We start from the raw sequence: 144,179 nt of genomic DNA, 5'->3' as shown, positions 1-144,179 counted from the left end.
GGGATACTTTCATACACACTTTGGGCCTTTTAGTGTAACTGAGCAATACTTAAACACCTCATGCTATCTGCCCTATTGTTGTGGATCATAGCCATCCCTTTATTACCACAGTGTACCCTTCTTCTGATGGTTACTTCCTGCTGGATAACACACCATGAAACAAAGCTCCTTAAGCTTATTTCTTAAACAAGACGACGGGTTCACCGAACCCCAGTGGTTTCCACAGCCACCAGCTTGCAGTCCAAAAGACACTTTTGGATATGGCGGACTGGAGGATGCGTAGCCAACAAATCTGTCAGCTCTGTGATGCTTCAACATCACAGAGCTGACTCTCAAAGAAATGTTTCAGACTCTATTGAATTGTGACACAAAGCATTAAGGCAGTTCTGAAGCCTTAATGGGGTCCAACCCTGTGCTAGAAAAAAGTAACAAATTTTGTTTTAATTATACGTAGAATTAAAATTATTAATTAAAATAATTTTTAAAAAGCATTTAAACTTCTACCAAGCGTTTACATTGAAATTCAAATCTATAATTGATCTCAAAATGTTTTAAATATTAAATTATTTATTAATCGTCATCAATGTGGTCTAATTTCTGGTCATTAACTCATTAAGGCTTCAATAGCTAAAAGGCATTGCGACTAATCCTCATGGACTGCTTTGACCTCTCTGTTATTTCAGGTGCAGGTTGTGTGTAACGCAGTGTCTGGCCTCATACCGAAGTGTTTACATTTGTCCAACCCTGTGACACTCTTCCATAAGCCTGCAGGACACAGCATATTTCGGCAGCCGTCATTGTGCAGAAAAAAAATCCAGGTCAAATATGCAGGTGAATTTCAGAAGTCCTGTCACACTATTGAATTTTGCACACATGAGCAAAATTGTTGGTACCCACAACAGTCACTGAAATTGACTGTTGAAAACAGTCAATTTTTGAAATTGAAAACAAGCAATAAATAAAAAATTACTGAAAATTAACCCATGCTTTTGAATTGTGGTTTAACTGAATTGTTTAAAAAAATCAACAAATGAAACAGGCCTGGACAAAAATGACAGTACCTGTAACTTAATATTTTGTTGCCCAACTTTTTGAGATAATCACTGAAATCGAACAATTTCTGTAGCTGCCAATGAAGGGCAATTCAGAATAGTCCAGTGTTGTGCTCTTAGCCATTTTTGAGTGTTTTTAGCTGTGCTTTGAGCCATTGACCTGATAAAAGACTCATGACCTGAAACTTAGATCAAGCTTACTGACACCAAGCCTTCTCTCCAGGATGTCTTGTTAGTCTTAAGATTTCGTCATACCCTGCACAGATTCAAGATTTGAGAAAGATGCAGCAAAGCAACTCCAGAACATAACCTAGCCTGTTCCATGTTTCACAGTAGTGAGGGACAATGTTATTTTTAATTTTCAAGTCTGTGAACATAAGTCTGATGTACAATGCCAAAAAAGCTCCAATTTTATTTAATCTGTCCAAAGACATTCTCCAAGAAGCTTCGTGGCTTGTCGAAATGCATTGTGGCAAATTTCAGTCTCCCTTTTCTTTGCTTTGCTTTCCTTCTTGGTTGACTCCCATCGACCTGGCAGGTTGGCTACAATCATGGGGACCTTAAACCTCTGAATAATAGGTGCAACTGTAGTCAGGCTGCATCAAGCAGATGATGATCTTATAGCCTCTACTTTAAACATCCTTGTCTATAATTTTCTTTCTAATCTCCTTTGCTTCCTGTGATTCATGTCCAGCGTGGTACACACCACGCTACCAAACAGCTCAGTGACTTATCGTACTTTAAATAAGCAGACTGACTAATTACAAGCTTGAAGACACCTGTAATGCAAAATGACACAGCGAACTATTTTCATTGTTTTCTAGGGGTACCATTATTTTGGTCCAGGCCAATTTCATTTGTTTATTTTTCATTGTTCAGGAACATTTTACCTTTTCAGAATCTCTGAAACCTCCACAGACAGCACAGGTTCTCACATTAAGCTGTTTTGTGGGCAAGATAAAAAAAAATATCAAATACAAAAAGGGATGGAAATTTGGATTATATTTATTCTCCAAAATATGAGCTCTGTATTTGATTTTGTGAATCAGATACATCTGATTCCTGCTGCCTAAATATCCTTAGGCAGCAATCTCGACCGTCTGGTTTTATTCTTAACAACGTTACTGCCAGGCAAAGGCTTCACAACCTGATTTAATGTCACACAATTCTCCTGTGCTGCAGGACATCAACTCGCAGCCCAACACCTCTGGCTTTTGGGATATGAGTGTGGCTCCAAAGTCTGGCAAAGCAAAGAAGCATAGATACTTTCCAAATGACGAGAGAAACTCCTGCCATGGAATAAATGGCTTTCGTTATTCCAACTGACAGACTTACTTATTTCCCAGAACACTCGCCTCCAGCAGGACCTAAGATCCTTTGTTCAGGAACAATGTAAGTTTTCTTTTTTGAAAAAAAGAAACACTTTGAAACTATAACATTTTTTATGTGGTCTTTTTCTCTCTATCCTCTTACTTTTGTCTGTGTACATTATGATTAATACACATCAACAAAAAACTGGGCAAGCTTTAATTTTTCAACTTCAATGAGGTCTCTGTCAATGGAATCCACTTACCCTATACTCTGAGAGTCATCTTTCTCTGACGCACTTTCGGACCAGCCAGTTTGCAGGAGGTTTTACGTTGTTTTATAATGCTCCCTGCTTGCTAAATCCTCATCTCAGCAGAAAATGGTGGTTTGCTGTGTTATGCACTGACATCCTCTGGCAGTGCTTTATGAACCACCAAGGAACGTGCTCTGGGCTTGAAACCAGCTGCCCCTGCCAGGGCCATACACCGAGTCTTCGGTTTGTGCCACGTTGATGTTTCCAAGAACCTCAACTTAAATGTCTCTGACACAGCTACAAGAGCAAAATTTGACTTACGTTTTTTCCTTAACTTTTTCCCATGTACTTACAAGCATGTTCTTAACCCTTTTACTCTTTGTGAGGCACAACGAGGGAAAATCACACAATCAGATTAATAAAGGAACAATGTAAGCTCAGTTATACATGAAGTCTAAATCAGGGCAATGTCTACTTTCTGATTAAATTTGTTGAAGGTCATCTTTTCATCACCTTTTGTCGGAAAATCCCAACGCAGTGAACACTTTAAGAGATATTGCACTCTAATCTCAAATATTGCTTTGGGGCTCCAGTCAAGGCATTTTTTAATTACTGGTTTCCAGGGGCGGACTGGAAAATGAGGTTTATCGAGGATTTCCCTTCTGGGTTGGTGGTTTAGCTCATGGAGGAGCTGTTGTGCTCGTCCCGCAGTCACACAGCACATTGTTGTTCTGCAGCGCCATGATGCTTCAAACTACAATGCCAGATCAAATGAATTCTCTTCCCCAGACCTCCAGCACATTGCTGGAGGTGTATCTACAGTCCAGTAACTTGCCATCATCAGTGTGGAAATGTGTGTGAATGGGAATTACTGATTTCATTGCAAAGTGTCTTTGAGTGTCCTAATAAATCGCTATATAAATCTGATGTTATTTTATTTCATATATGCTCACAGGCCTATACTTTTCATAAAGTTATCAGGGACTCCTGGGCCACTATTTCTACCAAGTCCACTCCTGCTTTTCTCAGACTGTCTGACTAAACTCAACTTCTGGTTCCTGTTGTTGATGCACTGTCAGTGATTTTTTGCCAGTAGGACCTACAGTGTTAGCCAGACAGCTATGAACCTGAGTTTTATACGACTGGTTGAACCCCCCCCCCCCTCCCCCCAAACATGACCTATTTTAGTGTGGATACAGTACCTTTTAAACCTGAATTACAGACTGTTTATTAATTTGTTGATCTAATGAATCTGGGGGTTTTACATTCTTTACATGGTGGAAGAAAGACTGTAATGGCTGCTGCAGCTCTGTATGACACGAGGCAGTCTGCAAACTCTGCTCATGAATCCTCCATGTCAAATAGTGAGTAAATGTTAAGGCACTTAAAGTAAAGTGTTTGAGATAAAGGACACAAACTGCTTGTCGTACACACTCCTTCAGGATTTTCTGGCCCTGAATGAAAATTCATGTTCCCATCAAGTTATTCAAGTCCTGGGTAATGGCAGCCATCACACTGCCATTACCATGTCTGACTATTAGCATGATGCTTTAATAGACATCACATACTTTGTTGTTCTTCTGTCCTGTAATTTTTTGAGATCATACCATAATGTGTGAGATTTCTTAATACCATGCTATTAAACAGATTCTGTTTAAGGTATCGGTTATTCCTGTCCAGTGAAATTGGACAACTTTTCAACAATGATGGTTAATCACAGTTAATTTCTGATTTAGCAACATAGGGCCAGGTTAATTGGAATTGACTTTTAAATAAAGTCAGTTGTTTTTTTAAAACTGCTTTTGATATTTACTACAGTGGACTTTGTTTGATATTAAAATTTGTTTCAGGATCTGAAGTGACAGAAACGTAAAGAACAACTGCACCAACACTGATTTAATTAACTCCTGTTTAATTTCTGATGAGGGCTGCAATAGTTGGTACCTTTTTTTAAATAGACAAGTGTTTGGAAAATTATTAGTTATACTGGCTTCAAAATCAAAATAGTCATAGTACTGAAACAAATAATTATAAAATAGTAATTAGCTATCATAAAAATGAGTAAATTTATCCCTTTTATATGACACAACCAACCAGATGTTTTGGAAAATTGTTGGGCTTATTGGTCTGCTATTTGTAACATATCTGTTATGTCTTTTGGAAGAAACTTGTAGGAAAAGGAGAAAACAGGATCATCTTTAAGGATGTTTTAAGCAGTCTGAAAAAACTGCACAGCAGTTTAAGCTCAGAGGAAGCATCTGACCTGATCTTAATGCACAATACTTTATTGCTTCCAGTCAAATTTATTTTAGACAAATTTACAACCCATCCTGACTTATAAATAGACACAGGCTTTGCCAAATTATCCATATTGCCCATTCGCGGTACTAAGTTTGGTTTATTGCTTTTGTGCTGCCAGCCCAATACGACTTATTGGGTCTAAATAAACCAGAAGCAAAATCCCAACACATTTTTAAGCACACCTGTCATTCATTATATGAGCTAAACAGACACAATCTGGATATTTGAAGAAACCAGTGTTTTAGGAAAGTGAAACACTTCTTGTTTGTAAAATTATTCATCAGCCAATTTCAGTTTTTAGTCAAATGTTCAAGAAAATGGTATAAAATGGTTTATTTGTAAACAGAACAATGAAAATTTGTAAAAATGTCTATGTAACAACACAGAAATAACAATAACAAAAAAAACATTTACACTTTGTGCATTGCAAATCTCAAGTAAAAGAAGAAGATGGAAAGCAAGCATGGAAGAACATAAGCAATATACAGATTAATGCCAATCAACTGAGACACTATCATGATCCCAAGCCACACTGTACAGTCACACTTTGTCTTTTGAGACCTTCAAACGGAATCATTTCAGTCAACACTGTCAAGGTCCACATATCCAATGATGACGCTAAAAAACAACATAGGAGTGGAAAACTGCTTGCAACAAAACGTCTTTACAATCTTTAATTTTTAAGACTTAAACACAAAATGTAATGACCCTCAGATTGTCAGGTGCATATAAGTGATTTGTTAGGCAACACCAGACTTACTGGGGAACAGGCACTTCAGAAAAAAACTGTAGCAGCCAGTTTTGATGATTAAACTCATATAGACAAAGATAAACATACATATCACTTTGATGTCTTAAACTGAACAATCACAATTAATATACCTTGTCACCAAAGTATGAAAATGATCATTTTTAAGCAACTTTCAAAAACAGTATCTTTGACAGAACTGACGGACACTTAAAAATCTTCAGATATTTGTGGTATGCCATCTTGTTTGTGATATTGAACTATATATCAGTGTAAACAAATAAATAAAACTATTTACAAACTAGCACAAATGCAAAAAAAACAGGCTGAGCCTAAATAATTTACAAAAGAAATTATAGTACAGACTTAGTATAAACATCTTTCGCATTGTTGAAATCAATCACTGTAGTTTCCCATTTTAAATCACATTCATCATAAGAAGAATGAGGAGAAATAGTGTTGATTATGGTTTTAATTAGCTGGTTGGTTTATGTTTTGTCAGACAGAGCTCTGACGGATGACTGACCAACAGCTGAGTAAAAACAAAAGAATATCTGTCAATAGAAATCACTTACATGTCAAAGCGAGAAGGTAAATGCAGGGAATCACAAATAATTGATTCCCTTGTAAGTGATTCTCCATCAAGTGGTCACACAATAAAGATAAAGATGTAAAATAGGTACTTTTTTATATTCTGCAGAGGCTTTTTAAGCATGTTTACTATGTTCAGTTTCTTCCCATGAATGGAAAAATTGCATAGGACTTTTAAACTGAAATCTGCCATGATGTCATTTTCTGTCAATGTAAGATCGCCTGTATGCAAAGTCTTATTTATGTCCAGATGGATTCACTGATGACAGGGTTCAACTGGAAAGCTTCTTGCCTTCGTCCATCTTCTGTCTGTCATGCAACTCAATTATCTGCAAGAAGATTTGAGAGACAACTATAGTTAGTATTGAGTTCACAATAAAGTCTCCACAGTGAAAAGAGGCAGAATGCAGAAACAACATGTGCGCTGTGGGCATTAGGAAGCGTGTCTTCAGCAATGTGGCTGTGATTGTGAATAAGTGCCGCAGGCTCATTTTCCACAATTTAGCACTTGGCACTCAGCATAAGATCCTTGGACTGACGCACAAGGCCTTTCACAATGCAGCTGGGGCATTGTGCATGGGCAAGCTGACAAGCAGAAACAGCAGTTTTGTTCTTACAACAACCACACTCGACATACAAACCCTTTCCCCATTACCTGATGAACACTGTTGGAAACTCCGGTTTATCTGAAGTTTGGAAAACATATTGATTGTTTACAAAATTTTCTATGCATGCATGAAACAATAACAGTTCACACAGAGATGAGAAACAATTAGGAATTTAGACTCTGTAAAAAAAAAGATTCCTAGTCTTTTGTTGTCCATCTTTGAAAATGAAAGTGGTTTGGCAACAAAAATATTTTATTTGTTTTGCTCACTACACAAGAAAAAAGAAATTAGATGAGCTGATTCTTGTAGCCATTTCAAGAAAGTTTACTCTAATCCTCATTTCAGCTGATGATTGAGGAGTGTCTTTCATACCATGCCATTTATGAACTCTCAGCCAGTCGTTGGTGGATTTACTGGTTTGTTTTGCGTCATTGTCACATTGCAGAGTCAAGTTCTGCTTCGGCACAGTTTTTGTTTTTACAGATGATCTCACACATTTTTTTCCTCAAACACCTTCTGATCCACTGTAGAGTTTATAGCTGTGAAGTAGTCAGGTAAAGTAAAGCATCTCCAAACAATGATACTTTCAGCTCTGTTCTTCACAGTAGGTATGACCTCTTTATCTTGGAATGTGTCATTTGGTTGTTTCCAACCATTTCCAAATAATTAAGGCTTAGACTCCTCTCTTCATTATTTCCAAGTCTTAGTGTTCATGTCAAATTAGCATTTTTGGAGGCTTACCTCTAATGGCATCAGAAAGCTCTTTTGAGTTTCACTCTCAATTTAACCATCACACAGAAAGTATCAAATGTGGAAAAGCTTCTTCAAAATGAAGAGTAGCCATTTTCTAATGTTCATCGGATGAGATACACTGAGTTGTCCAGATTTATTTAATATCAGAAGTTGCATGTTCTCATTAGATTTTATAGATAACATTGACATGTATTGTCTCACTTACTTTAATTGGGGCCTGCCATGCAAAGCAATGGCAGGAACCTATTGCTATTCTCCCAAGAAAAGTTTCTTTATTATTGGGGCCTGCCATGCAAAGCAATGGCAGGAACCTATTACTATTGTCGGAGAGAAGCGTCTCTTTAATTGGGGCCTGCCATGCAAAGCAATGGCAGGAACCTATTACTATTGTCGGAGAGAAGCGTCTCTTTAATATTATTAATATTATTATAGAACTTTATTTTTCTTCCGTAACCGTTAATGCGGCTCATACCGCTGGGTGCACACCTACAAATGAGGTATCAAAACGTGCAGAAAATTCACGCCATTGGAGCTATTATTTTTGGTGGGATTTGGGCTTAACGTGGCGACATAATTCGCAAAAAACTACGAAAAAAACCCCATTATAACTCAATGGGAAAAATCCTAGAAATACCCTATTTTTGAGGATTTGCTGTGTCGTCACAAATTCACCTAGAAATGCCATTCAAATTTCATTTTGTAGATACGTCTGTGATCTCTTCGAAAGTGAAGACGGCTCGTCGATACCAGTTACGGTTTGTCCACAATTTGCCTCTAAGCGACCCAAACTTTCTCATTTTTGCTGAAATTACAGTGACAGCCCATCTCGGTTCATATCTGGGCACAACATTTCTTTCTCTCATCGCTGTAAATGCTCTGAGTGAGGTACAGATATGAATCTCGGGACTATCGCAGAAGACACATTGAACTGTCATACGCTCGAAACGCTTTTCGAATATGTATTACGGTTCCCGAACAAGAAGGATTTGTTTCCAATGCTTTTTTTCAGTAAAGTGTGTTTGCTCAAACACACTTGTGTGTTTGAGAGCTCACAGCTCAGAGCTCACACCTGCTGAGACCATTATTTGCCATAGCAACGGAACTCAAGAGGCTATTGGCTGCTGGTTAGGACTACGAATACGCATCACTGTAGTTCTATCTATCCTCAGTTGAAACAGATCAGGACTGAGAACTGGCCTTTAGAACTACTGCTGCTATGGGCTGTATATAACTGATTTAACTCAGTAACTGTTACACATGGGATTAGTTTGGAACTTTAAAATGGAGCATAATAATAATTTCAAAATAAAAGCCTTGAATATTTTTACATCAGGTAATTGCTGTTTTTGGCTTTATTTGACGTTTTCATCCAAAGCACTGTTACACATGGGATTACTTTGGAACTTTAAAATGGAGAATAATAATTTCAAAATAAAAGCCTTGAATATTTTCACATCAGGTAATTGCTTTTTTTGGCCGTAAATGACTTTTTCATCCAAAGCAATGTTACACATGGGATTAGTTTGGAACTTTAAAATGGAGAATAATAATTTCAAAATAAAAGCCTTGAATATTTTTACATCAGGTAATTGCTGTTTTTGGCTTTATTTGACGTTTTCATCCAAATCACTGTTACACATGGGATTACTTTGGAACTTTAAAATGGAGAATAATAATAATTTCAAAATAAAAGCCTTGAATATTTTTACATCAGGTAATTGCTTTTTTTGGCCGTATATGACTTTTTCATCCAAAGCAATGTTACACATGGGATTAGTTTGGAACTTTAAAATGGAGAATAATAATTTCAAAATAAAAGCCTTGAATATTTTTACATCAGGTAATTGCTGTTTTTGGCTTTATTTGACATTTTCATCCAAAGCACTGTTACACATGGGATTACTTTGGAACTTTAAAATGGAGAATAATAATAATTTCAAAATAAAAGCCTTGAATATTTTTACATCAGGTAATTGCTGTTTTTGGCTTTATATGACTTTTTCATCCAAAGCACTGTTACACATGGGATTAGTTTGGCCCTTTGAAATGAAGCATACTGAAAATTTCAAAATAAAAGCCTTGAATATTTTTACATCAGCTACTTGTGTTTTGAGCATTATATAACTATTTTAACCCAAGGACTATTACGCATGGGATTAGTTTGGCCCTTTGAAATGAAGTTTAACAAAACTTCCAAAATAAAAGCCTCGACAACATTTTAAATCGTACCGAACGGTGCACGTCCGCCTCGCTTAACGTTCTTGCGGTTCTCCGCGTGCCACTGCTTACGTCGCGGCGTTCTTTGGCGTCGACGCCGATTTGTGGCGCGACGACGCCGGGCCCGAACCCCACGGCCGCGCCTTGGCAGGCCCCGGCTAAATTTCTTCCGAAATTTTCTAGTATTATTATTATTGGGGCCTGCCATGCAAATGGCAGGAACCTATTACTATTGTCGGAGAGAAGTGTCTCTTTATTTATTTTTCTTCCGTAACCGTTAATGCGGCTCATACCGCTGGGTGCACACCTACAAATGAGGTATCAAAACGTGCAGAAAATTCACGCCATGATTGCTATTACTTTTGGTGGGATTTGGGCTTAACGTGGCGACATAATTCGCAAAAAACTACGAAAAAAATCCCATTATAAGTCAATGGGAAAAATCCTAGAAATACCCTATTTTACCCTATTTTTGAGGATTTTCTGTGTCGTCACAAATTCACCTAGAAATGCCATTCAAATTTCATTTTGTAGATACGTCTGTGATCTCTTCGAAAGTGAAGACGGCTCGTCGATACCAGTTACGGTTTGTCCACAATTTGCCTCTAAGCGACCCAAAGTTTCTCATTTTTCTTCAAATTAGAGTGACAGCAGACCTCGGTTCATATCTGGGCACAACATTTCTTTCTCTCATCACTGTAAATGCTCTGAGTGAGGTACAGATATGAATCTCGGGACTATCGCAGAAGACACATTGAACTGTCATACGCTTAAAACGCTTTTCGAATATGTATTACGGTTCCCGAACAAGAAGGATTTGTTTCCAATGCTTTTTTTCAGTAAAGTGTGTTTGCTCAAACACACTTGTGTGTTTGAGCGCTCAGAGCTCAGAGCTCACACCTGCTGAGACCATTATTTGCCATAGCAACGGATCTCAAGAGGCTATTGGCTGCTGGTTAGGACTACGAATACGCATCACTGTAGTTCTATCTATAGTGGAATACTCAGTTGAAACAGAGGAGGACTGAACTGGCCTTTAGAACTGCTATGGGCTGTATATAACTGATTTAACTCAGTAACTGTTACACATGGGATTAGTTTGGAACTTTAAAATTAAGCATACTGAAAATTTCAAAATAAAAGCCTTGAATATTTTACATGACGTAATTGCTCTTTTTGGCCGTATATGACTTTTTCATCCAAAGCACTGTTACACATGGGATTAGTTCGGAACTTTCAAATGGAGCATAATAATAATTTCAAAATAAAAGCCTTGAATATTTTTACATCAACTACTTTTGTTTTGAGCATTATATAACTGATTTAACCCAATGACTATTACACATGGGATTAGTTTGGCCCTTTAAAATGAAGCATACTGAAAATTTCAAAATAAAAGCCTTGAATATTTTTACATCATGTAATTGCTCTTTTTGGCCGTATATGACTTTTTCATCCAAAGCACTGTTACACATGGGATTAGTTCGGAACTTTAAAATGGAGCATAATAATAATTTCAAATTAAAAGCCTTGAATATTGTTACATCAACTACTTGTGTTTTGAGCATTATATAACTGATTTTATCCAATGACTGTTATTCATGGGATTAGGTTGGCCCATTGAAATGAAGCATACTGAAAATTTCAAAATAAAAGCCTTGAATATTGTTACATCATGTAATTGCTCTTTTTTGGCTTTATTTGACTTTTTCATCCAAAGCACTGTTACACATGGTATTAGTTCAGAACTTTAAAATGAAGCGTAATGAAAATTTCAAAATAAAAGCCTTGAATATTTTTAAATCAGGTAATTGCTGTTTTTGGCTTTATGTGACTTTTTCATCCAAAGCACTGTTACACATGGTATTAGTTTGGCCCTTTGAAATGAAGCATACTGAAAATGTCAAAATAAAAGCCTTGAATATTTTTACATGACGTAATTGCTCTTTTTGGCTTTATTTGACTTTTTCATCCAAAGCACTGTTACACGTGGTATTAGTTCGGAACTTTAAAATGAAGCATACTGAAAATTTCAAAATAAAAGCCTTGAATATTTTTACATGACGTAATTGCTCTTTTTGGCTTTATTTGACTTTTTCATCCAAAGCACTGTTACACATGGAATTAGTTTGTCCCTTTGAAATGAAGCATACTGAAAATTTCAAAATAAAAGCCTTGAAGATTTTTACATGACGTAATTGCTCTTTTTGGCTTTATTTGACTTTTTCATCCAAAGCACTCTTACACGTGGTATTAGTTCAGAACTTTAAAATGAAGCATACTGAAAATTTCAAAATAAAAGCCTTGAATATTTTTACATCAGCTACTTGCGTTTTGAGCATTATATAACTATTTTAACCCAAGGACTATTACGCATGGGATTAGTTTGGCCCTTTGAAATGAAGTTTAACAAAACTTCCAAAATAAAAGCCTCGACAACATTTTAAATCGTACCGAACGGTGCGCGTCCGCCTCGCTCGACGTTCTTGCGGTTCTCCGCGTGCCGCTGATCGCGTCGCGGCGTCCTTTGGCGTCGACGCCGATTTCTGGCGTGACGACGCCGGGCCCATGCCCCCCGGGCGCGCCTCGGCAGGCCCCGGCTAAATTTCTTCCGAAATTTTCTAGTTATTATTATAATTCTTTATTTTTCATCCGTAACCGTTAATGCGGCTCATACCGCTGCGTGCACACCTACAAAAGAGGTATCAAAACCTGCAGAAAATTCACGCCATTCCAGCTATTACTTTTGGTGGGATTCGGGATGAACATGGCGACATAATTCGCAAAAAACTACGAAAAAAACCCCATTATAATTCAATGGGAAAACTCCTACAAACGCCCTAATACCCTACTGGCTAAAACAGAGAATTGTCTCCCCCAGCTGGCTCAAATGAAGTATTGTAAGTCTGAAAAGCGAAAAGAGCAAGTATGAAAAAAAAGAAAGATTGTGCCTTGGATATACTGGATTAAACAAAACTTTAAATTTGATTGGTAAACATCCAACAGGTAGATGTGAGTGTGGTATGGATATGGAAACAGTAGAACATGTAATAATTAATTGTGGAAAATATAAAGCAAGTACAATAAATTAGGAAATATGATATAGAGACATTTAAACTTAATAAGATATTAATTAAACACAAAATAAATAAAGCGGTTATTACATTTTTGAAGGTAACAGGATTATATGTAAGACTTTAGATTGGGGAGCGGTTAACTGAAACGTGGGGCGTGCTAACCCCCTGCGCCACCACAGCACGCCCCATGAATATTTATGTTATTTCATAAAATTTCTTAAGAAAACTAAACTGATAGAAAGGATTTAGTGTTGTTTTTTTTTTAAGTTGCGCCCTGATCCACACTCCATACCAGTAGGTGGCGGTAATGCACACCATTAAGTTGCTTGCCAACCGCCATTAAAAACAAAAAGAAGAAGAAGAGCTTTCTGCTTCCGACTGCTTGGTTAAGGTAAGTATTATTAGAACTGCTTACAGTTGTTAAATGTAATGTGTTCTTTAAGAAATGTGATCGATTTTAAAAGTTTGACTGCTGTGGGATATTTTGTTGTGGCTCTGATAGCGTAGCTGCTAGCTTGATGGAACCACAATTTGTTCACATGTTAGCACTTTGCTAACTGGCTTTCGTGAAACCTGTTAGGCTACAAAATCTCTGTTAACATCAATCTGATCAGCTGAAATAAGGCAATTTTGTTTTACCTCAACCTAGAGCTATTGTGACTTGCAGAAATTGCCACAAATAACCGGAACTAGCATATTAAGCTACTTCACTGAATCAGTTGCTTCGGATACAGATACTCTCAGCTGCCGTCTTGTGCCGACAGTGAAAAACAGCAGAACTACATAATATTAGCTTGGTATGATGTAAATTATAATTTTTGTTTGAATTACATAAAATAACTTCATGATCTGAGTTTTTTTTCATTATGCTTGGCCTATCAATAATTTCAAATAATAAAACATAAAATATCTGGGTTTATTTTGTTCATCCGAACCAGAACCTCCAGGTTCTCCGTTGTAGAGTTTTACTGAAAATCAGCGGAGAAATATCTGTAGCGCAGCAGCTGCGGTACAGTCTGCCCACTAGAGTAGAACTGAACCGAACCAAACATGAACGTATTTCATCGCCTAACGAAAGACAAGGAAGCAAAGAGATTTCGGCTAAAGAAATCTGAACTTGATTACATTGCAGCATCCTTTAGCGTCGATGCCAATTTGTAGCGTGACGACGCCGGGCACAAACCAGACGGGCGCGCCTTGGCAGGCCCCGGCTAAATTTCTTCAGAAATTTTGTTTTTCTAGTTATTATTGGGGCCTGCCATGCAAAGCAATGGCAGGAACCTATTACTCTACACCCAACAAGCGTCTCTTTAATATTATTGGGGCCTGCCATGCAAAGCAATGGCAGGAACCTATTACTCTACACCCAACAAGCGTCTCTTTAATATTATTGGGGCCTGCCATGCAAAGCAATGGCAGGAACCTATTACTCTACACCCAACAAGCGTCTCTTTAATTGGGGCCTGCCATGCAAAGCAATGGCAGGAACCTATTACTCTACACCCAACAAGCGTCTCTTTAATATTATTATAATTCTTTATTTTTCTTCCGTAACCGTTAATGCGGCTCGTACCGCTGGGTGCACACCTACAAATGAGGTATCAAAACGTGCAGAAAATTCACGCCATTGGAGCTATTATTTTTGGTGGGATTTGGGCTTAACGTGGCGACATAATTCGCAAAAAACTGCGAAAAAAACCCCATTATAACTCAATGGGAAAAATCCTAGAAATACCCTATTTTTGAGGATTTGCTGTGTCGTCACAAATTCACCTAGAAATGCCATTCAAATTTCATTTTGTAGATACGTCTGTGATCTCTTCGAAAGTGAAGACGGCTCGTCGATACCAGTTACGGTTTGTCCACAATTTGCCTCTAAGCGACCCAAAGTTTCTCATTTTTGCTCAAGTTAGAGTGCGTTTCTGGCTGCTTAGAGTGAGAGATGAAGACAACTTTTTCAACCCAAATCATTTTTGAAATCGCCATCACGCCCACAAATATCGCACGATTAGTATCAAAATCGGTCCTGACATTGATACGCCTGTCTGCTCCGGTAAAATGTTTTCGAAATTTATCTAGACCGTACGGTTTTCTGTCACGGTGCTTCAGAGCAAAGTCATGCGACAGGATTTTCTGAGGCTGTCTGAGGCTCTCTCCCATGTATTTGAATAGAATTTAAGATCTGGGCACAACATTTCTTTCTCTCATCGCTGTAAATGTTCTGAGTGAGGTACAGATATGAATCTCGGGACTATCGCAGAAGACACATTGAACTGTCATACGCTGCAAACGCTTTTCGAATATGTATTACGGTTCCCGAACAAGAAGGATTTGTTTCCAATGCTTTTTTGTCAGTAAAATGTGTTTGCTCAAACACACAATTGTGTGTTTGAGAGCTCAGCGCTCAGAGCTCACACCTGCTGAGACCATTATTTACCATAGCAACGGAACTCAAGAGGCTATTGGCTGCTGATTTGGACTACAGATACGCATCGCTGTAGTTCTATCTATCCTCAGTTGAAACAGATCAGGACTGAGAACTGGCCTTTAGAACTACCTGCTGCTATGGGCTGTATATAACTGATTGAACTCAGTAACTGTTACACATGGGATTAGTTTGGAACTTTAAAATTAAGCATACTGAAAATTTCAAAATAAAAGCCTTGAATATTTTACATGACGTAATTGCTCTTTTTGGCCGTATATGACTTTTTCATCCAAAGCAATGTTACACATGGGATTAGTTTGGAACTTTAAAATGGAGCATAATAATAATTTCAAAATAAAAGCCTTGAATATTTTACATGACGTAATTGCTCTTATTGGCCGTATATGACTTTTTCATCCAAAGCAATGTTACACATGGGATTAGTTCGGAACTTTAAAATGGAGCATAATAATAATTTCAAAATAAAAGCCTTGAATATTTTTACATCAGGTAATTGCGCTTTTTGGCTTTATGTGACTTTTTTATCCAAAGCACTGTTACACAATGGAATAGTTTGGCCCTCTGAAATGAAGCATACTGAAAATTTCAAAATAAAAGCCTTGAATATTTTTACGTCATGTAATTGCTCTTTTTGGCCGTATATGACTTTTTCATCCAAAGCACTGTTACACATGGGATTTGTTCGGAACTTTAAAATGGAGCATAATAATAATTTCAAAATAAAAGCCTTGAATATTTTTACATCAGGTAATTGCGCTTTTTGGCTTTATGTGACTTTTTCATCCAAAGCACTGTTACACATGGGATTAGTTCGGAACTTTAAAATGGAGCATAATAATAATTTCAAAATAAAAGCCTTGCATATTTTTACATCAGGTAATTGCGCTTTTTGGCTTTATGTGACTTTTTTATCCAAAGCACTGTTACACATGGGATTCGTTCAGAACTTTAAAATGGAGCATACTGAAAATTTCAAAATAAAAGCCTTGAATATTTTTACATCATGCAATTGCTGTTTTTGGCTTTGTATGACTTTTTCATCCAAAGCACTGTTACACATGGGATTAGTTCGGAACTTTAAAATGAAGTTTAACAAAACTTCCAAAATAAAAGCCTTGACAAAAATTTTAAATCGTACTGAATGGTGCACGTCCGCCTCGCTTAACGTTCTTGCGGTTCTCCGCGTGCCATTGATTACGTCGCGGCGTTCTTTAGCGTCGATGCCGATTTGTGGCGTGACGACGCCGGGCCCGAACCCCACGGGCGCGCCTTGGCAGGCCCCGGCTAAATTTCTTCCGAAATTTTCTAGTTAATATTATTGGGGCCTGCCATGCAAAGCAATGGCAGGAACCTATTACTCTACACCCAACAAGCGTCTCTTTAATATTATTATAATTCTTTATTTTTCTTCCGTAACCGTTAATGCGGCTCGTACCGCTGGGTGCACACCTACAAATGAGGTATCAAAACGTGCAGAAAATTCACGCCATTGGAGCTATTATTTTTGGTGGGATTTGGGCTTAACGTGGCGACATAATTCGCAAAAAACTGCGAAAAAAACCCCATTATAACTCAATGGGAAAAATCCTAGAAATACCCTATTTTTGAGGATTTGCTGTGTCGTCACAAATTCACCTAGAAATGCCATTCAAATTTCATTTTGTAGATACGTCTGTGATCTCTTCGAAAGTGAAGACGGCTCGTCGATACCAGTTACGGTTTGTCCACAATTTGCCTCTAAGCGACCCAAAGTTTCTCATTTTTGCTCAAGTTAGAGTGCGTTTCTGGCTGCTTAGAGTGAGAGATGAAGACAACTTTTTCAACCCAAATCATTTTTGAAATCGCCATCACGCCCACAAATATCGCACGATTAGTATCAAAATCGGTCCTGACATTGATACGCCTGTCTGCTCCGGTAAAATGTTTTCGAAATTTATCTAGACCGTACGGTTTTCTGTCACGGTGCTTCAGAGCAAAGTCATGCGACAGGATTTTCTGAGGCTGTCTGAGGCTCTCTCCCATGTATTTGAATAGAATTTCAGATCTGGGCACAACATTTCTTTCTCTCATCGCTGTAAATGTTCTGAGTGAGGTACAGATATGAATCTCGGGACTATCGCAGAAGACACATTGAACTGTCATACGCTGCAAACGCTTTTCGAATATGTATTACGGTTCCCGAACAAGAAGGATTTGTTTCCAATGCTTTTTTGTCAGTAAAATGTGTTTGCTCAAACACACAATTGTGTGTTTGAGAGCTCAGCGCTCAGAGCTCACACCTGCTGAGACCATTATTTACCATAGCAACGGAACTCAAGAGGCTATTGGCTGCTGATTTGGACTACAGATACGCATCGCTGTAGTTCTATCTATCCTCAGTTGAAACAGATCAGGACTGAGAACTGGCCTTTAGAACTACCTGCTGCTATGGGCTGTATATAACTGATTGAACTCAGTAACTGTTACACATGGGATTAGTTTGGAACTTTAAAATTAAGCATACTGAAAATTTCAAAATAAAAGCCTTGAATATTTTACATGACGTAATTGCTCTTTTTGGCCGTATATGACTTTTTCATCCAAAGCAATGTTACACATGGGATTAGTTTGGAACTTTAAAATGGAGCATAATAATAATTTCAAAATAAAAGCCTTGAATATTTTACATGACGTAATTGCTCTTATTGGCCGTATATGACTTTTTCATCCAAAGCAATGTTACACATGGGATTAGTTTGGAACTTTAAAATGGAGCATAATAATAATTTCAAAATAAAAGCCTTGAATATTTTACATGACGTAATTGCGCTTTTTGGCTTTATGTGACTTTTTTATCCAAAGCACTGTTACACAATGGAATAGTTTGGCCCTCTGAAATGAAGCATACTGAAAATTTCAAAATAAAAGCCTTGAATATTTTTACGTCATGTAATTGCTCTTTTTGGCCGTATATGACTTTTTCATCCAAAGCACTGTTACACATGGGATTTGTTCGGAACTTTAAAATGGAGCATAATAATAATTTCAAAATAAAAGCCTTGAATATTTTTACATCAGGTAATTGCGCTTTTTGGCTTTATGTGACTTTTTCATCCAAAGCACTGTTACACATGGGATTAGTTCGGAACTTTAAAATGGAGCATAATAATAATTTCAAAATAAAAGCCTTGCATATTTTTACATCAGGTAATTGCGCTTTTTGGCTTTATGTGACTTTTTTATCCAAAGCACTGTTACACAATGGAATAGTTTGGCCCTCTGAAATGAAGCATACTGAAAATTTCAAAATAAAAGCCTTGAATATTTTTACGTCATGTAATTGCTCTTTTTGGCCGTATATGACTTTTTTATCCAAAGCACTGTTACACATGGGATTCGTTCAGAACTTTAAAATGGAGCATACTGAAAATTTCAAAATAAAAGCCTTGAATATTTTTACATCATGCAATTGCTGTTTTTGGCTTTGTATGACTTTTTCATCCAAAGCACTGTTACACATGGGATTAGTTCGGAACTTTAAAATGAAGTTTAACAAAACTTCCAAAATAAAAGCCTTGACAAAAATTTTAAATCGTACTGAATGGTGCACGTCCGCCTCGCTTAACGTTCTTGCGGTTCTCCGCGTGCCACTGCTTACGTCGCGGCGTTCTTTGGCGTCGACGCCGATTTGTGGCGCGACGACGCCGGGCCCGAACCCCACGGCCGCGCCTTGGCAGGCCCCGGCTAAATTTCTTCCGAAATTTTCTAGTTATAATTCTTTATTTTTCTTCCGTAACCGTTAATGCGGCTCGTACCGCTGGGTGCACACCTACAAATGAGGTATCAAAACGTGCAGAAAATTCACGCCATTGGAGCTATTATTTTTGGTGGGATTTGGGCTTAACGTGGCGACATAATTCGCAAAAAACTGCGAAAAAAACCCCATTATAACTCAATGGGAAAAATCCTAGAAATACCCTATTTTTGAGGATTTGCTGTGTCGTCACAAATTCACCTAGAAATGCCATTCAAATTTCATTTTGTAGATACGTCTGTGATCTCTTCGAAAGTGAAGACGGCTCGTCGATACCAGTTACGGTTTGTCCACAATTTGCCTCTAAGCGACCCAAAGTTTCTCATTTTTGCTCAAGTTAGAGTGCGTTTCTGGCTGCTTAGAGTGAGAGATGAAGACAACTTTTTCAACCCAAATCATTTTTGAAATCGCCATCACGCCCACAAATATCGCACGATTAGTATCAAAATCGGTCCTGACATTGATACGCCTGTCTGCTCCGGTAAAATGTTTTCGAAATTTATCTAGACCGTACGGTTTTCTGTCACGGTGCTTCAGAGCAAAGTCATGCGACAGGATTTTCTGAGGCTGTCTGAGGCTCTCTCCCATGTATTTGAATAGAATTTCAGATCTGGGCACAACATTTCTTTCTCTCATCGCTGTAAATGTTCTGAGTGAGGTACAGATATGAATCTCGGGACTATCGCAGAAGACACATTGAACTGTCATACGCTGCAAACGCTTTTCGAATATGTATTACGGTTCCCGAACAAGAAGGATTTGTTTCCAATGCTTTTTTGTCAGTAAAATGTGTTTGCTCAAACACACAATTGTGTGTTTGAGAGCTCAGCGCTCAGAGCTCACACCTGCTGAGACCATTATTTACCATAGCAACGGAACTCAAGAGGCTATTGGCTGCTGATTTGGACTACAGATACGCATCGCTGTAGTTCTATCTATCCTCAGTTGAAACAGATCAGGACTGAGAACTGGCCTTTAGAACTACCTGCTGCTATGGGCTGTATATAACTGATTGAACTCAGTAACTGTTACACATGGGATTAGTTTGGAACTTTAAAATTAAGCATACTGAAAATTTCAAAATAAAAGCCTTGAATATTTTACATGACGTAATTGCTCTTTTTGGCCGTATATGACTTTTTCATCCAAAGCAATGTTACACATGGGATTAGTTTGGAACTTTAAAATGGAGCATAATAATAATTTCAAAATAAAAGCCTTGAATATTTTACATGACGTAATTGCTCTTATTGGCCGTATATGACTTTTTCATCCAAAGCAATGTTACACATGGGATTAGTTCGGAACTTTAAAATGGAGCATAATAATAATTTCAAAATAAAAGCCTTGAATATTTTTACATCAGGTAATTGCGCTTTTTGGCTTTATGTGACTTTTTTATCCAAAGCACTGTTACACAATGGAATAGTTTGGCCCTCTGAAATGAAGCATACTGAAAATTTCAAAATAAAAGCCTTGAATATTTTTACGTCATGTAATTGCTCTTTTTGGCCGTATATGACTTTTTCATCCAAAGCACTGTTACACATGGGATTTGTTCGGAACTTTAAAATGGAGCATAATAATAATTTCAAAATAAAAGCCTTGAATATTTTTACATCAGGTAATTGCGCTTTTTGGCTTTATGTGACTTTTTCATCCAAAGCACTGTTACACATGGGATTAGTTCGGAACTTTAAAATGGAGCATAATAATAATTTCAAAATAAAAGCCTTGCATATTTTTACATCAGGTAATTGCGCTTTTTGGCTTTATGTGACTTTTTTATCCAAAGCACTGTTACACATGGGATTCGTTCAGAACTTTAAAATGGAGCATACTGAAAATTTCAAAATAAAAGCCTTGAATAGTTTTTACATCATGCAATTGCTGTTTTTGGCTTTGTATGACTTTTTCATCCAAAGCACTGTTACACATGGGATTAGTTCGGAACTTTAAAATGAAGTTTAACAAAACTTCCAAAATAAAAGCCTTGACAAAAATTTTAAATCGTACTGAATGGTGCACGTCCGCCTCGCTTAACGTTCTTGCGGTTCTCCGCGTGCCATTGATTACGTTGCGGCGTTCTTTAGCGTCGATGCCGATTTGTGGCGTGACGACGCCGGGCCCGAACCCCACGGGCGCGCCTTGGCAGGCCCCGGCTAAATTTCTTCCGAAATTTTCTAGTTATAATTCTTTATTTTTCTTCCGTAACCGTTAATGCGGCTCGTACCGCTGGGTGCACACCTACAAATGAGGTATCAAAACGTGCAGAAAATTCACGCCATTGGAGCTATTATTTTTGGTGGGATTTGGGCTTAACGTGGCGACATAATTCGCAAAAAACTGCGAAAAAAACCCCATTATAACTCAATGGGAAAAATCCTAGAAATACCCTATTTTTGAGGATTTGCTGTGTCGTCACAAATTCACCTAGAAATGCCATTCAAATTTCATTTTGTAGATACGTCTGTGATCTCTTCGAAAGTGAAGACGGCTCGTCGATACCAGTTACGGTTTGTCCACAATTTGCCTCTAAGCGACCCAAAGTTTCTCATTTTTGCTCAAGTTAGAGTGCGTTTCTGGCTGCTTAGAGTGAGAGATGAAGACAACTTTTTCAACCCAAATCATTTTTGAAATCGCCATCACGCCCACAAATATCGCACGATTAGTATCAAAATCGGTCCTGACATTGATACGCCTGTCTGCTCCGGTAAAATGTTTTCGAAATTTATCTAGACCGTACGGTTTTCTGTCACGGTGCTTCAGAGCAAAGTCATGCGACAGGATTTTCTGAGGCTGTCTGAGGCTCTCTCCCATGTATTTGAATAGAATTTCAGATCTGGGCACAACATTTCTTTCTCTCATCGCTGTAAATGTTCTGAGTGAGGTACAGATATGAATCTCGGGACTATCGCAGAAGACACATTGAACTGTCATACGCTGCAAACGCTTTTCGAATATGTATTACGGTTCCCGAACAAGAAGGATTTGTTTCCAATGCTTTTTTGTCAGTAAAATGTGTTTGCTCAAACACACAATTGTGTGTTTGAGAGCTCAGCGCTCAGAGCTCACACCTGCTGAGACCATTATTTACCATAGCAACGGAACTCAAGAGGCTATTGGCTGCTGATTTGGACTACAGATACGCATCGCTGTAGTTCTATCTATCCTCAGTTGAAACAGATCAGGACTGAGAACTGGCCTTTAGAACTACCTGCTGCTATGGGCTGTATATAACTGATTGAACTCAGTAACTGTTACACATGGGATTAGTTTGGAACTTTAAAATTAAGCATACTGAAAATTTCAAAATAAAAGCCTTGAATATTTTTACATCATGTAATTGCTTTTTTTGGCCGTATATGACTTTTTCATCCAAAGCACTGTTACACATGGGATTTGTTCGGAACTTTAAAATGGAGCATAATAATAATTTCAAAATAAAAGCCTTGAATATTTTTACATCAGGTAATTGCGCTTTTTGGCTTTATGTGACTTTTTCATCCAAAGCACTGTTACACATGGGATTAGTTCGGAACTTTAAAATGGAGCATAATAATAATTTCAAAATAAAAGCCTTGCATATTTTTACATCAGGTAATTGCGCTTTTTGGCTTTATGTGACTTTTTTATCCAAAGCACTGTTACACATGGGATTCGTTCAGAACTTTAAAATGGAGCATACTGAAAATTTCAAAATAAAAGCCTTGAATATTTTTACATCATGCAATTGCTGTTTTTGGCTTTGTATGACTTTTTCATCCAAAGCACTGTTACACATGGGATTAGTTCGGAACTTTAAAATGAAGTTTAACAAAACTTCCAAAATAAAAGCCTTGACAAAAATTTTAAATCGTACTGAATGGTGCACGTCCGCCTCGCTTAACGTTCTTGCGGTTCTCCGCGTGCCATTGATTACGTTGCGGCGTTCTTTAGCGTCGATGCCGATTTGTGGCGTGACGACGCCGGGCCCGAACCCCACGGGCGCGCCTTGGCAGGCCCCGGCTAAATTTCTTCCGAAATTTTCTAGTTATAGAACTTTATTTTTCTTCCGTAACCGTTAATGCGGCTCGTACCGCTGGGTGCACACCTACAAATGAGGTATCAAATCGTGCAGAAAATTCACGCCATTGGAGCTATTATTTTTGGTGGGATTTGGGCTTAACGTGGCGACATAATTCGCAAAAAACTACGAAAAAAACCCCATTATAACTCAATGGGAAAAATCCTAGAAATACCCTATTTTTGAGGATTTGCTGTGTCGTCACAAATTCACCTAGAAATGCCATTCAAATTTCATTTTGTAGATACGTCTGTGATCTCTTCGAAAGTGAAGACGGCTCGTCGATACCAGTTATGGTTTGTCCACAATTTGCCTCTAAGCGACCCAAAGTTTCTCATTTTTGCTCATATTAGAGTGACAGCCGACCTCGGATCAGATATGGGCACAACATTTCTTTCTCTCATCACTGTAAATGCTCTGAGTGAGGTACAGATATGAATCTCGGGACTATCGCAGAAGACACATTGAACTGTCATACGCTTAAAACGCTTTTCGAATATGTATTACGGTTCCCGAACAAGAAGGATTTGTTTCCAATGCTTTTTTTCAGTAAAGTGTGTTTGCTCAAACACACTTGTGTGTTTGAGAGCTCACAGCTCAGAGCTCACACCTGCTGAGACCATTATTTGCCATAGCAACGGAACTCAAGAGGCTATTGGCTGCTGGTTAGGACTACGAATACGCATCACTGTAGTTCTATCTATCCTCAGTTGAAACAGATCAGGACTGAGAACTGGCCTTTAGAACTACTGCTGCTATGGGCTGTATATAACTGATTTAACTCAGTAACTGTTACACATGGGATTAGTTTGGAACTTTAAAATGGAGCATAATAATAATTTCAAAATAAAAGCCTTGAATATTTTTACATCAGGTAATTGCTGTTTTTGGCTTTATTTGACGTTTTCATCCAAAGCACTGTTACACATGGGATTACTTTGGAACTTTAAAATGGAGAATAATAATAATTTCAAAATAAAAGCCTTGAATATTTTTACATCAGGTAATTGCTTTTTTTGGCCGTATATGACTTTTTCATCCAAAGCAATGTTACACATGGGATTAGTTTGGAACTTTAAAATGGAGAATAATAATTTCAAAATAAAAGCCTTGAATAGTTTTACATCAGGTAATTGCTGTTTTTGGCTTTATTTGACGTTTTCATCCAAAGCACTGTTACACATGGGATTACTTTGGAACTTTAAAATGGAGAATAATAATAATTTCAAAATAAAAGCCTTGAATATTTTTACATCAGGTAATTGCTGTTTTTGGCTTTATATGACTTTTTCATCCAAAGCACTGTTACACATGGGATTAGTTTGGAACTTTAAAATGGAGCATAATAATAATTTCAAAATAAAAGCCTTGAATATTTTTACATCAGGTAATTGCTGTTTTTGGCTTTATATGACTTTTTCATCCAAAGCACTGTTACACATGGGATTAGTTTGGAACTTTAAAATGGAGCATAATAATAATTTCAAAATAAAAGCCTTGAATATTTTTACATCAGGTAATTGCTCTTTTTGGCTTTATTTGACTTTTTCATCCAAAGCACTGTTACACGTGGTATTAGTTTGGCCCTTTGAAATGAAGCATTCTGAAAATTTCAAAATAAAAGCCTTGAATAATTTTACATGACGTAATTGCTCTTTTTGGCTTTATTTGACTTTTTCATCCAAAGCACTGTTACACGTGGTATTAGTTTGGCCCTTTGAAATGAAGCATACTGAAAATTTCAAAATAAAAGCCTTGAATACTTTTACATCAGCTACTTGTGTTTTGAGCATTATATAACTATTTTAACCCAAGGACTATTACGCATGGGATTAGTTTGGCCCTTTGAAATGAAGCATACTGAAACTTCCAAAATAAAAGCCTTGACAACATTTTAAATCGTACCGAAAGGTGCACGTCCGCCTCGCTTAACGTTCTTGCGGTTCTCCGCGTGCCACTGGTGACGTCGCGGCGTTCTTTGGCGTCGACGCCGATTTGTGGCGCGACGACGCCGGGCCCGAACCCCACGGGCGCGCCTTGGCAGGCCCCGGCTAAATTTCTTCCGAAATTTTCTAGTTATTATTATAATAATTCTTTATTTTTCATCCGTAACCGTTAATGCGGCTCATACCGCTGCGTGCACACCTACAAAAGAGGTATCAAAACCTGCAGAAAATTCACGCCATTCCAGCTATTACTTTTGGTGGGATTCGGGATGAACATGGCGACATAATTCGCAAAAAACTACGAAAAAAACCCCATTATAATTCAATGGGAAAACTCCTACAAACGCCCTAATACCCTACTGGCTAAAACAGAGAATTGTCTCCCCCAGCTGGCTCAAATGAAGTATTGTAAGTCTGAAAAGCGAAAAGAGCAAGTATGAAAAAAAAAAAAGATTGTGCCTTGGATATACTGGATTAAACAAAACTTTAAATTTGATTGGTAAACATCCAACAGGTAGATGTGAGTGTGGTATGGATATGGAAACAGTAGAACATGTAATAATTAATTGTGGAAAATATAAAGCAAGTACAATAAATTAGGAAATATGATATAGAGACATTTAAACTTAATAAGATATTAATTAAACACAAAATAAATAAAGCGGTTATTACATTTTTGAAGGTAACAGGATTATATGTAAGACTTTAGATTGGGGAGCGGTTAACTGAAACGTGGGGCGTGCTAACCCCCTGCGCCACCACAGCACGCCCCATGAATATTTATGTTATTTCATAAAATTTCTTAAGAAAACTAAACTGATAGAAAGGATTTAGTGTTGTTTTTTTTTTAAGTTGCGCCCTGATCCACACTCCATACCAGTAGGTGGCGGTAATGCACACCATTAAGTTGCTTGCCAACCGCCATTAAAAACAAAAAGAAGAAGAAGAGCTTTCTGCTTCCGACTGCTTGGTTAAGGTAAGTATTATTAGAACTGCTTACAGTTGTTAAATGTAATGTGTTCTTTAAGAAATGTGATCGATTTTAAAAGTTTGACTGCTGTGGGATATTTTGTTGTGGCTCTGATAGCGTAGCTGCTAGCTTGATGGAACCACAATTTGTTCACATGTTAGCACTTTGCTAACTGGCTTTCGTGAAACCTGTTAGGCTACAAAATCTCTGTTAACATCAATCTGATCAGCTGAAATAAGGCAATTTTGTTTTACCTCAACCTAGAGCTATTGTGACTTGCAGAAATTGCCACAAATAACCGGAACTAGCATATTAAGCTACTTCACTGAATCAGTTGCTTCGGATACAGATACTCTCAGCTGCCGTCTTGTGCCGACAGTGAAAAACAGCAGAACTACATAATATTAGCTTGGTATGATGTAAATTATAATTTTTGTTTGAATTACATAAAATAACTTCATGATCTGAGTTTTTTTTCATTATGCTTGGCCTATCAATAATTTCAAATAATAAAACATAAAATATCTGGGTTTATTTTGTTCATCCGAACCAGAACCTCCAGGTTCTCCGTTGTAGAGTTTTACTGAAAATCAGCGGAGAAATATCTGTAGCGCAGCAGCTGCGGTACAGTCTGCCCACTAGAGTAGAACTGAACCGAACCAAACATGAACGTATTTCATCGCCTAACGAAAGACAAGGAAGCAAAGAGATTTCGGCTAAAGAAATCTGAACTTGATTACATTGCAGCATCCTTTAGCGTCGATGCCAATTTGTAGCGTGACGACGCCGGGCACAAACCAGACGGGCGCGCCTTGGCAGGCCCCGGCTAAATTTCTTCAGAAATTTTGTTTTTCTAGTTCCTCAATATTGTTGAAAGTGATTTTAAATATCCACATGTCCAGCTATGTTAACAAAGCAATACAAACCTCAGTATTTTCACACGGCTGTTTCTCAGTGTTTACTTCTCTCACTTTTCAAAATAAAGGATAATTAACTACTTTCTGACTCATGTCAGAAAAGGTTAACATTCCTACAGGCAAGTTCTTAGTGTCCTAATTAAGCATTGGCTGATTAACAGGCTCAAGGGATACAAAGGTTTAATAGCTTCAAAATTTCAAAACTGTTTACTCCCTTACACCACTCCTTCAGTTTAAAGTTCTTCTAATGAGATGCTGGAAAAAGTGTTGAAGTGTTCTCCAACTGTACATGTTGCTACTGGCTTAATGAAGGCTACTGCCCCTTTTTTCTCCCAAACACAAGAAAGACAAATTCAGCCTTCTTTATATCCAGTTGTAAAAAACAAACAAACAAACAAACAAACAAACAAATAAAAGAAAAACAATGACGGTGTGAAAACTAAAGGAACATCACCCATAATTTTTTATAATGCTGTTCAAAACTACAGCTGGAAAGCTAAGGGCATCATATCTGGAGTCTCCAGCCAAGTAAACAGACCATATAATTAACCAATTATAGAAGTTTGTTGTACTTATTCTGTAAAGAGCAGAAAGGCAAATTTAGATCATATTTCTTACACTAGGTTTTCCAAAGCGACAGCTAAATTTAGGAGTTTTCTTTCTCTTTTTTTTTGCTCTTAAGTTTGTGTATCAGAACAAAAAAAAATTTGAATGACTGTTGCTGTGATGAGCTTAGCAGCAGTCAAAATAATTGGGATTTTGCTATATTTAAATAAAAGCAGTGAGGCCATGTTTGACATTTCTATTTTAAATGTGTGTAAATATCCTGGTACAGTAAAATTGTGGTAATTTTATTTAATTTTATCATACCTCATATTCCTAATTATTAAAAGAAAAACATTGCGTGGGCAGTCCTTATGTCTGGCTGTATCTCTATGGTTAATTAATGTCAAGTTGCAAACTAGACATCTGACAAATTAAATAACTAAATATCCATGAAATGACAGCCTTTCTTTGTAATTACCATCTGAGATACCCAGATATTTCAAAGCTCGCAAAATGTTTTGTTTGACAAACATAGTTATGGTTCCAACTTACCTCTGCACTCATATTTGAGGTCGGAGAAGAAAACCAACTCTTGGGAGAAGACAAAGAGGCCTAACCTGCCTCCCGCAAATGTCTTGTCATAAACTGGTCCTGAATCAGCCATGATCTGTTTCCCTTCATATACCACAACCCTAAAGAGAACAACAAGCCATGACATTAACACATTAACATGATGTTAAAAGAATACAGGCAGATAAATATGTTGACCTACCTTATAAAGCCAGTCTTGGGTCTATGGATGAGATGCCACCGGTAAGCTGTGTAATCCTTCCAACCAATGTTTTTGGGGTCATGCCACAGAGTGCGCACCTATGTAAAATATTAATTCGACTTATGAAACAGATTTCACTTTTTGTTGGTTTATTAAATGAAATACATTACAGTTTGGGCCTAAGACCAGGCAAAATATAGAAAAGAACCAAGAGCTGTCACTACATTTGTAAGTCATTACAGCATTTGGACAAGATCCTACCTGTCCGGCAGTGTTCCCCGTATGCCACAGAGCGTTCCTGAGGTTTTCCCCAGTTCCCGTGGTTGAGTTGACAACTTTAAGTGAAACGCCGGAGATGCCAAAGGCTTTGGATGGCTTGTCCTCCCAGTACGTCTGTGTGATCTGCTTCCACATCACAACGTAAAAGCGCCCGCTTGACTGATAGCCGAAGACAAAGCCAGCATAGTCGTCATCTCTGTCTGTGTTCACATACATGGTTCCACTAAAGTCCACAGCATTGAACTCATCAAAACCTGCGGGAAGAAAATAGATAAGGTACATTCCTAGGAGTCTACAGAGTCAAAAGGGTTTCTTTTAGAAAGCAGGGTGTCAGCATGAAAGGCTTGTCTGACGGTAAACATTTTGCATGTGTGCTGCTCACCAACTGCGATGCCTGGATCAGAGTTTGCAGTCTGAACCAGTTCTTTGCCCTGGTGCCTGACCACCCAGTTGGGATCAATTTGAGTTGTTCCCTTTGGATCCAAGTGGACCATCTGGAACTTCCTGAAGTCTGTAACGCTAATGGCATTGTTCTCTGGACACACGTCGAGGATATCCGGGATGCTGTCATTGTCAAAGTCGTCTTTGCACGCGTCCCCTCTTCCATCACCTGTTTTGAATGAAGCAATATTTATAAAAACATCAACAAGGGTGACCTACTTTTGAATAGGTTTGAAAAACAGCTGTACGCTGATGTAAGTATCCCAACACTCCCACTACTGAGAAACATTCGCAAGTTAAAATGAAAAATGGATGGAAAAATAATTCCTCCCAGAAAAGGGGGCTTTCAAACCCAGGCCAAGTATACTAAAGCAAATCCTTTTTTTCTTGTTGTGACAATTTCCACAAGTATTACTAACGTACAGTCTGACGTATGTTGGAGTTGGACTGTGTGCTGGGAAAGCGGGGATGAAGATAAGCCAGTAGTTAGGAAAGGAGCACTATAAGGAAGTAACCAGCTTCCTTTTTTCAGCATCTTTGTTACTGTCCTAATGAACTAAAATGGCTCTATCAAATTAACACTATCTGACAAGCTTTACAGAGTGTGAAGGCATCCTCTCCAGAGCTTTCCTACTCTGGTCTGTTTCCATTTACAGACAGCTGTACAAACTCCAGGTAACCCTGCTTTAAATGGGGCTCTTTGGATTAATCACGAGAAAAGCTGAAAGGAAATAAAAACTTCACAACCTGGCATGTACACCTCTGGCCCGCTAAGCCATGCAGAATGACATCACTCGTGCCGACTAAGTTGTCGACTTTTTCCACAGTCGCTGTACTTCACACCTGCTGTAGGGAAACTAATTGCTGAGCATCAGGGAGAACTCAAAACCTCACTGAGTAGTGAGAACAAATAGTGACTACGTGGAGTTTGGAAGAGCAGGACTAGAAAATACTGGAGCATGCATGTTTAGCTATACAGTGTATAACCAGAATATAAATAGAAGAAAAACAATGTAGTATTTGGAGGAGCCATCCATCAGGCGAAAAATTATAGTAATAACACTGACCAAGTGTATGTTTTAGTTAGAGTTTGCACAGGAAACAAACCAGTTGTGTGAAAACCAGGATGGAGCTTTTTTTGGATGCTTCAGTTCTGCAAAACTCAACTTTCTCCTGCTTTTCTGCATGTCAACATAATTAAATATATACTCCAAAATACATTTACTTCAAGGAATTCATGTGATTTAAAAGCAAAAGATGAAATATCTGGATTGTTAGAAAAGACAAAAACAACCCACAAAGATATTGTAGAGATCATAAATTAACAATAAAATATTAGAAAAAACATTCTTCAGATTTTTTTTAGATTGAGATGAACAAATCAGAATCATGAGGCTGATCACTGACATACTTTCGTAAACTTTTGACTTGATGATCCAGATTTCAGCCAAATTTATTTTCTAAAGAAGCAAGTTAGATTCTCATTGCTAGAACTATTTAAAAGACCAGTTTCTATTTTCCCTGAAAAATGTAGGTGCTCACCATAACTCCAAAAACATCCAACACTTCTAAATTCAGCAAGTTAAATGATAGCCAAATATGTAAAATTTCCCCTCCTCATAACCCTTCCTGCTATCTGCTAGAAGTATTGCTCTCTCTCGCTCTTCCACAGTTTGAATGAACTGCTGTCACTCCCTGAGTAATATCCTTGACCCCAAAGGATGTTGCTTTTAATGCAACCATGTAGCATGTTTTTGAGAAACTTTTCATTATAATATATGTTTTTATAAGTTTTATCTATGCAATATCTATTGTATCTACAGAAATTTTCTCTGGAACTGAACAGTGGGAGTAGTGCGATTACACATGTAATCAAAACAAACAAGAATTTCCAGGAGTGACCTGCTGAACGAATGTAGCCTTCACACATCTGGAACGTTAAATCATTTAAAGGCCACATCCTCACCATCGGCATCCTCTTGGTCTGGGTTAGGTGTCAGTCTGCAGTTGTCCTTGTCATCAGCTATGCCATCATTGTCATCATCATAGTCACAGGCGTCTCCTTTTCCATCCTTGTCATGGTCTGCCTGGTTGGCATTGGCCACATAAGGACAGTTGTCCAAATTGTTCTGATGGCCATCTTCATCAATGTCCTGATTATTATCACACTGGTCTCCTACCAGGTCATTGTCCACATCAGTCTGTTGAGCAGATACAAATATAGTCATTGATACTTCATATACCTTATGTGTGGTTTCATTCTTTGCAGTGTACCTGGTCAGGATTATGAAGCAATGGGCAATTGTCACATTGGTCACCAACCCCGTCCATGTCTGTATCCTTCTGGTCAGTGTTGTACACATAGGGGCAGTTATCATTTTCATTCTGAATTTCTGTGAGAGAAATTCGCTATTAGAACATACAATTTTATTTTAGTGCATAGATTTAATAGTCAGTTGTGCTTCAGTTCAAAAGCAAGCATGGTCAGTTTACCATCTCCATCAATGTCCACAGCACAGGCATCGCCTTCACCGTTATGGTCAGTATCTATTTGTGCAGGGTTGTGTTCATAGGGACAGTTGTCACAGCGGTCACCTACTTCGTCCTTGTCAAAGTCAAACTGGCGGGGATTGTAAAGGAGGGGACAGTTGTCCTGTGCAGGGAAGAGCATGTTTGTTAATGTCTTTTTTTTTTGTAAATCTTTAAGCTCTTAATATATATTATTGCTTATTCAGACACAGAACAAAGAATGTAAGATAAAAGAACAACCCTCACAAGACCTGTTTCTGATTTCAAAGGTAACATTATATTGATTTGTTAGAGAGCAGTATAATTTATGCTTATTTTACTTGAATAATCTAAAGATTATCCAAAGACATTAATTCATTATCTGCTTGAAGTCTTACTTTCTCTATTTCTTCAGAACCACAGAAATGTCTTGCATTTTATTGAAACTAGATACCATCCACATCACAATGCACTGTGGATAATTTTAAGTTAAGCAAAGTTTCCCTTTCTTTCATATTTCATTTAGATCGTTGCTCACCTGAGCAGAAATGTGAGGTTGCTCTTTGACAAAAATAAACTACTGGGTTCTGCCAATTTTAATCTAAATTATCATGAGTCCTCTGACGTTTTTTGTGATAATAATTGTTAGAAATAGTAAAAGTTTATAAAATTCTCATACTCGTTCGTCCATAATTCCATCATTGTCATCATCCTTGTCGCAAGCGTCTCCTTGTCCATCCTTGTCAAAGTCTTCTTGTCCAGAGTTTGGTAGGTTAGGACAGTTATCCTGAAATGGTTACAAGAAGTTCACAAGATTCATCAGCTGAGTTTCGTGTCACAGCATGGAGGGCAACTTCCAAACCAGTCACTCAAAATACCTTTTTGCAGTGGTATGTACTGTTGGCACTGCAGACCAGGTTCTGATTGGGCCATCCATCCAGGTCTGAGTCCTCTCCACATAGAAAGCCATCTCCAGCGTAGCCAGTGCGACACTCACATTTGTACATTGGGTCACTAAAGTGGCTGATGTATATACATTCAGCATATTTGTGACAGCTGTGGGTCTTTTCTTTACATGGGTTTTCTGGCTCACATACCTAAGAAAAACACAAACGAACAAGAAGTGGAGCAGTTTAATGAATACAGATGTTCAAGTTTACTTCAAAGACCAACAGTTACTGGAGTGGCCTGCACTGAAAAGATTCAACTCAAAAAATCAGATTAAATCTCTGTAATCACTGTTGTTTATAGACAACCCAAGGCAGGGTTCACTTCCAGGTACAATCGATTTTATGAGATCCTTTTGGATTGAATTCCATGTTAGCAAGTACTGTTGCCTAATACAGCACACAGGCACACCACATTACCAGAGGATGAACTTTCATCCATTTTAAATACCACACAGTGAGTGTACTGAGGCCAAACTAATAGCATGATCCAGCTTTTAAACACATATGTGCAATGAAGCATTTTTATTTCCAATGACAAGATGGTTTTCAAAATGAGTTCATTTGGAAATAAGCCAATGTGAAATCAGACAAGCATCTGCTGAGCATAAAGAGCATTACAAAGGGAAATAAAACATGACTGATGTTAAGAGGATCTTGATTTATTTTTTATTTTTTAGTTTCCCATAAATTCTGGGGTCAAAACAGCAAAAACAACAGTGTTCCAGTGGAGCGTGTTATATATGGAATGTCCCAATACCTATTCTAGAGATAAAATGTAACAGCTGTGACTTTGTTTTTATAATATCAAACTCAAAAACAAGTATAAGAACTGGGTCAGTCTGTTTCTGATCTTACCAGAACCAGAGAGGTATGACATATGCTTATTGTTAGGAGTTACTCCAACCTACTTCATCTTCCCCTCTATCCTCAATATTCTACTGGTGCTGATTATTGTTATTATTATTATTATTTTTTTTTTGTAAAGTTAAGTCATATTCACGTATAGTTGCTGCTTTAGTCATTTATACATTTGGATCCAACACCAAAATACCAGGGATCTGCTTCTGGAAATCCATTCCTTCTCTTGTTTCACTTCTTTGAGGTTATCTATCATCCTAATAGAGATGAGTGCAACAAAAACTCACTTGTTTGTTTTTCCTGGCTGCCTCAACACCCATACCAAAGGGCTGTGTGCCTTTGTAGCGCTTTGGGCAAGGCAGACAGTGGAAACCCGGATCAGTGTTGATGCAGCGCTGTGTTTCACCCACTTTGTAACAAACATCAGACACCATGTCACACTAGAAAGGCAAAAAAAATGCATTGGAAAAATGAAAAAAAGAACCCAAATAAAGTAAGTATGAGAAACCCATTGAGTACTAAAGACTGTCTTTGGGTTTTACCTCATTAATGTCTTTGCAATGAGTACCATTTCCACGAAAACCAGCAGGACAGGGGCCGCATTCCCAGGAACCGTCTGCTGAGCTGCTGCAGTCAACCCCTCCAAAGCAAGGGTTGGACAGGCATCCATCTGTCAGGGAAGAGAGATAGATGGAAACAAACACAGCACAATGTGACATTTGAAAGTAAATCTGCAAACATGTCTTTTTTGTAGTAGTCATAACAGACTGTTGATAATTCCTGGCAGTTTGGTAGTATCTTTGTAACACAACCTGAATTTCTAGTCACCACATTGTTCTAATAAATCAATTGCTATACCTCCAGCAAAGTTAGACATTTTTGCTTAAACCAAAGTTATGATCTGAAGACATTTTCTGTTGTTTGCAAACCTGAAACCTGTTGTGGTAATAACTGAAAAAATGCAACGTTGAGCTCACCGATAGGGCAGTCTTCCTTGTTGCAGCTGTCGCTGTCGGTAGCCTCTCCAATGCACTTCTTGCCACCATACTGAGGATGAGGACTGTTGCACTCACGGGAACGACTTTTGATTCCTCCTCCACATGTTGCAGAGCAAGTTGCCCAAGGAGACCACGGTCCCCAGCCTCCATCAACTACAAGGGAAAATAAATCACAGATTAGATATACAGTGCTTAAATATCTAATTTAATTCATTTCTCCTTTTCTAAAGCATTACAATAGATTTTGTCTAGACTATATACAAATACAATTAAATCATATTGCTCCCTTTATTCAGACACCCTAAATTAGGATTTTATTCTCTAATTTAATGTCAGATTATTTGTTATTTTTAAATAAAACCAGGCCACTTCTGTTACTCTTTGTACAAACTAGTTTACAGTCATGTCAGAGATTAAGTCCCCCTCTTCAGTTCTGAGGATTTGCACATCAATCCATTAATCTTTACCAAGCTTTTAAAAACTAACCTCAACCTTCATATAAGGAATGAAACATTTCTTTAATTATTTTTTCATTTACTAATAAATAAGCCACTATGCATTTGCAGTGGGTAAAAAAACCATCAATTTGATTATGAAGCCACTTTCACACTGTTAAATTTGTTAATAGGATATGGAAAGCAAAGCCTAAAGAACATTTTCTGCTCACACAAAAATAGCTTGAATTCATAGAAGAAAGAAAAAAAAAGTTGATAATTACTCAATTAAGAAAGCACTTTTGGCACTAATAAAACAAATCACTAAAACTAAGCGTCTTAGGCAAAAGCACCGCAGTGGCAGCATCGTAGTGTGGTAACACGTTGACCTTGGTCAAAATCAAATCAGTTATGGATATTATTAAATACATGAAAGTTGTTGAGGTGAAGCTTTTTTAGTTCTCCACATACCTTAGATTGGGACAGAGATTTGTCTTTCAACATGCCAGTGCACCCAAGCATAATACTAAAGCAACAGCCTTAAGGGAAATATTTTAAGTTCCTGGAATGGTCCAGACCACAGGCTGAAAAAAATTTGAGGTATGATTTAAATATTACTGCACAGCAGCTGCACCCATCGAGCTTGATGAAGATGAAGCAGCTGTGCCTTGATAAATGAGCAGAAATCCCAGTGACAAGATCTGCCAAATTTATAGTCATACTGATGTCTAACAGACTTCCAGCTATAATTGCTGCAGAAGCTCACTCTAAAAAGTATTACCTAAGTAAATTTAATGATGCACAATAATTTTCTGTTCATCAGATATTTTTGTTAAAAGCAAATAACATGTTGCAAGGGTAACTACGACGTTTTTCTTTTATTTTGATAGAATAAATGATACAATGCCCATTAAAACACTTGTGTAACAAATTTTGAGTGCTGTGAATTTTTTTAAACTCTGCCTTTTATTACTTAATCATTTTCTAATCCTTTTTCCTTTTGAAACAAAGAACTTTGCAGAAACAGAAATATGTACCCTGAGACTACAAAACAAAACAAACTGAGCTTATTTTGCTCAACGCTTCCTGACAGACTGACAGCAGCTCAGTCCAAAGCACATGGGGAATGTCGCCCTGAGGGAAGCCAAGGACTGAATGTTGGACATGTGAACACAGCAGACATTTCTAACAAAGATGCTTCTTTTTGAGAAATCTTTTCTTTAGCTAAAATACTCACTTGGACAAGGTTTGGCAGTGCAGCTCTGAGTCTCTCTCCCGCTCCCTTCGCAGTCTTTCCCACCCAGTTGTGGTACAGGAGCGTTGCAGTGCCGTATTCTGGTGATCTGCCCTTCTCCACAGGTCACCGAGCAAGACGACCAAGGCGACCACAAACTCCAACCCCCATCCTGGCGAACTGGGGATAGAGAGGAACACCTATCATGCAGACATCACCAAAACACATATATTCTATGTTGCCTTTTAGATTTCCACCCATGTTTAGCTGTAAACAGTAAACATTGTGTGATAGTGGGAAAAAGCTGCCCACTTTGAAATGCAATGTTTACACCACTATTTATGTTATCATAGTCAAACTCCTCTTCTTGTGGTTAAGACAGTTTTAGTGCCTCACATACATCCTGAATAATGGTAGCTCAAAGCAATCACAGATGATGGTCCAATAACCAATCAAATCCCATATTGAGAACTGTAGCCTATACTAAAAATCAAGCTGTGAGAAATATCTGCAAAAATAGAAACAAAATGGTTGCATCTACATGTTTTAGATAAGTACAGGTGACATAAAAAGCAGTTTTAATAATGATTAATTCATTTATTGTGTGCAAAAAGCTACCCAAACAAATCCAACTTCTTTGCAGAACTGTCTTAATTCACTAATGTGCTGGAGAATTTTCCAGCATGACTGAACTTTCTTAAGTCAGGCTTTTGATTTAGCCACTTCAAATCCTTAATTCGGATTTTTTTCTTTTGAGCCCTACAAAGGCTCAAAAAAGATAATTCCTGGGTAATGTGCTCCACATTGCTGTCCAATTGTGTAAACAATAATGTTTGAGCATCATCTGATGCTCAACTATCAGTTCCAACAATCCTTTGTCTTTTATCAAAACAAAGAAAAATGATCACTCCTGTATGAGTGATCAAAGCATTCATGGAGTAATTTTAGTAAACTAGCCACTTGTGGGAAGGGCCACCACTATTTCAAGTTTTCTTCTGTTCTCCACAATGGCTCTCAGTGTCCCAATGCCTTAGAAATGGTTGAGTATGTCAATGAGGTTTATTTCTCAACTCTTCTTAAATGTTTTTAATGTCAAACATTCTTGATTCAGAAAAATGGGATAAATCATAGTAAGTGATTGATTTAGACAGGGGCGCTGGGCTGGATAGCTTTCTTCCCTTAATAAATGCCACCATCACTTGAAAATCATTTTTATATCTACTCAAGTTTTCTTTGTGTGATATTAACAATGATTTGGTTATCTGAACATGTCAAATGAAAAAAAAAAGCAAAATAACAACAGAAACCTTTAAGGGGGCATTACACAAAGAACATCCCAGTAAAAAAATTCAATATTTTTATATATTTTTGCATGGGAGCCAGTGGTGAGTAATTGCACAGTGGAACACCCTCATTGCCAATGATTTATTTGGAATTATTTTTGACAGGGCACACCCTTCAAGTCAACGATGAGATCCAGTTCCTCACTCACACTCAGACATATTGTGACAGATCCAAACTTATGAAGACGAAAGCTCAGCGTTTTGCACTATGAAAAATTTAGTCTCATCTCATAAATGAGCTGAGATGACTTTTTATGCAGCTCCATTATGTTCTCACCCCCCCACATGTCATGCAAATGTTTTGTTTTCGATTAGTCAAAGTGGTAATGGAGCGCAGATAATTCAACACAGACAGAGCAATATCACATCGCAAAGGCAGCCACTTCTGGATGAGGGCAATTTGGAGAAAAAATGAGTCAAGCTACTTACCACGGCTGTCACATTTTCCCAAGCTGCACTTTCGAGTCTGGATAGATGGTCCAGTGCAGGGGTTACTGGTGGCATCACATGAGCGACCCCTCTGTTGAGTTCCTATCCCACAAGTGACCGTGCATTCTGTCCACTCCGACCAAGGGGACCAGCCGTCTTCACTGTCTTTAGCTGGAAAAATTCACATCTGCTCATTGTATTTTTTTTATTTTTTATTTTTTGCATTTTAGTACTGGAAAAAGATCATAACTTCTTGCTTTCATTCTTTATGTCACTCTGTTTATCGAATGACTTCATCTGAAGAACCCACAGAAGCCATTCTTAGTGTCAATAAATATGTGGTTTACTCCCTCAGACAAACTGGCTGCAAGAGTCCTGTGCTATTAAAGCATAACATGGACGGAATATTGTTTTTTATGGTACACGGCAGCATTAGCTTAGAAGAAAGAACATAGAACAAGTTGGGTTCATGTTTGCATCAACAGAGTTTGCGCGATCTACTTACGCATGCAGACGGGGCAGCATTCTCCATCTATTAAAGAAGGGCTGGCACAGGCCACTGGAGGGCATGTAATTTGGTGGCACACTATCTTGGACTCCTGGAATTAGCAGATCATAGAGTCTATCGAGTTTACAGACATCAGCAGTAAATGTGTACTTTTCCACATGAACTGGAATTACCTGGCATTTACATTTAGTGCAGCTGTCCACTACCCAATCTTCCTTGTCCTCAAACAAGCGGCCGTCCTGCCAGCACATGTTTTTCTCTTTAGTGTCCTTCATTCTCCCAAGGGCCTCCTTCATGACTGTATTCTCCTCTGTCTGAACACATACCAGCAGATTTGCAGTCAAGGACATCAGTCACAAACAGTTAAGGCATGCTCGTTATATAAAGGTACGTCTGGCTGTTGTAGGTATGAAGCTCAAATACAGACAAAACGATTATGTTAGGAACACGTGTTAGGGTAAATCAGGGAGTGTGAGAAAGATCAGTCATCCAGCTGAGCGGTCGCAGTTATAACACTAGACTTCTTTTTTTTTTCTTGCTTCTGAACTAACACAGCAGTAAAACCTCCTGCTTTCCTTTGCACAATACAACCTCCAACCCACTTGGAGACCAGGGGATCTGTGGCTGGACTCCTTCAAACCTTGGGAACTGTCAGTCGATTAACCGCTGCCAAAGATTTGAGTGTTTCACTGTGCAAGCTTCCTCTTTAATCGGGAAACAGCAGTGTGCAGCACTAGAGTGTAAGACACCACTCGATCTGGAAGAGCCTCAGGGACCCTTCCCATACCAACCACTTTTTTTCCCTAAGGTTCATGCCCACAGTCTCTTATTGCTGGGAGGCTCCCAGAGGAAACGCAAGAGCTGTTTAAACAAAGTCAGACATTAGACTGGACCGAGCCACTGCCAGGGGAACACTTCCTATGTCCACATGTAACATGTCATAAAATCTGTCTGACTCATGCTGCCACAGATACCAGAAGTCAAACGGGTTCAGTTATCACAGGCCGCTCTATAAACAGTCCTGCGGCTTTGTGCTGTTTACTTTCAGACAAAACTAGGTTACCCAGTAACCCAATTTAAATGTCTTACTTTATGGATGCCACATTAAAGACTAGGGGACAGCTGCCCTAGTTTGTTTCTTACACACGTGTAATTTGAATTAATCAATACAATTTTGGAAGCAAACAAAGGAATGTCCTTGGTCCAATCAGTTTCACTTACCACTTTCTGCAAACCGTCAATGAGGTTACTGACAACCACACGCAGACCTTTCAGCTCTTGGAACATGGTGCTAAGTTCCTCACAGGAGCGTTCACACATATCTGCACCCAGGTCGTCTGTCTTTGGACCTATGATGTTTGTGGTGATGGACGGGCTTACATCCACAATCTCTGCACTCTCTCTCAAGCCGTTGTCATCGTCTAAAAGAGAGAGGCAGAAGAGATGTAAGCCGCTACAAGTTGGTGATGGGAAACACATTTGAGATCATTGTTGAAACATGAGGTTTATGATCTGCAGACAATGTGATTTCTTGTTTTGTAGAAGCAGGCTAACAGACGATGTAATGCACAATATAGCTACTGCGATGCTTAATGCGCTAAAACCAGATGTGCAGTTTGTAGCCATGTTTGATTTAAACAAGAATTAGCTTTATGAATCTTTATGATTTCTAACAGTGCATCCTTCTATCCTCCAACAGTGTTGGAGGATAGAAGGCCCTGCTTCAGAAGACCTCTGAAATAGGTAGACCTCTCCAACAAATTTACTTGAATTTTATCAGATAATCTTAGTTAAGTCAGTGAAAATCTCTCAGTTACAGCCACTAGAACCTAATCCTTCAGACCTTCTAGCTACTGGCCAATTTAAAGGGCAAAATGAGGCTAACTGCCAAGTTTTTTTTGCACCGTTAACACATCTGCAGCAGGAAACCCAGCCAAGCATAACGTGTCTACCAGCTGGGAATTTTGCACAGAGGTCACAGGACAAGGAGGCAGAAATACAAGTCCACACAGCAGGAAAGGACATCTTTTCTGGGAGGAGTTTGCAGCGAACCTTATAACATAATAGCTACCTGCATTCCCTCACAGTTTACACCTCCATTTCCCTCAGTTTGCCTGTCTAAACTCGGAAGTTTAATTATATCACAGCAGAGTTTGCGAATGCGTAATTTCCAGAATAAACAAGAGGAATATCAAAAAGCTCTATGGAACACCTGTCATCCTGCCAACACACAAGCACGTATCTGCTTGGATCTGGCGATGTAAATTGGTGAAGATTAACAGCAGATCGGGGACTCTAAATCAAAAAGTCATTCAACTTGCCCAGTGATGTCCCACAATGTTTTATTTCCTCCCCAGTCTGCTGGATCCATTTAAATTTCAGGAGGGCTTGTCTGTGAAAGCGTTTATGCATTCTCCCCTCTCCCTGATTGACATGGTGTGCTTTTTCAAAGCATAGCAAGGAAAGATTTCAACAGAGAGCGAAATGAGGGGGCTAATTTTAACGCTACTCATTAATGTCCGGTGTGTTGGCTTTTATGAGAGTGGTTTGTGTGGGTTTATGGGTGTCGTTTTGCATTAAACTCTCTGCCAGGGTGGAAGCTCGACTGGCACCAGTGAGTGTGCAGAAGGTTTAAACGCCTTGGTGACATTTGTTAAACAAATAAACTCTTTTTAGCTGGAATTTAACACTTCTTGTGGCAACACATATCCAACAACCACTGGAACACAGGACATTACTACTCACTGTAGTAATGTAGTATTGCAAAGTGGACTCACTTTGCAATAACGCACCAAAGTATCAACTTCCAGACCTGGAAACCTTGCAGTGTGTTGTAAAAGGTACCTGTGTTTCAATTTGCTCTCCATAGCTGGTACTTGAGTCCTGCTAAAGATCATGAGGTCCTTTTTTTAAATTGGACCAAGCTTCAGCTGAGAAAAGCAACTAAAGCAGCCAGTTTATGATCTCACCACGAAGGCGTGTGTGTGTGTGTGTGTGTGTGTGTGTGCATGCGAGCAGCTGGAAGCTCTGTGATCTGCAGTGTTGCCTTCACTTTTTCTATTTTCTTTCCCAGGATATTATTCCAAGTCCACTGCCAATGGAAATAAATGTAAGCATCTGCATCTCTTTTTGTTCACCGCTCGACCTCGAGCCACTGCGTCGGCACCGCTGTTTCCACAAGCCACGTATCTGCGAGCCTCTTTTTGACCTATATGGAAGTCCTTAGATTCATACAGTAGAGGTAAACTGGTTGCTGCGGTGGATATTTAACAAAATATACAGACATCACATGTAAGGGTGGTTGTATGGAAGGGAGTTGCATGTGAAGGAGTCTCCAAAGCACATCTGCAAGGATCAGCCTCGAAACACTTTGTAGTTCTGATAAATTTGAACTGCAAATTTGATTCATGTTTTGGATTGAGAAAGATCATGAAAGATCTCAACTTCCACAGAATGCCAGGAACCTTTAGATAAATACTATAAGGTTTTCTTCTTTTTTTCCAAATAAACACTTGTCTCTCACCTAGTCTTGTGACTTCACAATCTCTACTAAGGAGGACATCTTCCACTGATGTATCAAAGATGAAGCGCACATTCTGAATGAGGCCCTGTTAGACAAAAAAACAACTTCTGGTTATTGAATCTCTTGGTGGAAGAACTCTTTCTAAAGGTATAATATGTTTTTACCAATTCTGATCACAACTTTTTATCCTTAACCCTCTTCTTTCAATACCGGTATTGTTTCTCATGCAAGAAGACCATAATTCTGATCTCGGAAGACTCTCTTCATCTTACCCTGAAGTGGTTCTCACGAATCGATCCCTTTGCCACATACATTCGACTCCCATCGGCCTGAAGGCGTTCATAGAAGGGCTCGTCCAGGATGAAGCTGTCGATCAAGCTGCAGCCCACAAACAGATTTGCGTTTTCCCCATGAATGTGAAGTGTGATGTTCTTCCACTGCGAGTCGGCCAGGTCCACATCCTCGAATGAGACCACGTTCTGCGAACCGTCCACCCAGTACACCAGGTCCAGGGTGTTGGCCCGTCCGTTGGAGACAATCTCGAACTGCCGCCGGCCGTCGGGGCCCTCCAGGCCAATCAGGGTGCCCCTCGAGGAGCGATCCTGCCGGATGCTGGCGATGAACACAAAGCCCTCGTTGTTCTGGATTTGCTGTAGTATTTGTTTCAGTATGGGGGCACTGACTGGGGGCAGGTGGTCAAAGCGGATGAAGCGGTAGGCAGGAAGATCGGAGTATTGACCCCGGAACTGTTTGGCCCCCAGAGTCTTGCGCGTAATGTGGCTGATTTCAAACAGGTCAAATGATGTTTCATCTTCCTGCTCTCCATCTTGAAATCAATCAAGGAAGGGATGAAAATAGGAAATCAAATTACTATTTACAACTATGGATTCTAATCAGAACCAGCAAACCTGTCAATAATAGAATAACTAATAGTTATCACAAGCTTAAACTCATTTCAAAAGGAAGCAAAGTCTTGTAGACTTAGTATTAATTTTACACATAATTAAATCAGTGTGCATAACTTAAAATAAATAGATGATTTATAAAGATCTACTTACCTTGCGGTGTTACTTGATGGAATGTGGATATGAACAATAAGAAGAGGAGACTTCTCCTGAGTATCATATTTCCTTCATAAAACAAAGATATTTTATTAGCTTTTGAAGTGATTACTTAGTCTAACATTCAGTTTGATGAGAAATATTTTATCTCTGTCAGCTTTTCGGGTAAGAAATTATACAGTATGCTGCAGTAGATGGAAGATTATTTCAAGAATCTATGGAAATAAAATTACATTTAACATAATTTTAATGTATTGATGTCCTCCTCTCTATTAGATATAAAAGAAAGAATGACACAGAGGAAAAGTAACTATGGATAATTGTGCGGTTATATTTAAATATATTCCAAAGTACTTTAACTGTACAGTTGTCTAGAAATAATTTTCATTACTAAAAACCATCAAAAGTTGCCTTTTCGGTTGTTGTTTTTTTAAGATTAAAACATCAATCAAACCATAAGAAAAAAGAGTTAAAGATAAATCCGTTCATGAAGCTTAACTTACCTGATGAATTCAATTTTTTATTTTTTAAACTTTTTTTAAAACGCGGACTTATATCCACCCGCAAAGCAAAAGCGGAATCGCTAAAACTGAAACGGAAGCAGCTTATTTTATAGTTAGAACTCAGGACGAAATGAATGAGATGCGGTATTTCCTGCAAACCCCGTGCGTAAAAAAAAACCGCTCCAAGTCCACCTTGTTCCGCTACATCCAGTCTGGAGGAGTCGAGGCACGGCAGTGACTGGGGCTCTCGCTCCTCTCTCTCTCTCCTCTTATATTTAGAGGCTTGCAGGAGAGCTCGTCTGTCACCGTCTCTCCAGGATGAACGGTTTGCGGTGGGTTGTCATGAGACAGTTACATAAAAGAAATCTTCCGACAGCTATTGCGTAAAGATCTTATCCGCACTCGAAGGGCCTGAATGTTGGACACGTGGCCCCTCCCCTGATGTCTTCCACCTTGATGCCCAGCTGGTTCCCTCCCTGCAAAGCCCGCATTCCCACTGTGCTGGCAGCTGAGTCACCGTCTCTGAAAGGAGCTCACTTAAAATAAACAGAGAAGCAGATTTGATTTTATGTACATCGCTAAAACAGCGCCAGAAACAGTAGGCTATTTCCGCCCCATAGGCTAATGCTGTTTTTTTCCCCCTCCTTTTTTGTCACACGTGCTTCATATCATTGAATATATTTTATTGGCATTAAAATATAACCCGAGTTATCTAGTTTCTTTTACTTAGGGGGGGGGAAATCTATCCAAACCTTGGAGTTGAAGGTTTAACGTCATGTCAGCACCTCAATTGGATTTAAGTGCGCACTTTGCCAATGACTGTTACTCATCTTTTCTTGAATTTCATTAGATTTAAGCATGTGTTTCTTTTAGAAATCTTTTAGCTTTCTTCGTGTTATCGGACAGGTTCTCTTACATGATTATGCAGGTGACAGTAATGACAGTAATCAAGCTTGAGTGTGATTAGTGAAACTGAGCTCAGATTACCAAAAGAAAACTGGCTTGATTATAATTGATGATTTAAAAGAACATTAATATGTATTACTCAAGAACAAAGTGCCTTTTTATAGAACAATCAAGTAACTATACTGGATATATGCTACATCGAGTTGTTATAAAAATGCTATTTATACAAAATATGACTTAAGAGAAATTTGATTTTGTAATTTAATGCCTTGGCATTGAGCCTCTGTTTCTTTTTTAAAAACTGCTCTATTTGACAGTCAGGAAGTCAATATGACTCCTTTACTAACCCTTTAACAATGCTTTTTACCAGTGTTGCATTCATATAATGAGCTCATTATATGAATTTTAATTCATATAATGCATTCATATATACGAATGCTAATTCATATAATGCTATGAATGCATTATGGATGCTAATTGTTTGCAGTTAGGCTTTCCTAAAGGTTCAGGAGTGTTTTTGACCATTTTGAAGACAAGCATTTGTGAGGTCAAACACTAATGTTGCCCTGGTTTTTAGATTCAGGTAAGTCAACTTCTTCAAAACCAAACTTGTTAAATCATGTCTTAACAGACCTTGATTTGTGCACTGATGCACAGTCATGTTGGGACTGAACTGAACAGTTTACCTCCAAACTATTTCCATGGAGACTGGACCTTGACAGTATTGGTATGCAAAATAATTATGAGTTTCTTTCACTGGAACTAAGAGGCCAAATCCAACTATAGGAAGCCATACACCATCCTCCCTTATCCACTAAACTTTACATTTGATACAACACAGTCAGGCAAATCTGTCTTGAATTGACACTAAAGAAGTAAACTGCATTGAAACCATTGTACAACTGTAACTACATTCTATTATCCTTATGTTCTAATTATTATTAATAGAGCTACTTTATTGATTATTTTCATGTCTTTTACCTGGGTTCATAAAAGCAGACCAACAGAACGCTTTCAACCAGAAGATGAAAAATATTTCCGGGAATAAAAATGAAATTTGGCTATTTCTAATATCACAATAACTATTTAACCTGTTCTGTACAATGTCAGCTGAACGTCACAGCATATATAAAACAGAATCTGTTTCTGTTTTAATTTTGTTTCCAGCACTATGTGTCATTGTGTGTCTTGTGTTTACTTTCATTTCTATTTATATTTCTTGTGCCTTCTGTTCAGTTTGTTTTGTATTTTCCTCCGTCACCTGTTTCATATTTATGGTTGTCACACCTGCATCCATTTAGTCTTAATTTCATTAAAGGTAGCCTTGCTTTCACTGAACTCATTGTCAGTTTTTTTGTCTTTCCTTTGGTATTGGCCTGTGCTTTCCTCCTTGTCTCCCCTCAGTTTGCTTGAACTTAAGTTTTATTAGGTTTTGGATTCCATCTGCAATCCAAAGTTTACGATGGACTTTTTTTTTTTTTTTTGCTGACTTCTTCCACAGACATTGTTCAATGTATCTGGACTTGTGTTTCTGGTCAATTAAAAAAGAGCAAATGTTCTGTTGTTTACAAGGTTGTTAATCTCTGAAAAAGAAGTTGATTTGCACTTAAACAAAAAAGTAGAAACAAAAATGCTTTTTTGTTTGTAAAACGTTAAGTCTGCCTACCCATTTTACTTTGCTTGGATGAAGTAACTTCAGTGATACGCTTCTCTTGTAGTTATTGGTCAGTGTCTGTTGGTCTGTGGATAGTTTTCTGAAGTCCTCATGTTTTGTCTGTCGGTTGCTTGAGGGGTTCTTGCATTTCTAAGGACTTTCAGTTTCCTCATTCTGACCCATTTCTTGGTGGGTTTGCTGGTGGGCTTTGTGTCGTTGTCATGTTGCAGTGTCTGTTCCAGCTTTAGGTATTTTACAGATGTTCTCAGAGTTTCCTCAAGCACTATCTTTCTGTATTTCTGTTCTGCACGTTTGCATAGTTATTAGACTATGAGGTGGTGTTTGAATGTCAAGAACAGTTCATACAATGCTGGTTTCGCAATGGGATGTTTCTAAAAAAAAAAAAAAAAGAAAAAAAAAAGTTTAATGAGACAAGATGCTCTGCATGTCCAGATCCACAATGTACTGGCAGCATCGCTAAGCAGAAAATGGTGGATCAGGTATAATTTCAGAAGTGAACTGAACTACATTTTGCTTAGAAGAGGACAAGGGCTCTTCCTGAAAAAGTGGGTCTCAGTCCAGTTGTTTGGTCTAGACCAGGGTTTGCTTGTATTTACACCAACGCAAAATGTCCAGAACAATGGGAAAACGAATAATGAATGCACCCTGAGCGTGAACTGGTCAGGTCATACAGAAGTAACGCGTCTCAAAACTAGAGCAGAATAGAATCTTTATTGTCATTGATTGAAACATTGTTAAAACAATGTCTCACTTTAAAAAAAATTAGACTATAAAATAAACACATCATTATATTGCACTTTTGCCTTGTAAAAAATTAACTTCAAGCACTTAATTATAGACATAAAAATACACAAGGTCAAATTCACCACATAGCAGCATTCTTATCTTATCTTATTCACCATGATGATGAGTAGTGAGTAAGAAATGTTTCTTAGTCTGTTGGTTTTTGACTTTGTAGATCTGAAACATCTGCCCAAAAGGCAGTACATGTCCTGGGTGTGATGTGACTTGGAGGATTTTCTTGATGTTCCTCAAACAGCGAGAACTATAAAGTTCTGGTGGTACTTGCAGAGGTTATCCAATTTCCCGATGGGTGACCTTAATGCTCTATGGAGCTAATTTTTCTGTGCTATTGTGCAGTTGGAAAACGGTGAGCAGAGACAGTAAGTCACTCTTCACGGTGCAACAATGAAAGGACACCAGCAGTCTCTCAGGGATTTTCTCCTTATGAGAACGTTCATAAAGAACAGTCTCTTTCGGGTCTTCTTCATGTCTGCTATGTGTGTACCCCAGGTCACTTCTTATGGCACTTTCAGCTCTGTGCTTCACAGTTGTTAGGAGGGTTTTTTTTTTTCCTAAATGCAATTTGTGGTTTATGACAAACATGTCCTTTGTTCTCTGCCCAGTATTTCAGTTTTAGACTAATTTGTTCAAAGGAAATTATTCAATAAGTTTTTCGTCTTTGTCTGCCAAACATAAATATGGCCTTAATGTATTTTTCCAAGAGAGCAGAGGTTTCCTTCTTGGAAACTTCCCATAAAAGGTGTGCAAGGAGGAGTCCTTACGTACCATTTTTCTGACTGTACAGACATTTCATCTCAACAATAGGAAAAGCCATTTGGAAACTACTTTTAGCATCTTGTGGCCTGCTCTCAGAATACACTGAGAATATGTTCTGTGCTCACCAGAAAGATTTTAAAAAATTTTGTAAGAAAGTTCTGGAAAGTATTTCCTTCAGTTTTTTTGTTGTTGTTATTCATATGACTTTAAATATTCCATATAGCTAACACAAATATTCAACATCTACATGACCAAATGTGTTAGAAGAACACATTTGGTCTTCTAACACAAAAATAGAATACCTAGCTGCCACAAGGTATTCTATTTTTCTTCGCATGACTTCATCTCTTGATTTGATTCCATGTCAGTAAAAAAGAAGACATGAATAAAGTGTCACAACGATGCATTGCCCGAAATTCCTCCCCAGCAATTCTCAGAACATGTTTTTATAACTCTTAAAAATGTTTTCAACAGTCTCCCGCATCAGATGGACTTCATTTCTATCCAAAGCTTACCTGACAGACTGCACAAAGATCCACACACCCTTGTGGACGTCTCTAATAATGCTAAGCAAACACCGGATATCTGGAGCAGCTTTGAAATGGAGGTGATGGATGTCAGTTAGGTTGATAAACAACTTTATTTTCCAGCTCTTCTCTCCAGGATGTGACTTCACTGTCAAAAATTTTGTGTGTGTTTTTTTTTTCACTCACAGAAAATGTTTTCTGTATGACTCAAGACCACAATCTAAAAGAGAGACCTGGCCCCTTAGAAAGTTTAAAATATTGAAAGCTGGACCTCTTTAGAATACAACAGATTTGGGAATGGTGAAAATAAAACGGGTGCTTATAAATGCTCCTTTTGGTTAGAATTTTCAGTAAATATCCCCTTGATGTTGATCATGCCAAAAGCTGAGTAACACCCATGAAACAGATTTGGCTTGGAGTGCTGGCACCGTAAACTCTGCTTACATAAGCCCTTCATATGCAATGAAAGCTTCCATCACTTTGCATGAAAATTTCACCATTTTGGTTTCCAATGATGTTGATGTTTAAAATAAGCTTTTTTTTACTTCTTTTTGTCACAGTTTTTCACATTTACCAACTTCTGTATTCATAACAATAAATCATAACTTTAGATGAGACTATTAATAAATCAGTGATGCTCTGAATATCCTCTTTTCAACAACTCAAAAATAACTTTCCACATATTCTCTAGTGTCTGTCTTTTATTGATGGTCAAGGACTTCAGTCAAAAAGCAGAACTGAGGTTCCAATATGTAGATATCAAATGGTGAAATTTGATATCTACAAGCCACTGAGAACATCAACATCCGAAAGCTGGAAAGCAACATCCTTAAGAACATTGAGTTCAGAGGTGCATCTTGTGATAAGGCGAAATTGAATAGCCATTGTAACAATACTTCTGTCTTTACATTGAGAATCTAGATTTACAATGTGTTGCGTTAAATCAGCTACCGCTTCTGTGTCGTGATCTGTGTTTGGCTGTGTGTTTATTTTGAGTTTCCTGTGTATCTGTGTCTCCGTGTTGTCCTGTCTCCCTTTGATAAGTTCCCAGGTGTTTCTTGTTCCCTGATTACCCCCAGTGTATTTAGTGTCACCTGTGTGTCTGTTCTTTGTCGGGTCCTTGTCTAATGTGCGTTCAGTACTTCATGTTGTCCAGTCATTTTAACGGTTGCTACCGGCGTCGAGCCCTGGCTTCCGCTCGGCCGTGCTGCCCGTTGCTGGACTGTATTGTCATCATTAAAAGATCATTTATTCATCTTACCTGGGTCTGCTGCGTCTGCCTCACCACTTCTCACCACCGCCTCATGACATTCTGTTTTTAATAACCTACATCCTACACTATTTACTCCAAGGTTTCTCATATTGATAAACGTAAAAAGAAAATAAAATATGAATAAAAGCCATGTAAATTCTCTACTGTCATGAAAAAACTACTTCCTACAGAATTTCTTTTTTTTTAATCAGACATAAAATGTATAAAGTCATCAAAAAATTTCAGAATAACATAAAGATAATCAAAGTAAATGCATGCAAAGGGCAGTTTTCACATGATGATTTTATTTGCTAAATGAAAAACAGCTTTCCCAATCAATCTGACTCAGTCTAAGAATTTCTCATTTGTAGTCAATAAACATGTGTTCCCTTAAAGTAGAAAATGATGTGACCACTTCACTTTCCAAAATGGGAAAGACAAGAAAACTTCCCACTGAAGGTTGGCAGAAATGCATAAATGTAGTAAGTGGCTTTTTACCAAAGCTTGAAGACCTTACAATAGTTTTTATTGTGACTAAAAAGGTGGAACAAAGGTCAAATATTATCTTGCACATATTTTTTGTGAAGTGCAAAATATCTAAATATAAGCAACAGCTTTATTTAAAAAAGTGTATGGATAAGAATATTAAAAGCCATGTTTTTTTATAGTTACTGACAAACATTAAACAGCGAGGAAGAAGAGGGAAGATGGAAATGCTAAATGTTATGTATGGATTTGTAATTTCTGTCCCTCTTCCTCATCTGCTCTGTTTTACTCTCTGTTACTGGGTGTTTCTCTTATTTCTCAGCGTAAACATATTAGGTCATGCTGCTTTACATAAACGAGGTTCACCCAAGGGCAATGTTTATGATTTAAAGGTGCTGTCCAGAGCCACATCCCAGAAACATTGAATCAAAACCTGTGGACAACTAAAACTTGAGAACAGAGCTTGGAGTGGAAAGTTCTTTCACAATTTTAGACCCACTTTAAAAATAGGAGATCACAGTCCTATTTTTAACAGGTCACAGAGGATTTTCACCCAAGTTGAGCTGGATCGTCACGTGTTGTATATAACACTCAAACCACTCAACAGGGTGCTCATTTTCCACAAGAGAGCTCCCTAAATTATACTTGTAGTCTTTGTAAGGGAACTGAGAAGTCACCAGGGGAGCTAGAAAACAGTGGAAAACATTCAAGCCAGTCTCCACATGGCATAATTCAAAATATCGTAACACTGCAGGGTGACCACTTTGACTTTCTGGGTTTTAAGGGATATTCTACCACAGATGCGACAAAGTAAGTCAGTCAGTTCCTTAACAAGCTGAAGCTGATATAACAGGAGGAGACTTTTACTATTAAACCTCTCACAAACATCTGAGCGCTATCAGCAACGTTTGCATTATAAAAGATTCCAGGGTACCACATGTTGGCTTTCGCCATGTCTAATTCCAGTTATAACATGAAAATGGCTCACATACCTTGGCATGCGATGGGTATTTCATCAAAGGGAGATAGCTCATGTTTGACTTATTCTCCCCTCAAAAGTTTATAGGTGACCTGCATGGGTGGTAGTTGTTGATATATGGTCAGTAAATTGAACACCACAGAATATTTCCTGGGTAACATTATTCATAGGATCACAGCTGCATTAAGGCAATCTTTTGTAAGTGTTATGCTAAGATTCCTGTCTGAATATTTGACTGCATGGCTTAAAATGTCTCATAGGTCCTGTTTTGCTCATTAAGGAAATCAGGAAGCTTTTGAAATAACCCAGACTTATTCATAGTTTTAAATGGCAATTTATGTGTTAATCTGTGTAATCTTATACATATGTTTTCTTCAAGACAGTAATTACATGTTGGACATCTTGAATGTAAAAACAGTTCCAGCTGTTGTAAGGGGACACACATTTCCCTAAGTCCAATTCTGATTGCTTAATGAGCACCTCGTAGCAAAGCTTTCTCCAAAAGCTGCTAACTCCAAATGTAGTTCTTAGAATCAAAACACAGAAAGAGAACCAGCATGAAATCATACCCACTCCATTTAGAATAAAACTTCATCAATTTAAGATTTGGAGGTAATAAACATTTTTGCTTACATTATACACTTTGCTATGTTGGTCTAATTTTTATGAAAAATCCAGCCTCACTCGGTTATAACTGCATGTCAAAAACGAACGTATAACTAAGAGACTTTTTGTCTGTGTGACTTTTTGGCCTGAGCAGAAGCTGTTGGGCTGAGAGTTCCCATTCAGCCAAGCTGGGATGCTGGGCTGAGAGAACAGAACAACTGCAATGATCCTGTCGGTTCCTTGAGTGAGCCAACAACCTGATTCCAGAGAACGAAGTGGGGAGTCTGATTTCTTACTCTATTCCTAGATTTCTGGTGGTGGAAGCTGAGGAATCAAAACGTGGCTTGCCACTTTGAATTCCCTTTCCACACTTTTACCCAAAAAGCACTCCCTCTTTTATCTCCTTTTAATAAAAATGCATGTGTTATAAAGGAAATTTTCCATTTTTCCTTGTTTTTGCAAAGTATAATGTGTGATATTTGTTTTTTTTTAAGCTTTTTGATTTCTTTTTACATAGCTGAATTATTAGGAAATAAACTTAAGTGTGTTTATAATACAATAGATTCTTGATCCTGGCAAGTATTAGTTCCCATTGTTTTTCCTAATATAATGAAGCTGATATTTACATAGCTTAAAGTGTACCCCTGCTACACCGTTATCCGATGGATGCTTCTGTCTTTAAATGTGAGTTTAGCCAAAATCCTTGGTATAAAGATAATGAGAGGGAATATTGAGGACTGTCCCAGGATGCAGGTTGCCTGTGGTTTGCTTTGTTTAATGAAAGCAAACCACAGTAGAGATTCAATCAAGCCTCATTTAATTCAGTAGGCTAAAACTTATTCCTAGATGTGTATTTTGAACTCAGAGCTGAGTCATATTATGCAAATTTTAGGTCTGAAAGTAAAAAGCTAAAGTACTTGACTTTTTAAAAAATTGAGATATCAAAAAAGATGAAGGAAAGTTAAGTAAATTGTACTTTTAGGCGAATACATGAATGCTCATTTGCCTTTCATCATGTTTTTTTTCACAGTTAGCTTTTCAGAAAGGAAAAGCTAACTGTGATTACCTAAGATGCAATCATTAGGTAGACTTCCAGATCCTCATGTTCAGTTTTGTACTTTGACTTATAGAAGGACTTATGGCAGACCATACTGAGCAAGAGCTGTGAGAAATGTGGGTTAATGTTTTAGGGAAATAGGTGTCTTAACAAGTTTGAAAATCAAAAATAGAGTGAGACAACAGTCATCAAAAACTCCGATGTGTATGCAGGAAAAGGAGCATGACCAGCATTATATGAGAGAGGGAATGAAGTGAGGGTGAGATTTCTTCTGTGGAGAGGAGAGGAGGAGGAGGAGGAGGAGGAGGAGGAGGAGGAGCTCTGGCCTTGGGTCCCTGGGCACAGAAGGTGCTGCAGCATAGCTGAAGCTCCTCACCCTTTACAACTTCATCCTGCATTGTTGCTCATTCAGGTGCGCTAAACAGGGTCATGCTTGAGTCAATAATTAGCATCTGTTCTGCAGCCAAGGTTCTCACACCAGCGGTGAAGAGCTCAACAAAGGTATTCAAAGAAAATGTGTAATACTTGTACTTCCCTGGAGTCTGAAGTTTTTCCTAAAATTTAATTTGTTCTACATTCTGTTTCTTTGAAAGTCGTTCTTCAAAGGTACACAAATTAATTAATCAAAATAACTTCTTACAATGAATCTTTGCTTTGGAAAAGTATTCCTATCACTTTGAACTTTTCCACATTTTATCACAATGAAACCACAGATCTGTATGTACATTGATTTTATGAGGTTGGCCAATGAAAAGGAACATACAACTCAAAGTTCAAAGAAATGTAAAATATGAACGGCATGGGGGTGCATATACAGAAGACATTTATGTCAGATGTCATTTACAGAATTTGTGTAATTATTTGTGAAGACATCAGATGTTTGATAAAGTCGTTAAGAACTTTAAAGCAGGTTTGCATTCTAAAATAACCTCTCAAATTTTGATTTATAGGAGCCATCCATTGAAAAATAGAGATGCTGCAGAGCTCCACATCTCAGATGGGAGGATCTGTTAACATGTACTCTACAAATGTGGCTTTCACAGAAGAGTGGTAAGAAGAAAGCCCCTCTTAATAGAAAGTCCAATTCAAAGTTCACCACTAGCCATCTGCAGGGTGCAACAATGAGTAAGTAACCAGGTGCTCTGGTCAAATTTCTAGCCTAAAATGAATATGCTTTTTGTGGAGGAAAACTAACACTGAACACTACCCTGAACATACCATTCCCACTGAAATCATGTGTCACTTTATGGTGAAACATGATGGTGGAAGACTCTTGTTGCAAGAATGCTCTTCAGCTAAGACTGAGTTCATTGAATAAAATGAAAATCATGGAAGGAAACCTGTTGGAGTCTTCAAAAAACCTTGAGCCTGGGTTGAAGGTTTACCTTCCAGCAGGACAACAACCTGCAGTAGCTTAGACAAACACACATTCAAACATGTGTTTAAGAAAGTCTCAGTCAAAGTTAGGACCAAAATTGAACTGAGAATGTGAATGAAGATTTGAACATTGATGTTCATAGATGCCCTCCATCCACATGATAGAGTCTGAGTAGATATGCATGTTGCTTCATAATTTGTTAGTAATTCATACATTTCTCCTGGGTCCTCCTCTGGGTCTCCTCCCAGTGGGTTGTGCCTGAAACACGTCACCAGGGAGGCGTCCAAGCCAGATGCCACATCAATGTGGAGAAGCAGCAGCTCTACTCTGAGTCCCTCATGAATGACCAAACTTCTCACTCTATCTCCAAAGGAGAGTTCTTTTGATTTTTCTTTTCCAAAAGTCTGTACAAAATACTTTATATCTTTAAGCTGTAATATGCAGAAATGTGAAATAAAATTAAAGAGGGATGAAAAGTTTGGCTAAGCAGTATATATACAGTATATACCCTATAGAACCCTTCACTTCAACACATAAAAGGGTTGTTAAAAAATGGACCACTAATGACAAAGTGAGTATGTAATGCATTATCAAGTAGTTATCCAAAGTACTTATTTTACAAGAAATAGATTTTTCAATATTGTTCATTTTAAGTTAGCAACAAAAAAGTATAAAACTGTGATCTGGTATATGCAGGAAAATACTTTTATAAAAGGATTTCCACACATTATTGAACAATAAGATAAATAAAAATAAATAAATAAAAGAATAAAATGTGGAGTCGATAGCAACCAAAATAAATAAATAAAATAGAATATCTAAAAGGGGCATACTGTCCAAAATAAGAAGAGAATGTACCCTACAAAGAATTAAAACACGCACACAGAAAGGATAAATGCAGTTAACAGGAATGCTATGTTCCAGTCAGAATGTTTTTTCTCATTATTGACTCCAGGTTTTGTTGCTGGCATCTTCATCCTTTCCACACACTGACATTTTTAAGCATTCAGGGCAAATTACTGAGATACAGCCATGGCTTCCTGCAAAAAGACATACTTTCAGTGTCTAGTTAGGATTAGAATTGGACATTTTCTTGTGTGGAAGAACTGGAGTCTAACAGAGAGAGGAGAAACCCTGGCAAAGTATTACATGAAATTTTGGCTCCTAAATTTTGATATATATATATATATTTTATTTTTTATTTTTATTTAAATCTTATTTGGCCAAGGAAATGATGGCTGCAGCTCGTTGGTAACAAGACAACCTGAAAGCAAAGTTGTAGCAAAGAATGACACACTATTTTTATGTATGTCAGAGTTGTTGAATTTCAAATTTCCATTGGAAACCAAACTAGAACAGTGAGTTTAACCACATCTTTGTCTCAGCTGTTTTATTCCCTTTAACCTTCGTGCGATCTTAACATTCTGTAAATGACCCACCCTAACAAAAGCCCCAAAATAAAATAGCTTACTTGAATTTGAAATCCAAAATCTATTGTGCATAATGAAACAATCTGTTAATTATCAATTCAACTCAATTTAATTCCTTTTTATCATGTATTTTGTCTTGTTACACAACAACAAAAGACGATCAACAGTATTACACTTTTCTTTTCTTTTTACAACAAACCAACTGTCATAAGTTTTCTTTTACACAATAAAGGTTAATTACTGTAATATATAAATGTGAAGTAATTACTTCTGAATTAACTATACTGAAATGGAAAAAAGTCAAGAATCTGTAACTTTTGTCAACAATTCATTCTTTTATACTGTTTAGAACGTCACTCATGAAAATACTTCCCGCATACAACATCCTTCAACATGAACAGTGAACATAAAATGTTCAAAATCTTATGTTTAGCATCCTGCAAAATTATTTTGCAGGATGTCAAATAATTTTGCAAGATTTATATTCAAAATCTTATGGTCAAGATTTGAAACATCTACTCACGGCTTCAGCAAGGAATCAACTAGGGGTACTTTAATTTAAGGCACCTTTATATCCTCTAAACTGAATTTGTTTTTATGTTTGAGATTGATTTTTGTTGTGTTTGGGAGCTTGTATGATGTGAAGGGTAAGCTGCAGGTGCAGGTCAAATACAAGTTCAATTCATACTTCAATCCAGTTTATTTGATGTGTGTGTGCGTGGGGTGGGCGTGTGGGGTGTGTGTGTGTGTATGTATTAGAGACAGTTTGTGTGTGACCTTTGGGTGTGTAGGTGTGTGTGTATGTTTGAGAGACAGTTTCTGTGTGACCTTTAAACTTTTTTCTGCTGTTTAAATGGTTTTATAATTCACGGGTCAGAAATGACCCATAAGACAATCCTTGTGCCCTAGTGGTGTACAGCCCAAATGGAAACATAAACAAAAACAAAGTATCACTTTTTCTAATGATGGGGTCAATTTAGGAAAAGTCATAAAATTTCAAGTTGGAAAAAGATAGTTTAAACAAAGTATCACTTTTTCTAATGATGGGGTCAATTTAGGACAAGTCATAAAATTTCAAGTTGGAAAAAGATAGTTTAAGGTATTTTTTATACAGCTAAACATGCTCATGGGTCACTTTAGATCTGCAAGACAACATAAGGGTTTACTACACTAAAACATTAAGAAACAATGCTCAATGTGTTCTAAAACAAACAGCAGAAAGTCCAAGAAGCTCCATTGGAGACAGACATGCATACCAATCGCATCAATCCAAAGTAGTGAAGCCCAGCCACATGTGCTGTTAATTCCACCGCTTAGTTAGACATAATTTAAGAGGAAAACATAAAATTTCCTCTTCGAGGAAAAAATCCAGTCATAAAAGAAAGGAATTTACTAATGGTAGATGCTGAAACACTATCTTTGTTCAGTGAAAGGACTGAGTTTAGGTTGATGGGGTGAGTTAATACTCTAGAGAAATATGCAGACAGATGATGGTTTAGACTCGCATGCCAAACTATTATCTTATCTCCTCCTTGCACCTCGGTTTAATGGGACTGACGAATGTTTTAACCTCAGAGTAACCCGAGGGAAGACTAAACTCTGAAACAGGCTCCTCTTTAAAAACTAAGAGCAGCAGAAATATCGTAATACAAAATTTAATTAGACCAATGCATGCCTTTCCTTTCAATTTCAGAAACCAAACAGTGTTCTTAAAAAAACAAAGTTTAATCCAGGAATCTGGAAGCTTGTGCTATGTGCTCCTGTTTTCCCCATATTCCCGCAAACTCCACAAGGGTCTTGTGTTGATTTATTGGAGTGTTAAGCACCCGAATGTTTATGCCTTGTTCCCTGGATGACACCATCTGCTACTAATCTGTATTTCCGTCATCGTCTGCATACTGCAGAACTGGAACTGCTTGGGACACAGTCAAAGATGGAGACACTGATTTCTCAGTCTCATTACCTGTGTGGCTCCATCTGGATGTTTTTCCAAGATTTTCAACGCTGTTGGGCATCAGTTATATGCATAGCAGTAACATTTTCTAATTTCTGTCACACACATTTAGTGGCTGCTAAGGGTATGTAGTACTGTAAAACTGAAAAAATCTAGCACCATAATTAATAACTCAAACACCAAGCAGGCTGTATTTCTGTGTTATACTTTATTTTAGTTTAAATAAATGTTACTGCATTCAGGCTAAAACAAGCTGTGCTTCAAAAGATGTTTTTTTCTCTACTCACTCTTTATGCACCATGTAGGCAATTGTCTGCTAAGAATGATTAATGGATAAGGAAAGCTGAAACGGTTTATGCATTACAAACAGAAAACTGTGGGTGATGTCTTAAACTAAAAAATATTGTTTCATGCTCTTTTGACAGAAGGTGGTAGTTTTAACTAACCCTTGGGTCAAAAATTGTAACCCCGTTTATTGGCCAAAAAGAGGGTAAACGATACCTATTCTAAATCAATACGCAGCCCTTTTGAACTTTATAACAACCTGAAGAAATGTCACCAAGCTGCTAATATAAAATGAAAAAAAGAAATAGTAAAATGGTAACATTTTGATGCAAATGTCAGTGGGTTGTATAAATCAAATTAGTTTATATGAATGAGAAACTATTCTCTATCTGGTAAACCAGTGGAAACTAATAATAGTAGGATACTTCATGACCAAGAATTTGTCATGAAGGATAGGCCCCAAACACACAAAATATAATGGCTTTTTCCTTAACCTGAAAGCTGAGATCATTGTGATGAGACTGGTCCAAATGATGGTTAAAAATTGCAATCCAGTTCATGGAAATAAGTCTAGAAGGGGCCTCAACATCTTCATTTTGAACTATAAAACAACCTGATCAGACTTTACTGCACCTCTATTGCACATTAAAATCAGAAATAATTTGAAATAAGAGAAAAAAGATGGCAAAATTATTGCGTATAACAGCTGTAACATAAATGGGTTGCCACTAGAAACACAAGTGTTAGCATAGGTTTAGTCACTTTTGCCAACATTAGCATTTAACCTTAGTAGTTAGCAACACAAACTGCTTTTTACACCTTCATTAAAGTCAGTATATATCAAAAACAAACTGCTGGGTTACGCTGTCAGGACTGAGTTTGGCTAATTTGAACCAAACGTTGTTTATAGAACTGTGGCCCAATTTTCTGAATTTGAAAAGAGACTGAAAGCAGCTTTGGCATTCCTTACAAATGGTCATTTCCAATTTCTAATCTAATTATTATTATCTTTTCAACCCAAATACTTTTTGGAATCTAAGTTATGGTCATCACTGATCAAAAACATAAACTCACAACCCAGCTCTGTTGCCATATTTTTAAACCAGGACCAGGCAAACAAAATAACCCAGATTGAACAGTTTTTAACCTACTATGTTTTAGAGTGCACAGCTAACGTAATTTGTAATTATGTCTATTTTCTAAACAAATGCCGGAACGTCTCCATCACATTTTGATGTTTATATGGTGGTACTTTTTGAAGGAGAGAGCCCGTTTTCTTGGCAGTACTATTAAGTTTTGCAATATGGCATCTGAGCTGGATATAATGTTTGGCTTAGTTTTTGTGAATGCAAAGAACAAACAAGATTAAATGTGCTATGGGGAAGCATGCCATCAGAGTCGTTTTCCCGTTACATCATTGGAAGAAGATCTTGTCTTGGCTGAGGCAGTTCTCAGTTTCTCTCTGTGCAAGGGCAGTTCAATTAGGATCTTTGGTTTATTGACATAATTCAAACAGAATATGTAATGCAACCATTAATGATTTTTCGGGTCTGTATTGGCCATGTGATGGATTGGTAACTGGTTAATCTGTTTACTACTGGACAGAGGCCCCATGTGGTGTTTGTTGCCCCCGAGGGGTGGTAATGTGCCCTCCTTGGTCCTTCTGAGTTACAGCAGCCCCAGTGGTCTGGTGCCTGCCCAGCGTGTTGGGCTCTGGAAGGGTGCGGGGTACATCCTTTGTGTGATGCTGGGTAGTCTTGCTGCCTGGGGCCTTGAGGGAGGGAGCAGAGTCCTGGGCTTCACCGTCTCTTTGGCTTGGAGGTGGATACTCCTTTGCTTGACTAGCAAACTAATTTGTGGCTGCTCTACGGGGTGCATGTGTCTGTCTATGACCTTCCAGAATTGAGTCCATTAATCTCTGGCTGCTCTTGGCCGCTTTGTGTTACAGGCCTTCTCCTGGTGATTTTTTTTTGTGTCCTTTCATTATTTGGCATACATTAAAAACGTCACAATAGTTGAATGAATAGAATTTCACCTCACAGAGAAGTAGCTTTTTATTTGTGTGGAATTTGTCTATGATATTTGACTTTATGATCTGTCATTGATGCCTGTGTTGGTTGTGTTAACAGTAAGAGACTAGCAGAAATTTCTCAGCACTTTGATGCTTTATACCTGGCTTGTTTTCTGTTTGCTGCTGTGCTTAATTAGTGCTTTACAGAGCTTTATTTAATTTCCTAGACATCTCCCTTTTCCTCTCAAAGAATCTACATCATTACCTTAGTCATCCAAATCTTAACAACTGCTCAATAAACCACACATTGACTGGTTTTATGGTACAATTTATTCCATTCGATTGTTTTGAAACAATGTAGTAAAATGTTTAGAGCCCAAATCCCTTTTTAATTAATCAGCCAGAAAAAACAACGTCCTACCTGCTGTCCAGCTGTTTCTGCTCCCAATAAGGGAAAATTAGCAAGAGAGACATAAATGTATTTCATTGTTTTACAGCAAAATCCTGCTTTAATTCTGTCTACAACTTGAAGTTAGTGTATTTTATATGACAAAATGTAGGAAATTTCAAAGGATATCAAAATTTTTCAGGGGTTGTAGAAATTCACTTTCTGTAACTTTGAGTTCATTGTAGCATTTTGTGGAATATTCAGCTGATTGCTCACAAATTTAAGACCAAAATATAGCTTCAAGAGCATGTAAACTGAAATTTAAAGGGGTAATGAGACAACATTGTATGATATTTTAGCATTTGCATTAACACTGGGATACAAACAGAATGTGGTGTCAAATTCTACCCGATGTCCTAAATTTGTGCACGCGCTGGTCCAGACAAAGTTCTTCTAACAAACAGAATAAAAAACATTTTATGAAAAATTTAACTCTTTATCGGAATAAATGAGGGTTTATAGGTGTGGCCATTTTCAGCTACATCCCCATTCTATTCTGATGAGATTAACCCAGAGAGTATACAAAAAAAAAAAAAAAGATCTCACACAAAGGAGGAATGTGCGCATATGGCAATGTATAACCTTTGTCTAAAAAATGTACTCAGTTTATAAAAGCAGCAGTTTAATTCATTTAATAAACGCCAGAAACACATTCCAGCACGCAGATGGGGGGAGAATGCTGCTTCATAAATTTAGTCAAAAAAGACAATTTATTATGTTTTGTTTTCCTATTTTTCTGCTTGGAGGAACACTAAAGCTCACCATGATAGGATGAACCCAGCACTGCCAGTACATATCTGTCTCTGTAGCACAAAAACAGACACCAAATCCCACATACTACAGACAAACATAATCCTCGACAGACCCAACACCAGAATTTGTGATAAGAAATGTGGCAGCTACTAATATATGTTGAAATCAAAATAATAAAACAGATGGCAATCTGGCCTTGGAATCAATTAAAGCACATAGTCCAAAAAGACAGTATAAATCAAAAGCAGACTACTGGACAGAGAACAAGAAAGAAATGAGAACTCCTATGAATCAGCAACCCAGGAGAGGATTTATCATTCCATCTTCAGCACCAGCATCAAGTACAATATCTTTCCTAATGGATAGGAGATGAGTGAAGATGGAAACTTTAATATTTTCCAGAAAGGTAAAGTCCTCTGAAGCCTCTGAAGATTTGATTAAGTGTTGCAAAAATACCAGTAGTAGACGTTTTCTGGAGAAAACAGAAGCAAGCGGTTTGATATGATTTATAAAGTAACATCAACAGAAGAAAATATATATATTGTTTTCTTCTTGTATCCAAGCAGAGAAGAGGAGTGTGTTTATTTGCAGATTAGAGGATTTTCTGCTCCAACTGGCAATCACCAACCTCATGTCAGCCCTTCTAAAGTGCTTCATGGTCGTTCTAGATTAGAAAATCAGTGCCCCTCCGCCCACCCGACAAGGGTGGGCGGAGGGGCACTGGACGGGGGGCTAGAGTCCGAAAAACAACAAAAATCAACCCAGCAGAGTGGGCGGAGGCACAGGAAGGGCCAGGAGTCCAGAAAAATTCCCCCCAAAAAACAAAACAACCAGCCCAACCCGGGTGGGCGGAGATGCAGGAGGTAGAACCCACGGGAAATGTCCGGCGGGCGTCCGCGGCGCCGATGGCGGGACCCTCGGAGGAGGTCCGGCAGCCGTCCGCGACGAGGAGTCTCTGGGGCCGCACTCAATGTATTATGGCGCTCTAGCTACAAATTATAATCATAGAGCTAAATCTGCATTTAGGAATATATCTTGTATTAAAGACATTCTCATGTCCTTCAGACTGTTTTTAATAGACTACACTTGTGCATCATCTGCATAAAATGGAACTCAAACAACTTTTTGTCTTTATCCTGCGAACATTTATATTTATGTCATTACTCATGGTTCGGGGAGAAAAGATTTACTATGAAGCTACAAAAACTGAAGCCTGTTTTGTTAGTATGAACAGTAGGAGCATATGTGTTTCTGGCAGTCAAAAAGGTTGCACCCAGTTGATGTCATGCTCTGACATAGTGATTTGGTAAATAGTGGCCACCGCCTGTAATACTATACATCTGTTCCACATAAGTAACAATAGTTATTGTGATGCTTGAGTGTCTAAATGCTTAAGAAATTAGAATGATCTATAATAATGCTTTTGGCAAATTTATCTACTATTGTCAAATACAGACTTACCGCATTAATGTGGTTAACTCTGACATTCCTCTGACTCCAAGTCAGAAGGAAATAAGTAAACATTGGGAGATTAGCCAAGATGAACAAACTGCAATGTGTTGCTCATTTTTAAAATTCATAGCAAACAAAAAAGAACATACATCAGCAGTAACGCTTAGCGTGTTTTTGATCTTCATTTAGCTAAAAGCAACAGAAACAAAATACTTAAATTCTTCCTTTCTTATAAAATCCTTGCCTGTGGGTTTCAGCTCCCTTAATGAAAGCTGCCTGGTGTTTCCTGCAGCCAGCTGTAATTACTCAGTCACGTTAGAGATGCAAAGAACAGCAGCGCTGGTGTCATGGGACAAATGGGACCCTGTGCTTGACTGAAACAGTTGTAGCTTCCCGTCCAAGGTTCCTGTTAACAACTAGAGTAGTGACAGAAGGAAAGAGGGAGAAAGAATGACATCAGTGTCAGCTTTTACTTTCCTTTCTGGATGAACTTTCTTGACAAGCATGTCATTCAAGACACTTCTTTTTAACCTACTGATAAAAGGAGTAACAAACAGCCGTGATTTCCTTGTTCCACTGTGCTTCGAACCAAAGATGCCTTTCCCATAGAAATGATTGATTTTCCATGTGTCATTTATTATAAAAAAAATGTTAATCTAAATTCTGATATATGACATGTAAAACACTGAAGCTGCAGTAAGCTACAGTCAATCTCCACTATGGCCTCTATTCAATACTTAAGAGCCACACATAAAGATAATCGCTTTTTGATTCTAGAAAGTGCACTTTATTCATAAGTTTTCTGTGAGCCAAAAGACCAAGTAGTGGTAATGAAGCATTGCCGCAACACTTTCAATGCCAAACAGCATCAATGCCAGTAGGGATGGCCACATGATGTCACAGTGTAGTGCTAGTGCACTAGTTTGTTGATTGATATGCCAGCTGAAACTACTGTGCAAAACTATGCCAGATCCAGGCCTTACCTTAGGAAAAAAAAAGTTTTCATATGTGTTGAGTTTAAGATCCCAGCATTTACCAAATTATATAACCATTTGGAGAACAAAGTCATGGAGGAACCAGAAGAGTACTTATTTTTTAATCTATCTAAAAGTTACTACCAGCATCTGCATTACAGCACATTTGCTGGCTGTGAAAATAACCATCATTATGGTGCTACAGTTGGATGGTGAGAAAATGACATTTCTCTGGAACATTGTAACTGTTAGTTTTGGCCAACTTATGCTCAAGCTCCAAATCTCTGAGAAATAAAAACGGTTCATAACCTCTCTTAAGATAAACACAACCATGCTTCCTCACCTTTTCTCTCCATATTTGCTTTTTCTTCTATTCGTCTGTCACTATGTTTCTCCACAACCTATTGACTGCTCTTTGGCAGAGATGACAGGTACTTAACTCTCACAATCCCAGAATGTATTCTAGTGTAATGTTTGTGGGCATTCCCTATAGGAAACTTGCAATTTAAATACAATAGAGTTACTTGCAAGTATATTCATACATCCTAACTTTTCCATATGATACAATCACAAATTTGAATGTATTTTATGTAACAGAGCAATACCAATTTGTAAATATAAAGCGTTCTATAAGATACTTGGATATTGTTTCATATCCTGACCCTGATTAAACTCATTGGGTAATAAAACTTCTACAAGTCACTATATTTTTAGACTGCAGTAATTAAAAGAGAGTTGAAGTTAGGAAATGGGCAAAATTTTACTTTAATGTCTAAAAGCATCATCTAAATCAGGTGTAGTTGTTAAACTTTATTACACTCTAGGACAAAAATAACTTTACAAGTCGTTCAAAATAATAAACAGTTTCTCTGGGGATTCTTGTTTAATTGTCAGTGACTGTATTAATATTTTTTATGGCAATTTCTTTGGAGGTGCTGGCTGGTTGTAAAACTTGTATCTTTCAGAGAAATCTAACAGGAACAGAAGAAAACTACTTGGTAAAAACAAGACATTTGGCCCAGCTGTCTTCCAACATTGTTTTCCATGTACACTACAGCATTTTTATGCTGGAGAAATCTTTTACCAGCAGGCTGATGACTGTGCTGGAAAGGGGAGTCACACATGCTGTGGTCCGAGGATGACTCAAGCATCATAAAATGGAGAGAAGTTTATCAGTCTTTGAAGGGTGAAGGTTTCAGTCTACTTTGAATACACAAATGATTTCTAAGTGTACTTCAAGGCCAAAGACGAGCATGTTTCTTCTAAATGTAGCCAGGTAAAAACGAGAACATCATGTCTGTATATGGGTATCTGTTAAATGATGTAGCAGCTCACTTTACAGTGTCTTTAACCTTTAAGGAGTTGCCTTTTAGTCATCTTACTCAGGGAACTTAACAGTTTAGGTCTTTCCTCCCACACTGTAAAAGCAGCTATTTTAACTTCAACAGGGTCAGAGATCAACTCTAAAAGTCACTGCAACCTTTTAAATAAAATTGAAAAAGAACTTCAATTTATCTTATGCCAACATGGAAGATCAAAACTAAATAACTGTTTTTGATTAAAAAAAAAAAAGAAAAAAGCAATAGACTTTTTTTGGTTCCAGCAAATGTTTGCAACCCGACACATAAATCGTAAACCGGGAATTTGGGTGACCCCCAGGGCCAGACGTCAGCTTATTGCAAGATGATTTACTGGAGAAATACATGGTGGGGTCAGGGAGCACCAGTTCAAATGAGTTATCGAGTTTTCTTAAAAGCTGCACTTTGAAGAAAAGCAACCCTCATAGGTTGGGTTTCTGTTTAATGACTTGATTTGCACAGTCAGATGTCCTTATGCAAGAGATGCTTACGCAACTCTTGCACAAGCAGAGGATATATTGTTTTTCAAAACTATTTGCCCTTTAATAATCTGGAAAACCTTTATTCACACGAAAATAGAAAAAAATAAGTCTTGCAATTTTTGTTGATTTATTGTATTTTTACAGATCAAAGTTAAACTCAAAACCTTTGAGGAATGCTAAGCGAAATCAGATTGTGGACTTGCAGGAGACGCACAGCTCGTTACATAATCCAAGTTACTGTCAGCCATGATGGCTCAATACCACAGAGCACAAATCCATAGTTCAAAGCAGGAATAAATATGACACTTAAAAATGCAGCGTAGTTTAGATTTTCAATGGGTACTTTTCTTAAATATTGGAATCTTTGAGAGAAGGTGTCAGCTTGTTGAAAATTTACAACTGTGTTAATATGATTAGAACAGATTTTTCCTTCTACATGTTTTTATAGTTGTGTAGCACAACACCCACTAATAGCACTATAAAAGACTAATCTGTAATAAGAATCCCAATGGAGAAGAAAGATGGATTTGATAAATGGAAAAGTAGAGGGGCAGCCACAAGGCCAAGCTTTCACTATACCAACAAAGCAATAAAGCCAATATGTAGCAAAATGGTCAGAGATATATTTTTGGACTTAAGAGACATTGATCAAAGAGGAATGAAAAAAATATTTCTTACTCTGTCTGTTCCAGCACTGTGAAATCCTATACAAGGACACTAACTGCAAAAGGGGAGCTGCATGATACATTGACAGAAGGAAGCCAGTTAGTTTGGCACAGGTATTTCTTACTGTGCGATTTATTTCGCAATTCAAAAAAATGTATTCAAATAATATGTTAATGTTATTTCTGTACACTGCAGGTGGCAGTGAGTGCAGAAGGTGCTGCAATTGTTTATGGTGTGCTGGTACGGGAGACCTTTTCATACTTAAAATATTTTAAAAGCAAATTCAATTCTAATACTGACACTAGTATTACAACATTTTTCTGGGTCGACTTTGAAACCAGAGTACCCTAATTTCTGAACACTGACCACTTTCATTGTTAATTAATTCAGTTGCAAAGCATTTCTTTTATAAATAACTGCAGTATCACACAGAATGTAACATGAAAGAAAATATAAGGTGATCTCTTTAAGTTTCAATCAATAACCCAGATCCGGTGAATAAACTTTAAATAATCCAAAGACAAAATGTGGCAAAAAAAATGTTACCTCAAACAGTTATCTGTTGGGAGATATTTATATCTATTTATTCACAAGTGCATGGATGAACCAATCACTACAGTCTAACTTTGCTAGTTTTGCTGTAAGGCATTGTGCTCTGGATCAAACTTTATGACTCAGTCAATCCCTGCTAAGCAATACATCTTACCTTTTAAAATGCTAAAAGGCCACAAATGAATAATACAATGAAAAGACCTGGTGGGACCCCAGCTGTATGCTGTACTGTGCTGCAAAGAACAAAGATGATACAAAATGACATGGAGAGTAGTGAGAGCATGGAAGTCATTCAGATGATTCACTCTCTGCTCATCTAAGCTTGGATGACACTGTGTGTGAACTTTTCACATACAGCTGGTTGTCTTGGTAAGTGAACAAAGCTCTGCGCAAACTCTCTGTCACTGAGATTCATAATAATGGAGACAAGAAAGGCACGATCAAAAGTCCAGAACAGAAAATGGTGACTAATCAGCCATATTAGGATTATACTGATATTTTTTTTCTTTTCTCTTTCTCTCATTGTATATAATTCCTTAGATGAACAGCTTTATTTTAAATCAACAAGGAAACTCTTTTATTAGGTGTAGGTTTTGCACAAGATTGGAGAATCTTGTAGCACACCACTACTGTTTAATATTTAATTGTAGATGCTATACACTAGTAAGGTTATAAAGCAGAAGCACTGTGAAAGCCCATAAATAAAAATAAAATGAAATTATAATACAATCAGGATGCTTCCATTGACCACAGTTATAAGAAGAGTTGTTTTCATGATTTTTGAAGTAATGAGGTGGGAAACATGAGTGGAGAATGATTGGAGAAATATGCATTACTATCTGCCTGTGTCAAACATCAAAAGCTTCTCACAGCAGCAAATATGGAAAACAGGTGGTCCTGAAATGTGGCTAAACAGCAAGATGAGCACAGGTTGGGAAAAGATTTTAACCAACAGTTTAAATTTAGTAACCTAGTGTCCGAATCTTTTCGCAGGTCATCTTATTAGTCCAACTGTAACAATATGCAATTTGCTAAATATGCCTTAGATCTTAAGTGGCCCTTTGTATTCTGATCAGATTAGACTAAGATTCATCACAGCATCACAAGGTGAGTCTGACATAAATAAACCTTGCCCACATTAAAGAAAGAATAAAGAAAATAGGGTGCTTGCTCTCCATTTGTTGATTTGTCAACCAGCAGGCAAGGTGGGTGAAATGTCTTGCTCAAGGACACAATCACTGAGACGGATGCAGCGGGGTTCAAATCGGCAATCCACCGGATATAGGATGGTGTATCAATCAACACAGATACGATTAACCAGAAGAAAAGGTCCTTAGCTCATTCCAAATAAATTCAACAGAAAACCTGCAGGCAGAACTGAAAATGCATGTGCATAGAAGATGAGACTGTTTGGAGAAGAATGTAAAAATAATTTCTGTCTTCTTAATTAAGCTGTAATTTTGTTTAAACTTATGGAAAACAAGCAAGCGGTGAAGAGTAGAGGTAAATGGTGCTATACAATGTCTATAAACCCAAGCTGGTGAATCAGTATGTGTGAATAAGTAAAAAATAAATTAAATAGATTTTTGTGTAATTCTACACTAACACAATAAAAAATAAAGTATCTATCTATTAATATTTACACACTTTAAATAATAAATTGTGGCAGACATTGTACATATATTTCCCCAAATGGCACAAACTTGCATTTGTATTTGACTGTTATCACAACCTTCTTCTGGATGTACAAGAACAAAGCAACATGTCAAGCATCTGTGTAAAAAAACAACAGTCAAGGTTTAACTTAATGTGACATTATTTGAAAAAAAAAACAACAACAAAAAAACAAAAAAAAAACAGTGTCTGCTTTTAATTTGCGTCTTATCAAATAAAATAGAACATCCAGAAGAGCTGAGGTGGAACAAGTTTGCTCTGACCGATTAAGAGTGGTTTTAAACTGTGCAGATCATTGTAGCCGATGAATGGCTGTGGGCCAAGGTTTCCATTTTCGGACTAGAAAATCTGAAAATATCACTGTTGTGATGAAAAGTTTTCTCCAAATGGAGTTACACAGCAGATTTAAAACGTGCTGTGGGTCAAATTGGCGGTCAACTAGCCTCAGGAGTCATCATGTGGAGGTTGTGATTTTGGTACATATTTAAAAATGGTTCAGGTGCAAATTCCCTTTCTCTGAGGCATTACAAACAACTCTAGAAATTATCTTATAAAGAAATTGGTGTACTATTACATATATTAAAAAATATATACATGTTATATACAGTATATGCATGTGTGTTGTTGTTTGCTACGAGTGTGGAGCCAGTTAGATTTAAATGATTAACTATAGATCACCTGTTACACATTAAAATTTAAACATATATTTAAGGGAAATTTAAATAAAAATCATTGTTAATGTTGTCAATGTCAAAGTTCTAAAGGTTTTCTATATTAACTGCATAACAATAAAATAGAGTAAAAAACATATAAGTGTAAGAATCCTCCAAAAAGACTGGAGACTTTGATCATTCTGTTTTGCAAAATAGCTCAAACTTAATCAGACTGGCTGGAGATTCTCAGCAAACACAAATTTTCAAGTTTCATCAAAGATTCAAAACTGTGTTTTGGCCTGGTCTTTGACTGGGCCAATCCAACACCTGCATACGCCTTGCTCTAAAATCATTCCATTGCAGCTGTGTTTAGGGTCTCCTGTCCCAGTCACATGTCTTTTGCTGCATTTAACATGTGTCTTTTTTCTTTTCTGGATTGCTTTGTATTTAGTGTCATCCATCTTCCTATCAACTGTAATCAGCTTTCCTGTGCTTGCTGAAGAAAAGTATGCCAAAAGCATGACTCCACCATCATGTTTTATATTAGGAATATGTGCTAAGGGTACAATATTACAAACAATTTAGTGCAATCTGACTTTTTAATGAAGAAATTGATTAAAAAATGTGTAAAAGCTTACTGATACCTCTGGTGTTGCAGGGTTAAAAGCCACACTGAGTACTGTGTCTGAGTGTCTCTGGAGTTTGTGGAGATAGGTGCTGGCACGAATATCGTACACATATGCCTGAAATGACACAACCAAAACATTAGCTATTACCATCCATTGAAGCCCAGATGCAGGAGAATGTTGAAACATGGAAAGAAAGCCACAGTACCAGTCAGAAGATTATACACCATCATTATGGACATGAAAGTCATAACTTCTCAGCTTTCAATGATTTATCTGAAACATTTTTAGGATACTGAATAATAACACACAACTTCAGAAATATTCAAAATTAAGAACTGGGATCAAGTTTGAATTTATTGAATTTTTTTTGTACAGTACTGTAAACATACAGACTCAACAATAAACAAATGCTCGCTAATATTTGGTTAAATATCCCTTACCAGGTTTTACCACACAATTTAGTAGTCAACAAAAAGGTTTTGGAAAATGATGATTTTTGTTGGCATATTTATTGGTCACAATGGTTAGAAAGAACTCATAACCCATCAGTGATGTTCTTCAGGACAGTGCAGAGACCTATGGAGGGGCAGGGGCTCAAATTTAAAAAAGGGGCACATTGAACAAAAACTCCGTACAACACAACAACCCATATTAATCAAGAATCTAATTGGATCCTACTATATCATTGCCATCATGCGGTAAAATGCAAAGCAAATATAGTCTATATTTTCCCCAACAGGTATAAAGTTTCTGTTTCTGCTGCTTAGTCCTGGAGGGCTGAGCTTATCTGAGACTGTAGCTGTTAAACAGATCAGAGGAGAGACAGTCGCTGGTTATAAAGTTATGAAATAAGCAAAATTGCTACCATTTTACTAAATACGCCCTAATAATATCTATTTAACCTCTAGAACAACCTAGCTGCAGACTGCTTTATAGATCAAAAAACTCAAAGGGGTTAACTCTATATAATAGTTTGATGTCAGCACCTCTGAGACCTAGAATTATAAGACTGAGATATCAAGGCAAAGAAAACTCAGTAGCTGCTGGTAGGGGCCATTCAGGGGCCTCCAGACATTCATTGGCCTCCAGACACTCAGGGGCCCCTAGAAATGGTTTAATTGTAACGCAGACCATAGATCTAAACCTATAGCATCATTTATAGAGAATGACAATGTTATTACATTCTATTTAATGCATTCAGCTGAGAAAAATAAATAGTAAATTTAGGATTTAATTAGGAAGTTTACTTTGTAAAAGTTTAAAGAATCATCTTGATAGTATGATTGTTGTGTCATCATGGCTACAATATGTGTAATCTTTGTGTTTGAATTGGGTTTGTTCACAAATACATCACAGCAAATAACCAATAATCAGTGATTGATGTTAAACTCTGCCAATAAACCTGGTCTCCCTCTCACAGACTTCACCTTATCTATATTTAAACATGTTAGCGATGCTGAGGTTCTTAGTAGGACGGGTTCTGGAGGGAGGGGGGTTATGTCTAAGGTCCCATATTACCTTGGGCCGGCCCTGGAGGAACAGCTGCTGCAATGCGCATCTCTGGAATCTACCTGGAATCTACCTGGAATCCCCCGGTGGCCCCTGTCAGTCCCCCGATGCTTTGGAGACATTTTGATTCATTTCACTGTGGCATGTTTGGCTTTTTGCTGCGGTTCTAATTATTGCTACAATATTTTCTCTGATGTTTATTTTGTGAACTCTAAATGGGCCGAATCTTCCTTTAACACTTGAGGTTCTGCAATAATTTCTATTTATAGTCGCGAACCTCCAGCCCAGATCCCGTCAGCAGTGGCTTTAAACTGCCTGGTAGAAACGTTAAGGAGAAGCAGAGCGAACAGAGAGCAGGTGGTACCGGGTGGTACTGGGGCTTTGATCTGCGTTGCGACTCGGGGTGACAGTCGGTACCGTGTCTTATTTCAGTATGTCTAATATAAAGACAGACTTTCTTTATATCTGTCGGTGGACCGACTCAAGCTGCCTGTAGTGAACCGGACATTTAGCAGAATGATTAAGTTAGAGTCAGATGTTTTCTCTGCAGCTGAAGCATTTCTGAGTTTAGAGGCAAGGAGGGTTTTGTCCCACTATTGCAAGGACGATTATAAAAATATAAATAGAAACAGTTTTTCTAACGTCAACATCAGACCTATGTTTTTATTCACAAACCAGTGTATGAAAAAAATATTGTTGCCCATAATTTGATAGTTAGAGGGCACAAATCCGCCCCCCCCCTCCTTACCATGGACCCGGAGTCTGAACAACATGGAGGCTCTGAGAGTCATTATTAGACTGAGGGCAGCCAGACTAGTTTATTTTTACTAAATTATTATATTTAGCTAAATATTATTGCTGAGGGGCACAAACAGGCCTTCTGACATACAGATTAAAAATAAAAATATAAGAAATAAATTTTTTTGAAAAAAAAAAACACCTCAAAAAGGGCACTGGGGGCATCAAGGATAAAAAGGGCAGGGGCTCAAGCCCCCCCCTTTGCACATGCCTGATGTTCTTAATCTGAACATCTATACGTTACCTGTGTATTTTAATAGTTTGTAAAACTCTAATTGTCCTCCTGGAGGATTTTCAATCAAGATTTTGGGAAGTGTAAAACAATCTAGTGAGTCCTTCAAGAGTGTTCCTGTTCTTTTTGACCATGATTGCTTTTTGATTTATTATGACAAGTATAAATGTACCTGGCTTATAGATGTCTCAGGGCAGCCACAAATAAATACCCTGCAAAACACTACAAATATTCTCCCAGTTTCCAGGAAAAGTTGGAAATGTCCCATCTTAACTCAGATGCTCTAAATGTCCATGCTGTGCTGAATCCCCATAATTAATAACATCAACCAGAATGGATAGATTATTTCACTGCTTTCCACAAATACATATAACAGAGGAGAGATGGGTAAAGAAAAAGGAGTCTGTCTCTTCTGAAAAAGACTTGAAAGTAAGGGTAAGACACTGTCTGGAAAAGCAATTAAACAGCGCTACAAATATATGAGTGCTCTGTTTGATTTTCTTTGGGACAAATCTTGACTACAAATGAAAAATGTCCAGCATAAATGATTGTGAGCTTAAATGGACATAAAAGTGATAATGATACAGTCTGGAAATGAATAACTTGAGGTGCTGGAAAATAAAAAGCTTTCCATCCAGACAGGAAACTTAAAAGTCTGAAATAGGAAAAATAGAGTAGTGGAATTAAGACCTTAAAAAGAACAAAATTGGACAGAAATGTCTACCTTCACATCAGAATGAACCAGACAGCAGAGATAAGGAGTAAAGAAGGAGGGCTATTTTTGATGTGGTCAAAAGATTTAACATTTCACTTGCTGGAGGTTTTAGTTGAGTGATGTAGCTGTTTCATTAGAGGTTTGCTCATTAAACTAGTTTCACTGCAGTAAATTAAAGTAAGTAGAGTGCTTAAAATGTATTTAGGTATCATGATGAAACATGAGATGACATCCTGGCTGTCTCATAAGGTGGTTTGGGAAGCAAGTATCATGGCACATCAAAGCAGCATAACCACCCACTCTGAAAAATCATACAAAATTAAGCAATCTATAAAATTTTGCTAATACTCAAAATGCACTGTATGCAGCATATTTTGTGTATTAACAAAATAAGTGGTAAAGCTCAATGAATTTCTCAGTACAATATAAATTAAAATTGTCTTGCTTTTTGTGGCTTTTTGCAGTAACAGTGTGAAATGTCTTATTTTCAGCTAACAATGCTCTCTTCAGAAAACTATTTCCATCTACAGTGCTAATAAAAAGTAGTCTGTGTTAGAACTGTTACCCATTTAATGTCAAACTGAAACCTGATTTCTTTGATATAATGACAAACAAAAATATGAAACACAAAATAAGTGATTGCATAAATATTCCTATCAGACTGTATCTCTGGTGGCACAAATATGGATCAAAGGTTGTTAATACTTTGTAGGACCCTGTTCTAAAAATAAAGAAGCACTTCTTGATTAACCCAATGACGACCCATTTGAGAAAAACAACATGAGGTTCTCAGGGTATTTGAAAGAGAAGAAGACACCCAGGATTATGGTTCCTCCACCATATACAACATGAGGTTTATTTTCCACATACTCATCCTCTGTTCCAAACTAAATCAAGTTTACATGTTTGTTGCATAAACATAACTCACACATTTATCCTCAGAGCCAGAGGCAATGAATCGGCCGCATGGTGAGATGGCTGAGGAGCATGCATGGCAGAGATTCACATGGTTCTCATAACGACGCACGCATCTGTGGTAGAGATACACACAGTAATACAAAGTTTACATTAAAGGTGAAGTGAGTCATAGCTTGAATAATTAATTGATCAATAAACCCATCCCACAAAATGTGGAGGTTAATATATTTTTCACTTATCCTTTTTACAGTCGACATATTAAAAATCTTCACTTGAGTGCAAAGACTCAGGCTGATATGAAAAAGAAACAGGTTTCATTAACTTCCAAAAACCACTGGTGCACAAAAGAAGATCAGAACTCAGCAACTACACATTTTGAAGACATCTTAATCTGCTGAACACAAAGAGTTTAGAATGACTCAGGTCTAGATGCAGAAAACAGGGAAAAGACAACGATGAATGGGTCCCTTGTGTAACTTTTGGGCTACTTAATTTGGTCTGCAGCAGCATGTAATGTCTTTACCATGCCATAATACCATCAACAGCTGGCTAACCTAGAAATCCTATATGGGATGGCATGTTTGCAGGGCTGTGCTTGAAAAGGATTTGTATTTGAGATTCACATGTTTGTGTCATTAAGTTGGACTGAAAGAAGGTCATATTCAGTTGTGACCATTGAGAAATTAGATATGTGCAGTAGCAGCCAGGTATGGAAATAGACTTTATGTGGGATGAAGATAAAGCTTTGTCAGAACACTGATTTAGTGTAAGAGCAGTTTTTTATATTCTCAGTATGTGCCTCACTTTATTTAGTACGATGTTTCCAAAATATAGTGAACATGTCTTTGGAATTTAAGCACACAATACAGTAGGTTTCTGTGTAAATCTTTACGTTTTCTAATATTAAGTATGTTAAGCAATGTAAGTACAAATTATAGCTTTGATGAGGGCAAAATCCAATCACCAAGATAGTTAATTTAATACTTTAATATTTGTGCTTAAATAAATTTAATTTTGTTAAAGCACAAACAAAATTGTTTAATATTCAAAGTTTTGTGTATTCACATGTCAAGAGCCACATATACAACAAACATTTTGAAGTACCCAAAGTTTTTAAAGATCTTCAATGGCGCTATCAAAACAGTTTATCAAAACACCTTATTAAAATAGCTTCAACAGATCAGGGTTAAAGCTCATTTTATTTCTAGGTCAGAATGTGGCTGGAATGGTTCAGGAGGAAAGGTGCTGACATGAGTTCCACAAAGCCACATTCTCCGTGTTGTGTGAGTGATGATTATATGGAATTTTCCTGATGACTAACACAGACTGCCATAGTGGCTCTGATCCCTCTAAGTAGAAGCCTATATTGTTACTAAATTCACCTGAGTTCACAGTGTCAGTCATCGATCTAATAAACAAATGCAAATCAGCATAAATACTGCTTTTTGGTCCATAATTGATGTGAAACTTTGTATACTTTGTTTGTTACTTGTTACTTTGAATGATTTTGTGAAAGTATTTTTATGATCCATTTACAGAGTAATATAAATTCTATTCATTTTACATTTTTCTTTTTTTGTATTTGGATTTTAGTGGTCATTATTTGACAGTCAGTTGACAGGAAAGTGTGTGTTGAAAGACATGTGGCAAAGGGCAACAGGTCGGGACTCGAACCTGTGATGGCCGCATAATAGACTGAAGTCTATATACATGGGTTGTGTGCTTTAGTTCTGCAACACTGCCCCTATTAGACTCATTTTCTCATATTGAGAATACATACATACATATCCAACCATAATCAGTTATTTGTAATTTTATTAAGAATCTGACAAATTTAAAACTTGTTTTATGCTTGTGCGTCAATCTCCAACAGATGTTGGAGTTTGTGCAGCAAACACCTCAGAAACATTTTGGGTGTAACTAAGAAGCTACAATGTTTTCTACAAGATATGCAAAAAGCCTTAAATAAATTCACATTCATGCTGAACTGGAAATTGTAAATGTACTGATTTTAGAAAATCAGTGCATTTCTAGTCATACGGACCACTGAAAACGCTTTACACTAGAGCCCCATTCACAATCACAAACGTGCACATATTCATACATAGTACACACATCGATAGGCAACTTGGGTTTAGATAAACTATCAGCTCATTTGTCATCTTCTGTTTGCTTCCTGTCGATATAACCATAGCGATTTAAAGCATTTATGCTTACAGCACCTTTTACAGGTGAAAATCACAAAATGCTTAAAAAAGAGAAAAACAAACAATAAAAGATTGAAAAATTAAAACATGATCAACAAACAAAAAGAATAACAAAAAATTATACATACATAATATAATAATCATAATAATCATCTGCATGAGAATGCTTGACAATATGGTTGTAAAAAGTACGAGTTGACTTAGAAACAAAGTGAAATATTTGTCAGGCAGTGGGTTTTGACAGAGTCTGGGATGAGGAATTTGATATGAGAGGAGCCTCAGACTTGAAAGAATGCAAAACTTAATAATGCCTTCTATGAGGCCAAAAAGAACATTAGGGGATCCAAAAAGGTCTAGATAAATCATCAGCCTTACAAGGACATCTGTGAATCAAAGTCAGTTAATATGTCTCCTCAGGCATTAACTTTGGAAATTAAACACTTGCTAATTCAAACATCACATAAGGAATGCCTGTGTTATAAAAATCATTATGCAGTTGAAAAGGAAGGTTATTTTTTTATCTAGAGAATAACAAATGGGGGAGAAGTTGGTAAAAATGCTCAGTACTTGACTAAACATTCATCTAATAAAGATTATATTTAACAAAGTTTTGACAGGTATTCTAAATAGTAGCATCAGCTTTGTTTAAAATGTCATGGACAGGTTTATATTGCTGTACACACCAGTCAAACTGATTTAATGTTCTAAATTAGGTTTCCTTCCTGAAAAGCATAAACAGAAACACAGTAGAATACAAACAGCAAAAATTGTAGCAAAGGTTTGGTTGATTTTGTTTTACATAAAGTTGTCTTTCAGAAAACATATTTATACAAACCTCATTGTGCGAAGGTCCCACATCTTCACACCATCTGTAACTGCACTGGTGAGGAATAGGTTGTATGACTCTGGAGCTTGTGAGGTGAATGTGGATCCCTTTAAAATATGCAAATCAAAAAAAAGAATAAAACAAAAGATGTTCAATAAAATAACCTTTAGTAAAAGAACAAACAAACAAAACTTCTACATCCATATTGAATGTTTAAATAGAACAAAATGTTTCGGATTATTGTACAAATGTCAGAGAGCAAAGATTAACTTTCAAGACTGACTTTATTAAGGGGAAAAAATTACCCAAATCAGCTTGATTTCTGTGTGCAAGAGAAAATAACTCCTGAACCTAGTACTTAGTTGTGCTATTATTGGCAACAACTGCCAATGAAGCATTTTTTCATTTTTTTAAATAAAAAGTGCTGCCACCCAATCTGGATCTGAGTATTCTTGAAACAACAAACAGACAAGCAAAGGGTTATTGTTGGATGATATGGAGTAATGAGGTGTTTTATGTTAAATTGATCTGGGTCAATGGGGGCTTTGTAAGTAATGAATAGGATTTTTAACTGAATTCTGAGATTAACATGTAGCAGGTGGAGAAAAGCCAACACAGGAGAAATTTCCTATGAGTATGCCCCACAGCACACTGCTTGTACACACATCTATTGAGTGACGTCTGTCTTTTTTCCAACTACAAACAAACTTCTTGGTTAAATGAAAATAATTTTAGACTTAAATCTGACAGGATGAAGGATTTGGGGCTTTACTTTATGTGCAGAATAAAAACGTAATGAAAGCAAAATTTGTGTAAAATATGTTCAGCATAATTTCCCAAACTTTAGGTATACCACTGAAATAGGCTCCAACAAAAACATAGTTTCCACTCCATATCTACAAATAAATTACATTCATAACTTCCAAACCAAGTTATCAGATGATAAAGTTAGACATGTGAGCAAGGGAGAGAAAGAGAGTGCTGCTGTGGGGGTGTTATTTGTTTAGTTTTCCATTAAGAGTATGAGAACAGGAGTTCAAGACGGCCTTTCCAGTTTTCCGAGAAGTCCTCTGGTCTGATGAGTTCCAGGTGAATTTTGCAGAGAAGTGACGGAAATTTCAATTTCTGATGTCTGGACTGCTCGGGGACGACAAAGCAGAAGTGGAGGGAGATATGATGTTATGTATGCAGTGTCCAGCCAGTTGCAATCCCTCTGATCCATGGCTACTAACCCCAAACTATCCAAAGGCCCCCAGGCTCTAGTCAAAAGAAGTCCTCATTGATGCAATAGCCAACCTGAAACAACAAATTAGACCATTCCCATAGAGTATTGCACACAAAAGATGTGATGACAAAGAACATGCACATCTGGGCCAAAGAAATATTGTCAGCTGTGCAAGAGTGAACTGAAGCTGAATGGGTTAATCCATGCCAATAGTGGGAGTGTATGCAGCTAATCCAGACTGTCCAGAGCATCAAGCATGTAGAGAAAAACATACAAAAGTTACTTCAATCAAGGTTCACTGAGCACAGCCTCTGTGACAAACAAGTTACATAAAAAGCTTGGATGGACCTTTATTTTTAGCTTTTTTAAAGAAACATGTTGGAATATTGTTTGCAAGCACTATGATATTTATACATTACATTGCAAAATTAAAGCTGCAGTAGGCAACTTTTACCAAAAAATATGTCTTTTATATATTTCTTTAAACAGTCACTATGTTGTGACAGTATAACATGAGAGATAATCTGTGACAAAATCCCTCAGTCCTACTGTCATCTCCAGAAATACACCTCTCTCAGTCTGAAACAACCTATTAGAGCCAGGAGGAAAGTCTTAGTTCTGTCAATCACGCTCATGTACACCCTGCTTAATATTCCCAGTATGCTGCAGGTGTGCTAGCCCAGCACACCTGCTATGTTTGAAAAGCCCAGCCAAAATCTATCCCTAAATCCAATTAAAAATCTGGTGCAAGAGTTGAAAATGGTTGTTCATAAACATTCACCATCCAATCCCAAACCTTATGCTACTCAGCAATGCAGTCTTTAGATAAGACTAGTTCCAGCAAAAGATGGTTCTATAATGTATTAAGTTTGCATGCTACACTGTTTGGAATTTTATTTGTAAACACTAAAATGTCTACAGATACAGGGGAAAGCAAATGGATATGCGCAAAATCTGCTTGTCAAACTGGGTTCACATAAGTCTTAGACAGTCAGGAAGGAATAAGGATATATAATGGAACAACCTCGTGAAACGGCTTTTCTCCAAAGTCATCAACTCTAGCCTGACTGTCCTCCTGCTGTCACAGATGAAAGTATTAATCCCGATACAGCCGTAACTTACATTCAAGGTGAATTATACTAATGAATTTGCATCATGTCATGGAAACTTTTGGTTAACCACAGGATTTTTTATTGATGAGCTTTTATTTTCATACCACAAACTAACACTTTTATTTCCTCAAAGACCATCTGTACCTTATGTAACACACATAAAAAAGTAGTCCTTGATGTCTTATGTAACCCTGTGACATCTGCCAAATAACCGACCCTTCAGGAGTAAGATGGAAGATAGGGCTCACACTGCTTATAGATGCCAAATCAAGCAAATTCTTTGCTCTGTGGGTTTGGTCCACAAATAATTTAGTCTGTGGGTAAAGTGATGAAATGTCTCAGTCTCAATCCATTCGCAAAGGATTTAGATTTTCTATAAGATTTAATAAAACTATGAATTTGAAACCCCCTACAAAGTACATGTGAAAAGAAATATCAAAAAGCTTACAGCATGGATCTTTATATGTATGTTAACTAAAATGTAATTAACAAAAAAACCCATAGATTTTATTAGCGCTATTACAAAAATGGCCAAAAAAAAGTGTACAAACTCCCGTTGGACAACAATCAGCATGCCAAACCATAGTTAATGTGGCATTTATCCTGTCAAAGTCAACAACTCCCAAAAAATTTGTTTGAAAGAAAAAATAAACTACAATAGGTATAATCTAGTTGCAAAAGTGTGTGCAGCTTTAAACCAATACTTAGTTCTTTAATTAAGTTTCAGCATCTGTCTACTTTGGTAGTAGTCTATCAGCCTCACTGAGCTTGACAATATTTGCTCTCTGAAGCTTGCACAGGATCTCCAGATGTATCAGGTTGTGACAGTAGGTTGATTATTCTACTAATGTACCACCAAATTTAGTTCTGGACATTTGTTAGGTCATTTAAAAATGCATTTTTCTCTTCTTTAGATGATTTGGATTTGTGCTTTGACTTAACATTTCCATTTCCTACTAGAACAGCTGGACAAGAGAACTTTTATTGAAAGTTATAAACAAATCTGGGACTTAAACCAGCAACATACTCAAAGAATTTGGAAGGAAACCATACTTAACCAGCCATTTCATTGCCTACATTATTTTTGCAAAGATAATCAGTGCTGAACTTGCTTTACCAGAAATTATTAATTTTCCATACATCTTGTACATAGAATATTTTCAGTGCTATTATTCTGTCACATTTAAAATGCTTCACCTTGTTCTGTGTGATGCAGTGGATAGCTCTGCTGTGGGCGTCAGGCAGCACAGAGCCAACTGCACCTTTGTTCATGTCCAGAACTTGAATGGACCGATCTGAACAACTCACCAGAACAATGTCTGAATAAAAAAAAAGCTGTTAAGAATTATTTGATTTAATGTTATCAAGGGTCTTATCAGTGGTTAACCAGTTTTATTTGTACACTGAAAGTATATTGTGAAGATGTTTTACTTAAAAGTTCCTATTCTGCATTCATTTTCCTAAGGCTTTTATTTTACTACTTTTAAAACATTAACATACTGACAAAAAGAAAAACATGACACAAAACAATTTCACTAAACTACTTTTTAGGTTGTATGTGTTTCACACTGAATATCCATCCATCCATCCATCTATTGTCTATCCTCGTTTATCCTTGCAGGGTCACCATGGTGCCTATTTCCAGCAGTCTTTGGCAAGAGGCGGCATACAAACTGGACAAGACTCTAGTCCATGGCAGAGAGGAATTGAACAATTTTGTTTTGTAATTTCACAGCATATTGTTTTAATTGTGTGAAAAATGTGAAAAATCCCCCAAATTTCCCCCCAAAGTTCTTAAGAAAAAACATGTTTTGATGCTATCACTATACATGCATTTCTATTTGGAGTTCATTTGAGAAAGCACTGTGATATAAAATAGCTTCTGACAGGAACAAACCCATTCCAACTCAAATTCTGTGGAGTGAGTTACTGGAGTGAGTAAATGTGCTGTAAAGACTAACAGTGGACTGGAACGCAGACATTCCTGAAAAAAATCTAAGGACACCTAAATGCTAAAATCTGCAGTGGAAGCCCTTAAGCTATGTGCAAAGTCTTTATGAGATTGTTGTGGTTTACATGGAAATAGTCAGACCAGATTCTCTGAGGAAAGCATGTAGACTCACTCAGCCAGCACCAACGTAATATTACCTTTCCACTTCCTGATGCCAGAGCTATAAAACCCTAAAAAGGATACCTGAGAGGAAATCATTGACTGCAGAAAGGGCTGTGATGTCCGAGGCTGATGGCGTTAAGCAACTTGCCAGTTTGATGATGCTCCGCTGCTTATATCTAAGAAAATAATATAATTTTTAGTCAAGTTGATAAAAAAGAATAATAATATCATGACCTTATTCTTAAAGGTCGTAGTCAAATACAGTCATAGGATATAATTTATTTATTATTATTTTATGCTGTCCATCATTCTGTTGTATGTGCTTCCAGACACGTCCTGACAGTTTGCAGTGAGCACCTGAGCAGTTTTGTCTTAATGTGTCAGCACAGCAGTGTCTGCGGTAGAACTAAAAATGCTGAGCTTCTCCTGCAATAAAGCCCGGCTCCTAAAGAGGTTGTAAAAACCTTTAAACCTTTAAGAGGTTGTTTAAAACCTGGTAGACAGAGGATGGTAAAAACCATCTTCTGTCTACCAGAATATTTGCCATTATTTGTTAACAATACTGTGATTAAGTACAGTTACATTACTAAGGCAACATAGCTATTAATGGTGACGTAAAAATAAAGCGATACATTGTTTTCTTTACCAATAAAAATCTAGGAAGTGGTATATGTATTGAACAACTTAATAATAATAATAATAACAATAATAATAATAATAATACAATTGAAAACTTTTACAAGTCACCGTATGTGTTTACACAGTATAAAACATAGTAATTACCTTTTTACATCATCGCGGGTGAGGTCCACATTATACAGGTACAAGTATATAGAAGGTCCAGATGTTAGGACTAGAAATTTGTCAAGATAATAAAACTGAGCACCTCTAATGGGTTTGGAGAACATAGTGTCACCCTAATGGAAAGATAAATAAAGATGTAAGACAGATAAATATCACACCAATATCTTCACTTGGATATTAAATAGTATATTAATCAAATAACAAGAGCCCTAACAAAAACTTTTTTTTTCTTAAATGGTAGATATTTCACAGTAAGTGTTGGTTTTTACAGTTACTGTTATCGTATTTGTATTGCTTCTTTTTATTTCTGGTTAGGTTGTACAGCAACTTGGTCAACTTTGCTGTTTTTAAAGAACTTTATAAATAAAACTGGAATAAAATGGAATCTTTAATTCAGAAAATTAAGCAAAACATAAAAGAGAGAAAGTCTGACATCTACTGCATATAAAAGGAGAACTTCATTTTTCTTTTGTAGTCTTACCTAATCTTTTAATAAAATATCTGTTCTTAAATTGAAACAAGCAAAACTTTTAAATGTGATACAAATCAGGACATACTTTATGGGTATTTTAACAATAGATTCTGATCAAACTGGCTTCAATATTATACTAATGGACAACTAAAATGTATTGTCAGTTTGGATCCCAGGCACAGTTTTAAACCCACCTTTCAGGTTTTGGTTTTCTCAGAAACAAGAGGGGAAGTCCACTTTCCCTCTACTTAAACACTTCAGATCAATATATGCCATATTTAAATATGACATATAATTGTTTTCCAATAAAGCATTTTTATGAAAATATCGGTATAAACTACAATATGACATCTTCCTCAGGGACACTTTTTTCACTATGTGCTAATTTTCACTGTCATTTACAGTGTGCTGTAACTAATTTGACACATTTTTAAAGCCTAGTAACTAACATTACCACGTATTACATGTTGTAGTTAATCCAGTACATTTCTTTTTTGTTAAACTACGGAAATGTAGATCTGTCTCACATCAGCATTGTTCTTTCCTCTGTGAAAAGACTTCCATTTGTTCCCAAGATGTCTTATAAAAATACAAAACATTTGCATGGCTTGTCAGTGTTTCTCCATCCATCCATTTTCTGTTCACCCTTGTCCCTAATGGGGTCGGGAGGGTTGCTGGTGCCCATCCCCAGCTACGTTCCAGGCGAGAGGCGGGGTACACCCTGGACAGGTCGCCAGTCTGTCGCAGGGCAACACAGAGACATACAGGACAAATAACCATGCACACACACACTCACACCTAGGGAGAATTTAGAGAAACCAATTAACCTGACAGTCATGTTTTTGGACTGTGGGAGGAAGCCGGAGTACCCGGAGAGAACCCACGCATGCACAGGGAGAACATGCAAACTCCATGCAGAAAGACCCTGGCCGGGAATCGAACCCAGGACCTTCTTGCTGCAAGGCAACAGTGCTACCAACTGCGCCACTGTGCAGCCGTCAGTGTTTCTCAATTCCGGTATTCAAGTACCCCTGCCCTGCATATTTTAGGTGTGTTTCTGTTCCAGAACACCTGATACAAATGATTGCATAATCTCATCTCCATGCCGTTAAGTTCTGCAGAAGCCTGTTAATTACCCACTTATTCAAGTCAGGTGTGCGGGAGAAGGGAAAAACCTAAAACATGTAGGGCAGTTGTTCAGAACTGAGAAACCCTGGCATAGATTAAGCCAAGTTTTGATAGAGATTCACAGAGCGACGCACACTAAGGGTACTTAGCATCAGACATGGGAAAACCTTTGGGAGAGCAAAGTCCTTCCTAATTTTACTTAAAAATACAAATAGAATTTGGATTCATCTAAATCAGGGGTGTCAAACTCCAGTCCTCAAGGGCCGGTGTCCTGCAGTTTTTATAAGTGCCACAGGTACAAAACACTGGAATGAAATGGCTTAATGACCTCCTCCTTGTGTAGATCAGTTCTCCAGAGCCTTGCTAATGACCCAATTATTCCATTCAGGTGTGGTGCAGCAAAGGCACAACTAAAAGTTGCAGGACGCCGGCCCTTGAGGACTGGAGTTTGACACCTGTGATCTAAATCATCAACCCCTGGTTGTATGTTCAGTGTCATGTCAAAAGTTGAATGTCTGCCCCAGTCTCATCCATCCACCAGATTTTTTTATTTGACTAAAATAATTTTGCATTGCTTTTACAGCATGACAGTGACATATCACATTACATATTTTATATACTGGTGTTTTAATTACAAAAACAACTAACAAAAAAGATTATGTGATGTTTCAATAGGGCTCAAGTGAGTAGAGAAGCTTAAGATTCTGAAAGTTTGCAAGTGATGTGTATTAAATACAAGTTTGTTTGTTTATTACCAAGATAATGGCAGGCTCTGAGCTGGATTTGGTCCAGATCCGTAATGATAGATCTTCTGCTGCACTCAGCCACCATTGTCTGCAGAGGCTCCAGCTCACACTGGTCACTGGCTTGTCATGACCTACATTCAAAACCCAAGTCTCAAATGAACCTGGTAAATCAGTGTACAGTCACAACGCTTACTTTTATGGAACTATTCAGGCAGAGAGACAGGCTGAAGAGAGAAGGTTCATGCTGACCTACATGTCACCTCAACTTCTGTCCTTTATCTCTGCTGCCTTCTTGTGGACATTTTCCTTCAAAATTGAAGCTGTAGTCTACTAAATAAATCGGATAGTGAATGTTCTGTCTAACTGTCAGTCATAACTTAGCTGCAAAACCACCAAATGTGAAGTAAAGCAACACATTTTAATTACATGTAACATCTTCAGAGCTATATTTGTTCAATAAGGAAGCATACTTTTTTATTTAAGGATAAAGTAGGTCTTTTTGCATTGGTTAAGGATTAGAAACTTTTAATTTAATCAATAACTATTTAAAGTGCTAATTGCTTAATAGATAACAGCAATAACTTTATTTCAAAATAATTTAATCTATTGCTGTTATCAAAGGTAACAGTTAAAAATGGCACACAAATCCACTTCCAGAAAGAAAACATTACAATGAGGTGAAGGTTAAAAACAGCAAAGAAGAAAATAACCGTTCTTGGATCATGTCTCACCTATGTATGCAGTTGGACTACCAGTAAGGCAGGAGTTGTACAATAATACTGAGCGGTCGCCAAGACCACACAGGATTTTTTTTCCATCACCTGAGAAATACAATGAACCACAGATTTATTTTAGAGGTATTTTTGGATCAGTTATTTTCAAACTAAGAGTTCAGTCTGGAAAAAGTCTCATTATTTTAAATCCTAGCTTTGTTGTTGTCATAGTGGAGCTTTATTAAATACTATATTTCATAAATGATTAGCTCATGTGTTTGCACCCTTTCAGTGGAGAATGGACAAAGAAAAGCATAGTTTACTTCTTAAGATGTAGAATCTACTTTAATCTAGATAAAAATTCAGCAATAAAGTTTAAATTTTAAGTCATGCTTGTATTATTAATAATTTTATAGGTATTGTCACGGAAAGGTAAATGAAACTATACACTACAATGGTCAAATTTTAAGCACCTCATACCTGCTTCATTACTTCCCAGGAGCCATCAAAGAAGCTTTGATTTTAAGTAAATACTCATTAAAAAAATCTCTGTGAATCAAGCATTAGATAATGAAAGGACAGTTTGAAATTTTAATAAAGAAAGTTAGTATAAGATGATCCCCATTTTTGCATTCTGGAGTAGGTCACTAGACTTTAGTTATACAAAATACAACACAACAAACTATAATTTTATGGCAATACAGGTCAAATAAATGAGAATACCTGAAAAATACAGCTAAATATTCAAATAAAAAACAAAAAATCAGACCCCAGAAAAAAAAGGACATTAACGCATCACAATGTTCTTGCGACTTGTCTTTTGGCATAAGTAAATGTCTTGTCAAAATTAGCTGTCATCAGTAACTCACCTGAATACTGAAGGCATGAGACTTGTTTGTTGGCAATGTTAAGAGCAGTATGTGGTTCAGTTGGTGCTGCACTGTCCTCTGGGTAGTTGCTATGGAGTAAGCCCCTAAGTGACAAAAACATGTTTTGTAGTTTATGTGACACATACACATACGCACAGTAAAAACAGTAGAGTACACTGCTTACAAATGTTTTATTGACTTTTTAGGTGATGTTTTCTTCTGAGCATTGGTTTGTGCTGAAAACATAGTCATTCTGAAATAGAGAAATAAAGAGAAATATAATCAATCAAGCAACGACTCAATTATTCAATTAATCATACTTTATTTTCAGGGCCCTAATCACAACACTATTTGTTTCATCACAATATATTTCAGCTGTCATTTTTAACAGGTTTCTTAGACCATCAATAGTGTATAAAAGATATGTCACGCAATAACCAGTGCACTGAGATACCTTATCATACCTTGGGGTGGTGTTGTATCCAGATGACTTCACTTTTGAGTGAAAAACTAGCGGCTTTTCCTTTATTGCTCCTTTGAAAAAAAAAAACATCTAAGATGAGATACAGACTGACAAACAGGGCTAATTATTGTACATTTTATATTTTACAAGTGTTTTCACAGAAAACCTATGAAGTTATGTAAACTTTATGTATAAAGACATAATCGTATTTAACAAACAAGGAAATAAAGAATTATTTTATTTTATTTATGGGCTAAATTCATTGTAATTTGAATGGTTAAAATAACATGCTATCAAAACATTCAAAAGAGGAGCAAGAAGATCAAAGAAAGAGTGATATACTTAAAATCAACATACTGGTAGATTCAATGGGCAGTGGATATTCTGTCTACAGGTAAGGGTGAGAGATTAGCTACAAAAACATTTTCATAACCTATTCTTTCCAAGCATTGACTGCAGGCACCACCATGAGATTTTGGTTTTTGCATGTTACAGCCAAAAGTCATTGATCCTAATTTGTCTGTGTTTCAGAGTTTCAGCTAATTGATGCTGATAGGAACAGATGGAGTTTAAGATCCATAATTTCCTGGAACCCTTTTCTCTCTCACTCTCACTCTCTTTCCGCTCTCCTAGCTCCTTCTTCTTGAACCAGCCATGATTTTTATTTTTCTGCTAAATAAATCACATTTTAAGTAGGATTATCTTTGGCTGCTTAAAAAGTGATGTGCTGAGATAATTAAGTATAAAGGGAAAAGAAAAAAGAAGAAATTGGCAAGGTAAAATAAGTATTTACATATTCAATAAATACGTTTTTATTGTTAAAAATGTTTTATCCAGTATTAATATTTGGCAAAGAGCAAAATCTTTCAAAAAGAAATAAGCTAGTATTTTTTTCACTTGTTAGAATCTGGAATGCCAATATCTGATAGGCTGTACCTACTGAAATGACTTGAACTTAAATACTTTTTTCAAAGATACGTTTTAAAAGAAAATCTCTGCACAGTTCTGTAGTATATTGACGAAAAATGCTTACAGCCATTTCTTTACGACCACAGGATTAGGTGAATTTGTGAAAAAAAGGCAGAACATTTCTTCCTTAACTTGTTATTCTACAGCAGGTTTCCTGGATTATACAAGAAAGAGGTGAGTCAGAAGCACTGGATGATCTCACAGTGCTCCAAGCATTAAGAGAACAGCCACAACCTGTGGGATGTTTTATGCTCCTCATTGTTCCTTGTCAATGCCTTTATTATATTAGAATGAGCTCACTTTTTCCACAGCTGTTAAAATATGTGAGGATCACTAAAAACCTTTCTTCTTGCAAATGCATGCAACAAAGACAGTCAATTAAATTGAAACCATCACACTTAGAACAGTAAGAACAAATATGAACAAGTATTTTATATAATGTCAGCACACAATTTACCTTTTATAAGAAGAGTATTCACCTGATTAGGGATGCAGGGCATCACATTAACAGGTACTCATCTTACATTTGAAATTTAAACTTCAATTTAGCCTCTTTTGGTATGTCATGCTTCAAAAAAATGTTTTTGATGCCTTTGTCCATTGTTGTTTCTGCATAATCCTGATTATTTTTTACTTCAGTTATATCAATTTTCATTTGAAAAAAACTTTTATACCATTTTTGTGAATAAAATACATTTTATTTTTACCAACCAGGCTTTTAAATGGTATCACCACAGACCCTCAAAAGTTTAAGACTCAAAGATCGCCTTAACAAGGCACCTCTTATAAGGTTGCAATTCTCTCTACTCTGTTGTGTTTCAAAAAAGAAGTTTTTGATCCAAAATCTTGTGAGGAAAAAAAGTAACCTTTTCAGACTAAAGACTGCCTGGCAATGCAACTCCTTGGAATCGCTGAACAACTCCACTTACCCCCTACTGATATAAAATGGCCATTTAGCTTTATAAGGCAATAAAATTCACATAATTTAAGCTGACATCTCATTAGAAGCCATTTAAAGCCGTGTGAGAGTCTCAGACAAATTTCCAAGTGGTTACATCTAACAGAAATTATAGCAGATTGTGATGTAACTTGATTATGACTTTTATTATGTCATATCTAGAGAAAAAAACAGAAGCAATAACCATTAGTAGAACTAAAGCGGTAACACCGAAAAACAGCAAGTTTACTCTGTTTAAGGATTATATTGTTAAATATGGTCTTTTATAATGTATCCAAAAATCTAACGTTTAAAAATGTTTAAAAGATCATTTAAAGGCTGGAAAAATAAAAATCCATTACAGATTGTAACTGAAACTAACCTTTTCATAACAGGTTCTGTATGAATGTGTACATGCACATTTAAACCATGTACTCATGATAATAAAGCTTTCTATCTATCAGTCTGCCTGTCTGTCTATTTGCCTGTCTCAAGGTAGTTAGAGGAGACTGTTAAATGTGTGTGAGAGGCTATCTATGTTAATTCACGTACAAGTCCAATGATACATTCGAAACAAAAGGAAACATGATTTACATCTGAAAGTGTAATGTACTTTGCAAACGTTTGCTCAGCAAGATTATCATAAAATACACAAACAGTTTTGGTTATAATGCGATAAAATGTTAAAAAGAACAGTTGTAGCGCACTGAACTTGATTTGGGAAACTTCTGGTTATATTTTACAATTTTGGCTGTGAGAATTTGCAAAGTTTTACAACATATTACAAATTGGACCTTTAGTTTAGCCTACTGTCCTCAGTGAACACTTAATATTGTAAATAACAAAAAAAGTAATGACAGATCATTAAAATTGTGCTAGAAAGTCACTCATGCTGGTTTTTCATAGTATGAAATGAGATATAGCCCCTAAATCTGCACTAACAGCTCTTTTGAAAGAGCTCCTTCAGATCTGTGCCAGACGTACGATGAAAAAACCTTTTCCTTTCCAGGAGTCTCAGGGGTTTATGGCGTAATTTGTCTGCAATTTTGCAAATACCTTTAAGAATATGGAGATTCATGGGGAAGAATGGCAGCCTGTAAACTTTTGTGGGCTGTTTTTTTGTTGTTGTTTTTTTTTTTTTGCTCTGATGTTGTAGTCACACAGCACTTCTCAATTATACACAAAATCCCCTACATAGTCATACATTGGCAAATCCCTCCACTCCAGCTGTGGAGAATCCAGCTTGGACTGGCTTTCTCAGCATAAACTCTCTGAAGAACATATAAGCCTCAACACATGCAGACACATAGCTTCAGTGTTCCAGTCAGATGACATACAGAAAAATACAACAAAAACAGGAATGGTACAATGAAACTTAGATCTGAACTGAAGAGAATGCAATGAAGGCCTCATTAACACAAGAAGCAGAACCACATTCATCCATTATATATGTGTGTAGATAATGGAAATGTTTTCAGAAGCTCTTGGCTTAGCCAATCAGAACTAAGTATGAAAACTATTTCAGAGAAACTTAAAAAAAAAAAAAAAACTAAGAGAAAGAAACAAGTGTTCAAACATTAAACCTACAACAAACCTTTCTTTTTCGGATGGCTGGGTTCCTTCCTCTTTAACTCTGCATTTAGAGGGGATTCCAGCAGTGGAGGAGAACTGGAAACAAGGAAGGAGGGGAGACAGGAGCACGGAGTTACTGGAAACAGTGGAGTACAGCATTTTTCCATCGTTATGGATTATTAGTCGCTCTAATTTACAGTACCGTGATATTGCTGACTCATAAGAAACCAGATGGCTGCAATGGTTAGATATAATTGGGTAAGTTCATATGGAAATGTCAGGGTGAGAGGAACCTTTAGAAAGGAGGTGAACCAATAAATACGGCTTATTCTTGTGTCATGGAGTACTGCTGCTTAGGTCAGACTTCCACAATCCTAGAACATGTACTGTAGTGATGCCAAACATGGAAGAACTAACATTTCACACACATTTAACTGTCTCCTCAATAGCAGGTAGGTAGGTAGGTAGGTAGGTAGGTAGGTAGGTAGGTAGGTAGGTAGGTAGGTAGGTAGGTAGGTAGGTAGGTAGGTAGGTAGGTAGGTAGGTAGGTAGGTAGGTAGGTAGGTAGGTAGGAAGGAGGGTAAATGTTTACTTTTAACTCCTGGCTTACCTTGGAAAAACAGAAAACCCTGAACCACCTTCTTCTCTTGTCCTGCGTAGGTTACTCAAACACAACTCCAGCAAGACCACACATGGAGTAAACAAAGAGCTCACTAGAACGATCATCTGAGCAGTAAAAAAAAAATCTTTCAGTAACAATCAAATTTAAAAAGTAATTTTTTAATATTACTTTAACTATACATTCTAGTAAAGTCTCTTATGACTACGTACGGTCTGATAGAAACTTTACATTGTTTAGCAACATTGTTTTGAAATTACCCACAGATTTATCAGATCCTACACAGATTGACCATGATCCAGCCATGGTCATGTTCAGGGTGGGGTTGTCTATAAAAAAAAACAACATTTCATATATTTTCAAACCATCACTTGGTTAACTTTGCTACGAGCTACTTCTGACAGTTCTGAATGTGTAGCTGTAATTAAACTGTCTTAACAAAGCAGTAGTTCTAATGGATTTTACAACAAGTACCAATACAAGATTTTTCCAAATACCACCAAACTGACTGAGATTTTAAAACAGGGATACCATATCATGCATGTTAGTTTGCTATGTCATGCAATAACAATGAACAGGAAAAAAAAGAAAACATATTTTCTTGCCCATTAATTAATTTATGGTTAATCAGAGGTTGGTTCCTTACCAACACCAATCTCAATGTCCAAAAGGGTTGCCTTTTATATTAAGCCTGGCAAAATTGACAAATGTGGATATTTGTAATTCATTAAAGTAGTCAAACACAAACTATTGTACGAGATCTTTTGTCAAATATGTTCTTAAAGTGCTTGAAACTAAAAAATTTTGATAAGTGCATAACAGTACTGCTAGTAGTCCACTGAGCCTTTTCATTTGCAAGTCCCACTGTATTGTATTGAATAGAAATAGCAACAGCATTCTTTCAAGGATGTGACAATGAGCAAAAGAGCAATGCTACTAAACAATGTGTCTCTTTAGGTATTGTTGCTCAGTTTCATTTGTTTATGTTTACCTTGGAAATAACTGTGCCTTTTTTTCTGAGGGCTACTAAAAAAAACCACAAAACACCACTGGTACATGTACTGTAGTTTGAAAGCCATAGCTCTGAATGTGCTTAACCTTTTTGCTATAATTCTGTGTTGTATTTTAAAATCCGGTATTCATTGCCATATTTCTGAAAAAAAAAACAAAAAAAAAACAAAATAAAAACTTGGAGAAATGAAACCCCCAGCAGCCTACCTTTGAAATACAGCACCATTAGGAGTTCTGAGGTAGCAAGCTCCACCACATACAGACCATCGGAGCTTCCTACACAAAACCAGCTGTTGTCTCTGCAGGAGCCCACACAGAAGCATATGGAAAACCACTGTTACGCAATTTTCCGTAAAAACTTTTTCTTTTTTTCATTTTAGTTGGGAATGACTACGAAACCGCATAGTAAAGAAAAACCCATTGCACTGACAAAGTGACAAGGCAGAACCACCACAAGACTATACATTCTAGTAAAGTCTCTCGTGACTACATATGGTCTAGTCTAGACAGTGTGCACCCAGGAAGATGGAAAGCCTCTCAGAGCAGAAAGAGTCTTTATTTTATCCTATTTCGACCACATGCTAAGTTTACAATATTGTGGGCAATTACATTTTAGTATACCATTATGTGGAAGCTTACTATGTGCTCTATTACATAGTGGGAAAATTGCAGCTATTATGAGTGGAATTTTCATACATAAATTTGTTAATTACACCAATTAATTTGCTTCAAAAGTATATGTTTTATTTATGGAGGAAGATAGACACATTCCCTGATACAAGGGAAAACTAAATAAGCATAGGTGCTAAGTCAGATGTTCAGGCAACAAAAAAGCATTGTGTTGATTCTGATGACATCTTTCATTATAAATATAGTATAGTTATTTTAACCATTTAACAAATACAAAAAGTCCTGTAATGGAGCTGAAACGCGAGGAATAAAGCAGTTAGCGGATCCAACTGCATACATGTCATTTTATATATCTAACCAAAGCAAAGAAAATACTTCTGTTTGTTTAAGGTCACCATAAAAAAGCCAGTAACACAGCAGCCGGATAGAGACATAAAGCTACAGAGCAGGATTTTACAGTTATGGTTCTGTTTATATTAAAAGTAAAGATGGTGAACTGCTGCTGTGGGATTATATGCTTTTCTAACAGGAATGAGGTATTAATGTCAATTCCATTCCTATGGGCTACAAAATATGGAGTTATGTCTTTTTAAGTGTCTACATTCTGTCACAGCTCACTGCAATAGTTTATGCTGTGTGACTGAGGCCTGATGTGATGTATTTCTCTGGGTGTGCACACAATGTAATAAGCCCCTTAAGACCTGGCATTGGACTTTGTACTTTTTCATACCTCTTCAACAAGAAAAGCAGACAACACACTGAGAGCTTAATAAAATTAAGACCTTGTCATCAACATTTCCATTTATCTGTGAACTTCCTAACAAAAATCGTAATAATGGTGGATAAAATTTGGTAATTATCACTACTTACATGCTTATGACTTTTAGAAATTCTGTACAATACACTGTACTGACTGAGTGTGAAAACGCAACAATTTTGCTATGCCTATCCAGACATGGAAAAATTAAATATCATCAGGCAAATATCATCATTTTCCAGATCACCGAGAACATGACGGTACGCTGTTAGCATATTGCTCAAATATATGCAACAACTCCAGCTGCACTGTCTTTACTTACATTTCTTGACCAAACTGGATTTCTGCAAATGAGCCACATGAAGCCATTTGGATGACAGGCTTTGAGATCTCCACTTTATTAGCAACCAATTGTTCAGCAACATCTGGAAATACATAAAAAGAGCCAAACTGTTGAAATTCTCTTGCTCAAAAAAAGTTACATACACCTCTCAAAGTGACATCCATCCATCCATCCATCCAGCCTTCGCCAGATCACAAGACGGTTCTGGACCAGGCAACTAAACTCTTATGTTCTCCAACAAAATTCTGCAAGGATAAAGATCTAGTCCATTGTCCCCAAGCCAGAATGAAAACCACAATGAATTCAAGTTTAGACAATTGATTTGAACATTGTTTCCAATTATTGAGTAGGCTTTCCCAGGAAATTTATGGTTTGATCCCTCTACAGTTGGTTCCTTTCCTAAAACTTTAGGAATACCACCCCGGCCTAACACCTCACACACTGACTAACACAAGATCCCTAAAACAAAAACTGCTGAAGACCCTCTTCCTCTAGTAAGTGGTTGTATTACCTTGTGGCTGGCTCAGAGTGTCCTGGCGCATTTCATATCTTTTTTCCATCTTTTGAAGGTCCATTTTTTTCACAAGATGGCATTTGTAGTCATCATCAAAAGAAAAGCACCACATCTAAAACAAACGGGAATTTTCATATTTGGAATTTTCAATCTTCATATTTGGGTAGCCAGCATAATTCTTCTCAGACACTAACCTGTCCATCAGTTGAGCCGGTAATAAGCTGCTCTTCCTCCTCCAAGAACAACACGCTGAGCAGAGAAGACCCTAAAAAGGGTAAAGAATTGTTTATTTTCAATTATTTTGAAATGCTTTGATACAGTACTTCTAAGACAAAGATAACCAGAGTAAGTACAACATATATTTTTGTTATGACAATTTCATTGAGTCAGAGGAAAAAACTATCCAAACCAACCAAGCCCTATGTGAAAAAGATAAGATAGTAATAAGATAATACTAAGATAATAATAACTTAAAGTATTAAGATAGTAAATACTTTATTTTTTATCTTAATAAAGGAAAAAGGTCTTTATTAAGATAGCATAGTACTGCTTGGAACAAACAAGCAGTACTATAAAAACAGCATAGTACATAATAAAAATTAAAATAAATAAATAAATCAATAAGAATAAGCATAAAAAGTAATCATCCCCTGAGCCTCATTGTCAGCAATAACTGCCATTAAGCATGTCTGATAACTGGTAATGAGTTTTTTTAAATCACTGTGCAAGAATTTCATCCCACAATTATTTTTAGAATGTGTTTACTTCAGCCATATTGGAGGGTTGAACAGCTTGCTTCCCATCATGTCACAGAATTGCAATAAAATTTAAGTGATACTTTAATAAATAGGTTCCCCATTTTAATTAAATTGCTCAAATAAAATAACAACCTTGTAACTTACAGAGTCAACTGAACAATGAGTCAAAATTCTAAAAATGATCTCTATTCACATCATACAATTTTTTCAATATGGACAGAAATATGTGATAAAATATTATGTAAGTATAAATATTATATTATATACTACCTGCCTATAGGGTTATTAATTTTCTTCAGATATCACAGAAATGTATGTTACCTCCAAGGACAAAGGATTGGTAGAAAACAGCTCCAGTTTTTAAATCCCAAACCTGAAAAAAAATAATAAATCAGGTAAAGAAATCTTTAAGAAATGGTACATGTATACATGCTTACATACACATAAACACCTTAAAAGTCCGATCCTCTGAGGTGCTGACAAGAATATTTGTGTTCCATGGACAGAACTCTGCAGATGTTAAAAATCCAAGGTGGCCATTTAATGTGCAAATCACTTCCTGTCTCTGATGTAGGAGACAACAGCAAAAATCAGATTTGAAGCAATGATATGCAGTTTTTAACAGTCAGATGTAAAGAGCAATTGTATACCAGCGACATTCAACACATGGGACATTTGTCTTTTAAATAGAGATGAGTGTCTGTGACTATTTGTTACAGTAGTTATAAAACTAAAAAAACATTAATTCAGAGCAAATTGAGCAAGTTGTTCATGGGACATAATTGTAACATGAGTTATGTAAGAAAATTAGGCACCTTAAAATTTGTAGAGGCGCTTGTGCTCTTCTTGACACATAGCTATTCATGTTGAATAGTTTATTAATTACTATTAAAATATTATTTGTGTCCACACTGATGTACCTTTGAATTGAGGACATAAATAGTTGTTCCTGAGCATACAGCTACCAGTTCATCATCGGAGCAGAATGAGAGATGCACAACATTCCCCAGTAAAGTACCAATCACTGTTCCAGCAGCACGTTTACCTGCACACAAACGTATTTAGTTTATTTAGACTGAAAATGAAGGAAGTCCAAGACCACAAGAGACACAAAAGAAACAAATATGGCTTTATAAACTTCTAAACAGATTTGTGAAAGAACAGAATATTTTTGTGAAAAATTGATAGGTTAGCATTACAAAAGCTGCAAGTAAATATGACAGAACTGCACTGCAGACATTTATGTACACAGAACTACTTTTACCTTCTTCTTGTCTTTTCTGACATGCCTGAATATCCCAAATTATAATATACTCAGAAGAGGCAGAACATAAGGTAACAGGACTGCTTCTTTTTCCGAAAGTCATGGCACTGATGACACCATGGTGGCCTGTTAGTAGCAGTGGCTGTAAAGAAGAATACAAGATTTTTATAAACATATATAAACTGCATCCATAACATTTATGTTCCTAGTCACAGTCGTTTAACTGAGTTGTTTGAGTTAAATTCCTCTTGCACATAATAAACGAAATGTGAACAAACCTTTCGTTGTGTCTCCTTATTGCTGTAAATGAGCACATTGTTGCCCTGGTGAGGTATACCACAGTAACAGTCACAGCATGCGAGCTGTTGGTGTGACAGGAGTACATCACACGTAAAACTCAACTTTTCCTTAATCATTTCAGCCTCGCTCTTGTTCTGTTTCAGAGATGTATTTTTCGGTTAAAGTCATTCAAAAATAAGATAGCATTTTTGTTGGGTAGCGGTTTTGAGAGTTTGAAGAGACATTAAGCGTTGCTAAGACACGCTTCCGCCACGAAAGATCGTCTAGGTAAGAAAACATTTACCTACGTCAGGCGGACGTCCTTGTGGATTGATTATTTCGTATTCTTCAAACTATAATTTTTTTTTATCATTTTATAAGGGCACTTACGTGCTGCTTATAACGTAGTCCACTATAATAATTTATTTTGCTAATGCATTATACTTTATATTAAACTTGTTTGAAAATACTGTCAAAGTGATACATCTTTTAATCACATCTATACTTGTACTTCCTTGTTTGACCACAAGATGGCATCAACTGTTCATTGTTTACTTTGTAGATTTATATAAGAGATCAGTGGCTGCGAGCGGTCAACAATCAACGAACTCTGTGTTTGCTACTGTTCCCCACAAAATAATACATATATATATATATATATATATATATATATATATATATATATATATATATATATATATATATATATATATATATATATTGAAAATGTCTCTATATAAATAACTTGTATAGTTGGTTGTTGTTTACTTACTGTATGAAAACGTACACTACTTTGGCTAAATACCTATTTAGAAATCTTTTGAGATTTTTCATTTCGCTTGTCTCAGACAAATAACTTTGTATAATGATGCTGCAAAAAAAAAAATGCGCATTTCCGTAGCTTAAAAGACATCGGAGGACACGCTCCTAAGTAGATCATCCTGTTTGAAATGGCTAAAGGGCTAAATAAGCTCGGATAGAGAGAGGGGTACTGGGAAGCGTAGTTCACGTAGAAGCAGGCGGATATGACGCATGTATTGTGTAGCCGGTGGTGTTGTGCTGAAAAAAGTACTCATGCCAAACTAAGCACTTCATCGTCGTCCGCTATGCAGTGAGTGGAAAGTTATTTTTGGAAAAAATCGCACGCGGTGTTTTTTTTATTGTTAAACTTTATTTTAAAATAAAATTGAAAAGAGAAAGAACAATATGTAGTAAAGAAAATGCAGTATCATGATCTCGGACTCTCGCCATGCCTCCAGCCTGCAGTCGGAAGCACTTTCCAACGCTTTTAGATGAAAATATTGTTAATATATCAATTAATTATTTATCGCCGTACACGTGTAGAAGTCGTGTACGTAGAAGTCAACAGTGTAAACAATGTAGGACATATATAAAATGTTAACATAAATATGGTGATATTTCAATTATTTACAATAATATTCAATTACATTTACATATACATACACATATAACCACCATATAATTAGTTAATTGCTTTTGGAAATGTAATTTATAGAGGCAAACTGATATTACAGGTCTTGCACATTCTGGCATTATGAATAAAGTGTATTTTTATTCATAATTTTGTGATTCCAAAACAGACTTAAATTAAAAATGTTGACCTCGCCTAAGCACAACTCAGTGTGGCACTTTTGACTTTAAATGGTATGAAACGGGCCTTCGTGGCTCTTCTTCTAGCAGGGTCGCTTTTTTCGACGAAACACCAGCAGCGAGGTTTCGTCTGCAGTGAGCTTTGCAGTAGTTGGATGAATCAGTTGACGTTGACAGACCTTGGGATATGACAGTGCTTTTGTAGTACAGAGCTAACTTTAGCTAGACCGTTAGCTTGGTAACAGGGTTTTGGTATTACGTTCCTTGAACGGGAGGAAACCCGGTGACGGGGCGTTTTATTTTTCTTAACGTTGTGTTTTCAGTAACATTTATGTCTTTTTTAAAATGACGCCGGTAGTGTTGTGTTTTTCAAGGGAGCTGGTTTAACTTAAGATACATGACAAGCTAGCGTGTCATCAACTTGTGAATCTCCTAACTTGGTACTGTGCGGGCCACAACAACCTCACTTTTCAGCCGGTAAAGTAGCTACTGGGGAGCCGACAGACTTTATTTTAACCGGGTAGCAAACCAACGTGCTCCGAAAACTTGACCGAAGGGAAGAGAAATTGCTAGCATAACGAAGCTAGCCGGCTGGAAGTTGTAAAATGAAGAAGGCACAGTCAGACACATTAGGTTTTGTTCCTCAAAAAGACATCGTATACAACAAACTTTTACCGTACGCGGACAGGCTAGATGATGAATCCAGTGAAATTTTGAGCAGAATAAAGGGGAACTTGGGCCGAGCTGTACAGCTAAGAGAAATATGGCCCGGTGTGTTATTTTGGACAAGAAAACTTTCAACGTAAGTACCGCACAAATATTGCAGTCATGTTTTTTTTTGACTTAACTATGTTTCCTTCTTATAACTAACCAATATATAGTGTGCAGCATGCATGTGGTTGTTTGGTATGTGTAACGTTTATACTAATTCTGATCTTTGATCGACTTCAAATAGTTTATTTTGCAATACAACTTTAGAAGTAGTCGCTTTGTAGCATGGCGTTCTTTTATGACATCTAAAATGTCCCACAGCGGTGAATTCAAAATAAAGAAAATTTGTTCTATGCGTCTGATTAGGATACTTACCGGTTTCATAATCAGGGTTGGGACTGTTACACACTCTACATGACCCAGTCTAGAGGGACTAGGTCACTGTAGCTTTCGCTGTGCTTTTAGATCATTTATTCTTCTGCTCATTACTTTTGGAATCACCCATAAGCATGACCCCTCACCCAACTGAATGTTGACTTGTAGGCTTCATTTGAAACTTCCCCACATGGTTCCATCCAAAATAAACAAGGTTTTCAATTTGCAGCGTCATCATGGTGGGAAGACAGCATCTTTTGACTCTAAAACTCGCTTTTCCTTTTATTATATGTTAATAGTTTACTAGTCAATTTCATCTAAGCAAATATTTGCTAAATATTTATACATTTCTAACTTCTGCATTTCCATCTTTTAGGCAAAGAATCCAAACTTTATCAGAAAGTATAACATGTAAACAGCCAGTATAGATTTTCATTGCACAATACCTTGACTTGAATATACCAAAGCTTTTCAGTGCATTGGTGTTTCAACTAAACTAGACTGAAACTTTTATATTTTACATTTATTTATTTATTATTATTATTTATTTATTATTATTATTCAAATGTTTAAATAGACTTAAACGAAAATGTTTTTGGTAAGCATTGTTTTCCATTGCTTTTACGTGCTTACTGTCGAATGTATTACACTTTTATTTGTTGTTATAATCTCTAGAAAGTGACAAATGTATTATTAGGGACAGTTGGGAATAACAACATTATTTCACTGCTGTTGTTGGCATGCTTGTCAGTTCTTGTCACCTGCCTTTAGTTGGCTGTTTACCTCCAAAGGTAAAGCTGTTTGCCTTTAGCGGAGTAATGTGTGACAGTCTTCTATTTTCCACTCTTTGGGGTTACTTTGATGGGGAATATTTACAAACGGACAGATTTTTTCTTTCTTGTAAGCGAGGGAAAAGTATAATAGCCCTTCTATAGCCAGCTGACCAGCAGTGTGCAGCAACAGGTTAGGGAAGGGCAGTGCTGTGTTACTCTATGCGATACACAGGTGGAAATATCCCTGATCACTCTGGTATCTTATTAAAAGAACTTTAGCAGTTTTTATACTGCAGCTCACAAGAACCAGAGTTTTACTTCAGTTTGATTATTATTATTTTTACTGAGCTCTCATTTGGTTTCCTGTTTAGTTGATTATTTTAAATAGTAGAATAGTCATTTGTTAGTTATTAAAATCTCTCTTTTTTTTGACTGCATTTTTAAAATATGCACACAATTTTAATTTCAATGTCACTCTTGAGTCATCTAACAATCTGTTAAACGTTAAAGTAATTATTTCTAATTTGTCCTTCATCTAAAGGTACATGAGACTTTATGGACGGAAATTCAGCAAAGAAGACCATGTGCTGTTCATCAAGTTGCTGTATGAGCTAGTGACGATCCCCAAGCTGGAGATCAGCATGATGCAAGGCCTTGCTCGCCTACTTATAAACCTTCTCAAGTAAGAATTGGCGCAGAGCCAGGAGATCTGGACAAAATCACAATGAAACCTTCTCAACTAGCAATATGTTTATAGAACATTAACTGTTTAAAAGTGCAAATATGTTTTATTAAATCAAAATAATGCAAGTCACGTTTATTGTACTATTTGCAATCTCTTCTCCATTTGAGGAAGGTATCTAAATTATGGCCTTGCACAGTTCATGTTAGGTCATATATGCTGTCTGTCTTAATGAATTTTAAGACCTACCTTTACAATTATTGTTGACTTTTTCATTTTCAATGCGTTATACAAATTGGTTTATTTCCCAGCATTAAATTGGTGCTATCTGTTTTTAGACAAATGTGCATGTTCTTCTCTTCTTTTGATTTCATAGTGAATGCAATTTTGAATATATTTTCTTCTATAGTTTTCATAATAATTACAATGTAATCACAATATCCTAAGAACTGTCAGCACAACAAAGATGATGCATGCAAAAATCTATGTCCAAATTTTGAACCATTGGATGCATCACCTGCACTGATATTCTTATCAATGTTTCATTGATTTGACAGAAAAAAAGAGCTGCTGTCGAGAGAGGACCTTGAGCTGCCGTGGAGACCGCTGTATGAGCTGCACGACCGGATTCTGTTCTCAAAGACAGAACATCTGGGTCTTAACTGGTTCCCTAAGTATGCATCAGTTCAGTGATTAGTTAGTTGTCATAAAAACGTTCTTTAAGAAATGGGTAAGATTGGATTTTAAAGATGTATTGCCATCTGTCAAACTAGCTAAAAATTAAATGGTACCGTTTTTATTTTTAGACTTTGATTCTGCATTAGATAATCAATCTCATTAAAATCTCACTGTAATCTTGTTTTCTTAGCAACTTCTTACAGTTCTATAATTTATTTTTTAAATTGAGCTGTAATTTTTTTTAGATACTTAATGCTTTGGTAAATATGCTTATATTTTAAGATTAGAACTTTCATAAGCAAATCTTTTCATACCCAAATTCATTATTTGGCCGTTTGAATAAAGAGCAATTGTTTTCCTTAATTGGGTCAAATGAATGGCAGCAACTGGATTATGTTTTCCCTGAGATTCCTTCCTAAGCCTTGTACAATGATCAGTTTTTACCATGAAGCTTGGATTTCACATTGTTTTTTGAGAAGTATGAGTTTTGAATAATCTTATGAAATATTCTTTAGATGTGCTCCATGGCAAGCAGTGCGAGGTGCTCTTTTATGGTGCTATGGGAACATTGTATGATTATGACAAACTACTGAAAAAGCAAACTGCTTTAGCTGATTGCTTGTTTACACCTTCCAAAAAAACTAAATCACACTAATCTACAAAAAAAACTCAGATTACTCTCATCACTCTGTTTTGAGCAATTGGCTCCCTGTCATGTGCTCCAATTGTTCTTTATGCTTTTGTCTTCTTTTACATCCAGTTCTCCATCCCCTCGTTCTTCTGCTAAACACGTAATGTTAAAACTGGTTCAGAGGTGGTAAGAACAATGCTTCTTTGTGTGTTATTTTGAAATTTTACTTTACAAATGGCTGGATGTTGCTATGTAGATGCTGCATGCAAAAATAAAACCCGAGGCACCATATTTGCAGTTTATTATTAAGAAAAAAAACATTCATCAATGTTAACATTTCACTCATATCGGAGACTGTCGCACTGCAGCTAACATGTTTTATTTTTATCTGTCCTCTTGAGCATCATTTTAGAGAATTTTAGGGACTTTTTTCTAGGATTTCCTCTAAAGTCTTTTTAGGTTTTAAAAAGGCTACAATGATGTAATGCAACAAAATATGGAATACTATGCAGAAACTAATGTTTATGGCACATTATGGGACTTTAATGATGAGTAAAGACACGCCAGTCAGACCTGCTAATTTCAATTTTGATATTTTTTCTGGTTTGCTTTATATGTCTTAAAACATTAAGCTCATAAGACAAGAAATGTGCAGCAGGAAATAGTTTTGAATCCAGAAAATGAGAATTACAAAATTATGTCCATGAAAGTATTAACGCTTATTCCAAATCTGAAGCATTTTTGTGCTAAATTTAAAGTGCATAATAGTACATCCAGTGCATTGACATGTTTATAGATGGCAGATTACCTTAATTTGGATAACAATGAACAGTAGAGTTAATAGTAAAATAATTGTTTTTTATTATTTTATACCTAATTTCAGTCAATCATAGGAACATTGACTGTTTCCCATCTCTGGGCTATTGATTGGTGTATCTACAGATAACATAACCTTGCCATTTGAACACATAATGATTGTGTGTGTTCTGTCAGGTCACATATGCTCTGCTAGCTTGCAGTGAATTTTGCTATTCCTGCTTTACTAAACATGTTCTGGATTTGCTTAGTAGCCAAGGTTATTATCTATGTCACTCGAATGACCTTGAGACACAGTATATGTCAGAAAGTGAGGTAATTTGAATCCAACACTTGTCATATTGTTTAGTTCAGAATCCGTACTTAAGTGGTTGAGTAGTTCCAAATGTTGAATTTGCATTATTTCTGTTCTTTAATATAGACATTTTAATACTACTGCACACACACATTCATATTCAAGTCACCCTATGAAACACATGCCTTGTTAGCAGTAGGCTATAAAATGACATCACAGTTGTGTGATGGTTGAACATCATCTTGTGTATGTCTTTAATTGGATTAATTACGTTTAATTACTTCAAAATCTTGATTAGATGTGATTTAATTTATTGGGGGGGGGGGGGGTTGTGCATGTAATAAAATTTAAATTACATTTGTGTGGTGAAAGAAGCTTTACTAACAGCAGTTCTACAGTGAGAAGTTAGTAACATCTGTTTTGTTTTCTTTCATTTTAGCTCAGTGGAAAGCGTGTTAAAAACACTGGTGAAAAACTGCAGACCGTAAGTCCATTTTAAATATCTTTATCATCTTATGCCATTTCAGGTTTCTTTATGGGTTGGTTGAGGGGTGAATTTAAAGGCTGATGAGGTAATTTCAACAAATTGTTATATTGCTAAATGGTGTCTTATGGATTTAGTCTCAAACTTTGTTTCTTGTGTTGTCAACAGCAAGTCCAGAGCTGTGTCCATGCAGGTATCTTAGGCAAGCTGTGGGACTCGTACCTTAGTTTGCATTACCGGAGGAAGATAAGCCTATTACCTCACCTAATTCTGTCTTCAGTTAGAGTTCCTGTAACTGCGAGAAGAGGGAGTCTTTCTGTTGTGTGCTGGTCAGACTCTTGGGATCAGTAGTTAGTCGGGGAAAGAGCCTAAATTTAATGTTAAGTGAAGAAGATTACTGATTTTAAACACTTGGTAATGTTAAAAAATGTTACCATGGAATACCCTATAGTCCCATACTGAAATGCTAGAAACTGCAGTATTGTTCAACCACATGTGCTTCATTTTTCATGCAGATATAATGTGACCAGAAACATACAGGAACCTGCAACACTATGGCCTTGTTGGCGATTCAGTGCCACCAGAAAGTATTCACACTTTTATGTTAGGAAAGACCAAGTGAAGAAACTGCTTAAACATTGTTGTAATAAAAAATAATCTAAATACTTAAATCTAATATTCATGTAAGTATTCATGGTAGTTGAGGTCAGTTGCATATGATTCCTATAAATTGAATTGTGGCGATTTCACTTGATTGAACATGATTTTGAGTGGAACACACTTGTAAGGTGTCAGCTGTCTGCACGTTAAAGTAGAAGTCAAGAAAGAAATAAAACAACATTTCTCTAAACCTCTAGGGAGGAGGATTTGTCAGAGATTTTGTTGCTAGAGGTACTTTATCAGAAATATTAAACTATCGGTTTGAATAAATATGAAATCTATCATTCTGAATCATGTTGTGTGGATCTTTGAGATAACAGTCTCAAAACTGTTTTGGTGGAAGTGTAGCAAAATATTGAAAGTGCTTTTTTTTCATGCTACTTTCTGCTGGCTCTGGGGGCCAGTTGATTCCTAACACATGCCTTCTTTCTGTTTAATATTTAGCATCTCTTTGTATTCTTGTTTAAAAGAGCACAATCTTTCCTCAATACCTCATTCATATCACTTTGAATCACGCCTTCTTTTCCCTGCCTATTTTTAATTGAAATATTGTAACAAAAATAATTCTGATTTTGATTTCCTTTACTTCTTCAGGTACTTCTCAGAGAGTGCTACCCAGGAGATGCTGGATGAGTGGAGGCCTCTCCTTTGTCCCTTTGATGTCACCATGCAGAGAGCAATCAGCTACTTTGAGTTTTTCTTACCCACAACTCTACCTCCTACGCTGCATCATAAGGGGTTTAAGTAAGAAACATCTCACCCTCTCTTACTTATAAATGAGATAATGAAAATATTGTTTGTGTCTGAATTATGTTTACCTTGATGGTTAAAAAAGACTGTTAATATATTTTGAATCGGATAAATAAAAAAATAAAAAAAAGTGAGTGAATGAATACGTAGAGTGACGTGCTTGCTGTTCTTGGTCAGTTATGTCAGCCATTTACAAAGGCTGCTGATTCAGACGTCATGATAGCTGCTTCTGCCTGGCAAGGATAATGGAATAAGTGTTTGTGTGAAAATGCGGTATACAATTTTAAGCCATTGAGATGAGAGCCATAAAAAGATCCAAGGCCCAGTTTGCTGTTTTCATAAACGGACAGATTAAAATTAAATAAATCTTTTAGCATGACCAAATCTTTTTTCACATTCAAAAAATTTTGTATTACTGCATGATAGTTTTGAAGTTGCATGATTTATTTACAATTAATTTAATCTTAGTAATACCTGGGAAGCATCTCAGATAGTAACCCTCATGTATTAAAGGTCCTAGTAAGTCATAAATATGCTTTAAGGTGTTTTATTCTATAAAGTGTGCACTTTGTATTCATAAGCATTCAATTATCTCATGCTAACATTTGCTTATTTTCACAGGTTGTGGTTTGATGAGCTGATTAACTTATGGGTGTCGGTGCAAAATCTCCCAAGCTGGGAAGTTGTGAGTAGATTCACAGTTTTAAAATGCTCCAGATGTGCAGCAGGAAGCTTCTAAGTTGTTTTTGTAACACAGTTATCTGCACATTTACAGCACCTGGTCAATCTGTTTGCCCGCTTAGCCAATGACAACATCGGCTACATTGACTGGGACCCCTACATTCCCAAGGTTTGCTACACTTTTTTTTTTCTGAATCACTTTCTTTATTTACCCGTTAGTGTACCGAGGTCTTGTTTTGGTAAATCTGTTGCATGCTCACATCTGTTTATGTGATTTGCATGCCGTTGCATTTGCTGTGTGTCCCAGAAACAAACTATCAAGTTTCCCTCTTGAATTTACTCCTTGACTGAGATAGAGAGTGACTTGCATCATGTTTGTTTCCTCTGAGTGACACCAGTTTGTGCAACAGATGAACATTAATATCCCTGAGCTATTGAGTTCAGTTATATCATGTGTTTTTGATCGGTTTCACAATGTACCGAGAAGATTAAAGTTGTTTCCACCCAACTGTTCCAGATTTTCACAAGAATTTTGAGGAGCTTAAATCTTCCTGTTGGGACCAGTCAGATGATGGTTCCGCGATATGTCACAAATGCCTACGATATCAGCCATGTGGTGCTTTGGGTTTCATCCCTCCTGGTTAGATCACAAGCCAATACATTATGCCAATCTTCCTGTTTTTATTCCACACCGTCTTTAATTGACCTTTGCTGTGGCAATTTCAGGGAGGACCCAGCAAACAGACTCAAGCACAGCTCAGTGGCCTTTTCAACAGCATCACCTCCTTCTTCCACCCATCAAACCATGGCCGCTGGTTGGTGAGTCACAGTGTATTTCTTGTCAAAGGCTGTAAAACTAAAAACGTCTCAAGAACAAAAACAGCCGTAATTTGTGCCTCGCAAAAACTATAATTGAACTTTCACAGTATTTTGTTATTTTACAACAAAAGACATCAAAGTATTTTATTGGGATTTGATGTGATTGATCAACACTCCAAACTGCATGAATGCATTTCTGTGCCACTAATTTTTACCTTTTCCAAAAACTCCTCAAGTTCAATCTGATTGGATGTTGCTCTAATTTTACAATTTGATCTAGCTCTGGACTTTGACTGAGCCATTCCCACACATCATGATGCTACTTCCATATTACACCCCCCAATAGTGTTTTGTATTCAAGTCAAAAAAGTTGAATTTGACAACATGTTTGCTGTGGTCCCCAACCACCGGGTACCGGTCCGCGGACCATTTGGTACCAGGCCGCGCAAGAAATAATGAACTACTTCCGGATCTTTTATTTTGAAAATCCTAAACCGGATTTTATCAGTTACGTCTTGCGTGTCAAAATTGAGCTAACTTGCAGCAGAATGAGTAACAAAACAACATCGGAGTACTGCGGTGACCCCCCCCCCCAACAGCATCAGACTCGATACTTACGACGCGCGCGAACAACACCCACCCCCCCACCCCCGGTCCGCAGCAAAATTGTGAAGGGCTGACCGGTCCGCGCGACCAAAAAGGTTGGGGACCGCTGCCCTACATTGCTTGTGACACAGGACAGCGATTACTTGACTCTTGCTACTCTTCCACACAAACAGGATTTATTGATTAAACAAGTAAAAGTTGTTCTACCAACAGCTCCTCCTCAGTTACATTGGGCCTTTTGGCTGCTTCTGTGATTAATGGCTTTCTTGCCCAGTTTGTTGAATTACTTTGACCTCCATGTCTGGGTAGGTTTGCGTCTGCACAATACTTTCTCCATTTTTAGATGATGGATTCAACAGTGTTAAGTGAGTCAGTGCTCAGTCCCATTGTTAAAGCTGGGGTTATTGTTTAAAACTCAGTACCTGACATGTCTGCTGTGCTCTTTGGTCTTTCACTGAACTGCTGGAGTTATTCTGAGAATTATAAATTATATCTAGGGCTATCATATTTAAATGGTCTGCATTCAAATGCATTCCACATTTTTCCCATTTTTATTTATTTAATCATTTTTAAAACTCGCATCTATTTCCTTCCACTTAACAGTCATCAATCACATAAAATCCCAAGTTACTGGATATAATTTTGGGAATCGCTGTTTTTTGAGAATGCCAGTAACTAACTAACCAGTAATTTACAAACCAAAGGAGTGACATGTTTGTCTTTTTGCTCTTTAAGTAAATTATTCCTGAAATTTGTTTTAACTTCCTGCATCATGGAATAATGATGGGGCACATTGTACTCATGGAAGGCATCTAGGGCCTGTTTACTGTCTAGGTTTACATTGCTCATAAATAAGAGCAGGACACGTGGGAGAGACGGCAGCAGAGTTATTAAAGGTCACTGGCAGCGCGGCCACATGCCTTTCTGTTTTGAGGATGCCTTGCACTAGATATGAAGCTGCACAGACGGCAATGTGCTTTTGTACACAAACCTTTATTCTTTGCCAAGGCGATGAGTTCTGTCTATTTGAGGCTGTTGCTTTGGTGTGTGAAATTTTCCGCTACTTAACTTTAGCTTTTGATGTTACATGTAAACAAAGTGCTAAAACTAAGCAAGAGAAACATACAGGCTCAATTTCTGATAGTTTTTTGTGGATATGGACTAAATTGGAAGTCCTTTTTGAAACTCAGCTTTTTTTTTACTAAAATGCTGCCATTTTAGTTTGCACAAGAAGACATGAGGAACAAGATAAAACTGTTCACAGTATATTTGTTTTTGTCTGTATGTCCATTATGTCATCTGTGTCTCTAGATACTCCATTCGACACCCTACACCTTTTCATGTGCAAACAAAGGCCTGTTGTCTGCCTCTGTCTCCCCTTTGTCATGTATTTGTCTTTCTGTCCTTTTTGTTCTCGCGTCCAGATGAAGCTCATGAAGCTGCTGCAGCGTCTCCCGGCCAGCGTGGTTCGGAGGCTTCACCGGGAGCGCTACAGAAAGCCCTCGTGGCTGACCCCGATCCCAGACACTCACAAGCTCACCGAGGAGGATATCACAGAGTTTGTGCAGAGCATGATGCAGCCAGTTCTGCTGGCCATGTTCAGCAAGACAGGCAGCCTGGACGCAGCCCAGGCCCTGCAGAACCTAGCTCTGATGCGCCCTGAGTTAGTCATCCCGCCTGTGCTTGAGAAGTGAGTTTGTGCCGTGCATTTGAATTGTCCTGTGTGTCCTGCTGTAAAATGAGCCACAGATTAAAATATAAACAAATGGCTGATTGATTTTTTTTTTCTTTTCTCTGTAGAACATATCCTGCTCTGGAGACTTTGACTGAGCCCCACCAGCTGACAGCCACTCTGAGCTGCATGATTGGTGTAGCACGTAGCCTAGTATCAGGTGGGCAACGCTTTCCTGAGGGACCCACTCACATGCTGCCCCTGCTCATGAGAGCTCTACCGGGTGTGGACCCCAATGACTTCAGCAAGTGCATGGTGCGCTCCATGGCTCATTTATCTTCTTTCTGCTTTCTTGCTTTACTTTTCTAGTTTTCTTTTTTGGGAGCTTGGTGGTAAACTGCAGACAACTGATCAAAACGTCTACCATTTTCCTTCAGATCACATTCCAGTTCATTGCTACATTTGTGACTCTTGTGCCTTTGGTGGATTGTTCGTCTGCCCTACATGAAAGAACTGATTTGACTGAGGTAAATTATCACAACTTTGCACCAGTTCTCATAAGTAAATCAGTGATGCTCTCAGATGGTTGCAAAAACGTTCATGACATGGTTTGTGTGACCTGTTAGGTGGAAAGGGAGATGTGCTCTGCCTCTGCTGAGTTTGAGGACTTTGTGCTTCAGTTCATGGACAGGTAAGGCATCTTAAAACAAATAGTCTGCATGTTAGAACCAAATACATCAGCATTTGTTTCATAAAGGATGACTATAAGATCCTTTATGAAGTCTATGCCTTTCTCATCTCTAGACAACAAGAGAGTAGTTGTATGTTGCATTTACTGCAGATTTCAGAGGCAATTTGTATATATCTGCTTTGTCATGAACGGGTAAAACATGCAAATCAGTTTTCTCAGTTTGTTTTTCTTTTCATACAGATGCTTTGCACTGATAGACAGCAGCACTCTGGAACAAACCCGAGAGGAAACAGAAACTGAGAAAATGACTCATTTGGAGAGTCTAGTAGAGCTTGGACTGTCCTCAACCTTTAGCACCATCCTCACGCAGTGCTCCTTGGACATTTTCAAGGTAAGTTTTCTGGATTCTGGTTTGAGGCAGAGTCCACTGCCATGTGCCTCCAAATGACTTGGCCCATAAGTATTTCAGTAGCGTTTTGGAAAGTTTACATATTTTAACATTTTATCTTTGTAAACATGTATTGATTAAAACTCAGCCTCCAGGTGTAATTTTTCTCATGTTGGCTCCCTTCCCAAGTGTTATTTGACCTTCATTTTGTTTTATATTTTATACAAATATGTAATGTTGCATGACAAAATTACATGCTATTCTAACAGTGTCTATTTTTTAAGTTTTTGTATTTATTTATTTTAAATCTCAACGCTTCATGTTGCCATTGTTATATTTTTAATCTAAAGCTTGCATCTAGAGCTTTAGGAAAGAGCTTTTCAGAACTGTCTTTGGTATCTATCTTTCAATTTTTAAGATAATAAATAAATCACACATGTCTAATAATACTAAGATATTAAATTGTGTGCTCAGCTTTAATGTACTTGTGCTTTTACAGATCTTGTAAATGTAGTGTACAACTTAATATGTGCTTCAAAATGCTTCAACTCAACTATAGTAACAAGAAACAATGAAAGAATAAAAGATAGTCTTTTATCTGATGTCATTTTAACAAAACTGGCCAAATTCTCTCTCTCGCTCTGTCTCTCTTTCTCTTTCTCTTTATTTATATATATATATATATATATATATATATATATATATATATATATATATATATATATATATATGTGTGTGTGTATGTTTTTTAATGAACTAATTTGTGCTTATTTTAATTATGACTTTAGGATATATTTGTCATATCTTTTCATTTCCAGGTGGCTTTGGAAAAGGTTTTTAATTTTGCCACCACCAACATCTTTGAGACGCGCGTAGCTGGAAGAATGGTGGCTGACATGTGTCGAGCTGCTGCCAAGGTAAGTCTTACTAATTCATTCCCTCCATGGCATCCCTCTTCTGCTTAAACCTCATCAAAAACTTCTGTACTTTTCAGTGTCACCCTGCAGAGTCGCTCAAAGTGTTTGTTCCACACTGCTGCAATGCCATAAACCAGATTGCTGTCAGTAAGTCCATAAAACACACAGAAGGCGTAAAGAGTTTGCAGATACACTACTCATTATTTCCTTGTTAGTTCCTTGTTATTTACCCGATTAATTTATTTTTATAAACAGATGAGGAAGTGCTAAATGAGGAAGAGCTTGATAAAGAGTTTCTATGGAATCTGCAGCTGCTGTCTGAGGTAAATTAACTCACTAAATCTCATATTTCCTCATTATTTAAAATCCTCTGCTGCAACAATGATTTTTCTGCTATTTTTTTCCAAACGAACTTCAGGTAACTCGCGTGGACGGTGACAAGCTCATCCCCTATCGCTCTGACCTGGTCCAGATTTTGCAGTTGACCCTTCACCTCAAGTGTAAACAGGGCTACATACTAGCCTGCAACCTGCTGCACCACGTCCTGCGCTCCACTGCCCTCATATATCCCACAGAGTACTGTAGCGTACCTGGAGGCTTCCACCAGCCAGTCTGTGACTACCTCCCCATCAAGGTATCTTTGTGTAGTGCTAAATGTTAACTCTAAATGTCATTAGCGTTATCAGATTTGTTTCAGCTGAAATATAAAGAAGTTCTTTCAGCTACAAAATGTGTTTCTTCTAACAATTATTCCATTTTCTTATGGTAGAGTTTGATTATAAGTAGTAATTCAGAAAGGAATAGATTCATTGAAATTGTACTTTTTGTTTGAAAAACAAAAAACCTTGCCATTTTACCCTTTAATTCTCTTAAATTCCTTTTTTTTAATTGACATATTAGATGTCATGCTTTTTGTGTTTCATTTTTATCTGTTTTGTTTCCTTGTAGGACTGGGGTCGGCCTGGAGATTTGTGGAACTTGGATATCCGGTGGCACGTCCCGAGTGTTGAAGAAATCTCGTTGGCTTTCTATCTGCTGGACCTGCTTCTCCAGCCTGAACTCAAGCGCCTGCAGAGATTTTCAAAAGGAGAACAGGAAATGAGCAGGTGAGAAAAGCTCAGTGTGGTCTCGCTAGTTTTTATTTTTGTCATCAGAAGTGTTGATGGTCTCCTGTTTTCCAGAGACGACGTGCTGCAAAGCCTCACGATTGTTCAGCACTGTCTCCTGGGAGCAGGAAGTCTGATGGCTCCACTGAAAGGAGAGCCAATCCCTGACCTGTGAGCGATCACTTTACAATACATTACTATACATTTATTTCTAATAAACTTTACTGTGAAGGAAAAAACTTTTTTTCTCCCCTAATCTGTAGAAAAAAATGCAGCACTGTCTCACAAAAGTTATTTTCAGTATTAATTTGATTGTTAAAGATCCTCTATTTTTTCCTCAGAGTTCACAGCCTGGTGAATCTGGATGAGACTACCCTTTACACGGGAATGGATTATGGTAAATCACCATCTCACAAAAATTAAAGGATAGATTTTCCAACAGAAATTTGAGTTTATTCTTATTCTGTCAATTCTCTGTATCTGTAGATAAGACCAGAGAGAACTACAGAGATGCAATTTGTAACGTCATGAAAGAACTCCTGCGTTAGTATTCACCAATCTGCTATTTTACTACAGCTACTGCTGTATTTTTTTTTCAGTCATGACATTTATGGTGAATTTATTTATCTATTTATTTTCATTCTATTTGCAGATTATATTTTGGAGCACTCTGAGGATGACACAAAGTCTCTTTTCTCCATCATCAAGGTGGGCAGGAAGTAAAGTAGACTTGAGTAATGCCGATTTTAAGCTTGTAAACTCACTGAGAAGAAAAGTGGAACATCCTGAAGAAGAAATCTTATTGGGATGTAATTATGTAAACTTAAAGATAATAATGACTTTGTAACTTACTCAGACAGAATTTTCTGCTTTCTGTGACATGTTACATGATCAAATACAATCTCTGGTCCCTGTTCTAAATGTGCTGGATCCTTGCAAGTTAATTTATTTACACAGAAATTTCTTACTGCTCCTTCTGGACGACAGTTTATTTTTTCCGCACATGGAAAAATGTCTTGGGTGTATTTTGTTTCACATAAACTGAGCCATATTTGCCATCTTAAATTGCATTTATTTTTCAAGAACTTGGTATGCGCAGGGCTGCTGTAGTAACTTAGAACTTTTCTGATTTTCTTTTCAGATAATCAGTGATCTTCTACACTTCAAAGGTTCTCACAAACATGAATTTGACTCGCGCTGGAAAAGCTTCAATCTTGTGAAAAAATCTATGGAAAACAGAGTAAGTGTCTAGGTTTTGCTTGTTTATTCCATGTAACTTCTAATTTAGAGGAGGTCTTAACAACACAGTTGCATCAAAGACGCAGTAGTTAGAGTTAGAGTTATGGACACTGGCTGGTGATTTGAAGAGTCTAACATGTTGTTGTATCTGCAGCTTCATGGCAAAAAGCAGCACATCAGAGCTCTGCTCATTGACAGAGTCATGCTCCAACATGAGGTAAGTTCCACAGGGAAATGTTACCTCTGTAAATAGAATGATGTCAGACTAGTTGGGTTGTTGTTAGATTTTGCTACTTTTCCAAGTCTCAATTTTGTTTTATTAGAGAACACAATACATATAATCACAATGCTCGGTCATTTGCAAAAGTCTCTAACTCATGACAACAAATTTAAAGTAGTCAAAATGACTCGGCATGTGTTTTCTTCCAACTTAATTTAATGGGAGTTTTTAATCTGAATATTCAAAGCTTTAGAAAAGTGTCTGGATTTTATCAAAGCAGAATATCATCCTTGAGACTTTACACAAACGTTTAGTGCTCAATCAGGAACTTCCTGTCTGAATTCTGACTCACCTTGCTGTCTGAAAGCAGAAAAATCAAATGTCTTTTACTAAAAGAAGATTTCTATGTGGTTTTTGACTTTTCATGACACTCTGAAAACAGCGACAAAAGCACATAGCACAATGCAATTTGAATCAATAATTAACTTATCATTTTGTATGTGACACTTTCTAGCGCTATTAAGCATTTTTTGACTTAAACTACTTTTAAATTCAAATAGTTATCAGCAGCTTATGAATGTGTTTTTGCATTCATAACTTTAAATGGTTGTTCTTTTAGCTAAGGAAACTGACAGTGGAAGGATGCCAGTATAGAACCACTCACCAGGAGCTTATGAAAGACTTGCTGAGGCTCTCCACGAGCACATACAGCCAGGTGAGTTTTACAGGGTACTTTTTTCTTTTTTTTCTTTTACAAAGTATTACATTTAATTTGCACTGTGGTCTTTTTTAGGAAATAAATTCACATTTTATTACACTAAATTAGAACTTTTAATATCTTCCAGATTCGCAGCAGAGCTCAAAGTGTGTTGTTCACGGCACTGGGGACCTACAATTTCTGCTGCAGGGATCTGATCCCACATGTCCTCGAGTTTCTCAACCCAGACAACAGCCGTGTCACTCAGCAGCAGTTCAAAGTATGGCCATCCTCTCTGTAGCACAGAAGCTCCCAAGCAAATTGTTTACCATGGTATTTTTAGAGAATATTAATAATCTATGTTATAATTCTATATGTTCCAGGGAGCTTTGTACTGTCTGCTTGGGAATCATAGTGGAGTGTGTCTGGCTAATCTACACGACTGGGAGTGCATTGCTCTCACGTGGCCTGGGATTGTACGTTCTGGCCTGAGCTCAGCCATGTCTCTTGAGAAACCTTCCATCGTGCGACTTTTTGATGACCTTGCTGATAAAATCCATCGGCAGTACGAGACCATCGGCATCGACTTCTCTGTGAGTGCCTGCGCTAGATTAAAACCAGCATGTCTGAGACAACACTGGAAGCTGGAAATTGAAATGCAGCGTTGATTTCTGTGGGACCTTTCTGTTTTCTAAATTATTTGGAATTTAAAATATTTAATTTATTTATTTTAGCATTGAGGTTTATGAGAATTGGAAACAACTCTCACTTTAATTAAGCTATTTATGTAGCTTAATCAAAGTCTTTTGATGCCCAAATGTTTCAAAGTCTGAAAAATTATATTAATAACATAACAACTTTTCTAAAGCATCTCACAGTTGATGATTTATTTCCGATAACTTGTTGATGATGGGTTTTTTTAAAGCTTCTCACTGACGCGGAATATAGAAAACTTTGACTTGTTACTCAATCAGAATCCACACCAAGGAATTCGGATGACAGTGCAGTCTGGTTCTGCTTGTCTGGACATATTTACTCATCTCAAAAGAATTGGATTTGCTAATGGCAAGTCATGCTGAAAATATTAACATTTTCAGTCATTTTTGAAACATATCATTTGATAACCTTTGAAATCTGAAACATGTTGACGTGCAAGTTTTATCATTCATCATGATATTTTTTTTTATATCCCTGGAATTTATCTGTAAGTGGATGGTAGAACTGCACAATATACTGAATCACAGTCTTCATTGTGATGTCAAGGAATGCTAATTACTGTTTGGATCCAATGTTTGGTAGCATAGTGTATCTCAGGTGTCATGCATTTATAGTCTCCATATAGACAATGCATTTGACCAGATGGATGAGCTCCAACTCCCCTTAACGAAAGCATTTGATCTATAGTTTTGGTGGGTAAAATGCTAAGCTCACTGAGGACATTATGTAATTGTAAAGAAAGAAAAGAGTTTGAAAAAATGTGGGTTAATGATACAAATATTGAAATTGCAATTTTCAGCCATATTATTGGGATTCTATATTTTTCTGATATCAATCAGCCCAGTGAACTGTAAAACTTAAAAGATCTTCCTGTTTGAGCAAAGGCCGTAACATCGTAAAGTCTGGAGGGCATTTGAGAAACATAAAGGTGTCTATGGTCGAGTGCTTTGGACTGTGCTTTGTGCAGCACATCACTCCTTTCTTTAGTTTGTTAGAACTGTGCTGATATAAACAGACTATCCCTGACATGATCTTTTTGGTCCCTTTAGATCCCAGGGGAGTGCTGTGCTGTGGCAAAACTGCTAATGACGACAGGAAGTCCTTTTCCTAATGAACCTGTGCCGTCTGAGGAGGAATCAGAGGAGGGTCTGAAACGACAGAAGCTCAAAAACTCTGAGGCTGTTGAGTAAGTATTGCTCCAACAGTTCAATAATCCTCAACACCCACAGCTTGTTGAGATATATAATCTGAACTATACTTGCACCAGCCATTTTTTGTGTAAATCTTTGACCTGTCTATTCTAACTTTAATCAGATTTTTTTTAACAGTGGTTGTTTCCAACCTTCCTGTTGGGAGTGATTATTAGCTATTTATGCTAGAAGCAGAAACAACCCTTCATGAAATCAATTATGGTTGAAGAGGGTTTTACTTATATTTTAAAACAAAGAAATAATGATTATGGCATTTATATTTTTAAATTGTTTTTAATATCCTGTAATACAGATTTAGTACCAAATGCACACATGCAGCGTATTCCCTAGAGAATGTTTGACTGATACTTTTCTAAGGAAAATTTGAAATTTGGAAATACCAGAAGTCTTATGAATATCTCTGGGTTAATATAAGGTTAGACAGCCAATATGCCTCTGTTTAAAAAAAATACTATTTCCTTTTAAGCACCTAAAGAAGTTGTTTTATACAGTTGAGGATTCATTTTCCTCACATAACGGATGGGAAACTAACTCTTTTTTGTCATTTTTTTGCAGAAAGTACAAAGGTCTCATTGGGGATTTGATTGATTGTCTCAGCAACAGAAACCTGTAGGTTGTTCTAATCTACTTTGAATAAATTTCTTCAGATTACCTTATTGCTGCCAATAACACTCAGCTCTTTATTGCTGTAGGCCCTGGAAGTTTGAGCACATTTCAATCGGTTTTCTGTCATTGCTGCTGCGAGACGACCACCAGCTTCCTCCTGCTGCTGTCACATTCTTTGTGAAAAGTCTCAACCACGATTCCCTCTATGTCCGAAAGGTGGGGCACACACTGAGAATGCGTGTAGAAACCATGTTTGTAGTGCCATCTTATAAAGCATTGTTTGAAATGTATTATTATTCTCCATTAGGTGGCAATATCAGCCGTGGCTGGAATCATGAAACAAATAAAGAGACCTCATAAGAAAGTCCCAGTCAGCCCGAAAGAGATGTCCAAGTACTGTAAGTGTATTCTTGTCTAGTTTTCTTTTGCATATTGTTTAAATTGTTTTTAAATCTTGACTTTGTTCAGTCAATTTAAAAATCAGCATTTTTTTGTTAGGTGAGACGGTGGAATTTGGTAGGATTGCAGCAGGAGACCGTCCAGACAACCAGTGGCTCCAGTATAACAGCAACAACCTGCCACGTAAACAGCAAGAGTGGGAGCAATGTGTGTTTGTGGAAAAGACGCATTGGGGTTACTACTGCTGGCCAAGGTTCCTGATTTCATGACAATATTTTTTCTGTACTGGTCATTTTTTAAATTCCTGGCTATTTTTCAATCAAACCATTCATATTAATCATTTTGAATCATATTTGATCTTTAGAAAAATGCTGATCTATGCACCTGCAGAGGAGCAGCCCACACAGAATCTGAGCAGAGAAGAAATGACTGAGGTTTGTGCACTAAAACAACATCTACAGGTCGCGTTATTGTCATTTACTAAAAGTTTATGCTCTTCTCTCCAGCGGGAGCTGATCATCTTTGACCATTTCACCGACCCAGTGTTTATCAACCAGTTTATTGAGTTTCTCTCACTGGAGGATCGAAAAGGCAAAGACAAGTTCAGCCCTCGCAGGTTCTGCTTGTTCAAGGTGGGACCCGAGGCAAACAGCTGGGTTGGAAAACAAAGCCAAAAACACGGACGCTAATTTTTCCTTTGTCTCTTGATCTTCCAGGGATTGTTCAGAAACTTTGGAGATGCCTTTCTGCCCGTGCTGCAGCCACATATGGAACGGCTGGTGTCAGATTCGCATGAGAGCAAGCAGCGCTGCGTTGCTGAGATCATCTCTGGACTGATACGAGGCTGCAAACACTGGAGCTTTTCAAAGGTATATTTATTATTTCCCATGTTTGTTTTCCTGTTCTTGAAACATGCTCTGCAACAGGGGTCTGCAACCTGCATGTGTCTCTTTAGATCCTCCACTGTTACTCTTAAAACTTTGGTCAAAAGTGCTAAAGAACTGAGCAATTTTATAACAGATGAAAATAATATAAAAATGCTAGCCTTAGGTGTTTTTGTCCTTTCTTTTTATGCATTATATGCTTAAAATTTCTAAAATTATGGACAGTAAAAATGTCAGGAATTTTTTTAATGAAGTATTTCTTTTCGTCAGACATTTGCAAGTCTATTTTTTTTTTGTTGTTGTTGTTTTTACCTAATTTTTGTAAAAAATTTTATATCTCATTGTTTTAATTTACTAAACCAAAAAGCAAAAATAAAATTGGTGTACTTATAATTTAAAAATCTGAACAAATTTCCTACAACAAGAACAAAAAGAGCTATTTTGTTTGGACAGATTTAGTTTCATTAGAAAGAAGCTAAAAATGGCTTTTATGGTTTTAAAGGTCAGTGACTCTTGCTCTCTGGTGTGTTTTCGTTTCATTTCTTTAACAATGCAAATGTGTTCTGTCGGCAGGTTGAGAGCCTTTGGGAGCTGTTGTGTCCTTTGCTTCGTACTGCGTTGTCAAACATCACTATAGAAACCTATGCAGATTGGGGTACCTGCATCGCCACAGCCTGCGTAAGGCCTTTTTGCTCAAATGATCATCGTGCTCCCGTAACGCTTTATCTTTCGTTCAACTTGAGATGCTTAAGTTGGCTGCTGTTTTTTTGGCTCTGACAGGAGAGCAGAGACCCACGCAAGCTTCATCGGCTGTTCGAGATGCTCATGGAATCTCCTGTCAATGGAGAGGGGGGCTCTTTTGTCGATGCCTGGTGAGTACAAAGACATCAGCTGTGCGGTGCTGCAGGATGTCATGTGACATGAGCCTCTCCCAGCACCGATAGAGAGCTGGTGAATGGAAAATAATTAGAGAGGCTTAATACCTCTAAAGGGGAGCTGTTTAGCTGAAATGCTCAGACAGATGGCAGGTAGACATAAAGAATAGTGGTGTGTAGTTTCAGGAACAGGAAAAGCTAAAAATAAGTTGGTGTTGGAGGAATGAACATGGAAAACTGCAGGAAAAGATGCATTTCAGGAGGTGGAGAGTCCATGTTTCTGTTGCACAATTTTCTCTCTTGAATCAATTTGGAGACACTACTCTGTGCTCCTTTTATTTACAAATTGGGCTACTGTAAAGATTTTCATTTTGAGTTTCTTAAAAAACACAGTTGAAAAGTTGCAAATATTTCAAAAAGTAGCTGCACATTTTTTCTTGTTTAATGAACCTTCGTCATGTGCTTTGACATCGCTTGCTGTGGTATAATCCTTTTTATACCTGTTCTTCCTCAGGTTCTTGTTTGTCGTGTTTTAAAATACTTCAGTTTTACACAACCTGCATATCATGGGGCTTTTCTCTAAGTCCCATTCCTTCCCAGGCATCATCTTGTATTTCTTGTTTTGAAGCATCTTTTAAAGGATGCTGTGTTAACCATAAATTATATTCATATAGTAAAGATAAAATCTCCTCCTTGACTTCTGATATTTGATATTTAACTGGGATGTTTATCATTGTGTTGAAATGTATGTTGTCTTGTAGGAATGTACATTTTTGTTTTCATTTTGTTTAATATCTCAAAAACGGAACTCTAGTTTTCCCACTTCTGTTTTCCTGTAGTAAATTGCTTGTGACTAAATTTCCTGCTTGAATAAATGAAAAATAATATTTTATTACATTTACCAAGCAGTAATGCTGTTTCTGTCTCTGATGTTGCTGAGCCAAACAAACTGTGAGAGTTCTCCTGTGTCTCCAGTCGTCTCTACGTGCTGCAGGGTGGACTAGCCCAGCAGGAGTGGCGTGTTCCTGAACTTTTGCACAGATTGCTTCAATATCTGGAGCCCAAACTCACACAAGTGTATAAGAATGTACGGGAACGTATCGGAAGGTGGGTGATTTTCTTTTTCGTGTTTTTGCTTCTGTCAACTCATAGTAAAAATAATATTTTATATATTCACATGTTAATCTCATTACATTTCTACTTTGTTGTCTTTCCAGCGTCCTCACATACATCTTCATGATTGATGTCAACTTGCCTTTCACTCAGCCAACCTCCTCACCGCGCATCTCAGACTTCACGAAGCGGATCCTGTTGAAGCTCAAACCTCTGACCGAGGGAGATGAGGAAATCCAGAACCATGTGATTGAGGAGAATGAGGTGGAGGAGCAGGACGAGCGAACACAAGCAATAAAGTTACTAAAAACAGGTGAGTTTATTCGTCACATAAACCGTTCGCTCTCACCAAAAGATGCAAAAGGTTTAGGACCTCATAGCAACAGAAAATGTTTTTAATTATGATAAACTCCAACATTCAGAGCAGTTAGGCATTATCTGAGTTTTAATTTTACATTTCTACAGTACTCAAGTGGTTGATTGCAAGCGCTGGTCGCTCTTTTACCACGGCCGTCCCAGAACAACTACAGCTGCTTCCTCTCCTCTTCAAGGTAGAATACAACCTTATTTACACCTTTGACCTTTTAGCGTAATCCAGCTTTTATTCTCATGAATATGTGCACCACAGAATGAACGGTCTCTGTTCTGTATCCCAGATTGCTCCAGTTGAAAACGATGACAGCTATGACGAACTGAAGAGGGATGCAAAGACCTGCCTGTCTCTGATATCTCAGGGTCTCCTCTACACAGATCAAATCCCCTTGGTTCTCTGTGTCCTAAAAGAGGCGAGTCATCTGGAAGCTAAAGCTGTTACTCCACATCTTGCACGTTTAAAGGAATTGTTCAGGATTTTTTTCCTGAGGCCTTGCTAAAATGTTAGACATTTAATATCATAAATGCTGTAGATGAGTCTTCATTAATTGTAATTCCAGAGTAGTAAGAAATGGTCAAAGGAGGACCAAGAACAAATCAGACTTCTGCTAATTTAAAACATCTCCAATCTATCAAATGCTGAGTCGTAGCGCTATTTAATTAACTTTCAAATCATCATATGACCGTTGAGTTGTTAATCATCAAGAAGCTGGCAATCATTTACATATATGATGGAGTTAGGAGGTGGTGCATCACCAGCTTCCTATGTGAAACATGGACTGCAAAACAAACCTGCAGTGCTTCTTGTCCAAAGTTTTTTTTTTACACACCTTTTGTTTTATTTGAAGAAGTTAATCTGATATTCTTTGCATATTCTGTTCCAAGTATGTTTTACACAAGAAGAATATTGATCATATTTCCCTTTCACACACAGATGATGTTAATAACCAGCCTACTGCTTAGATTTACCAGAAGACCACTTTGATCTTGGTCTCTCTCACACTATCCTTGAGGGCTAAATAATTTGGTTTAATATCTAATGAAAATGCCCAGAGAGTTTTCTGCTGTGGGTAATATATCGATCGCTTGTATTTCTTAACAGATTCTCACTTCACACATCCTCAACAATCAATCTAGGGCTTTTTTTAGGTTCATTTTTTAAAGAACTACAACCATTTTAAAACATACAAAATTAAAAAGTGAGACTAAAGTAAGTTTGAAGATTCATTTTGGGATTTGCAAGCTCTTTCTTGCAAAAATGAATAGCATAATACAAGCAGGTGATAAAGTGCATCTTTTAGTTCCTCGATTGCAAAGAACCTGATCTTAACTGGGCAGAAGTCCAGTACATCCATTGTTCCTTTTGTAAAACAAAGGCTTGAATTATCTTATTAATGTAGTCTGTTGTTTTGTTCCAGATTGCTGGTAGCAGCTCTTGGCACGCCCGCTATACGGTGCTCACTTACCTCCAGATCATGGTTTTCTACAACCTGTTCACATTCATGAATGACCAGAAAGCAGTGAAAGATGTTCGGGGCCTGGTGATAAAACTCCTGGAGGATGAGCAGCTTGAGGTAAAAAAAAAAACTGTCATCGATTATAAAGATAAAAGTCATTCATCCTGTCACCAAACATGCGCTGTGATTATAAGAACAATCACAAAGCTTTTGGCCGGTGCATGTTTGTTTATGCTAGCAGACACTTGCCGTGTCTTTCAGCTTTACTGTCGTGATTCAGCATTCTGCTCCCGGCTCTTTACTCCCCCCTCCCCAGTCTTCTTTCTGTTTCTATGGAAACCAGTGGCTGCAGTAATCTGTTGCTATGGAGATATTGTTCACAATTTGATGGAGGACAAGAGGGAGAGGAAAAGGAACAGAGACAAAGAAAGTGTGTGTCTGCGTGTGAGTGGGCAGGGGGTGAAACTAACTGTTTTATTTGACCTTATAAACTAACCTGCGCCTCACTTATGGACCTGAGCTATTTATGATGCTTTTGACAATAATTTACCTAAAAACGTCACCTCAGAACAACACCATTAAGAACACATTGGTCTTTTATTTCTGCGTTTGTTTGAGAATTTTTACTGCACAATGTACAACGGTTCACTTAGCCTAAAAGACAGAGGAGTACCTTCATTTTTCTGTAGACGCCTGCATTGTCTTTGGAGTTGACAAAACACAGTAGATCAATGCAAGCAAACAACATGGAAAAAGACACTGTAGTGGTTAAGTTTGTGTATGTTGGCTGTTTCCTTTTAAATATGTACCCCAAACTCCTAAATGGGCTTTACTTCACAATCCATTAAAACCAACACTTATCCTTTGTGGATGTGCATTTTTTTTCCACCACACTTTTTCTCCTTCCACTTAGCTTCTAATTATATTAGGTACAGCAATCTGTCTATTGAGCTTCTTTCACAATGACTGTCCACTGTCAGCTGAACATTGCGACAGCAGTCTTCCTCATGGATGAGGAAATCATAACATTTCTGTGTTAATGTTCATATTCATTGCATAATATTAAAATATCCATAAAAACAGAATTTTTGATTTCCATTTGCTTTAACCCATGATCATCAATATTAACAGAAATAAATGCATGAAATTTAACATTTAGTGTAAATTAATCTATATACAGGTTTTACTTTTTGAATGTAATTGTTGAAATAACTTTTTTTCCCATTATATATTTCCAACCGTCTGTATGGCACAAATGTTACATGTTATTAGTGAATGATAGGAAACAAAGGTGTTCTTTGTATTTGGTCCCAAGACATGAACATTGTATTTGCTGCTACTTTTCAGCGAAGCAATATATAAAAACTTCATGATCCTTCCTCCCTATTCTAGGTGCGGGAAATGGCTGCCACCACTCTGAGTGGCTTCCTTCAGTGCAACTTCCTGTCCATGGATGCCCCCATGCAGGCGCATTTTGAGGCTCTCTGCAAAACACGTTTGCCTAAGAAGAGGAAAAGGCAGCTTGGCTTTGTTGTGGACACCATCCCCTCTGCTGGTACAGAATTAATCAGAATAGTTGGTTGGATTTTTTTCCCTTGAAATTCCTGAGACTTACTGTACGATCCATTTCGGTGCGTCTTTGCAGACCTTGTGCGCCGCCATGCAGGCGTTCTCGGTTTGAGCGCTTGTATTCTCTCCAGTCCTTATGATGTTCCCACCTGGATGCCTCAGCTGTTGATGGATCTGAGTGCCCACCTTAATGACACCCAACCCATTGAAGTATGTCTCTTTTTTTTTTTTGATGGTCACCCCATTGACCTTCAAAAAAAATAACCAGAACTATTGTTTTTTTGTATTTTTCAGATGACTGTGAAGAAAACTCTGTCAAACTTCAGACGGACTCATCATGACAACTGGCAGCAACACAAGCAGCAGTTCACAGATGATCAGTTGTTGGTCCTCACCGACCTGCTGGTCTCCCCCTGTTATTATGCCTAAAACCTGGTGAAGCACTTTAATTTTGAAGATTTGTTTAAATATTATTTGCTCAATGTGCTTACAAGGAAATTAAAAAGCTTTTCATTACTGCATAGAGCAAAATAAAACAGCTTTAGATTATCAATACAGTAGTCAGCTACTTAAGCTTTTCTTACAGTTGTTTGTGCTTCTGTCTGTTTAGTACGATCCCAGACTACACAAACACCAGCCTGCACTGGAGAGGAGTCCCTCGTTCCTGAAGGATTCACAAACATTCACGTGGAGCCCGGAAGAAGAAAAGCAACAGCACATGGAAAACTGCATCGCAGCTCTCAGAAGGATGAAAAATATTGTGTATTTATGTATCTAGCATCTTTACATTTCTTCTATACTTAATATTTAAGGATCAATCGTGACAGGGAGGAATGACCTGCAGTTTGTAACATTACTGTACAGATTTTTTTTTTTTCCCTTTCTGGCTTGTGAATCCTGCATGTACACAGGCATGTGTGCGCGTGTGTTCACAGGATGCTTGATGACATCTGCTTGTAAGACAACATTTCTCAGGATTATATCCCAAGTATCCACTCTGAGCCAACACAATGTCCAGTGCAGGACATTGTCTTTACTATGTTCTGGCGTTGATGTGTTTGCTACAAGCCGCAGAGATTTAACTATGAACCGGTGGTCTCTTGAATTTCCAACACACAATGTTTGTGTGATTGTTTAATCTATATATGAGTATATGCATCATGTATGTGTATATATCATGGTATAGAAAATATGCACAAACTTGTCTATTTATTGACCTTTCTTTTGAAATGCTGAGTTTTAATTTTTTTTTCCCATAGTTTTCATTTAGCAGTATGTAGATGACTGATATGTTTGCCTATTTTCATTTTAAGGGAGAGAGCAATCTGCCCGCTGCTGTTCTGTGTGATGCGTTTGCTGTGAGGACCCAACCATTGTGTGATCACTGTGTCATGAGTCTCAGTGCAAGAGAAAAAAGCCAAATTTGCCTGTCCATGAAAGGACCCCTTCCCTCAGATATATTTGACATTTTCTGAAAATTTGAAATTACGTCAAGTTACTTTGGTTAGTGTCAGTTTTTCTTTTTTTTCCTCTGACTTGAAACCAGTTAAAACATCAAAACATTTAGTACCTCACAAATAGTGTAGTGTCAAAACTGCAGTGATTTTTCTTTTTTTTTAGACTTTCTGGGATAATAATAAACTGTTTGTAACAAAAAGAGCACTTGTGAAACTTTCTTGATGTCCTACAACAAGCCAAACCCAGATTAAATATTTTCTTTATTCTTGATTTTAGATGTACTTATTTCTATTCACAATAAACTGGTAATGTAAAGTAACAACGGTTAGTCTACAGCTGTAGTTCTCAAACTGTGATGCATGAAATATTACTTAGTTACAAAATTGTTACTATTATTTGCAAGGTGAATCTTAAATGAACTGTGATACAGAGCTCCTAACAATTAAGACAGATGAGGTGTCTTAAGTGTTAATAGCACATTTATCTTTGCCTGATTGGAAAACTCAAAGAGAACCAAAAGCCGGGAATAAGTGCTATTGGTTCGTAAGAGCTGGAAATTGTCGTTTACAACTATTCAATTTGACTCCTAGTTTCTCATTTAAAAATACAGTGGGATTTGCCAAATGACATGCTCAGTGACCAGGCTACCTACTGTTAAATGCTAATATTTTTCCTCTGTATTTTGTACTTTCAAACTCTTAACATGTTCAACAGACTTTATAGTACCTATAACCAATTTTTCGCTATGACTCACATTTAATTAAAGTCGTTTATTATATTTTACAGTTGTAACAGACCTCTGGCATCTGGGGATCCCCTTTGTTAATATTTCCAACTTACAATTTGAAAATTGTAAGTTCCTGGTGAGGATGGAAAGTATAATTTAAAGCTTGCAACGGCATAAGCTTATAGTACTTATAGTACTTTAGCACAATTGTTGAAATTTCTGGTTTACTAAAAATCTAGTAAAAAATCAAGGCTGCAATTGTAGCTACATTTGTAACCTTGATATGCCTCAATTTTTTCCTTCTACTCAACTTTCTGTTAATATTTCTGTACTTAGCATTGTGTTAACAGCTGCTTTCTTTATATAATTTATACCTTATTTTTTATTAGCAGTGAAACATCACTATTTAAGTAAAACAATATTATTTAGTTTGCATAATAATATAGTAACAGAGACATAAATTACCTTTATGATGATGCTGTAATTTATAGCAATGCACACGATGCCTTCCAATCATCACAAGAGCAGATTTATTAAATGTATGAAAGCCAAATATATCTGGCACTATGAAGCATTTGCGTCAACAGTAGAAATACATATTCTTGTCGTCTTCAAAATAGATAGGCTGCGGAGGGTGAACATTTTTCTTACATTTCAATAATAGTGACTACGTGCGTTTTTCCCCTTTAATAATATTCCCTCACTGGTTGTTCTTACCTTTTTGGATTTTGAGTAAGGAGTAGTTAGTTTTTAAGACGGACCTCTTGGATGCAGTGGTTATGCTCATGCCCAGACACGTAGACGGTGACTTCATACTCATTTTTCAACGCACGTCCAGCGGCTGTCGTGCCTGTGAGAGAATGGATTGATGCACCTATCGCTGAGAAAAACGAGTCTGCCGCCGACCATAAACGCTCTTGTTCTTTTTACTGAGATTTCTGCATTTGCTTCAGGAAACGTGTCTTTGCCAGCATGCTGCTGTACTGTGCATGAGTTGCTGCTGGTGCCGCTGCTGCTGAGGACATTTTTTTTTTAATTCTTTCTTCTTAGCAACGGTGCCACACTTACTGCTTTAAAGGGAAGAAAAGCTGTAATCAGATGAGGATGACGGACCCGCGATCGATTACAGGTTATTCTCTTTGCAGATATTTTTTAAGCGATTAAACAAGGGATAATTGGCAAACATCAGGAAAACGGTGATGTGCATGTATTATTTGGATTACTGCAGACTGTGGAGGGTGTGGGGTTCTTAAATAGCTCATAATTGCTCAAAACCAGTCATGCATTATGATCTGTGGAACAAACAGCCTTTATGAACGCTTTATAATTCTAAAATGGGTTGTAAGGCAGCAACATATAGAAATAACTAATCGTTCTTTTGTATCTTTTTTTTAAGGAATAATGAAGGACTCAGATACTGAGATCATCATGTTCTCCTTTCATGTAGAGAAATATTTCTGAATCTGATGACAGTGGAATCCATGTAAGCGTCCAACAATACAATGAACAACACACTTTCACCATCAGACCTGGTGGATGTACCAAGACAACAGAGCTTCAATGGCACCGGAGGTATACAGACACCTTCAGGTTGGGCCGTGATCCACACTGCCACCTTGACCTTTTGCTCCCTGCTCCTCATCTTCATCTTTTTTATGGGCTCATATGGCAACCTTGTGGTGTTCCTGTCTTTTTTTGACCCGGCCTTTCGCAAGTTCCGCACCAACTTTGACTTTATGATCCTCAACCTGTCTTTCTGTGACCTGTTCATTTGCTGCGTGACGGCTCCCATGTTTGCACTGGTGCTATTTCTGGATGCCGGCGGAGCTGATGGTGTATCAAAGAGTTTCTGCTTCGCCTTCCACCTGACCAGCTCGGGGTTTATCATCATGTCCCTGGAGACAGTGGCAGTGATTGCCCTGCACAGACTTCGCATGGTTCTGGGGCAGCAGCCTAATCGCACCGCCTCGTTCCTCTGCACACTAGCCCTTACCGCTCTCCTGTGGACATCCAGCTTCACCATGGCTGCTCTCCTGACCATGCGAGCATACCCACGCAGAGATGGGCCTTGCTTGCCGCACTTTGGACTGGGAAGTGGAAAAGCCAGGGTTGTGCTGTATGTTTACCTGGCAGACTTTGCATTTTGCGTCGCTGTGGTGTCTGTGTCCTATCTCATGATTGCTAAGACACTAAGAAAAAATGCACAAGTAAGGAAATGTCCGATTATCAGTGTAGATGCCACATGCCCACCTCAGCCTGCACCTCTCATTGCAGCGGGCTTTGAGAACATGCAGTGTGCTGTTCAAGGCCCTCCTTTGTATCGCAACCAGACTTACAACAAACTGCAAAATGTACAGACACATGCATATGCAAACAGGATCAGCCAACCTATAGTCCCAGGAGCAGCCCAAGGAGCCACCTGCTGTCAGATAGTTTCTTCTGTCAACTTAGCCACAGGCAAAGACTCAAAGGCAGTTGTCACCTGCGTGGTTATTGTGTTCTCTGTCCTGCTTTGCTGCCTGCCAATGGGAGTTTCACTGGCACAGGACGTTTTGTCGCCAAAAAGCAACTTTACACATTACCAGTTTGAACTGTGTGGTTTTGTGCTCATTTTCCTCAAATCGGGCATCAACCCATTTGTGTACTCGCGCAATAGTGCAGGCCTTCGCCGCCGTGTGCTCTGCTGCATTCAGTGGGCCGCACTGGGTATTCTCTGTTGCAAGCAAAAGACTCGCCTCCATGCAATGGGGAAGGGCAGCCTGGAAGTCAATCGCAATAAATCTTCCCATCATGAAACCAACTCAGCTTATGTGCTTTCGCCAAAGCCACCTAGGAGGCTAGTGGACCAGGCTTGTGGGCCCAGTCGCTCTAGAGATTGTGATAGTAGCCCAAGGGCCACAGGGGTGCGGAAACCTCGCCTCCCAAGCACTTCTACTCCAATGAATACCCGAATTGAGCCGTATTACAGCATTTACAACAGCAGTCCCTCAGCGGGACCCAGTTCCCCTACCAGCCTGCATCCTGTCAGCTCTCAGACATTTGCTTTTGTCAAGTCTTATGTAGCCATGCACTACCACACTCACCAAGATGCACTGCAAGACTTCGACAGCACCTCAGCACACCAGATTCCCATTCCTTCAGTTTGAAGGAATGGGAAACCACAGAACCTTTTGGGCAGTTTCACTATGGCTTTAAGTCCAATGTGAATCTAATGACAACATGGCTCTTTTAATGCATTGGAATCAGTAACTTTATTCTCCTCTGCAGCTTGTCAAAATTATAAGCTTTGCCCCTGACACAGTAAAGAAGAAACCACTTTATTAGGAAGTGTTGATCCTTTTTTTGTTTTGCTCTCACAGACGCAATTTCACAGAAATATTGTGCACGCATGTGCCGTTAACAACCCAGAAATCTAAAGGTTTCATTTAAATTACTGCCAAACACAGCAGCTAGTTGGACTGCTGCAATGCCAGGCTACCAAAATACCCTGCACAAGCCCACACAACTGTCAGTGGCATGTTTTTGCACCTTGATGAACTTTTCGCTTCTTAAGAAAATGTATTTGTGAACCTCAGACTATTTAACCCAATAAATGGTCAGCAAGCGCTTTGGATCTGTGGTATGAATTTTTTAAATGCCCTTTTTATATAAATATGTCACTTATGATTCTAACCAGATTTTGAAAAGGTGGCCCTGTACTTAATTCTGTGGATTTTTCAATACTTTTATAAGACAGTAATAACACGTTACACTGTTAATATATTTAACCACTTGACAGTGATGATTAAAAAATCCTATCTAATGTGCCCCCAAAGATCACAAAAAAATAGTTTCATAAGTAAATATTACAATTCACAGAATACCAGCACCCTCTAGTGGTCTATTACTTGCCATGAGAACCAAATTTTCCATAAATTAAGCCTGATGTGTGTTCTGATTTGGCATGCATTTCCTTCCTTTATAAAGCGTGATTGAGGATTATAAAAATGAGCTACACAACTTTGATGCATTATCATTATTGCGTAATCTGTTTGTTAAGGTGATATTCCCATGAACTAATGAAACTCAACCAATGAACTCCCATGTAATTTTATTTTCTGCAGCAAAAGCATTAGTTTATGCCCCTTCATACAGCAGCAATAAGACTCCCCAGTGTGCATTTTTTATAAAACCACAGAATATCTTTGAACCAATATACATTCTGCACATTCTTCAAATGTTTCATTCAAACTTTTGCTGCTTATGCACATCACACTCTCATGCATAATTTACACTCATTCTGTAAATTGGCAACACACTCACTCTTCTTGCTGCAAAGGGATCCCAAACTTCCAATTTTTTTATCTGCTAGCACAAATAACCAGTCAGTTTAAAATCTCACACAAACACACTCTGAAATGCACAGTAGAGAAAATAAAACCACCGTGAGCTGAGTTGATTCCCCTGAATGATTAAAAGAAATCCCGTGACTCATCAAATCTTGTTTCCAATTAATCAACTCTGAAGAGAAGCATAGATATGGAGTTCAGGCATTAAATCAGCTGCCCTTTGGTGAAGCATGAGCCCCTTTTCACTCATTAAAAGTCCGTTTAAGTCACATCACGGGCTGCGCGCCGCGTCTGCACTGGCCCAGGGTTCCTGGGCAACATGGAGTCCAGCCTTACAATCAGGCTCAACCACAGTTTTGGCTTTTAGTACAACATCCAAAGTCTCTTCTTTCACCAAACAGGCCTCTGTTTAACAAAAGTCCTGTCATTCTCCATGCCTCAACACCGTCATTGGATATGTCCAGCTTAACTGGGGATGGACAGAAGTCCGTGCTCATCAGCTGTGTCGAGAATTCTGCATATGACGGGGGACTCAACCTATGCAAGGGAGAAATGAAACAAATTAGATGTCAATCTGAGTGATGATGTAACTTAGTAAACTTGCACGTTAAAACTTGTACTCCATTTACTTATTTGTTTATAGAATATTTCCAACCATTTTTAGTGACCAAATATGCGATATTCATAAACTGTAAAATCAGAACATTGGTTTTTATTGCAAGCTCTGAATAAAACTTTAGCTGGCATTTTTTCAAGTCCAGAAAACTCCAGTCTCTTTTTCTAGTTTATTTACTATTTAGTAATATATATCAATTGTTAGGGAACATCATACAGTGAGTTTAAAAGTTACACTTAGCACCATAAAAAATAGTGTGTAATTGTCACTAACCTAGCAAATGCATTACATAGCCATCATTAATTGTGCTGAAAGAAAATTGCTTAATATTAACAGATTAACAGTTTTTTGGAAATCTTAAGTCAAAATTACCCATGTAACAATGCATTCTACATTTGCAGTTTATATATATTTTGTTGTTTTCCTTTTTAATCACACTATAAAGGATCTTTACACCCCACCCTTGTGGTTTTATGACCAGAACTTTGGGAACTATTGCATTAAATCTCCATCGTTTCACAGATGCCTTTTAGATATTTCAGTCATTCTGCTCAGCCTTGAAACCTTTGAAGGAAACAAAAAGACAATTCCAACAAACCAGAGGATTAAGGATAATCCTATTGACGGGAATCCTAATGACCCACATAACAACTAGGAGACTACCACAAACATGCTACATCACTTGTCATCAAGATAATAGCCAATCTACTTACTCACATTGTGTTTTGTCAAGGCCCACAAGTTACTGTCACTTATATAAAACACATTACCAATTATGTTCTCTATAGCAACCAAACCTACCCCAAGCACATATTGACAAGTCTGAGGTTCCATCATGTAGACAGTGACAGCATGGGGAGACTCAGATTCTTTACATCTGTCAGAGACAAATTATGAATTAATATTGTTATGTTAATATTAACATATTAAGTGACTTATGTTGATTTAAAGGAATGTTACTCGTTCCTCTTATAGATTACTGACTCACTTGAGCTTTACGACGACCTGCCTGGGCTTTCCTGTCAGATCACATAAATCCCCGTGTCCATAAAAGTGGGAAACTACCCTATGACGGTAGGGACGCAAAGAAAAGTGGGGGGAAAAAGGAAAAAGGTTAATACTCAAATCAAAGTAATTTTAATTCTGGTTCTTAGAGGAAATCAAAATTGCCTACTTGACTTTCTGTGCCCCATCTTCTTTGAGCTGGTAGGATCGGGCAACGTTCTTCTTCGCCCACTCAACGTGCTCCTCTGCATTCCAATTCCCCACCACAACGATGTTCTTCCCTTGTTCTTTGTCCTGAAACACAGATTTAAAATACATCTGACAAAGAAAACTGACTTGAGAGGAGAAGAACCTTCAAATTTCTTGGAAAAAAAATGGTTGACAAACTGACTGTTGAAACCTGTGAAATACAAATGCATTGATCAAGCTAATATTGATTTCCTGTTTTGTGATTTTGAAAAATGTTATTTTTTTGTCTTTCAAGGACAATAAGCCGGTGTACCCCGCCTCTCGCCTGCATCAGCACCACTCCTGATCCCATGAGGGACAAGGGTGTAAAAAAATGGATGGATGGATGGATGGATGAAGGACGATAACCCACACAAAAAAATTCTTAAAAGACAAAGTAGGTATTGGACCTGTTAACTACTGACAAATTTTTAACCCTGGCTGACTGATTGGTGCTTTCTTAGTCTAAATCCAGTTGATACATTAAAGAATAAAACAACTGTGCTGTAATATATTCAGCCTTCCTGTTATTTGATTATACTTACGCTCACTCCGTGATTGAAAGAATCACAAATATGTCTCAAATGCTGTATAAAATCATTTGATTCTAATAAGCATCCCTGTGCTTCCTCTTACTTCTTTTTTAAACATGTCATTGATACTGAAGCTAGCTAACTTTGAGCCTTCAGTTTTAATTCAAGTCATCTTACCTCATGGTACTGATGGACATGTTTTCCATAACAGAATTCATATTTCCACCAGCCCACGCCCTGAAACACACATGAAGATGATCATGAATTACAGAGTAGTTTTAGAAATGATCTTTATGTGTTAAATGAAAACGCGCCTCACCCCTTGCAGACAATACAAGCCACTGAGAAACTCCTTGATCAACTGGTCGTCTGTCAAACGAGAGATGTGTGTCGTTCCCACTGTGACCTGAACCTGTCCTCCAACAGTCATGGGTTTGTGCGTAGAGGTGAAAGCTTCCTCTCTAACCGGTGACATTCCCTCCTGTGACAAAGACAAAACTTGATTAAACTTTATAAACAGGGGGCGTTGTTTTTTACATTTCGTTGATTTGCTCACCTCTCTGATGTCCGCATTGGTGCTGAAAGGTGGTTTAAGCAGCTCCTCTTGCTCTTTATCTAACTGTGTGAGCCTCTGGGGCTGCAGGGGGGAGCCCTCCATAGCCTGGCAGAAGATGGCATTCACTGGGGAGGACTTGAATCTAAGGAACATGCGTCGCGTTAGGAAACGATTTCATTCCAGAGAAACACAACATGAAGTACTTCTAGAATAGTTCTTTAGAGTCCTACCTGTATTTTGGGTGTGTGCACAGCAGAGGTGTTAACACCACGACCTCATATTCACAGGTGGTGACCTCTGCGATGGACAGAATCTCATGTTTGGCTTCTGGATGGCAGACGTACAACACGGAGGTGGAGCGTGGCAGGTTCTGCTTCAACGTACACGGAGTCCCGTATCCCATTTTCACCGAGTAGTATGGAGTCAGCTGACCTTCGATGTTTTTAGTGGGCACCTAAACAGCAAATTTTAAATAAAATGGAAGTAACAGATGTGAACAAAATCTGTATGGCAATTTAGTTTCAGTATATTACTTACTTCTGTTTGTGAAGCTGTTTTAGCATTTTCTCTCTCTTCATCTTGATCTAAAAGTTTTAAAAAAAGAAAAAAAAAGGTCAGCCACAACTTGTACACAAGTCAAAAATTAGTCTTAGCTCATTTCAGAAATCAAATAACAGAAATCGAGATGCAAAGCCACAATATATCCCACCTGTATCAGCTGACTGACTCTTCTGATCCATATTCCCCAGGTAATACTCCTGAACACTGATCTTCTGTGGAAGCACACATGATAATTTTAGGATCCATGTGCTGGCTTCTCATTCATGTCATCTGACCGTTGACCTCTCAACCCACTCACCTGACCCGTCTCCTTCTCTTCATGATACTGCCTGACATGCTTCCCGTGGCACACTTCATATGTCCAGTAAGACTCAATCTACAAGGTTGCATTAAAAATTGAGAGGCTTACAATTATCAAAGACTCCTCCTACCCAAGAAAAAAGATTTTCCATCATGGTCTGCTAACGTTGCATGAACTCTAACTGAAGACAGTTTCAATTTCATGTCTCACCCTGTAGGAGCAGCTGCTTCGTTTGAACAGCGGCTCCAGAAGCTCTCCTGGACTGGGACCACCATACCCCTTATCATCATCCTGAGACACCAAATTAGACAAGTAACACAACAACACTTTAAAGAGTAAGACATCAAATCATTAAAAGGTTTCTATGTTATATTGGTCGGAGCTACACAGATCTTCCGTGCCTTAGTTTTATGCAATTTTAGCTGCACTTTTAGTATCTAACTTTCAACTTTGCTATTTCATCTATACTGGTCCTAATGTAAATAATTTAGACTGAATACTTGAAAATAAAACTTTCACTATGATGGATCTGTAGATTTCAGCTTTTTTCATGCTTAGGCTTTTTAGGTCTTTATCTTTCACTTTGTAAAAGTTGGTTCTTTTTATTACTTTCTGTTTTTGTCGTGTTTAAAATTTTCTGTACTTTCTTGCTTCTGTACAATGCGCTGGGAGTATAGAGTTTTTCTATTGATGAGCTGCTTTTCTCCTCAGTTACAACAGACAACTCACAGTATGTACTGGAAGAATAAGTATTAGTATTACTTAACGTGTGTGTGATCAAATAAATGACAGAATTATCAGGCTGGTTTGGTGGACATAATGAAAAACTATATGCTTTTAAAGGTATCGTAAGATCAGTAAAAGGTCCACAATTAAATGTTTTATGCCACATGGGCGGTTCATTAATTTATCTATTGAAGTAAGGAAGCGTTTCTTAAGATCATTAAATATAAAAAGACGAAGGTTTTACTCCCTGAAGTAGAACCAAACAATGTATTGCTCACCTCTTCCCCATTTGCCAGTGAAGGCAACAAACATTTGTACTTCTCCTTTTCAGTTGTTGTCATGATGACGAAGTCATCTTCACTGTAAGGAGCACCTGAAGTTGGCTGCAAAACGCGAGAAAAAAAGAGAATCACAATAACGTTTGGGATACAAAAAGAGGACCTTAACGCAGTAGTTTAGGCTTACTTCCAACCTAAACTAGTAACATTCGTGTATGATCAGGTTCTTACAGTTTTAAAAACATTGTGCTTTAAAGCAAGTAGGAAGCCTACCAGTCTGAATTCAGCACCCGGCCAGGTTATTTTAAAAGGAATCTCATCAGTAAATGAGGGATACCCCCCTCTGTTTGCAGAGACGTCGCTGCAGACCCCCAATAGTCCTCCAAAAAGGACCAACATCAGCCCAGCAATCATCTCTCCTGCCCGGCTGCTTAGTTCCTGCAGCCCCCTCCGCATGTTCGTTGAAAGCCTCTTTACCTCCCACTCGCTGCTGGACAAATCACTTAAAAGATACTTCAGTTTGGCACACGTAAGGAATGACAACGGGAGGCGGATGTCAACACTACGCCAAACACAGGAAGTGACCTGTATGGCTGCCACGTCGTTTTCCGTCTTTGAGTTTAGCGCAGTAACAACACTGCCCTCTGGTGGCAAAAAAAGGAGCTTAAAGAGGTCTTGTGCGAAATTCTGTTACCCTGTGAAAATCTGTTCCCCCTGTGTCGGGAGCGCGCATTGCAGCCAGAGAGGCGGATCTGACGGATCTGACCATCTTCACGGCTCTTCTGGTCGATTTCTCAGTAAAATAACTCATATAATCATGTCAAGGTCGTAACATTCAGTTTAATCGGCAGCTGTTGTTTTAAAAAGAAGCGATAACAAAATTGTAAAATAAATAAATAAACGAGGTCTTCTTACGCTGTTTTGTGTTGTTATTTTAAACGCCAAGAGAATCGGTCATTTTCCAACTTTTGTCACTTAAGTCTGACAAATAAAAGTAAGTCATCAAACACAGTTTTCCAACACGTAATGTGTATTTATAATTTTTCATTGCTGATATAAGAGGATGGAAGCTGGCTGACAGCAGGGCACAAAAATTAAGACTTCCTGAAAAGATGTAGACTTTCTGGTAAATCCAGTTGTAATGTAAAATATGACAGATTACTGGATTAAGGAAATTTATAGTATACTACATGCTATCGCACATAAAAATTTTTGAGAATTTGGAAACAGTTGCTCTTTATTTCCCAAAGTTATGGAGGAGCAGAGGAGAATCGATATTTCAGCTGCCTGAAATTATTTGCCAAAGTTAAAGGAGGGGAACCAAATACTTTAGCCACCTGATATAATCCGTTCCCACTCTATAACATGGGAATAAATTGGCGGCAGAGCGGGAACCTTGGGGATGTGTCCCATCCTGGCTGACCTCCTGAGAAATCAATCAGAGCCGTGAAAATGGTCAGATCCAGTTGGTCAGAGCTGCCTCTCTGGCTGCAATGCGCGCTCCCGACACAGGGGGAACAGAGTTTCGCAGGGTAACACAATGTCGCACAAGACCTGACGTTAAAGCGCACTCATTGGATCGTATTTATAAAATATATACAAATAATATTAAATAACCATGTTTTATATGTACACAGATGTACTTTACATATTGTGTACTTTTATACGTACAGTATAAATAAAGTTTTTCGGAAGAGAGTCAAAAGCAAGCTTTTCGGGGCTTAATAAACGAGAAAACTTACAGATGCACAAAGGTTCGCGTGATTTGAAGACTTCACGGTGTCATATTTTAATGACAGTTTTAAAATGTAATTTATAAATGGAAAACGAAAAGAGCTCAATAGCTGAGCTCTGCCTCCTATTGGAAAGATCTCGAAATACACGTTCTAATCTGAATTCAGAGAGCAAAGGGTGAGCTTAAGAACATGTCAAGCTGCCGCAGAACTGAATTTTGACTTACAAGAAGGTATTATCTTAAGTTCTTCTATTTTCCACCAAGTTTGTTGATTGATTGCAGTGTTGCCATGCATTCTCTCCCTCCATACCACTATGGTGGCCGCTACAATACCCAACACACGTAGACAATTAAATCGACTCCAGTTCTAAAACTGTTAGACCTTTAAAAATGTGGGGTTGTCTTTATGCTGGCTGCAAGCATGCTCTCGGAAGTGGTGAAAACAGTGTGTACAATTTGAAAACAACAACAACAAAAAACATCTTTTGACCAGATGGTGGAGCTGTTGATGCAAGGATGTGAATTAAGAGAGCCAGGAGGAAAGGGAAAAAAAGATTAAAGCAAAAATTCTGAAACAAAGAGAGAAAGGACTTAGAAAAGAGTGGGACACGGAGGTAAGAAGACATGTAAGAGGACATTTAACAAGATCATTCATCCTTTGCTAAAACTCAGAATTGCATTACAATACATTAATGCAATCTTCATAGATAGATAGATAGATAGATAGATAGATAGATAGATAGATAGATAGATAGATAGATAGATAGATAGATAGATAGATAGATAGATAGATAGATAGATAGATAGATAGATAGATAGATAGATAGATAGATAGATAGATAGATAGATAGATAGATTGATTGATTTCTGCATTGGAACTAATTAATTTGAGAGGAGCATCCTCATTTATTTCACTAATATCCACAGGGTGTGCTTGATTTGCATACCCTCCATACGCCCTCACCTAATGCATAATTGATACGACTGTCATCTCCCCAACCATAATAACATCATTCCAAAGGGAGCAGTGAGAAATGAATCTTGGCATTTGAACATCTCGAGCCAAGATTAAGATATCTCCGGGGCTGTCACCTAAAAATATACATAGAATAGTCAGACATCAAATCAATACTGTTTGCTTTTTTGCATGATTTTCTTAATGACATGCAGTATCGATCAGAGTGAAGCGTCTCTCTACCTGTTGCACTGATTTCCCTTGTCAAAAATGATTTATTTCAGCTTTTTCTGATTGAGACTTCATGCAGCTGTTTTGTGGAATTCATTATGTTAGTAAGTAATACTGGAAATTTTGAACTACATCTACATTACATCCTGTATTTTTCCTAACTTTGTTTTCACACATTTCTACAGCAATTGCAAGACTAGAGGTCTTCTTTTGTTTCTTAAAGGCATTTCAGTTGTATATATGGTTGTCAACCTTTTTATAAAAAAAAAGAAAGAAAATGTGTTGTGCATTTGTATTAAGCCCTCTTTACAGCATCATGAAGACCAAGAAACACACCAGAGAGACGAGGGTTTTTAAAGCAGGTTTAGGTTCTAAAACAATATTTTTAGCTTTGAACATCTCATAGCGCACTGTTCATTTAACTGTCCGTCAACATGGAGAGAAGGGCACAATTACAAAACTATCAGGATATGTCCATCCAGCTGAAGTGACAGTGAGGCATGGATCACATTTATCAGAGATGCTGTCAAGAGGCTCAAGGTATCTCTGGAAGAACTGCAAATATTTAAGGATCTGGTGGGGCAGCTAATCAGAACTTTTGCCCTTCACAAATTTTGACTAATATCCAAAACAACATCCAGCAGAAAAACTGACACTGCACATCACTCTGAATGCAGCATTGTTAAATCTAAATATTTTTTATGACTGAGTTTTAGGTTTTATACATAATACACTAGTGTGGATACAATGACCATGACACTCCTGAGTGCCACAAAAAATGTAATTAAGTTTATGATCGTGTCAATGTAAATGTGTTTGTAAATGTACACCAGGCTTCTGTAAGAGTACTAAAGTTGTTGTTCTTTTGATGAAACATGTTCATCCTTTTCTTTCACAAACTAAAAATCTTCTTCTCAGGGCTCCATCAAAGCAGTCTATTCCCCATGACCTCTCTCAAAGGTGCCTATAGAAGGTTCTTCACATACATTTTAGCATTGTCTGAGGCGTAAAGCTGTTTTAGCAAGCCTTAGGATGTCAAGTATGAGTTTAAAAAAAGCCCCCAGAAGTGTCCTTTTGTTCTATGTGAACCAACAGAAAGTGGGTTAACTATTTGAAAATGCATCATAAGCTGTGTGTGTAATCTGGAAGAACTCAGAGACTCAGGAGACTTTGAGAGTGAAAGTCATTTAGTGTCTCTTCACAGTGTGATATTGAATGGTAAAAACAGTCCCAGATGAAGACTCTTGATGATGCAAACTGAGGTTATTTGTTTAACATCTTGAAATCAGCAATTATATGATGCACAAGCAGCTGAAAGACTCAGTCATTTTATAAATTATGAAATCAACATTCAGGTTGCAGATTAACTGTCATTCCTCAATAATCCTCATGTGTAATTACACAAAAAATCTACTGTCTCTGTTTAGCTTGGCGTCAAATAGAAGTAAAACATTAAAGTTGTAGCATGAATCACATTTGACTCTGCTATAGAGTAATTGGCGCAAAGAAGCCACACATAATTTGTCATCATTTGAATGCATTCAAAAGATATCATTTGCATATATTTTTAATGACAGACATGTTTTTCTGACTGAAATGTGTGAAATATATTGTTTTTTTAATTTTATGAATTCATTGTCTACCACATAGCTAACCACCAAAGCATCACATAACTGAAAGAAACAAAGCAAAAGGTTACTGATTTAGTGAAAAAAAACATTTAATCAAACATGATATATGAAGAAGTTCAATGGGTTGCAAAGTATTGTACAAAATACAGCTTTCTGTTCGATGACACTCTCCAGCTTATTGTGGGGTATCCCCAGGTGTTCCCCTGCCAGAAGGGATTAATACTTCTGAGTTGACCCTAAGGACTCTTCAAAGTAGGGCATTCCCAGAAATCATCATTCAAAGGTCATCCTGTTGATATGCCTGAATCACCTCAGCTGACTCCTTTCAGTCCAGAGGAGCGGCTGCTTTACTCCTGGTTTCTCCCAAATCACCAAATGACTGAGGTTGAATTCTTACTGTGCATTACACTATATGCATTTACAATGCATTCTCATTATGTTTGATTTTTAAATGGTAATGGTTTGAAAAGGCAGATGTGGTCATTGCTTTCTCTCCACTTTTATAGTAGATTTAATGAGCCAAACATGATTTGTTTGCATATTTTTATACACTTTTTTAGACCTAAATGCACTTTCAGCGTTACGTAGTTTATTCATGGCGATTCCGAAAAAAGCCAATCTTGCATCTTCTCCATGACTTCAAGTTATGCAAGGTTTTCCCAATGGCTTCCCAAATCCTTCCAAATAATTATTTGTGTTTTTCCTCCCTTCTTGAAAATGAAAACAAAGAAACCACGTCTTTTATTTTTACTCGTCTTGCGCAGCATCTGCAATGCTGTTTTCAGTTCATTCTCATTCTAAAGCATTCCTTTACTTACTTTAACCTTCCAAAGTTTTGACAAACTTTTTCCTCACTGTTGGTTTGCCTGGGGCGGTTCATACAGTAATTGTAAACTTTCAGCAAACAATGTATGGTGTTAACAGTCAAATGAAAAAGACATGCTGAAATTATATTGGCAGTTTGGCATCATGCTGCCTCTTCTCCAAATGGCACGAGAACTCTGACCTTTTCATAATCTTAGCGCTGTCATGAGATGACCTTTATGCACAGCATCACATCGTCGATGCATGAACCTTTAGACAAGCTATGATTGGCCTTTAAAAAAAAAAAAAAAATCAAACTACTGTTTACGCAACACATAAAAAGAGAAAAGTGAAACCGCAATTTTATTTTTGCTTTAAAGTCAAAAAATATTCAACGGGAAATGTTACTCATTAAGAATTTACCTCACTTACCTTAGTATTGGATTAACTGACAACATTTTGTGGATTTAGTTTTGAGTCATGTCAGCAAGAAAAGAATGATTCATAGAAAATTTCCTCCCTGCCTAGTCACAGACTGACTCTCTAAAGAATAGATGAAAACTCAATTCAGCCGCCTACATTAAATCTGTTAGCGTTTTCTTTTTTAGGACTTTCTCACACTTTTTTGTGGTGAGAAACTTAGTGAATCAATAAAGTTCTGGTCTACTTATTGGGTTGTGGGTGTAACCTGAGGGATTGGCAGGAGGAGGAAGAGGAGGTGGAGAAAGGCCAGGTTAGCTTCCCTGGTGGAGAGGAAGGTTAGTCTGTTGGCCTGATGGCTTGTTCACTCTGCAGATGTCACCTGGTCATTATCCTGAGGCAACCATCTGCCAGTTGGTCCTGCAGGACCCGGCCGCTCCGTCTTCTGGGCCCCGTATGACAGGCAGGATGTGTGCTGCTTTCTCTTCTGCTTTGACCTGATACTCCTCCAGCCTCCGGTGTCCAAAAAAGGACCAGGTCGGTCAGGGGCAGAGGGAAGACAGAAGACACATGTGGAGAAACACTCTGCCTCAACAATGAAGAAGAAGAAAAAAAACTGGACAGCATTAATGGTGCAACAGCAGTTTTTACTTGGACTCCCCTCTTAGTTGACTGATTGGCTTCTCACCCTTAGTGCTGCTGGGATGCTGAGATTTTGTGTGCTGCCAACTTCAGTATCACCAACCAGGCCCACAGATTTAACTTGTTATCTCATCAGTGCTTGAATTCATATTGTGTCTGCTTACAATTGTTCGCTAATATGAACCATTTATACAAAACGGTGTTTATTATTCACAAAACAACAGTTAACAGACAGCAAATAATCCTTTGGTGGGTAATAAGTAGGCATAATGATCATCCCCTTCTCCAAGGTGTCAGATTAGATTATTATTTTAGTGCTTTTAGATGGCTACCTATTAGATTTTACAACCACAAAATCTACAAATCTTAAAACTACAAACATAAAAATAATGACGGCAAACATTTATATACCTATTTATATGAAAGTAATAATATTTGTATTGTAATAAAATCCACATTTATTAAAAAGAGCCTTGAAAAAAATGTAAACTGAAAATTGTTCTGATAATTTTTTAAATTGTGTAATTATATAATATTTTAGTCTTCAAAATACCAGAATTTTTGCATATTTAAATTTTTTTTTTATCCATCTGATGTCATTGTACATTGAATCTGATTTTGTGATCAATTACTCAGTACCTGAGCCTTTTTATAGAATACATTTTTACTGTTGAGTAATTTCTTGGACTGCTACTGTTTACTTTTACTTGAGTAAAAATCTGTTAAAGTAGTGCTACTATTTCTTCAGAACAATTTTTGGGTTCTCCACCCACTTCTGGTAGCTCCCCTTCCAACCACTAAAATCCACATGGGCGGGTTTAGCTTCAAGTGACTTTCGTAGGAACTGTTGTGAGAAAACCAGGGTGTCAAACTTCAATCCGCAACTTTTGGATGTGACCCCAGTCCAACACACCTGACTCAGAGGACTGAATTTACCAGAAGTGCCTGCTACTGACCTAATTATGTGATTCAGTTGTGTTGACAGAGAGAGACCGGCAATAGTTTGAATTACAGCTAGACTGGACTCTCCACAGAGTTTTTTAAGATCCCTCCATGGGGCGCTGCATTCAAAGTCATGTTACAACTCTCTGGACATCCTCCTCCTCTCTAGATAAATCAATGTGTGGAACATGACTTCATCAACACAAATTTGAACTGGAGACTTTGCTATCACTACTTTTCCCTTGGGTGGCCACTGTGTAATAAATTGAGGCCCCAGTGGCATTGTGTAATGCGCTGACGCCAAAGTCGGGCATTCCAGACATTATGTTATCGCTCTTCGGCAACTTTCTACTGCATTCTCTGTTGCCCTGTACTCGCTTTTTTAAATTTGCACTTTTTTTACGTTTACTATATTTGGATATAGAAATGACGATAGGTATTCTGAGCTACACGGTTGAACACAGCTGAGAAGAAAAAGTTGTAAAAATTACGATTATATGCCTGTTAAGATGTAATTTTGTGACTCGATGAGGTTGACTGGCTCCTATTAAGTAGTTTTTTCCCTGCCACTGCAGCAAAATGAGACCATTCAACATGTATATATATTCATCAAATGCTATTCCCATTTTGACATCTACAGGGTCCATCCAAAAATTTAATTTGCTCATGTAACAGAAAGTGGCTTTGAGATAGTTCTCAATTTTCGTGGTTAATAATTCTACAGTCCTTTGCAATTCTTAGGTGAAACTCTGAATGTGGAACCGGACTGTTCATAATCAGACAGACATAATAAAATGAATTATAGGTGGAAACAGCAGAGAATGCTATATAAATCAGAGATGTAAAAAAAAAAAAAATACAAGCATGCATTCCTGTCACCACATTAAATATTTTCTTTCTCAGAAAGGATGGATGGAGCAGGTAAGAAACAAATCAAGTATAGGAATTAATATGTTGGCAGAAAAGTCATTAATTTTTACACCAAAGCCTGCAGTTTAACCTCTCTGCATAATGATTAGTAGTGTTCATCCATTTTATCAACAATTTAGTTTAAAGCTACATTTTGCCAAACTGTGATATAAAATCTATGCTTGTATTGAATATTTGCTGTCATTAGCTCTGTTTCCTCTTATTGTATTATTTTTCCACAGAAGGTACATCTGACCTATAATTTTTTCTGGAAAATGGCTATCAACTAAGTTATTAGCTAACATTGCCTGTATGTTCTCACTCTATTTTTTATCTTTAACTTTGCATTTGGGCCAGAAATTCTGTACTTAACTGTGTCTCATTTCAAGAAAAAAGTTCATTTGTGTCTCTTTTAAAAAAAAAAGAGACACAATGTCTCTTTTTCAAATGAGCCACATGTTCTCTCTTTGTTTCTTTTCCATGAAATAACTTCTGACCCAGTACTTCCATGCTTAGCTGTACTTTCCCCCCCAAATTAGCTAATAATATTAATACTGCTGCCATAACTTTTTTATTTTTCTTTCTCACAGGAAACATGTATGGGTATGTGCTTCTGTCTTATTCTATATCTTCTTCACCACTCATACCTTGAGGTTACACTCAAGGTTGGCTGGGTCTTCCTTTGTCGAATACTTTTTTTTAACCATCCAGAATTATACGATCAATTGAATTTGACTTTTTTGCATTATAACTGGGACTGAATTGCACTGCAAGTCCGTCTAAATCTGACTATATGACTGGATTGTACTGGAATTAATGAAACTGACATTACTGGAAGAAAAATAACTTGTTTTATTTACACACAGAATACCTAAAGCTCTTTAGATGCTTTAGGTATTCTGACATGTTTTATGGAGTAGGATCCAAGTGCAGAGAGGAGAAATGCAGTTTCTTGTTGTAAGTTAAATATTTATAGAATAGGAACAAAAATGATGAAGAGGCATGAAAACATGGATGTAAATAACAGTTAACAGACAAGAGAAGGCTCTGAAAGGAGGAAATGCAACTGAATGGCTTTTAACTCCTGTGGAGGTGATTGAGTGACATGAGAACCAAAGGAAACTAATCAGTAAAACACAGTGCTGCAGGGCGAGGACCTGAACAGAGACGTGAAAAAAATAAAATCTAGCTAATAAATAAACCAGAGGAATGCATCAGTATGCAGGAAGATCTAATTAAACCAAAACACAAGAACTTAATACAAGTAAGAAATATGAATCACAATACAATGGAATAAACTTTGCATGGAAGTCTGTGAGTGACAAAACACTCCACAATCATAACCCCAAAATTACCTAAGTATAAAACATCACTAATAAAACAATAAAACATATGGATCATGATGTAGAGTTTGCATACATGAAGTTTTATGTTTTCTCTATAAATGCTTGGAAAAAATTTAAATAGTGGCAAAAAACCCAAAAAACTCCTAATTTTATGTGGTAATTCCACCATAAACCATTCCGGACAATATGCTGACCAATGTTGTCAGTATCATTGTCTCTTGTGGTCTTTAAGAGCCTTTATTTTGCACAAGTATTGCAAAAGCTTGAAGAACAAAGTGGATTCTGCATATATTTAGTTGTAAAGACACACCAGCTTTACATAATGCTTCACTCTAATGCTATAGTTTTGAAGATATCTGCAAAGCAAATCTAACATCCTGAATTCTGAAAAGGCACTTCACAGATCATTTCTGGTATTTCTCAGTTAAACTTAAAATATGTGTGATTACCTAATGGTTTTTTTTGTCTGAATTAATGAAAGGAAATAATAATTTGACTTGTTTAAATTATTTGCATCTTCAGTTCATTCAGCTTTATATTGCAAACAGTTACTTATCTTATTGGTGTGTCATGCTATTTTACTTTTTATTAGAATACCCATAGATATTTTTTTCATTGTTACTGAAAAAAAAACCCCACAAATACGTTTTAAAATTTAACTTATTTGTGGGTGGTATCCTTGACCCACTTTGAGCTCAGGTGCTGCAATAAATTTCTGGACATGAATGACTTCATGGACAATCTGCTCTTCCTTTCCTTCTGCTGTCTTTGGATTAATTTTTCGGTGGTTCAGGCGGAAGGCAGAGCTGTGACTTGAGGCTTGGCTGTATTTCAGCCCCTTATATAGAAAGAAAGG

At 37.4% G+C, this 144,179-nt stretch overlaps 5 protein-coding genes and 1 long non-coding RNA gene across 12 annotated transcripts in view; 3 read left to right on the top strand and 3 right to left on the bottom strand.

The window, feature by feature from the left end:
* Positions 1-3,503, top strand: part of LOC111606515 — a 6,681-nt gene extending 3,178 nt beyond the window's left edge. Inside the window, exons 3-4 of the long non-coding RNA XR_002752059.1 lie at positions 684-831; positions 2,235-3,503. This is a non-coding gene — a long non-coding RNA (uncharacterized LOC111606515). The remainder of the gene's footprint in view (positions 1-683; positions 832-2,234) is intronic.
* A 2,059-nt stretch (positions 3,504-5,562) lies between these two features.
* On the bottom strand, positions 5,563-43,902 carry thbs2 (thrombospondin 2). 2 transcript variants are annotated; one of them, XM_023327722.1, is made up of 23 exons: positions 43,437-43,902; positions 42,931-43,002; positions 42,145-42,698; positions 41,873-41,957; positions 39,571-39,770; positions 38,523-38,663; positions 38,347-38,440; positions 37,842-38,012; positions 36,073-36,249; positions 34,381-34,554; positions 33,946-34,073; positions 33,691-33,843; positions 32,474-32,692; positions 32,275-32,382; positions 31,581-31,740; positions 31,362-31,480; positions 31,054-31,288; positions 29,029-29,256; positions 28,629-28,900; positions 28,368-28,465; positions 28,148-28,287; positions 6,909-6,939; positions 5,563-6,582 (listed from the first exon to the last, which is right to left on the bottom strand). In XM_023327722.1, the coding sequence occupies exons 2-23, from the start codon at positions 42,995-42,997 to the stop codon at positions 6,579-6,581; spliced, it is 3,558 nt and encodes a 1,185-aa protein (XP_023183490.1). In that variant the 5' UTR covers positions 42,998-43,002; positions 43,437-43,902; the 3' UTR covers positions 5,563-6,578. The 2 variants fall into 2 exon arrangements, with proteins under 2 accessions (XP_023183490.1, XP_023183491.1); XM_023327723.1 differs by lacking the exon at positions 6,909-6,939 and having other exon boundaries at positions 43,437-43,901.
* Positions 43,903-59,863: 15,961 nt separating this feature from the next.
* On the bottom strand, positions 59,864-96,626 carry wdr27 (WD repeat domain 27). Of its 5 annotated transcripts, none has more exons than XR_002752030.1 (25): positions 95,686-95,945; positions 95,408-95,549; positions 95,064-95,188; positions 94,595-94,708; positions 94,465-94,516; positions 93,580-93,650; positions 93,383-93,497; positions 92,851-92,953; positions 91,349-91,440; positions 90,395-90,459; positions 90,122-90,237; positions 89,534-89,607; positions 86,035-86,104; positions 85,755-85,823; positions 85,571-85,674; positions 84,720-84,809; positions 83,998-84,119; positions 81,622-81,755; positions 80,920-81,014; positions 79,923-80,044; positions 76,398-76,495; positions 73,366-73,468; positions 69,199-69,297; positions 62,440-62,611; positions 59,864-61,215 (listed from the first exon to the last, which is right to left on the bottom strand). XR_002752030.1 is itself a non-coding variant. In XM_023326892.1 (25 exons), exons 2-25 carry the CDS (start codon positions 95,821-95,823, stop codon positions 62,498-62,500), a joined length of 2,427 nt encoding a protein of 808 aa, XP_023182660.1. In that variant the 5' UTR covers positions 95,824-95,841; positions 96,459-96,626; the 3' UTR covers positions 59,864-62,497. The 5 variants fall into 5 exon arrangements, 4 of the variants coding, with proteins under 4 accessions (XP_023182660.1, XP_023182661.1, XP_023182659.1 ...); XM_023326892.1 differs by adding an exon at positions 96,459-96,626 and having other exon boundaries at positions 59,864-62,611; positions 95,686-95,841; XM_023326893.1 differs by adding an exon at positions 96,459-96,626 and having other exon boundaries at positions 59,864-62,611; positions 95,686-95,769.
* Positions 96,627-97,446: 820 nt separating this feature from the next.
* psme4 (proteasome activator subunit 4) lies at positions 97,447-124,051 on the top strand. Of its 2 annotated transcripts, XM_023327588.1 has the most exons (48): positions 97,447-98,099; positions 99,698-99,838; positions 100,396-100,512; positions 101,277-101,333; positions 102,698-102,742; positions 103,997-104,146; positions 104,774-104,837; positions 104,928-105,002; positions 105,351-105,473; positions 105,560-105,652; positions 107,683-107,948; positions 108,059-108,245; positions 108,368-108,457; positions 108,557-108,621; positions 108,862-109,012; positions 109,828-109,926; positions 110,004-110,073; positions 110,182-110,249; positions 110,345-110,560; positions 110,875-111,032; positions 111,108-111,203; positions 111,374-111,429; positions 111,519-111,575; positions 111,685-111,740; positions 112,174-112,272; positions 112,426-112,488; positions 113,111-113,206; positions 113,337-113,468; positions 113,572-113,781; positions 114,955-115,091; positions 115,672-115,725; positions 115,809-115,938; positions 116,030-116,120; positions 116,221-116,374; positions 116,486-116,555; positions 116,628-116,753; positions 116,838-116,990; positions 117,579-117,683; positions 117,786-117,877; positions 118,856-118,987; positions 119,098-119,306; positions 119,459-119,544; positions 119,650-119,778; positions 120,784-120,939; positions 122,215-122,377; positions 122,468-122,601; positions 122,686-122,826; positions 123,002-124,051. In XM_023327588.1, the coding sequence occupies exons 1-47, from the start codon at positions 97,903-97,905 to the stop codon at positions 122,818-122,820; spliced, it is 5,553 nt and encodes a 1,850-aa protein (XP_023183356.1). In that variant the 5' UTR covers positions 97,447-97,902; the 3' UTR covers positions 122,821-122,826; positions 123,002-124,051. The 2 variants fall into 2 exon arrangements, with proteins under 2 accessions (XP_023183356.1, XP_023183357.1); XM_023327589.1 differs by lacking the exon at positions 101,277-101,333.
* Positions 124,052-125,197: 1,146 nt separating this feature from the next.
* gpr75 (G protein-coupled receptor 75) lies at positions 125,198-128,181 on the top strand. The gene is made up of 2 exons (XM_005814695.2): positions 125,198-125,705; positions 125,973-128,181. The coding sequence occupies exon 2, from the start codon at positions 126,079-126,081 to the stop codon at positions 127,720-127,722; it is 1,644 nt and encodes a 547-aa protein (XP_005814752.1). The 5' UTR covers positions 125,198-125,705; positions 125,973-126,078; the 3' UTR covers positions 127,723-128,181.
* Positions 128,182-128,649: 468 nt separating this feature from the next.
* On the bottom strand, positions 128,650-134,394 carry erlec1 (endoplasmic reticulum lectin 1). The gene is made up of 14 exons (XM_014474798.2): positions 133,982-134,394; positions 133,709-133,813; positions 132,915-132,995; positions 132,702-132,779; positions 132,552-132,615; positions 132,380-132,426; positions 132,073-132,296; positions 131,843-131,984; positions 131,606-131,767; positions 131,464-131,523; positions 130,695-130,819; positions 130,509-130,586; positions 130,322-130,397; positions 128,650-129,441 (listed from the first exon to the last, which is right to left on the bottom strand). The coding sequence occupies exons 1-14, from the start codon at positions 134,162-134,164 to the stop codon at positions 129,370-129,372; spliced, it is 1,497 nt and encodes a 498-aa protein (XP_014330284.1). The 5' UTR covers positions 134,165-134,394; the 3' UTR covers positions 128,650-129,369.
* Between the last annotated feature and the right edge of the window lie 9,785 nt (positions 134,395-144,179).

This window comes from Xiphophorus maculatus, chromosome 22 (genome assembly GCF_002775205.1).
Source record: "Xiphophorus maculatus strain JP 163 A chromosome 22, X_maculatus-5.0-male, whole genome shotgun sequence".
In the NCBI taxonomy this organism is placed as follows: domain Eukaryota; kingdom Metazoa; phylum Chordata; class Actinopteri; order Cyprinodontiformes; family Poeciliidae; genus Xiphophorus; species Xiphophorus maculatus.
This window is presented reverse-complemented; position numbering and strand designations above follow the sequence as displayed.

Coding starts and splice junctions, on each gene's coding strand:
- thbs2 (XM_023327722.1), bottom strand. CDS start 42,997: ATGATACTCAGGAGAAGTCTCCTCTTCTTATTGTTCATATCCACATTC. Junction 38,441..38,522: donor GCACTAAATGTAAATGCCAG/GTAATTCCAGTT, acceptor TGCTAATTCCAG/GAGTCCAAGATAGTGTGCCA. Junction 28,288..28,367: donor CCCAAGACTGGCTTTATAAG/GTAGGTCAACAT, acceptor TGTTCTCTTTAG/GGTTGTGGTATATGAAGGGA.
- wdr27 (XM_023326892.1), bottom strand. CDS start 95,823: ATGATTAAGGAAAAGTTGAGTTTTACGTGTGATGTACTCCTGTCACAC. Junction 95,189..95,407: donor TCAGAAAAGACAAGAAGAAG/GTAAAAGTAGTT, acceptor GTTTGTGTGCAG/GTAAACGTGCTGCTGGAACA. Junction 62,612..69,198: donor TTAACCCTGCAACACCAGAG/GTATCAGTAAGC, acceptor TCACTACTCTAG/TTGTTAACAGGAACCTTGGA.
- psme4 (XM_023327588.1), top strand. CDS start 97,903: ATGAAGAAGGCACAGTCAGACACATTAGGTTTTGTTCCTCAAAAAGAC. Junction 117,684..117,785: donor CCTGCATCGCCACAGCCTGC/GTAAGGCCTTTT, acceptor TGGCTCTGACAG/GAGAGCAGAGACCCACGCAA. Junction 117,878..118,855: donor GGCTCTTTTGTCGATGCCTG/GTGAGTACAAAG, acceptor CTGTGTCTCCAG/TCGTCTCTACGTGCTGCAGG.
- gpr75 (XM_005814695.2), top strand. CDS start 126,079: ATGAACAACACACTTTCACCATCAGACCTGGTGGATGTACCAAGACAA.
- erlec1 (XM_014474798.2), bottom strand. CDS start 134,164: ATGCGGAGGGGGCTGCAGGAACTAAGCAGCCGGGCAGGAGAGATGATT. Junction 130,587..130,694: donor GATGGGGCACAGAAAGTCAA/GTAGGCAATTTT, acceptor CTACCGTCATAG/GGTAGTTTCCCACTTTTATG. Junction 130,398..130,508: donor CAGGTCGTCGTAAAGCTCAA/GTGAGTCAGTAA, acceptor TGTCTCTGACAG/ATGTAAAGAATCTGAGTCTC.